We start from the raw sequence: 144,179 nt of genomic DNA on the forward strand, positions 1-144,179 counted from the left end.
GGGGAGTTTTTGGAGTAAAAACTTGATCATATGTACTTCAGGGTATTTGTGGATATAAGGTAAAAGAAAGTTCCCCACTGAATTCTGTGAGGTACAGAGACACCAAGAAGTTGACAGTCATCCTCTGAGAGCCAGTGGCCTCTTCCTGGCCTCGCTTTCCATGACCCTAGATGAGTGGTTCTCAACCAAGGGCAGCTTTGCCCCCTTCTTCTCTGGGGGCTTATGGCAATGTCCTGAGATATACTTGGTTGTCACAACCAGTGGGAGCTACTGGCGTCCAGTGGGTAGAGGCCAGGAATGCTGCAAAATATCCGGCAATGCTTAGAGCAGCCACTTCTGCCAAAGATTGTCCAGTCTGAAAAGTCAGTAGTGTTGAAGTTGAGAAACTCTGCTCTAGAGGTGATGTCAGCAGGAACCCAGCTGGGGGCTGGAGGCAGATCGGGTGGGGCTGGGCACTTAGTGAGAAGCGGCAGAGCAGGGGACAAGGAGGATCACCACGCCTTTCCTTCCGGGCTGTTCCTTTCACAATGGCACGGGCTTCCCGTCGGTGTTACGTCATGATGCCAATGGCAACCAGTCTTCCTTTACGTACAGAGATAGTCCTGCCGACGCTCTGGGTCTTCATGGCTTGGTGCCACCTGGTCACACTTCTGCCGTGTTGAATCTTAGTACTTACCCTGCTTACGAGTCAGACGTTAGTCTCCCTGAGAATCTGGATGTTTGGTTCAGAAGCAGGCAAATTTAAATTCTTTTTCTGTAGCATAGACCTTATCAGGGGAGACATTTCCTCACTTGGGTAATGGAGTCCCTGTAATAATTAGCGTTAATTGAGCTCCAAGTAGGCAGCTTTACTAGAAAGGCTGACAACTAAATCACTCATGGTGGTGACCTAGGGGACTAGCCTTGCAGGTCCTCATTTACACACGTGAGTGAGAAAAAGGGAGGCAGATAGAGTGAGATTATTAAATTTTCAGGAAGCATATTCGTTATAAACAATCAGCAAACTATTTGGGCTAAATGCTGTGAACCAAAGACACACACACACACACACACTTCTCTCAAGGAGAATCTAATCTCTACCTAATTATGGACAGGGATCAGAGAGTCAGCAAGATTATTCTTTGAATAATATATAGATTCTGTCTAGTGGCCTGGGGAAAAGATCATATGAGTCCCAGTCATGTCCCTAGAGTGTCTTTGTGTGACTCTTTACTTTTCTTCAGTTTCTCCATTATTACAATGACCTAAACCTTTATTGTTTTCTGTTCTGTGGAAACTCTTCCATACCTCTGGAGGACTGCCTTTGGAGGGGAGGCCAACATCAGAGAGAGCTGTGAAATTTAAAGAAATGTGGGTTCATTAGCTTTCTAGAGGTATGTCTTAACTTTCTGGGGAAATGGAGTGGGTGTGAGAGAGAAAATCATTTAGACAGGAACTTTCCTTTTAGATGGGCCACAGATGAGAAAAAATTCAATGTCAGACTGGAAAAGCCAGGGTACCTGCTGTGGAAAATGAGATGGAAAATAAGATGTAAGACTTTGGCTTTGTTGCATAGACCTTGGAAATATATGCCACTCGAAGTTCACAGCATCTTGACGGTTTCTCTCTAATCTCTGTCATGAGAGGACAGAGTGAGGAGTGGTCAGGATTAAGTGAAGGCAAATTTCCCATCATCCAGGACAAATGTGGCAGATGCCAAAACTTTAAGAGTGCCAGTCATCTTTTCCCTATTCTTGTGGTTTTTTTCCGTGAGGAAAGAAAAGAAGGAATTATCTGGATACTAGTTCCAGCTTTGCCACTCACTAGCTGAAAAAAAAGTTTCTTCAAATGCCAAAAAGAAGGAATTGTGCTAGATGATGTCAAAATTCCCATTCAGTGATGTTTCTTTAAAAACTGTCGCTGTGATGTTTCAAGAACACTAACTTCAATTTCAAACAACTTTCTATGACGGAAGTTTCTCTGAAAGCTAGAGTAACGTTTCTGTAAGCCAGACCCTGAGAATTCCCTGATTCTGAGCAAGCCTCAAGCTCAGACCTTACCCTGATCAAATTCGTCATCAAGATTAATTTACTGCTAGTGAGTTCTAAGCTTGAGTTTCAGCTGCTGTCACCCCAGACAGCTGGACACCTTCATGCCTTTCAGCAAAACCAAGACAATGAGGTCACCCGCCAGGAGTCTGTTTGCACAAGGGACCTGTCAACCCTGTGTATTCTCTGTCCAGGAAAGAAATTTTGGAAGACAGAGTTCCAGGCATCGATGCTTGCTCTAACCGCTAGCCTTGTCATTGAAAGGGTTTTGAATACATGAGAGAAAGACTCAAGAAGAAGGTAAAAAGCCTCATGTTTTAGTATCTTTAGTGGCACTTTTGTTTTGCTTTTTAAACCAGGGGGACCGTGTGTCCATTTTTCATCACTGGGCCCTGCAAATTACATGTCCAGCCCTGCAAGGGCTGTCCTAACAAAACACCAGACTGGGTGGCTCAAACAAGAGAAATGTGTTTTCTCACGGTTCTGGAGGCTCAAAGTCCAAGATGAGGCGCTGTCAGCGCTGGTCTCCTCTGCGGTCTCTCTCGCTGGTTCGCAGCTGGCCGCCGTCTTGCTGCCTCTTCGCACGGGCACACGGTCGTCCCTCTGTGCGTGAGTGTCCCTCTGTGCGTGAGTGTCCTGGTGTGTCCAGCTTTCCTCTTCTTATAAGACCAGTCAGATTGGGCTAGGGCCCACCCCATGGAACCTCATGGAACCTAACTTCCCTCTGTAAAGACCCTGTTTCCAAATACAGTCACATTCTGAGCTGCTGGGAGTCAGGGATTCAGCCTCTTAAGTTTTGCGGTAATACACTCCAGTCCAAATTCAGTCCTTAATTAGACTTTTCAATGGCATACGCCTGTTGTTTTCTGTTTTCTTCATGTAAGTCAGGTTGGCTTTTTTGGTTCACTTAGAACTTCAAACAGTCTAACTGAGATAGCTTCCCAGAGCAACCTCTCAGCTTCTGCTCCTCATTATTCTGCTCTCCATGGACAAAATCTTTTTTTAATGCTCTTAAGAAACCTAGAAATGAGGGAGGAGAGACAGATAAAGTTGCCAAGAAGTGCAAACAGATGCTTATGAAAATATACGTTGATACTTTGTCCAGGAATCTCTGGAAGTATTAGTGGTAGTGGGGGTCTGCTCTCAGCTCCTCCATTTTCACAGAGAGCTTGAGGGAGGCAAATTAAATCCACACAGCCTGGGAGCAAAAACTAGGACCCACATCTCCTATGCCTAGGTCAGAAATCCTTCCATTCTGTGCAATGCTATTTTCTTTAATTGTCCACAGTACAGAGATCAAGAGCATAATTTTGATCAAAAAACTCACCTCTTAGCTGGTCTTTGATTGCAAATTCTCTAAAACAAAGGATTGTTTGAATGGAATACACACCAATATTCCAAGATCCCTGGCTAAATACAAATTGGCAAAATACATGCAATAAAAGACTGTTTTCTCATTCATAAACAACTGTTTTTATAGAAATAATGCAAATAAATGCATTTCTTATTCAGGAAAAAAAAATGCTACAAATCTAAACTGAGATCTTTGTAGATGTGACTTCAATTCCAGTGTGTGAGAGGTAATCAATAATTATAGAAGGCAACTTCTCTAAGGTGATGCTGGGCTTCAGAACCAGGACTGAGATTTGAAATTTAGAACACCCTCTCCCAGTCCCTGGAGCCAATTCCACATTCAGGGCATAGTCTTTGGTCTCAAGAACGAACAGGGAGCAGAAAAAACACTATTTTACCTGCACAATTTTCTAAAGAGGAATCACGCACAGGGTGGATGGATATTTTTTATTTATTGAATGTTCTCAGCATTTCTCATTGGTGTCTCTAAGCAGCAGAACTAAGATCAATAGGAAGGCATAAAATTGCAAGATGGGAATGAAAAATGAGATTAAGAGTAATGCTTGTAAAAATGCAAAGATACCTGTTTGAGAGACAGTGGAGGAAACGTGACCCAGACTCTCTCAAACTCCCCTCTCTTCTTGCGTGACGACACTGATGTTGTAGCTGCCTGGAGAGAGCTCTTTCTAAAGTGTGGAGAGATTGAAGGCATCGAGGAGACCGAGACAGTGACAGAGAACATGCGATTTCAAGGAAAAATGACCGTTAAGTCAAAGTTGAAATTCTCATCACAGCCCTCAATATTCAGGACCATAAAGTGATGTGGCTGGTTTTGGGGTTGATTCTTGTCTTCCACAGATACCATGTTACTAATACGGTCAAATGAATGTTTTCATTCAAAACAGTCACCTTGGGAATATACATACTGAAACACAGTAGCTACTGCTTAAAGCATCCTTGAGATTGCTTGTACTCTTTGAGTATCCTCAGAGCTAATAATAGACGTGTGTCCGTTGATTTTTGGAAACTGCCAGAAACTTGCAAGTGCCAAGTTCGGTGAATAAAACCATGATTTAAGTGGATCTTTTTATTCCCTCTTTTTTTTTTTTTTCCTGCTTTTTTCTTTTACAATTGGTAATCAAACATGGAGCGTCAATATAAACTAATGGAATTGATTTTCTTGTATAAAAATGATGCTGACGGCTTATGAAAGAGTTGAAAAATGACAACACCATAAATAGAACCTCCCAAGGTGGCTATTCTGAATATTATTCAAGTACATTTGCTTATGTTACAGATACACACACACATACATACACACAAACACACATACACACACACAGAGCTTGTGTACAGGCTGCAGTATTTTCAAGTGTCTTAGTTGTGTGAAAAATAAAACTTTATATAATTCCACTAAATACACATTCAGAGACACCATCACTTTCTGGTTACAAACAACACAATCTAAGTCAGTTCTGTGTTTTCTCTATTTCTAGTTTAAACTCCATCAAGTCATGGTTTCTCCTTTTTCCTGGGGTTAATCTAAGCCGGGAGGTGTTCATAGTCTCATAGCAATAGTGAAAGACAGTCCTTACTCCTTGGTCTTCACCTGTCCTGCACTGGTCTCTCCTGAGTCAGACAAATCTCCCATTTGGTCCTCCATGCTGTTTTGTGCTTCTGTGGCCCCTCATCATGACCACAAAGCCCATTTGGGGGCACTCGTTCGTTCTCCCTCTCCCTCTCTGGCCTCTCTTTCAGAGCCACAACTTCTGTCTCCTGAAAGGTGAGGAAGAGGGGGTGCTGGAGACTTGGGGTTATCTTGGGCCCGCCGTCCCAGACACCCCATGAAGCCAGTCTGCTCTATTGCTGCCTTGCTTTTGTGGTATAAACAAACAGCGCTGTAAAGGTATACCTGGCACACAACGCGGATCACTATGAATGTTTGTTGATTGGCTGACTGAACGAATACATATGCTGTTTCCCAGACTGACATAAGAACTGAGAGCTCTTTTGGACTCCCCAGATCATCCCAGGATTCTAGTCTCTACTCTCTTTGAAACTAATCCTAGAATAAGAGTAGACAGAGAGAAGAGCATGTGGCCCCTTCTAAGAGACCTTGTAAAAGTAATTCTAGGTCTCCAAGGACTTCCTATCTCAGTATAGTCATTTGAGGAGGCTGCCAAGTGTCCCTCCCTAGGTTGGTTAAGTCACACTCATCTTTCAGGGTTTAGGTGAGACCTACCCCTTGATTCTTCCCTAGACCACCTGCTCCATACAGAGTCTCCCCTTTCCCATCACCTGTGTGTTACCAGGTACCATACTGGGCATATCAGCAGTCAGTACACATCTTTGAAATAAGTAATGTGAACATGGATAGTTGAACCATTTGAACCAGGCTATTCTGACATTTCAGAGGGTTACTGGTGTTTTCTAGATTTTGCTAGTTCAGTTATCTCAGAAGAATGGAAGTACTGTCTTAGTCTTGGATGCATCTTTGTGAAGTTGGAGATTGTGGGGTTAAGAGGGAAAGGCTACTGTTCCCAAGTAAACATCCCTTATTTAAGGAGGTAATCTGGTTTTAAGATGCCATTTATCTGACTTTTCAGATAGTTGGTTAAAAACAATTTTTTTCTGCACATTTAAGGTCCAATTAGAGTGCTTTGGGACAACTTGAGATCTGACAAAGTTCGTAATCACATGTAAAATTTTGGTTATATGACCAACAGTCCATTTCTTACAGCTCAGATTCCTCAGTGACCATAAATGACTTTGAAAGGAAGAGCAATCCTCACCAACTAGTACAGGGAAACCTCCAAAGGACACTCTGCACAGTGAAGATTAGGAATGGCTGGTAAATCTTTAATGGACAGTTGGCTCCACTCGTCATGGGTTTATGAGAGCAGCTGCACCAAACTTACTAAATTGAAATGTACTGCATTCTGCTGAGAAGGGTCAACTTTTCCCCTTCCTTCCTTCTTCCCTTCCTTCTTCCCTTCCTTCCTTCCTTCTTCCTCCCTCCCTCACTTCTTCATTTTTATTTTTCCTGTTACATTTCTAGCTACCATGTCTTTAACCTACCTAACTAGTTTTGCACAGAAGTAATTCTACTTGTGATTGGCACACGTAGGGGTGAGAGGAGTGCTTGTTTCCACTTGTTTAAACCTCCTCCATATCCAATTCAGCTGTTCATAGGAGCTAATATTTTTTAGGGATAAAGAATAAAACTCAAGGAAGACACTGGTAGTCTAGGATTTTCCGCGAACATATGCTTTTCTTGCATCAGCTACTGAAGACAGAGTTATTATATATCTTGAAAGTCAAGACAGAAATTTAGCATGTGCGTACAATATTTGATCTTTATTAACTTGGGTTCATCCTAAGGCAGCACAGCCAATAGGAAGGTGGGGGTTAGAAGATGTGAGTCCTTTGTCTTAGATTTGGGGCAGATTGTTTAACTATAGTTTTAAAAATCTGAAATTTCTTTCTCTGGGGCAATCATACATTCAATTGTTTTTCTCTTATTTTTTCCCTTAGTTTTGACAGTGGATTTTCCAAACATTATATGGAAAAACTGGATTGTCAAGAAGCATCTGTTGACCAACTAATTGCATATGTCACAGACAGACTGATAGCATTTATAACATAGTTTAACAAAAGTTTTTAGTATGGAATATCAAACATACACAAAAATAGTGAGATGCTCTAACAAGCTTCTACACACCCAATCTCGGCTTCAGCATTTATCAGCTCACAGCCAAATATGACTGATCTAAGCTCTCACCTCTTCCTTTCACCCTAAGTTATTTTGAAGCCAATACTAGATATTGTGGCATTTTATCCATTGGTATTTCTGTGTGGATATCCAAAAGATCAGAATTATTTTAAAAAACATAACCACCATGTCCTTATTACACTGAAAAATTCATGATTTCTTAATTAATATTAATATTAATTTCTTAATATTTTCAAATATTCTCAGTGTTCTAAGTTACCCTATTTTTTCCATTTGTTTATTGAATCAGAATCTAAATAAGTCCAAATGCTGGAATTGATTAATATGGTTTTTAGCTTTCTTTAACATTTTTTCCTTCTTTTGGTAAGAACACTTAACATGAGATCTACCTTCTCAACAGACTTTTAAATGTACGATGCATTGTCGTTGACTAGGTGCAGTGCTGGTCAGCAGATCTTTTAGGGCATGTGCATCTTGTTTAACTGAAGCTTTATGCTGATTAGTAACTTATTATTTCTTCTCCCCTCAGCTCCTGATAATCACCATTCCATTCTTTGATTTTATGTGTTTGACTATATTAGGTACCTCGTCAGCATGGAATCACGCTGTATTTGTCCTTATGTTACTGGCTTATTTCACTTAGCATAATGTCCTCAATGTTCATCGGTGCTGTAGCATGTTGCAGAATTTCCCCATCTTTTGAGGCTGAACAGGGTTCCTTTGTATGTATATACCACATTTTCCTTATCCATTCATCTAATGGTGGACATTTGGGTTGTTTTCCCATCTTGGCTATTGTGAATAAAGCTACAATGAACATGGAAGTCCTCATGTCTCTTTAAGAGCCTGATTTTAATTCTTTGAGATAAATATTCAGAAATAGATTCCTGGATTATATACTAGTTCTATTTTTAGTTTTTTGAGGAACCTCCATACAGTTTTCTCTAGCAGCTGCACCATTTTGCCTTCCTACCAACAGTGTGCAAAGGTTTAAATTTCTCCACGTTCCCATCAACACTTGGTCACTCTCTCTCTCTCTTTCTGTCTTCCTCTCCCCCTCTCTCTTTTTTTCTGGATAATAGCTATCCTAACGGGAATGCAGATATGTTTTCTGTTAGTCATAGCTCTTTTATCCCTCCTTTCTTTTCTTGCCATATTCCTTTGTGTTTTGTTAATTTTTAAAAATATTGATATCTATCTTTTGCAGCCCAAATGGGAGTGTTAAATGGGGATGTGGTGAGAATCACCATATTTGCATCTTTCAAGTCCTTGACGGCGGCACTAACTTCTGCATCTCTCCAGCAATGTAGTATTGCTTTGGGTTTGCGGTTTTCCTATATAGAGGCAGTTCTAATGTCTTCTACTGGCCTTTCCAACCATAATAACTCTCACTGTATAGGAAAGTGAGCCATGTGGGGATTGAGCCAGCTGCTAAGTGTGTCTATTTCAATTATGGATTCTGGAACTGGGGAAATAACTGCAGGGTAGGTTTGGGAACACAGTGGACCCAATGTGAATTAGACCTGAGCTAAAACTCCATTGATCACCTGGCCTTTATAAGTCCCTACTCTGACTTGTGGGCCACCGTGATGCTTTGGGTCTCCTGGGTCCATTCATAGCCAGGAGCTAGTAGTTCCCCCAAAGTCTGATTATTTCCTTACCCACAATGTACAGGTACTCTGGTAAAAGGCAGGAGGTCCCTTTTGGGGAGGTCTGGGAGGAAAATCAACAGTTTCTGTCCTGTTCTGGAGTCCTTTCTCAAGGGGACCTGGCCACCCCTTCATCCAAGTGGTTCTGGGTTGTAAGGTGGCTCAAGCCTGAAAATTGGTCAAATGGCTGTGACTCTCTGTTTTTATGACTCGGGTTTTTATGATTCGGGTTAAACTTGTCTTCACTTGACCTAGAACTTTTCTTCTAATACAGATTAGGTAAGAATTTAGCATCTTATATCTAAGAACACCATGATCAAGCAGCCAGTGTCATAGGTCTGCATGAGTCAGGCCGTTCTGATTGCTGCTTTGACTCTGCTGTCCATTATGGTAAGAAGGCTCACCCTGCCTTTGGTGTTTGTCACTTGGCCTCTGCCACCCTGGGGTCCAGTCACTCGCATTGTGTTTAGGTTTCCCAATTCAGTGACTCCAGTTCCCACTGTAAGGTCTGTCTTAGAGAGAAGAATGATCACAGAGTTCTTCAAGGATGCTGGGGCTTCATCATGAACTTATTTCTCATAGTGCTGGTGACAGGTGTATCTTCTGGGATCTTCTAGTGTGGGTGGGTAGGTCTTAAATGACAAATCCACACTAACGTTCCAGCCTCCCTAAGCCTTTAAATCCCTTCCTATACATTCAACCAAGGCAGGTTGGGATTTTCCAGTTTTCTCGCTGTATCAATAAATGTCGAGTCTTAGCTTCGAGAACTCATATGAATAAATTCTGCCTGCTCCAACTTTGTATTTCTTCCGCCATTATCCCATATTCTTAGTATTCATACCCACACATGTTCCCTGTTCTCCTGACTGTATACAGTAGAAAACTCATGTAGTTCTTCTGGAGGGTAGTCCGTCTGGAGGGTAGTCCATCTTCTCATGGGTCACGCATTACACTTCACCTTCAGGGGTCTACTCGGACTTGAGTCTAGTTATAGGTGTAGAAGCAAAGAGGGGTGATGGGGTGGGTCCTGAGGATACTCAGCATTGTCTTGCGTGGAAACTGCCTCAGGGAAAGGCCTTAATGTTCTCCTCCGGCGATGCAGGGTGAATCCCTTCAGACTGAGATGGAAAGGTCTGGAGGGCCGATTCCACTTGGGGTGGGGGAAGACCTCTTCCACTGGAAAAGACTTATCAGAATTTAGAGGCTCAATGTCCCTGGCGCCATCAAGATCTTCCCACATGTCCCCATCCCAACTTATAGGACCCCATTCTTTCCCAATCAGTGCCCTTACTTTGACAGTAGACATCCTGAGAAGCTAGGACCTCAGCCTACATTGAAATTCAACCGTTGATGGGATGGTTCTGCATTTGATTTTCAGCAGTTTAAGCCTTGCAGGTATAGAAAATAAGAGTTTCCTTCAGGGCATACATAGAAACTCTTGGGTTATTTATGCGGTGCTTGAACTGGGAATTCAAACCCCCGAGCTCATCCTTTCCTTGCACTACTTTGTCCAGCAACATTAGGCGCAACCAGTCAATGTCATTATATTCATTAGTTTAAGAAAATTGAATGTATCACATATACTACGCAGAGTTACTTGGCTTCTTGATTCTTATAAGTGGTTGATTAAGCGTAAACAATGAAGATACTTTGTGTATCTCCATGGCCAGATCATGCCATGGACTGTCAGTGCTCTCCTGACTACTGGAAACAGAGCCATTAGCATCTTTAAAGCTAATCAGGTTAGAGAGCCAATTCCATGAACTCTGGAACCAATTCAGAAAATTCATTCTTAACATTCTGTTCCTTTAGAACCACTCTCAGTACCAACATCTGTGTTAGGGTTCTCCAGAGAAACAGAGCCAAGGAGAAATGCATGTGGAGATTTACTATGAAGAATTATGGAGGCTGAGAAGCCCCACGTCCTATCGGCTGTTGGTTGAGCGGCATTAACAGTCACTTTGTTGCATAAGTCAGAAAACTGGGTGACGAGCTTGGACTCTTTTTCCTTTGCCATGACCACATCCAGTCACTACAGCTTAGTAATTGAATGTGTGGGCTTCTGTGTTGGACTCTGAATATCCTAGTTCTAATTGTGGGGGAAATGGGGAAGTAACTTGACTCCTCTCTGTTTCAGTTTCCTTATGTGAAAAATGAAGGCAATAATAATTCCCAGATCACAGAGCGATTGTGAGAGTTAACATGGGATAATTAAATGCACAGTGGAAATTCCATAAATGGTGTCTTCCTATTATTCTGCCTTCGAATCTCTTACCTTTTTCCCCTCCGCCATCCCCGGACTGCTACCCTAACCTCATTATCTCTTGCCGATATTCACTGCCACATAGGCACCGACCTGAGCTAACTCCTGTCTGGTCCCTACCAATTTATCCTCTACATTTTTGACTGCGTGTTCTTTCTGAAACATAAATCTGTCATATTTTTTCTGCCCTTGAATCTTGTGCTCCATTCGGGCAACTGCTCTTGTCTACAGTCCGAATGACTCGCAGTTTGCAGGATAAGCTGTGCTGTCTCACGCTTTGCTCTGTTGCTCACGCTCCGCCCCAGCATTACCTGGAATGCCCCTGCCCCTGCTCTTTGCTGGTCTAACAGGCATCTGTCCCTCTTTGCACTACAGATGTGTACAGCAACATTTAGGGCCCTGGCTGAATTTCTAGGCTCTCATTACTTCTCATGAAGATGTGGAACCTGCCTTCCCTCTTTAAATCTAGACAGGACTCTCTGACAGCCTCAACACGTTGAATGCAGTGGAAGTCATGCTGTGTATCCCCTGGCAGGGTCATGAAAGATGAGATTGTTTCTGCCTGGCTTTATTTCTTTTGGGGGATACTTGCCCTGGGGTACCAGCCACCAAGCTTCAAAGAAGACCATGGTAGCCCATTGAGAGAGACAACATAAAGAAGCCCACATGGAGAGGCACATGATCCTGGCTGGTACGCAGCATCAGCTACTGACTGGAACTTTCCTTCTGTGTGTACACGTGTGTATACATATATGCATGTGTATATGTATGTGTGTGTGTGTGTGTACACGTGCTGGGATGTGGGTTTCCACAAAAAGCTCTGCCTTCGTGGACCACATATTCGCCATAACCTTGTGGCCGCATGTGGGAAGTAAGGATCTGTAGTAAAAGAGATGTCTTCAATGAGGCAAGAAGAGAGGAGAGTATCCTTTACAGAGAGGCTAACTCATTAATGTGAAAAATCATTTACAATTTAGTGTGGATTAGCAGAGAAAGCTGGAAGGCGAGAAGCCCTTGGATTTTTCCACCTGCTCATCTAGCCAGTGAACTTCATGGACAGTTATGCATTCAAGCTTCTTTGTAATTGAAGCCTTGCCTTGTGTGCTGCATATGGTGATCTGGGCCGGCCGTCTGGGATGTGGCTCCTGCTTCCAGAGTAATGAGCAAGTTTCTAGCACTCACTGTCGTTGTGGGAAGCAGACTGTGGTTGAAGTGTGATTATTAATGAGAATGACTCCTGGACAGCTTGAACTAGAGGATAATTTATTCCCCGTGAACTTCTAATTGCAGCGAAACGGTTCATTCACTGCCGCACTTGTCCGTCTTGTTTGTTCCTGTCTTTCAGGCACGGTTGGCTGCAAAGAAATAAGGCAGAGCCGTGCAAGCTGCAGGAACACAGAGGTCTGCCTTTTTGGAGATACCATAGAAACCGGTCAGAAAGGTTTAACTCGGGTAAGAGTGGCTTGGAAATATGGTCAAAAGCATTCTGGTGTGCTCCAGAAGGTCATAATCAATTTATAGGAATCAAGACACCTACTATGTGCAAAGCATCATACCCATATGGAAGATCTGTTTCCAGGTGGCCTGTCATGGCTCTGGCTTTTGAAGCTCACACTTCCTCGCCAGCATTTCTGATAGTGAGTGCTTTCTCTTATTTTAAAATTCAGCATATCCTCTCTGCCCTCTTTCTCGTTTTTGCTTCAAGAGATGGCTTCAGGAAAACGAAAACTTCAAGATGATGACATGTACGCTTTCTTGGTAGCTTCTTTGATGGTAGGGTGACTTCCTCCTGATTTTGGCTAAATTTCTACCCACTGTGGATTCCATTTTTCTCCTCCTTTTGTCCCTGGTAGACATGTTGCCTTGCTCTTTGCATAAATGTCGTTAAATGTGCTTCTGACTTGCTGCCACCAATGTAATAGACACTTGTCATGGGCTATTGACTCATTACTGTATTTATATGAGATTTGGTCACTTTGGTTTAGCAGGCTTAAGGAGCAACCTGATTCCCAGCCAGTAAATGGATTCAAACCTGTCTAGGATGGATGATAGATTAGGATTTGGGCGCTATTATTATTTAACAGTTAGTTAGTTCTCTGAGTAGACTTGTGACAGTATATTGCTTGGGGAAATGATCTTGGCTGTCAAACAGCAGCCATTCTACTGTGGAAACCTTCGTGGGACACCCAGCCAGGGAGAGAGTGAGAGAAAGAGACAGAGAGAGAGGATGAGAGAGACAGAGACAGAGACGGGCAGAGAGAGACAGAGAGACGGGGTCTGGTCATCGCGATCCTTGACTGTCTTTGACACTTTGACTAAACACTCTGGAGAGCAAGACTGGATGAATCCCAGGGTTACGTGGGTAGATGCAGAGGAGGTGGAAAGGCTAGTCCACCAGAAGTGCCCTCTTGATTGAACGATGACTGTCTTTCACTTGAGGAGCAGATAACTTGCACTGCGATTTAAGGAACACTGCAAAAGGACCCCTGCGACAGTGCTGAGGTCGAAGTACCCACTCAGGGCCACAAAGCCTGAAATTCTGCCCTCAGAGTCAGGCCTTTGGGTTTAAGCAGAAGAATGATAATTCTTCACAAAAAGGGAGGGAGGGGCCGCTACTTAGGGGTGTTAAGCAATGCTATTGTTTTAGTCCAGCAGTTACTGATGGAAAAAGTCATATTGTTTTATGTTTTGGAAGAGAAAGAGACTGAAGGCCATTGGTCTAAGGCCCTGGAATCGCCCTGAGTTTACATACAAATCTGCTGGAGACAACAGCTATGCCGAGAGGCAGGCACACAGACAGGGCTAGTCCCTGGGATTTGTAATCGGGCTCCCCAGGTCCAAATTTCGACTCTGTCCACACTGCCTGTGTAACCTTTGGAAAGTTATTAACCTCTCTGGGCTTCATGTTTCTTATCTGTAAAATGGGGTTAACAACTGACCTTATAGAGTTATTGTGATGATTAAATGAGTTTTTAAAAAGCCACTTAGAACCGTGTTGTGCTTAGCAAGTACTACAGGTGTCTTCACAATTATTAATAATAGTTTAAGGAGTTAATCTGTTTTTCTCAACTTGTTCTTTTCTAAGGCAGCTTGGAACTGACTGTCGCACATCCGAGGGCATTTTGATGGAAGGAAAAGGAAAGGATGTTTTTGAGCCCAAGACCCTCTTTCCAGACCCTGCTGTGGTCAGTCTGGGTGGGTCTTTTCAGTGGGGTGCCTCTGGCAGCCTAAGGTCCACAAGAGGACAGTGCCCCACAGAGGAAGCAGTGAGTGGGAAGGGATGTCAGAAAGATGCTGTTCTGGGTAAGCCTTTTGTCAGGGTCTCCAAGCCCAACGGGGTCTTTCCTTTCATTCTTGTTCCCTGTTGGACTATGTAGATCTCTCTCTAGAGTGTTTTGTCTAAGTGGTCGGGGATGATCCAGTGTTGGTGACATTGCAGAAGGGGCTGGCACTTTAGAGACAGACGGACCAAGGTTCAAGTCCTGTCTGTGGCATCCGTGGTCTCCGTGGCTGTTGGTGACTCGGTCTCAGAGCTACAATGTCTCATGGGCAAAATGAGCACGCCAAAACGTGTCTGCTTCCCAGCGGTGGTGCTAACCAAATGTGATGATAGGTTTGACAGCGACTTGTCGGCTGTAAAGGGTGACATAGATGTGAGTCTAAAGTTATCATGAGCGGTTCCTTTCATCGCCCTGTTCTCTACAAGCGGACCCGCGTTCTAGCATCACCTGCGTGCTGTTGGCACTTGGCCGTTGATTTCATTCAAGAGCCTTACTCATAAGCCTGCGACCGGTAACTGTACCCCGGCTTCTCCTGCAGAGGTGCTGGGATAGGGACTGAGTCAGGCTCCCAATGCCGAAGCGCTTTTCTCCTGAAACAAAGGGTCCCAACAGTTTTCAGAAGGGGTGAAATTTTCCCTCCTTCAATTTGTAAACCACACACTAGTAATAGGAAACTTTTTGGAATCATGAGCTGTTTTTTATTGCTACTATTCCTCTGATAGTCGATAAAACACTTTCAGAAACCAAGAGTATTAGAGGTTGGCCAGGGTGGGATGAACGCTATAAATCAAGATTCCCTGAAGGGGATATGAGAGATAAGGGATTAAGCTGAGTAAAGAGATACCAAGGGGGAAATATCCAAGGAGCTTGAAAAAATGTACCACCTTCCAGGAGCAGATTTCTGAGTGCTATTAAAAAAAACCCAAAAGTCACTCGGATGGAAGCTCTGTCACTCGCAAAGTCATGTAATAATAAAAATATGGTTTCCTTAATTGTGTATACAGGCTCAATGTAGTGACTTTGGGCTGCATTGGATTAAAGTGTTACAAGATAAAAAAAAAAAAAAAAGAGGAAAGAGATGTGTCCATCAGTTGTGGACAGAATCCACTGGGGTCAGATCTGCGCTCTGCAGGTGACAGAAAGCATTTTTCAAATACCTTGCCTTTCGAGTCTCAATCGTGGACAGAAAGAGAGAACAGAAGGTTCTTCTTAGGGAAGACTTCACTTTCCCAATCTTTTACAGCTGAAAAATGGAGCAGCTGAGTGGCTGGGTACAGACCCTTGGCACCAAGTGACTGGGAGTCAATGGAACACTGCAGGGACACAGAACGCTGCCCGCCACTGAGCGCATTACTGGGCAAATACAGAGCAGAGCCCAGCGGGCTTCTGCAAACAGCACATCCCTTCAAGTTAATTGGTGTTCTATAGAAGCTGAAATGCTCCGCTTGTTTACAAAGCTACAGATTTATGTAAAGCAAAACCAATTACACTTAATGCCTAAACTATTCCAGGTGCTCGATGATAATGTTGCTAAGCACTAGACGAGAAACTGCTGTGTGAGTACGTCCTGTTTCAAACGGAAGCATGTGTAGTTACCGCAATTTAGCTCATCAGGAGTGTCAGCCCCAGTGTGAGAGTTCTCAGCTCTTTTGGTGTTTGCTTTGGGTCAAACTTTATAAATCTGTAGATGTCTTATCATCTCTAAGGACGAGTGAAAGCAAAATGAGCACCTTTTTTTTTTCTCCCCTGATGTAGAAATTAAGGAGAGGAAGGCAAATTTGGGGGAAAAGACAACAAAAGCCAGACCTTTTTTCTAACGGGGAGAGAGACTGTTAGAACTTCTCACTTGTACTGAGATAAGAGGTTTAAAGTTTCTTGATCTTAAACCCAAATTGCAGACTTGGCGTTTAACCTTTTGCAGCAAAGAAAGCTTCTAAGGCAGATCAGCACTCGCCAGAGAACTCACTGTTTCATCAGAGAACAAATGCTTAAAAAAAAGGATTCGGAAAAGTTACAGGGCAAGGATTTTTGTCTGTAAAGAGCTAGCCTTCACTTGTCCTCAGAAATAACAAACAAATAAACAAAAAATAGCTTGAGTAAGAGAAACACCTGGTGCTTTTACAGCTGCTCTTTTGCAATTAAAAATGCATATCACACGTAATCAAAATATGTAAGTCTTTTTATTCTACAGATCTAAAATATTTTAGATATACACAAGGGAGGGCCTTAATTGCAGAATCATCTGATACACCCACCTCTCCTATCCAGCTTGCACTGTCCTGGAAAGCAGTGGTGCTCAAATTTTAGGGAGCATAAGATGGATTTGGGTGTGTTTATTAGAACGGCTGATTCCTGGAAGAAGGTTTGGGTTAAAGCAGCCTGTGATAGGGGCCAGAAAGATTCAACAGAGGCAGGTGGTCCTCAATAAAACTTTGATAAGCCCTGCTACAAAGTTATGGGACATTAGTTGCATTTAACTTAAAAAAAAAAAGTTTCCACATTTCTTTGCTTCTATAGGAAAAATCTCTTTTGGAAGACAGTTTTCTGAACGTGTCTGAACTGGTGGCACTGGAGACCAAAAGAGGTCATTTGGGCAGGGAATCTCTTTAAGCGTCTCTGTGGGATTTGATCGCTTGCCCTCCAACCCTCATTCAACTTTCCTTAACTTTCTTCTTCCCTTCAGTCTCAATAATTCCACCAGTTACATTTATTTTACAATTTCTTCAGTATGTGAATAACCTCTTTTTGTTAAGGACCGCTATTTTAGTTGCTTTTTAATTCAGAGAACATTTCCTCAGTTCTCAACTTGATAGTGTAACATCAAGATGAAATATAGTAAAATTGTGTGCAGGTTTATTATTTACTCTGACCTGGACAGTACGTGATCACCGCGCCTGCCATGGAATAGGTGCTCACTAAATGTATTGAAAGAAAGAATATTAGCATACTGTTATTTTGATTGTAAGGACACATTAAAACTAAGGACTGTCACATATGTTGCTTCTGTTTTTTTTTAACATTTTTTATTGAGTTAGAGTCATTTTACAATGTTGTGTCAAATTCTAGTGGAGAGCACAATTTTTCAGTTATATGTGAACATACATATATTCATTGTCACATATTTTTTTTTTGCTGTGAGCTACCACAAGATCTTGAATATATATTTCCCTGTGCTATATAGTATAATCTTGTTTATCTATTCTGCATATGCCTATCAGTATCTACAAATTTTGAAATCCCAGTCTGTCCCTTCCCACCCCCCGCCCCCTTGGCAACGACAAGTTTGTATTCTATGTCTATGAGTCTGTTTCTGTTTTGTATTTATGTTCATTTATACGTTGCTTTTAATGGCTGAACCATTGTAAAAAGTTATAAAATATTGTGATGTATAGGAAACGTTAATTTTTGTTGTCACAGAGGGATCACTTAGATTTTGAAATTACTTTATTAATTCAGATGCATAACATATGCGAAAGCATAATAGTTTACTAGAGGAGACATAATTAGTCTTTGCAAGTAAAGGGCACAGATAATGCCCATCAGGCCACTCCCACACATATTAACTCTTAAACTAAAATGCATAGTGTCCAACTGAAGAAAATAGTGCATACTTTGCTCGTAAGACAGGTTGAGTCAAATGGAGTTTCATAGGGCTGTTTCCCAAAGATCAATACTTGAAGAAAATTCCTGTGTACTGCCATAAAATTTCAGAGACTTTTCATGGAGGGGAAGTGTTTCTTCAAGATTACTTCCACTGATGTTCTGGGCGTTAAAATGATTTAGATTACAATATCTAAAAAAGAAAGAAAGAAAGCTTTTTTTTAGGACCAGATGTAGATGACTTGATAAATCATTTGCTTTCCCCCCCTGCTTGTCTACTTTTTATTACAGCCCCATAGATACTGGCACAACCGTGATGATTATTTAAGAGCGCTGCTCAGCAGGGCAGTCTTTATAAAGCAACCAAAGGAGTTTTAGGACGTATTAAGGTGTCTCATAAGGACCTTTAGGTGGCGCTCTTTTACAGCCTGCGGTGAGTCTGACAGTGACAGGAACTGGAAAGTCTGGACTTAACCACGTTACAGATTCCATGGCGGCCAGGACTCAAAAGATTTATCAGATGCACTGGGAATTTGTAAATTTGGTGCTGAAACTGTATGGAAAACACCACTGTCGAAGAAGAAATCCATGAATATAGTTCTATAATGTGTGCCCTCTACCCCTGACCTAAGACAAACCTGGTTTTCCCGTCTTCCAAGCTGCAGACACCATGTGAGGGCACTCAGCCTAACTTACCAAATTCTCACTGCAACTCTGGAAGGGTGGAATCATCCCCATTTCACAAACAGAAAAACTGAAGTTCTAAGAGGTTAAATAACTTGCTTAGGGTCCGTATGAGTTGGCAGAACCTGGGTGTGAAAACAGAACTCTTATTCTGAATCCGGGCCTTTTCCCTCTAGGGCATGCTGCCTCTAAAGGCGGATTATTTCTTACACGTTTTTGAAGACGCCCCAAGAGGAATTTCAGACCGCTTTATTCACGGCTGGATTCCTAGTGCCTTGGCTAGTGCCTGGTCCCTGCAGATGCCCCATACATATTGGTTGAATGAACAAATGAATATGGGCCGTACAGTCAACTTTATCAAAGTCTCTGAGATCAGAGATTTTTTTTTCTTTGATTTGTGAAGGTTTCTAATGGTAATTTTACCTTCTCTTCCTTCTCAATGTCTTGTTAAAAATAACTGTAAGTAAAGGATACACTTGAATAACTGGTCATTTTTCTCTGATTTATGTCTCTTTCAATAATTGTTACAGGTTCTGTGCAGGAGATTACTGGTCTCATTAACAAAATATGGGTAATGATATCAACCTTATAAGGTGTTTTACGATGTTGGAGGGACAGTGGTGTCAAGTTATGATAGCAAATAACTTTCTGCTCTCCTCCCCCATAAACATCTGTAATATCCTTTTATTTTAGCATCCAATGTGGGATATACGTTTATATTAGCCACTACAGAGATTTTTGTGTAATAGTTTTCAGCAAGGAAAGACATTCCACCCACCTGCACTCCTATCCTGGAGAGCCTCCTGTGTGTCATTCTGCAATTGGCCCAGTTTCGATTTGATTGAGGAGGACTTTAAAATAGACAGAGACAGGGCACTGGTTTTTGGTTTTTTAATAGAAAGGGATGGTATGTCTGGCCTGACATTTGTGGAATATTCCTAACTATACTCAGTTGAGTGATACCCCACTGACCCTGACAAGCTCTGGTTCTAGGACTTGTACCAGAATTGTATCACATTGGATAGGATTGTACAGGCTTGATGGTGGGGTGCCCTCAGGTGCTAACAGATCTAATTCCACCTGTACATTAGTAAGGATGCTGTGTCATCATTAATCCACTGGGCTCAATCCTGGGGACAAGAATAACTTGGGACTGTTCTATTCTTGATCGATTTGTCACTATTATCTGGCTCTGAACAGATACACCTTTGAATTTGGTAAAAATTGGATTGTGATTGGAAGTGTATTGAGATCAAACACTATCTGACTCATAAATAATGTTTCGATCATACTGTCCCTGGGACGTCTGTGTTTTCTTCTGTTTCTTAGCATCCTTATTGCTCGTTAGTGTTTGATGAAAAAAATCAGTATAGAAATAAACGGGAATCACGCACTTCTCTCTGCAGTGACCCTGATCTTACTGCCTGGAGTTTCACACAGTTTCTTGCCTAACTCTTCTGGCTTGTCCTGTCCAATCCCAATGGGAAGGATCGCCGAAAAGGAATCACACTTAAAAATTCTGAGTGCTGTATGCTAGCTCCATGTAGACTGTAAAGACTTCGCTTTCTTTAAATCTATTTTTTTTCAAGTGCCTGGAACAATGCTTAGCCTGTTGGCTGAATGATTGGACAAGTGGATAAATAAGTCCTGGAGCTAAGATATTCTGGTTCCAGTGCTAGTTCTACCTGGATTCAGCCCACAATCATGGTCATCTTGGCCGTGTCTCAGCATGAGTCTAGGGGAAGAATGCAAAGGAGGAAGAAGGAGTGTAAGGCAAAATCTGAGGCCATTATTATTAGTCTTGCTCACATGTTTGAGCATTTACTCATTCTCACAACAACTTATGGCACAGTAACTATTCTTATTGTTTCTTTCTTACAAAGAAAAAGAAACTGAGGCTTGGCAAAGTTAAACAGCTTGCTGAAGTTTGTGCAGCTAAGTCAGGGAACTGGATTCCTCTGGGCTGCCCCTCGAGACTGCCTTTTAAACCACTTCGTGAAAGACAGGATCAGATCTTACAGTGGGGGAAGGAGTGAAATTGAGGAATGTTTGGAGGCAATGGACAGAGGGGAGACAGGCCTGGCCTTTAATTTCAGTTGTTGCTACCATCTCTGTTTTGCTACCGAGGACGTTCCTATCGAATCCTCCTGCAACAATCTCATTTTCTGATTTGGTTTTCCATCTAAGAATGAGATGGGCATCTTAGGGAAATTATGCATCATGGAGGGTCACTTTGATAATGTATACTTTGGAAGGTAAGAAATGTTAAAATTCAGGGAGCCATGAAGACTCATGATTCTGTCATTAATTCTGTCTTGCATGGGGTTTAAGTGCCTCTCTTCTCCTGGACTGTTAGCCCCATGAGAGCAGGGGCCGATGTGGCACTAAACATTTACTGATACTGGACTCTGTGTCCCTCTGACTTACTACATTGCCTGACTGATGTTCCAAAAGAGATTTATTAGATGCATAAAAGGATGATTCGAGCAAGGGATAAGTGGCAATGGAGGAGATACTAAATGACTAAACAGCATATGAACGGAAGGAAGTGAGGAAAATAAAGATCTCTTAGTTCCTGCTATGTGGCAGACATTGTGCTTGGTCCTTTATCAACATTCATCTCCCTAAAACCCACTAAAGGTTGGAATTATTGTCTTTATTTCACATGTGTGAAAACAGAGGCTCAGAGAGGTTAAACAATTTGCTCAGAAAGCTCTCAGCCATCCAAGAAGACCTCAGTAAGAAGGAGACATGGGCTGGTGATGGATGGATGGGAGATGATACCTATTAAGACACTGAATGGTCTCAGGTGACTGGCTAAATGATTTTGCACGGTTTGTTATTGACCTTGAAATGGTCATTGCTGATTTACAGTCCTGAATGGAATCCAAATCTTAAGCATCATTAGATTTCTAGCTATTTGTTTAATGATATTTGCTTTTAATAATAATGACATTCATTCTTATTATCAATATGGTTATTTCTAATTCTAAAGTGGCCCTATATGGTAGAGGAAAAAAATCTTGTCTCAGAATTGAGCAAAGCACTATTTTATTATAAGGAGTGATGGAAAAAGTGAAGTCTAAACTGAAATTTCTTGCTCTGAATATCTGTTAAATTTTTCTAATATGCTAATTTGTCCAGTCATGGAATACAGGATTCCTGTTGGCTCAGTGATGGCTCCCAGATCAATATTTCATGGACTCCGAAATTGTTCATCTTACCACACACTTACTTACCTTTGTGAAACACTCCAGAATCCCAGGACGTTCAACAACGTTAATGATGCCAAGAAGAAGAAGAAGCTTTCTAAATTGCCTTTGTTTAATGTGTTTGGAAACCAATTGCCTGTTTGGAACAAATGTAATTGTTATTCAACTGCAGAGTTGTAAGTTTCTGTGAATATTTTATCATTGCACAATTCTTAGAGCTTTATTCGCTTGAATAATATCTACAAAGCAAAAAAGCACATCTGAAACTCATAGTTAAAATTCATTTAATTCCATAATTAACAGTAAAATAATAAGCAAATCACGCCAAATATTTTGAAGGTCAAAAAAAACCTTGATTTGCATAACACAATATAGGTGTTAGAAAAACTGGGTTATGAAAGGAAGCCTGATTATGCTGTTAATTTGCAGGAGCCATGCTTGTCTTATTCATTCTTATATGTCTAATATCTAGAACAGTGCTTGGCACATAGGGATTGTTCGATAAATATACATTGAATGTATAAAAAATATTTGCCAGTACCAGATATCTGCATATGCTAATTGTAAGGTTAGTCAGATAATATATGGTGATGCCAAATGTTACTTTATTTTGATAACTTAGATCAGATACAAAACCAGTGTTAGCGTGTTATAATATCACTAACCCTGATCTTTGTAACATCTGGTTGCGTAAGATTTTCTTTTTTTTCTTTAAGTGTACAATTCATTATTTTTTAATTATTAATTTTTTTAAACTGAAATACAGTCAGTTACAATGTGTCAATTTCTGGTGTACAGCACAGTGTCCCAGTCTGCATAAAGATTTTCATTTAACCTGATGAGTAATTCCTTCAACTTAATACCCCTAAATAAGGACTCTTTACTTCCTTTTAATGTCAGACTGAGTATATGAAATTAATTCAGGTTCAAGGTAAGCTTTCACTTCACTCCTATGTTGTGACTTTGGCTTTGAATCCTTACTAGAACTCTCTCCTTCCATTAAGAAAAAAAAAACATAGATAGATAGATTTCTGTATCTACAGCATCTCTATCTCTATAAGTACACTCCATTTTTCTTCAGTGGGTTTTTAGATAATATTGAATACATTATATGAAATACCATGTATTACATATATTTTACATTCAGTACTTATTTTTATGCAATGCTTTTAAAACAGCAACAGGATCTTAGTATTAACAAATATATCACAGATACATAGCATTACGGAAGTTTAAAAGATTGTTTAAAAGGCAAAATCTGTCCTGACCGAGACAGCATAAATTCAATTGCAGTTCTGAATGGGCAGAATATTTCCCCCCAAAATAGTATGCATAATGAGAGCAGGAATTGAGCATCTTTGAACAGTCAGATGCCAAGGCTTTTGGCATTTCCTTGCTTTTCTGCAGGAGCCTCTCCTACATTGGGTTGTAAGTCATCCGTCTATGTTCCAATAGACTTGATCTTCGGTGTCATCTTTGGCACATGGGTTATGGGTTGCTTCCTGAACCAGAATATGGTTCTTGGCCTCTCCCTTGACAGTGTATACCTTTAAATGGGGTTTGGATTAAATGCTCTGTTCAAGGTTGACAGTCAGCAAGTGCAGAAGCATGACAGCTGTGAATAATGGTGCCATTTCGCATCTAAAGCAGTTTCTCTTCTGTCGTTTAACTTCCCGATGACTATTACCATGGATCAACCATGAAAATTAGCTTGTGTCCGTTGGAGTCTAGGACCCATAGTGAAATCTGGGATTGAGTTTAAAGCTGTTTTGTAAGTTCTGCTTCCCCATTTTACTAATTTGTGTTCCATTACCATAGAAATGTATGGTTTTATTGCCATCTTGACATGCTGCCTTTATCTGATACTTCAGAGAAGTTTCACTGAATGTTTCCCTCTACGTCTGTCTGTTGGGTATTGGGTAACCCTCTGTGTGTGTGTGTGTGTGTGTGCGCACGTGCACCTGTGCACGTGTGCACATGTATACAGAAGCTAAACATTTGATTATGCTTGAGTGGGGAAGCTGAGCTGGAGGTCAAGGTAAGGTGAGATGACATCATACTTATTTTCAGGAATAACTAAACCATCCTGCTAAGCCTATTCAAATAGTCTTACTTCCTTATTTCTCTTGAGTTAATATCCCAATCATATTTCTGTCCTTTTCATTTCACATCAGCACTTTGCATATCATATGATTATACCATTTTATCACCGTGTTTCTCTGTCTAGAGTAAGAGCAGTTTGCACAGTGTTTGCAAAGCCTCAGAATTAACATGACATTAATTCTTCTTGGAGCATGAATTTTGGTCCATAACAAGTAATTGAAAAGACTCTCTTTATTCTATAACAAAGTCAGATGAGGGAGAAGAAGATACATTTTGTAAGATCTTTAAAGGTAAAACATAATATTTCTTAGAAATTGTGCAATTACAGCAAATACCAGCCAATCCAGAGACGGCATTAGATCCCCGGGCGTGTGCTTGTGTTTCTGTCACTGGGGAGGCTGGGCTGGGCACAACAGAGAAGCACTGTAACTTGGCATAATGTGCACGTGGGGTGACCAGAGGATGTCATACCGGAACAGTTAGAGGAGGAAGCGTAATAGGTCAGCGGTAGAGTGCGTGTTTAGCAAGCATGAGGTCCTGGGTTCAGTCCTCAGTACCTCCATTAAAATAAGGAAATAATTTAAAAAAAATTTTTTTAAAAAGAAGAGTTACATAAAGGCAATGGAAATTTATGAGTAACCCAAGATATTTTGTGAGTGGTATTATTAAAAAAATAAATAAATAGAATGAAAGAGTTCCATACGACCTCATCAAAGTCCTGACAGTGCTCCAATGTTCTTTCGTAAATGTCATTTTTTAGTGTTCAGTTCTCTTCCTAATGCTGATCTTCATTCTAGCCTCGTATTTTTGTCTTATTCCACTATACTTTTAACATTGGCTGGCGAGCTAATTTACATGGTGAGCTTCCCGTTAAAGAGAAGCATCATCTGAATTGATAGCATGGAACAAACATTTGCATCAAGTCAGACAGAGAGATTCTTCATGGAACGTAAATTGGCTTTATATAAAGAGACAGATTCTGTGTCTGTGTAAAGAGATAGCATTGGGTCTGACTTGATAGCATGGACTTTGGAACCAGAAAGACTTCTGAAGTTTCTATTATTTCATAGTTTTGTTTTTGGGCATTTGCCTAACTGGACCACATCCGCCTTGGTTTTCTCTTCTCTAAAATGACAGCAGTACCTCTCTCCCTGAGCTGTTATGGGAAATGAAAGAGATAATAGATATCAAGGGTTGGACACAGAGGGCTCACTCCATAAGCATTACATTATCGCCTCTCCCTCCCCGCTTTAGAGGTGCTCATGCAAAATCATATAGCCCAGGTTTGATTCTGGACCATTTCCTGTCAGATATTTCTTTGTGTTCTGTGTGCCATATATAAATATATATATTTTTTTTATCATTATCCCAGGACTGGTTGTAAAATGTTCCATTTAACATTGTCAGTTGGCTCAGCTCTTAGGTACTATAACTTTATTTTAGTAGCTTATAAACTTTTATTGTCATAATTCACATTTGTGCCATTTTTCATCTGACATTTCTAGTCGCTGATCAAAATCAGGAGCATCCTTGCAAAAGGAGACAAAGTGAAGACCTTAGATCTGGAACGGGGCTAACGCGACTTCTCTAGATCTTAGCTCAGGTAGATAGGAAGGTGAACAACCTGAGGAAAAAATAACCACATGAAGAGTCTGGGGGATGATGAAGTGCTATTTAATGCTGACAGTGAGCCCTAGTTACGCACTTCAACAGTCACCTGCTAGCGAGTAATGAGTGTTGGACTACTGAGGTAACAGAACTCTCACAAAGTACCTGGCACTGTTTGGAGTTCCCCCAGATATCTCTTGCTCAGCTAGATTTATTTGTTCATTTTGAAGTCGTTTGTTAAGAAATTTTCAGATACCAGGAAATGGGCCTCCCAAGGTGTTTAAGAAGAGGAGCTCAGAGGTTAGTAAGGGAGACATGCAGACAGGTGCATGCATACTTCGTTTTATTGCTCTTCTCAGAGACTCCGTTTTTTACAAGCTGGAGGTTTGCGGCAACCCTCGTCAAGCAAGTCTATTGGTGCCATTTTTTCCAACGGGATTATTTTGTAATTAAGGTATGTATATCATTTTTTTTAGACATAACACTATTGTGCACTTAATATACTACAGTGTAGTAGAAACATAACTTTTAGAGGCACTGGGAAACCAAAAAATTCATGTGACTTGAATATGACTTTAATGCTTTATTTGCTTTACGAAGCTGCAGTGTCTCTGGGGTGGGCCTGTAACTACTCTTGAGCATTAAACTTTATAGGTGCTCAATAAAATGTTTCTATTTATCTTAAATCATCACAGTGATCTTAGAGATAAAAGGACTGTAGAATTACCTAAACCAGCTCTTGTATTTTATTAACTGAAGAGTGAAGTGAAGGCACAGAGAGATAAAGGGACACACTGCTCAGGAGAACCCTCACTTCTTACTTTTACAACTGCATGCCCACAGCCCCATGTGGGTTCCAAAGGGGCCAGTGCTTTTATGACTTTCCTTAACATCTTCTCAACTGTTTAAAAGATGTCTCGATAGCAGTCTTTGAAATAGCTTCCTCCCCCAAACTTCCAGAACACCTGGTGACATTTCCACCTAAGTCCTGGAAATTGACATTCAACCTCATGTGAGACTCTTGAAGTCATTTAAATTTGTCAACTAAATTTAAGGCTTTGAAACATGGTTGAGAAATATACACGGTGACCCACACAGGCCGTAATACCACAAACAGCACAAAGCTGCTGATATGAAAAAGAACTATACTTTATTCCTGCCCCATCATATGCCCTGTATTGAAAGGCCTAATGTTTTATGTGCTGCCTTTATGTCTCGAGCATCCCAGAGCCCTGAAGGCCTGACCACACGTTTCCCTGCTTCCTTTGTCAGGTGTTCCCCATCCATCAGGAAACTCTACCCCTCTGGCTAGTTCCCTATCAGCCAGATCAGCTGCACTGCCCAGTCCTCAGCCTGACAGGTTTCACTTCCCTTCACAAGAAGTAGTGGGACCGTGACACACTCAGGGACACTGTGTCTAGGAAGTGTCATTACAGATGAATGTGGGCTCTAAGGAACCGCTGAGAGTCAAGTATGTTTGAGCCTGCAAATTATAGTCACACTGTCTGATGCAGGTTGTTGAGGAACCAGAAAATGGTGCAGAGAAAGCTCTTACTTCAGCTCAGCAGTCTGCTTGTGGCCTAACTCGGGTTTTAATGGGACACGGTAACAGAAGCCTTTGGCAAAAATATGGAAAATATCCAGAGGTAAGGAAAGCCATACACATTCTCAGTAAGTACGACCTCTCAGTAAACCTCTTCCTTGAGGATGAGTAAATAGAAAAAAATCCATATGAAGGGGAAAAAGTGATGATAATACACATTATTACTGTTGCTTACAGAAATACCCCAACACAAAATGACAAAGATTAAAATAATAGTAGTAATAATAATAGAAACTCATAAGGCAAAGACAAAAAAAAAAAAAACAAAATAGCAGAAAAACTAAGTACAGGAAAAGTGGAATTCAAAGGGAAAACCATGTCAACAGGACATTGAGGATCTTTTAATATTGATAAAAAGCACAATTCAAATTGAAGATAGATCGAAGAACATCCCTTAGGTAATAAAATAACAAAATCTGTTGTAAACACAGATAAAAAACAGGTAGACAAACAATTCTTGTGAATGCTTATATCACACTTTGATAATTTTTTTGATAGAATAAGCAAAAAGGAAAATAATGTAGAGAATTAGAATAATGTGATTGGTACATTGCTGTACACCTGTAACTAACACAAGATTGTAAATCAGCTACCCTTCAATAAAAAAGAATAGTGTGATTGGTGAGAATGTAATTAAACTACAACATTGTTTAGTACAAAGAAAAGTTATAGAATTTATGGAAGTTTAGGTTAACATCGACGACAAACTAAATGTCCTAGAAATATAACTAGTTGGTCAAAGAGGAAATGAAACCCACAATCACAGTGTATTTAGAAAATAAAGAAAACGAGAAAATTTCCTTTACAAATTTAGGCATACAGATACAAATTCTATCAAGAGAAACATTTAATGACGCATGCTTTCATTTTGAGAGTAAAAACGAGAATAAATGGCAGCTGTGGCTCTCCTCTGTGGGCAAGGAACCATCACACAACCAAACACCTCTTTCTTAGCAAAACAGAAAGTGCGCATGTGTGTGACAAACACAAGAGGTATTTTCTATAGTTTTCTGTGGCTTGGATGATCTATGTAGAAACAAATTAAGGTTGGCTAAATGTCTTGGAGTAGGGTTAAAAATGATAGGGCAAAAATAATTTGAATAATGCTATTTCTTGCACTTTTTTAAGAAAAAAATGAGAATAAATGAATTAACTATTCAAAACAAAAAGCTAGAAAATAAATTTAAAAAATCTAAGGAAAGTAGGAGGAAGGAAATAAAGAGAGCAGAAAAATCAGTACCTTCAAGCATATTAGAGTTGATAGTTCTAAGAGCTGATTCATTGCAGGAAAATGCAAGAACAACAACAAAAACCGTGACAAATCCAATCAGAATACACAGCAAAAGAACCGAAGAGATAACAATGTTTAGTTATGAGTACACTATGTTAGGGCCAAAAAACTTACAGAATTGGGATGATTATCTGGGAAAAGATTAATTGCCAAAATAAAACCAAGAAGAAATGAAAAATCTTAACGGCAAGAAATAGCAGGGAAATATTACAAGGAATGTTCCTCAAAAGAGACATTAGGTCCTAAATGTACCTTTTAATTTCCTAGGAAGAAATGAATCTTTCCTCTGGATCTTCCAGAGCAAGAGATCATCAAGTATTGATGCTACTAAGGATTGTTTATCCCGTGTCTGTTAAGATGATTCAATATTGAAAAATATATTAATTAAGTATACTATAAAAAGGAACCATAAGAAAAATCAAAAGGTGATTTCAAGAGCTGCTTAAGGAGCACTCAATAAAATTTAACCTGATTTATTTAAATCTTAGAGAATAAGAAATAGAAATTTTCTTGATAAAGAATATCCTTTAAGATTATCTTTATAAATCTACAAATATGCTAAATAGAAAAATTCCTATTAAGATCATGAGCAGGATGAAATGTGACTGTCTGCTGGTACTAACGTTGCCCTGGAAGTTCTGGGTCCTGATAAAGATGCAAAGCATAACAGTTATTGTTGGAAATAAGGATAAAAATTACATTTATCTTAAGATGAGAGAATTTTGCTGTAAACTTAAAAGGGTCGACTAAAATATTCTCAACAAATTTAGTAGGAAAGTTTAAGAAATTATATGCATGATAAAGACACAAACATTAATGACCTCCCTATGGAATAGTGATTATCTCAGTGAGCTGTAATAAGGGAAAATGATTCCATTCATAATGGCAAAAAGGAAAAGAGCATAAAATGCCTACTATAACTTTAACAAGAAATGTTCAGGGTATATATGAAGAAAAGAAAATCTTACTGAATTGAATTTTTAAATTAAATAAGTACGTTAATTAAATAAATTAAAAAGGTATATACTTAGAACACTAAATGTTGTGAAAGCTCTTTTTCCCCTAAAATTAGCTAGACAACTTTTACTTACTTTGTTAAAATAAAAATAGGATTTGGGTAAAACTAATAAAGTTATCCTAAAATTCATCTAGAAGTATAAACCATAGGAAGTATGATTTTTATATTCATTATATTTTTATAAATGAAGAATGACCATGAGAAGTATGATTAGTAATACCTGATATAGATCATAAAACTGTAAAAAGATGGTGATACTAAGCTGAATTCAAGAGGCAACTGAAAGGCACAGACAGAATGATAGTCTTGAAACGGTCCTAAGATCACTAAGAGCTAAGAATATATGAAAGTGTATTTCACTAGCTGATCAGTTTCATTTCATTTATCGTATGGTTGTGAAATAGTTTTGGTTTAACTTTTTGTAACATATATCATATTATGTTGTGAAACTTGGCTATTTGTATCGAATAAGTGTTATCTTAACACAAAAATAGACTCCACATGAATGAGAAAATTCTATTCAAAGTATTAATCTACTAAAATTCCATAACCATAGATAAATGCAATGACTTTAATCACAATGAAAAATGTTGATGGATTTGACTATATACATCAGCAAAACACATGTAAAACTAACTCATCTATAAAATTAAATGTTTAGTTAAAACCAGGAAAATATTAGCAATAAATTACAATGATAATATTTCTAAAGTTAAAAGAACATATAAAGCAATAAGAAAAAACACAAATAGACCAAAAGAAAAACGGGCAAAGAATGTATGTCATTTCATGAATGAAAAAAGTAATAACGTTCATAACATTAAAAATTTCAATTTCCTGTTCTTAAAAATACAAGTTAAAGTAACAATGGAATATAATTTTTGCTAATCAGATTGACAAAGATCAAAATATTATAATATGAAATTAGTACATTGAAACAAGTATTGTCCTTCCACAATGGGGGCATAATTGATGTAGCCTCTTAGAAAACAATTTGGCTTTACTTTTCAATAGTCTTTAAAATATTTATCTTCATCGAAAGAGCAATCACATTTCCAGTTTCTTATTCTAAGGAGGCAATAAGTTGAAGTAGTTAGAGATTATATTAAAAAAATGCTCACCTTAGTAATATTTATAGCACTAGAAAATTAGAAACAGCCAAAACATTCCTTGAGAAGGGAAAGACAGATTAAATGAAGATATATATCTATCCATTCAATGAAATACACCAAGTAATTGTTAAAAATGAGATTTTTTTTTTCTTTTGGAGAAAATTTCAAATGACACAGAAATATGTTCAAAATATTCATAAAGGAAGAAAAAAAGGTGGGTACTTGATGCAAATTTGTTTATTGAGCATTCAGCAGGGTTTATTCAGACCCTAACTTTGTTTAAAATATATACCTATTTAAACTTAATACCTACACACCCAAATTTAAAAATTTTTGGAATAAAATTTACCCAAATAATAAGTGCCATCATCTTTTCAGAATCTTTTCCCCTTTCCCTTATGGTTTGGAATTACTTCATCCTATATTATCTTTACAGCAGAAAAATAATATTTTAAAACCACTTCATCAAACATACTTTTGGAGAAATTCGGCTGCTAAAAACCATTTCTGATTTATTATAAAAGAACAGAGAGGGGTGGTTTTCCATCACAACCAACTCTTCTTCAGCAGTCAAAGTACTGGGTAGCAGCCTTGATATGGTAACTTGGAAGTTATGTGTTGTTTATGAAACGGTCCTAAGATTTTATTTTGGAAATTATAATACCCCAAGTAACAACAGCTGGTCAATTCTGAACCCTTCAGTGATATTTTAGTGTATTCTCCATTGAAATCCTAGATTTACCCAATACCTCAAGTCTACATGGCCTTATTTTAAGTGCTACAGCATATTGCTTTGGATTCAAGGTAGATTTCGGCTCTCTCTCTTTGGAGGAAGATGCAGTAGTTCCCTTTTTTCCTAACTACTGTTTTATTTTGAATGCAGTGGAACTTTGAAAATCTTAAAACGTGCCTTTTGGAATTTTTCAAATGATCGTTGGGCACAGGGAGCAATTATTTCCCTCAAACTTTGTTAGATTTTTTTAAAAAGTGAGTTTATAATGCTGGTCATGTAGCAGACATCCAAAATGGTTGAGACAAAACTGAGATGGGTTTTATATCTGACTTTATTTTAAGCAACAGCTACCCCCTTCACTACGTGCTTTTTGCTTGGGAGCAAAGAAGTATGCAATTAAAAAGATGTAACAGCCATTCTCCAGGGTGGATGTACCTCTGTGTCCTGGGAAATAAACCCTGTTCAGTGAAAAGAGCTTTGGAATCAGGAATTCACCATGGCTATATGATTTGGGCAACTTCTATAGCTTTCTGAGCTCATTTTCTTCTTATACATGATGAGGCTACAAAGATCTACCCCTGAAGAATTGTGAAGATTTAATGAAATAATATCTTTGTGAAATGCATATAGCAAGGTCTGCATGTAACTGACACTTAATAAATGTTAATTTCTTTCCTTCCTCCTTTCAGTAACCTGATTTAAATGCTTCATTTGAGATTCATAGCTCTCCTACCTGAGTTAATTTTTAAAACACATTAATTTTCATGATACCTGAAGGAAATAATACCTAACAACTATATTCTAACTTTGGCTTTTCTACCACTTGTTCATATTTATCTAATAACTACTCAAATTATTACACCTTCAATTTGCAGACAAAGAAACAGAGGCACAGAGAGGCTAAACTGTTTGCCTAAAGTCATGTAAAGGAGGCAGAATAAATATTTGTTGAATGAATGGGGGAACTGAGATTGGGCCCCGCATCTGCACATGCTCAATACTTTGTTCTCATAACAATGTCTGCATCGAGACTTACATTTGCATTGCTACTTCTTGGGAATTGCGGATAAAAATGAAGTCAGCTTGCCTTTTCCAAGAAGGGACATCGTGTCTTTCAAAATTGTAGAGAAATTGCTATGCATTGTTCACTTGAACTGCAGGAGCCCTGGCCTGGGTGGTATTTGGGATAACAAGCTTTTTTATAAGGGGTTGGGGGGGTTTCATTCTCTTGAAGAGCATTGGGAGGTAAAAACCCATCAAGATAGTGTGTTCTCATGATGATTTCAAAGAATTATCATGGAAATGAGTTTTAGAAGAGAGGTAATGCTTTGTGATAATAGCCCGATAATGCCATTAGCTATGAACTGTAATTGTAATAGCATTAGTCAAATGAATATATCTGATATTAATTTGAGTGTCAAATATTTCTGTAAGATTCTTCTTGTTAATTAAACATCAGCCCTGGTATTATTAATTCAGTGTCTAGCCAGTCCTTGCACATAGTAGGAACCTAATGTTTTTTTGTGGACTGAATTAATAAATCAATCTCTAAGTGGAGCTATTTAAAATAGTAAAATATTGAGTTTAAATAACATCATAGATATAGAAGGAACTGATTTTTGCCCAATATCTGCTTGCTTGTACAGTCTGTTCTCTCATTTGCCACTCCATGTTAGCTAATGGTGTAGACTTTTTAATTTCAGAATTGAAGAAGAAAGCATTTCTCATTTTTTATATATTCATAGGGAAATAGCCTATAAGATTTACCCCAAATTACTTAAATTCAGAAATAGAGTTTGTGCCTTTCTTCTTATGCCTTGTGATCTTTAGACCATTTTAAAATCTACCAGACAGCTTCATGCCTGCACTGAGCCCCAAGTATCCCTGGGCAAAGCCATTCTTTAGATGGCTTAGTGTCATGCCTCATGATCACTCATGTCAGCTGGGCCTTCAACACTGCCACCCATCAGAACCCTTCTAAATCATCTTTGCTTGCTCTCGCAATGTGAAGTTCGTATCCTCCTGGTCTTCCTACTCTTCACTCCCATCCTGATCCTCTTTTGCTCTCATGAATGGTTCGTGTACTTTCTTGGACCCTTGAAAGGCCGTCTCCAGGATGTTCCCAACAGGAGAACCACATATCTGCTCGCACCTACATCCACCCTCCCCTTTCTCTCTTCTGTTTCAGGACAGGAAATAAGTTTCCACCCTCCGATAAAAAGCCAGTCTCCCTTCTTTCTCTTGCATTTAAAACATTTTTTATTTGTTTATTTTTTTATAAAAGTTCTAGAGATTGAACTCAGGACCTCAAACATGCTAACATACCCCACCCCCCTTTTTTTATCTCTTGCATTTTTATCTTCTTCATTTATATCAGATATTGTTATCAGTTAAATATGCTCAGGTATCTCTGAAAATTAAAAAAAAAAAAAATATCTTGAACCCACAGCTCAGTTTCCCAGATAAAATACAAGACTCACAGCTGCATTTGAATTTCAGAACAACCATGACATTTTTTAGAATAAGCATGCCCTAAATATTGCACACATCATTTTATAAAGTATAATTTATGTAAAGTATGTCCATAATATTGCATGGGGTATACTTATTCTAAAAAATAATTATTGTTTACAGGAAATTCAAATGTAACTGGGTGTCTTGTATGTTTCTTTGCTACATTTGGCGAATCTGCCCGCATCTTCATCCAGCCACCACTTTGTCTCTTAAGTCTTCCTCAGTGTCACGTTCTTCCAAAGAGTTGTTTAGATGTGATGCCTTCATTTCCTCACTTTCTAGGTATTTTTGACCTGACTCCAATCTGGCTTATTCCCTTCTCACTGCTGAAAAAATGACTCTTGCTAAAGTTATCAGTGAGCATAACGCTGCTAAACCAAGGACTACTTTCCTGTCTTCACTCTACTCGATCTCACATAGCATTTACCACAATTAACCATTTCCTCTTTGAAATCATCCTCTCTCTTATCGTCAGTGAACACACACGTGCATACGTGCACACGCCCACACACGTGCACACACACATGTACACATAGGTGTGTGTGTATTTCCCCCACCTCTCTCGCTGTCCTTTCTTTCCCCATCAGGCCGTTTCCCCTCCGTCTAACCTCTGCCTTTGAGGCTTTTCAGGTTTAGGTCCTGGGCTCTTTTTCTCCTCATTCTTAATGTTCACACTAGATAACTTTATTCACTTCCATGGGTTCAAATACACAAATATTTTCTTCTTTCTAGTTTACTGCAACTACAAATTCCTATTTCGAGAACAACTCTGTGATTCACACTGACACGGCTGTCAGTGGTCCCAATAATCATAGATATTTCAATGAGAATTTTTAAAAGATGACATTTTTAATTTAAAATGATCTTGGTGGGAATTAAACAGCTAAAGTCTTTGCTCTTTTCCTGAATTCTGAAGAGGAAGGACTAACAGGGACAAGAAGACGTACACCTTGACCTCTTGATTCAGCCTAATTATCCTTTTTCTCTGAGACATTTGGCTTAGGATCTCTCAATCACCTGCACATCCGTAACTAAGATGTCACTTTTCACTGAATTCTATTTTGGTATTTTTGTCAAAAGGTAAGCTCGAACTCATGCATGTGAGAAAATTGATCTGGTTGCTAATGGGATATAGTTGAAATAAGCAGTTTGACTGACTTCACTCCCTTATATTAGCATTGCTACTTTTAGATAAACTATTCCTGAAATGATGAGTGTGGGAGGATGGGTTTAGTCTCGTATCTTCTCCTTTAAAGCACTCAGAGTTAGCGATCCCAGAAGGATCAGTTTTCTCACTTGTACTGAAAATGTCACTCTAACAGTTATCTGTCTGCACAGTCAAGTTTCGAGAAATCTTTTGAATTTACCGCATTCACACCATTCTCCATCCCGGTGCTAAAAATGACTAATGTAGCTTGGAGACGGGGAGACTGTGATAGCGGATCATCTCCTTCAGTCGTGTGCGAACACTCACACACGCACTCACACACACACACACACATGCTCAGCTGACACAAATCCTTAAAGGTTTAAAATATCCTACATGCTAAATGGATTGTGAGGCTGATGGGACACTTTTCACATAGCGTTCGTTTCAGTGTGGTTGGTTCTATCCAAAAAAATTGGTCTGGTTGTTTGATTAAATAGACTGATCTTATTTTTAAACAAATGGGCTGCTATGGCTTTATTTTCTATTTAAAGTAATCTCTGACATTGAAATGGTTCGAACATATTATTTAATTTTATCCTCTCATTGTCTCTGAGAAATGTGAAGTGCAGTGCATTCCTCTCACCCCTTTTTATTTGAATAAGAGGAAACAGTCTTAGAGAGAGAGTGACCTACCTGAAACCATCCAGAGTCATGCAGTAGTCAAAGGCTCACTGTCTTTTAGGGGCCCTAATGAGTCCCCATAAGCTAGCTTACGGTCACTGGAACCAAATTGTCTAAATGGGCTTCATTTCCTTTCTTGGTAAGTGCTATTCTGATGGCTAAAGGGACTGCCACAGGCTCAGATGAATCCTACTCCCAGAAAAACATGTGGCAAAGTCTCCTGTGACGTCATTCTGGGATGACAGAGGAGTGTGTGGGCAGAATGAGGATAATTAGGTGAAGTGGGGGCTGATTTTACCCAAAAGAGGAGGCTCCCTTGATTGTCATTAACTTGCAGTGAGGTCTCTAGGAATTTCCCACAAGGCTTTATTTTCGGTCCTGTCCAATTCAACAATTTTATCCAGTAGCTGGAAGAAGTCTAGGAACTTGCTTACTAAATTTGCCGATGACACAAAGCTGGTAAAGAAGTAAAGATTAGTAATTCACTGGATGACAGAATCAAGTTTTTAAAATGTCTGTTACTTAGGATGATGGGTTGACATTTATCAAGGATAGAGATAAGGTCCTTGATGTAATTAGAAACAGAAATGGTGATACGATGATTGGAACTGAACTGAGAGCAACCGTTAAAAATTAAAAAACCCCCAGGTTTTAATTGACCATAAACATGATGCAACTACTGAAAAAGTCACTACAATCTCTGTTAGTATTTGAAAGAGAGAGAACGAGAGAGAGAGAGAGAGAGAGAGAGAGGGAGAGAGAGAGAAGGTTGCTAAACCTAACTTATCTATCCTGGTTGTATCCGTTTTGAGTATTGTGTTTGGTTCTGGAAACCATGATTTAAGAAAGATACTGACTAATTGTTACTTGTTTTAGTGGATGGAGGGGCTTTTATAGTGAAGAATCAGGGACTCATGCAATATGAAATATTTGGAGTGGCTTGTCTGTAAAATAGCGGGGAATCATAGCTATCTTTATTGAGCACTTATTGTGCATGTTAATATCTTAATCCTAACAGGGTGAATTATTTACTGCTGTTATTGGCATGCAAATGAAGACACACAACTAAACTACCTGGATTTGAATCCATATAGTTTGACTACAGGATATACGCTCTTAACTCCTAAAGTCGTACCACATTATTTCTCCAAATATTTCTCAAATGTTTGAAGAGTTGCTAAGTGGATAGAAAATTAGACTTACTCTGTGGAGTATAGTTATAAACAGGTAGGCAGACTCAGGATAATTCTCAAATAGAGAATTTTTCTGGGCACTAGAATATGCTGGTATATATTCCAGCTTTTGGTATAATGTTAGACTAGGTAACATCCAATTGTAAGAGTTTAACTTATCAGGATGTGATTTGATGCAACACAGTATTATTATAAATGGGAAAAAAAAACACTTAAAAGAAGTAAATCAAATTAATCAACAGTGATTTCAAAGGTATTCTTTTGATACAAGTTTAGAGACTGCCCCACCCCCTCACATCCATGTTGCTAAAGTGTTCTTGGTAAACTTCCTTTCATTGGCACCAAACTCTGCCAAAATTATATAAAAAATTTTAATCCATCATTTACTGTGTCTAGAATATTATCAGTAATATCCTATATGCAGGTCTCCATCTTAGGAGATTGGATTGCAGAAGTAACAAATATTATTAAAAATCCCTCATACTGGGTGATTCTTCACAGCTGTCTGATATCTTAAAATCAACATTGGCATTGGTTTCAGAATGCTGAGAGGGTCAGATCTCTGTCAGGGGCCAGTGGTGTTGACTGGAGCACTTTTATTTTCTTATTTCTGTCTTAATTATTACATTTCAAAAATAAGGACAGTAATATCAACTTTATATGATGTAATAAATGCAGTAATGTATATAACAGGTCCTACCGCACTATGCAGATTCCCAAAATAATTTTAGGTTTTCAGTGAAATGTATTTGCAAGGATAGCTGTGTGTAATAAAGAATTTGCTTGGCCTTTAGTCTTGATTCCTGGGTGGTAAACTCTAAAACTGTTGATTTTCCTTAGTGATTGAAGTGTCTTTGTTATTCCTGGTTGGTCCCTAATGTTTTATGTTAATGAGATGACTCAGAGTGGGGGCTGGCCAGCCAGGACCAACCATATGGATTGGAGGATAAGGGCTTTGAGCTTCAGGATATCAGCCCAACCTCTGGGGAGAGAAGGGAGGCTGGAGCTTGAGTTCAACCACATGGCCAATAGTTCGGTCAATCCTGTCCCACGTAATAAAGCCTCATGAAAACTGCACACTGAAGCTCAAATACGTTTCCCTGGGTGACAGTTCTCTGTGTATTGTCACATGTTGATTTGCCAGTTGGGCACTGCATCCCTGAGGATGAAAGCAGCTTCGTTTTTGGAACCCTCTCAGACCTTGTTCTATGCTCCTCCCCTTTTGGTTCTTTCTGATTTGTATCCTTTTGCAATAATGATGCTGTAATCATAAGTACTTTGCTTTCCTGAGTTCTGTGAGTCATTCTAGCAAGTTTATAAGCCTGAGGGAGTGTTGTGGGGGTCTCCACATTTATAGCTAGCTTATCAGGAGTGATGGCAGCGCTGGGGACCTCTGAAGTTGAGTCTGATGATGAAAATGAGGACTGCCTTGTGGAGAATTTAACTTGTGAAGTTTGGTCTGACTCTCGATCAGTTGCTAATGAAAAATTTAGACTTATATAAACAAGAAAATGAAAGTCATGTTTGACTTTGCAGTTCTTCTAGAATATGTCAAATGTAATTTGATTATAGACTGTTTTAAAGCAAAGTTTCAGAAACATCTTCATTGAGTCATGTTGAGGAAAATAAACATATGTTCAACAACTAAGATGTTCAAGTAAAGATAAAGGTAAGACTTTTCCAGTTCATCTTATAAAATCCTAAAACCAGTGCTTTGTTGTTTGTTTACAGATGAAGACTCTAATCACCAGAGATGTCAATAACTTGCTACAGTTCACATGCTTAGTTATGACCATTTGGAATTGAGCCTTTTGAGAACTGGAACCATATCTCACATAATTCCATGCAGCACAAGGCCTGGCATGTAGTAGGTATTCAATACATGCTTCTGATGAACGTTCTCAATTAAAATAAGAAAAGCAGTGGGTTTGACCCAAACAAGCAAGGATTGTAGATTTGTTCCCTAGAACATTACCACTCCCCTACACCCCTGGGTATTTCGTGAGATCTGGAAGTTTATTTTACTTGCCACAGTATCTCCAGTGCCCACTGTGGTGCCTGGAGCAGAGTGGGTCCTCCAATAACATTTTTTGAATGGAGACCTAGTGTTAAAAGGAGTTTCTCATTCATAGAATTTTTTCCCATACTTTGGAAGTAGGTAAATTAAATTTATTGGTAGGGAACACAAATGAACATTCCTTTACATTATTTTAAAGGCACAACTCTAAGTATTTTTGAAAGCAGAGAATCAGCTTGCCATATTTCCCATAAAACAAGCAAAAGTAAATTTAATCAGTTTTAAGCTGTATTAACATCTTAGAACAAATAAAGGAAGAAGTCTTTGGATTTAAAATACGGCCAACGACATTTATTTCACAGTGACAGCTAATCTTTAATGTCACCCTGTTTAATTTTTCTACCAGCACATGTAAGGGTGGTACTTTTTATGTTGCAGGTGAATTTTTGAGATTGGTTGTTTCTCCTGGACAAAGTATCTACAGGGAAAATTTTCCAAGATCAGTTGTTATTCAACTCACAATTTCTCTTTGGTCGCGTAGACAATATCTGAGGGCAAAAAGCCTCATCCAGATGCCCCACCCGCCTATATTTACACGGAACTTAACCTTTGCTCAGGTTTCTCTATGCCTGCTCTGAAACATTATTGCAGATAGCCTCATTGAAAGACCTAATCAGAATATAATGACCAGTTTATTTTAAAATACACTAAAGAAAGACAGCAGACAGGGTCTCATGAGAAGTGACATTCTGTAATTACCTCCTTCTATCAAAAGAAAAACAATTCCCAGAAATTAATGAATACAGCAAGAGTCTACTTCCTATCTTAATTCTATCTTAATTGCAAAAGTGGATCAATTAAAAAAAAATAGAGACTACAGTGGCAAAGCCCCTCTCTTAAGGTTTTGTATCTCAACTCTCTAGTCATCAAATCAATATACATAGAAGCACAACAGGAAACCATTTTTACCTTCTGAGATGAGGTATACCAGCTCCACCAGCAGTGCCCCCAGGAAACAACCAAATCCATTGAGCAGTGTCAAAAAATTCATGAAGGTTCCTCTGATGGTTCTTGGAACAAATCTGCATGGTATTGCAGAGACTGAGAAGAAAAGAGAAGGTCAGAATTTAGAACATTCTCTCTCAAATCCTTTCATGGATACTGTTCAGATTAGTGTTGCCCATACCACAAAGAAAAGCAAAATTTGTGTTGGACTTTGTTAAAGTTACTACTGTAAGATACGTTATGATGTTACAATTTACACATGTCTACAAGGAATAATAAATGGCAAAATATACTCTTGTGTAGCTATCAGAAAAATCTGATTACTTGGTGGGTGAGTGTCCCAATATATTCACCCGAATTTCACCCCAATTTGAGTATTTCTTATGAATTTTGGATATTGCTGAGGCTTGTACTGGATAGTCTCATGGTAATCTATCAGTAAGGTCTATAACACTGTGATTCTGTATACATCATTAGGTTCCTTATGGAAAACTTGAATTTATCATAGAAAATCAGCATGGAACTTAACAGCGTGGGCACTGGAGTTAGGGAAGATTATGCTAAAACACCGGGTCGACTCTTTATTACCTCTGTGATTTTAGGTAAGTTACTTAAACACTCTAAGCCTCAATGTTCTTCTCTAGAAAAGGAGGGTAAGATCATTACTCACTTGTGAGATCCTGTAACTGTTACTTGCTATAATATATGAAAAGTGTTTTTTGTAATGCTGACGTGTAGGAACTGAAGAAGGTTAGCTGTTTTTAACAATATTAATTTTACCAATCACATAGCCCCTACCTGTGTGGGGCACAGTGCAAAGCCCTTTATATGCATTTAAACTATCCCATTTAAGGAGAAGCAATAGCTGGGTCTTCAAAGTGGTTATCTTTTAACGCCAGGTCATCATTGAGATAATAGTAATGATGGTGGCAGGAGGTTGAAAGAAAATCACGGAGGCAATTTTTTTTTCAATTTCAATTAAATTTTTTTTGATATCAGAAATAAACGTGTGATTTGGCACAGCCACTATGGAAAACAGTATGGAGATTCCTTAAAAAAATAAAAATAGAGTTAACATATGATCCAACCATCCCACTTTTGGGCATATATCAGGAGAAAATGTAAATTGAAAAGATAAATACAACCCAAGCGTTCACAGCAGCACCATTTACAACAGCCAAGACATGGAAGCAGCCTACGTGTTCAACAGATGACTGGATAAAGAGAACATGGTATGTATACACACACACACACACACATACACGGAGGAATACTACTCAGCCATAAAAAAGATTGAAATAGTGCCATTTTGCAGCAACATGTATGGACCTAGAGATGATCACACTAAGTGAGGTAAGTCAGAGAAAGACAAATATCATATGATATTACTTATATGTGGAATCTAAAAAAATGATACGAATAAACTTATTTGCAAAACAGAAACAGACTCACAGACATAGAAAACAAACTTAACAGTTACCAGAGGGGAAAGGGGGGAGGGATAAATTAGGAGTCTGAGATTAGCAGACACACAACTTTATATAAAATAGATAAGCAACAAGGTCCTACTATATAGCACAGGGAACTATATTCAGTAGCTTGTAATCTATAATGAAAAAGAATATATATATGTATAACCAAATTACTTTGCTGCATACCAGAAACTAACACAACATTGTAAATCAACTATACTTCAATAAAAAAGATTATAAAATAATTTTAAAAGTCCAAACAATTAAAAATGAAATAAGAATATATAATTTTACACATATCGTATCAACATAACTATGTTAAAATATGCATGGCAACCTTAGGGATACATGCTTAAATATTGATGATATATCTGCGATTTGCTTCAAAATTATACAGCAAGGAGGAAGAGAGTATGTGAATGAGGGTAGAGATGAGACAAGTCTGCCCATGTGTTGAAAATTATTGATGCTGGAACGTGGATACGTGGGAGTTTATTATACTAATCTCTCTCCTTTGTGTATGAGTGGCAAAAAATTATAAGGAAACACATTAAATAACATGAACAGTTTTAGCTTTGAGTGGTTGAAATATGGATTTTTAATTTTTCTTCTTTCTCTCCTGTACTTTGCAAATTTTTCTACATTGAGAGATTACAAATAAACGTTAAAGGTCTTTTAAAAAAGAAAAATGGTGACAGAAAACCGATAAACTGTAAACACTAAATTTTAGCTTCCTTCTCTCTAAGAAGAAAGAGATTCTATCACTCCTCCTTTCCCTTTCAGGAAAACTTCAGCCCTGGTTTCCCTGTCCTTAACCCTGGTAAAACTCGGCATTCGTCCAGCACTTTTAAACGAATGTCCTTAATACCTAATGTCAATGTATTAATGTCCCTTCCTGCATTCATTTAAAGTTTCTCTTTTGCTTTCTGTGTGTTCTCCACATACTTTTATTTATCATTCAATAAATACTGAAAAGGGTTTCTGTGCTCCAGATGTGCTGAGTGCCCAGGCTGAAGGTGGCAAAATGCATCAGTACATCTTTCCTGGATTTTAAACTCTGGCAGGGTGGAGCGCAGAGACACACACGATATTAAGGGCACTGCTAACCAGGTATTTAATACCACAGATGCTTATTGGAGATGAAGATAGTGTTGGTGATAAATAAGATACCATGAAGAAGGGCTTCCAATATTGACAGCAAGGGGCCGGCCGTGGGTACCACAGCTCTCTCGTGCGCTGCAAATCACCAGCCAGAGCCCGAGCCCAGGCTTGCAAGTTTTTTGTTTTTTTAGGAAGATCCAAAGGAGAGTAGGGGGGAAATGCTCAAGAGCCTTTGGGAAGAAGTGACTCACGGTTATAAAAAAGGATCTGGCTTGTGAGCTTTCCTCTTTATGAGGAGACAAACAACAGGCAGAAAGACGAAGCCGGCTGATTTCTTTCGCGGAGAAAAAGCAGAACGTACAAGCCCATTATTACTTTGCTAGTTAATTATTAATCCTATGCTTTTCTCTTGCTAGAACTTCTGGTGCGGTGCATAATTCATGAACGCACTTTGCCAGCTCTCTGCCTGCTGGTTAATCTCTCTTTGGTGTCATTTTCGTCGTTTTGAAAGCCTCCAGTTCCCTTTTAGAGGACTTGGCGTTTCAAGTCCTCGGATCTCCAATTTCAGGCATCTACTTGCATGTTCTGATCCTTTTCGACTTCGGTGATCATCAACTTGAGTTTTGAGGCTCCATAATTCTTCTTTCAGCACGTTATAGTCTAGGTATGATCAACACGTCTACCGCTATTCTCAAATTCTCATTTTACTATGAAGACACAGTAAAAAATATCCAGGAGGGTGCGTGAAGGCTGGCCCTCTTGCCAAGGAGAGCTGAAATGTGCCCCCAGGTGGAGGCTGCTTAACATTTGCAAAGACGCCGCATCGCAGCGTAGCCGGAATCTACCAACTATCAGGCCACAGCCTCCTTCCTGAGGCACTGCTACTGGGGACTCATTGCCGGGGATTTCTTTTACCCTAGTCGTTCTTAAACAAGTTAAAATGTGTTCATTGCATTCGGTGAGGAGTGATTTTGAACACATGGAGAAGAACCACCGTCCTAGAAAATGGGACTTCATCCTGTTAACCATTTTCAGATCGTGATTCCTTCCTCATTCCTGAAAACCTTCAGCTTTGAGTCTCATGTCATTCGATTATCACCTCATATTTCTCTGCTGCACTGTCAGCTGCCAACCTCTAGGACACTTTTCTCTATTATTCCAAGTTATCAGCTCCTCTCTGACGAGCACGCTCTCCAGTTCTACTTCTGCCTTAATTCTCGGCAGGCTTAACATGTACATACAGATCATCCTTCCAGCCTTCCATCCCACCATGTCTCGGTGTCTGAGTTCCTTGACCTCCTTTCCAGTGTCCTTGGCTTCCACTCTACCTTAACCACTGATATGCGTGGTCACACCCTAAAGCTGGTACCCTAGACCAGGGATTGGTGAACTACACTCAGGTAAGGTCCAGCCTGCTACCTGTTTGTCAATAAAGTTTTATTGGAGCACAGCCACACCCGTTCATTCTATCTTGTCTGTGACCGCTTATACACCACGATGAGACTTTGGTTGTAGGTGTAGCAGAGACTGTCTGCTACTTACTTTTCAGAAAATGTTGGCCAACCGATGCCCTAGAGCAATAATTATCACCACTTCGTAATTTCATCTTTGTGAACCACCCCCCGCCCCCAGAACTACCACCTTCCATCTTCCCAGCTTACTCTCTGCTACTCAACCACAGAAATGCTTGCACCCCTGCAGGACCTCCAGTCCATTACTCCTTCATTATTTTCGCCCTTTTCATGCCCTTCATGTTCTCACTATTTTTTTTTTTTACCCAATTTAAGTCGCATGGCCAACTGTTGTAATCATGTTCTTCCACATTCCCCCATTTCTTTGCCTATCTCTTGTTTTCTGAAAATCGAGACAGTTCACTGACTGCTGTCTCTACTCCTGTATCTGTGCAGCCTAATGTGACTGGAGAAAAACCCATAACCATGTTGAGCAACTTGTTTTAAATTCCCGCCCACAAACCTCAGAGAGCCTCTTAATGCTCCCTGGCAACATTCTGTGTATCTCCCCAGTGCCTTCTCTCCCCCATTGTCCTAGACAACAACTTCTTGCCTCTCCCCTCTCCTCCAGTCCCTAAAATGCCCTCCCCATCCTCACAGCTCACGGCTTGGCATCTGACTTCTCTGAAAAAACTGAATCAGCCGGAAGACAATTCCCATCGAATCTCCATCCCATATTTATACACCCATGAGTTTCTGCATCCACGTGTTCTGCCTTCCAAACTATTCCCACTGGTGAACCATGCTTGCTACTCTCTAAAACCAAATTCTCAACTTGTATTTCCCCCTCCCTGACACCATCAACTTCCCCTCTCTGTTGAATCATTCCCACTAGAATAATGTATGGTGCCATCATTTTTCTTCCTTAAAAAAAATACAAACTAAAAAAAATCCTTTATTAACTTCATACCTTTGTCAGTCACTGTTTCACTTCTTTGTTCCCCTTTGCAGCAAAATTTTTCAAATGAGTTGTCTCCAATTCTTCTTTTCCCCTTATCCCTTAAAATGATTCTGATCAGGTTTTTATGCATTCCCATTCCAGACATAAAAAAGCTCTTGTCAAAATGACCAGTAACCCCTAAGTCATTTAATTCAGTAGTCAATTCTCAGTCCTCATCTTGGATGAGGATACCTGGATACCTTTCCTTCATTTGACTTCGAAGATGCTGCTTTCTTGGTTTCTTCTTTTCTCAGTAATCACTTCTTTTCTATCTCCTTTGCAAATTTCTCATCTTCTCCTGAATGTCTTAATGATAAAGTGCCTCAGGACTCAGTTTTTTTGTTTGTTTGTTTTTTTACTGGAGGTACTGGGGATTGAACCCAGGACCTTGAGCGTGCTAACCATGCACTCTACTACTGAGCTGCACCCACCCCCTAGGGCTCAGTTCTTGAATCCTCTTCTCTGTCTACACTGACTCCCTATGTACCCTGACTCCACAGGTGATCTCAGGTAGTCCCATTGCTTTAAATACCACCAAGTTGCTTATGACTCTCAGACTGAATCCACCTCCTACTTTAATACCAAATTATAGGCTTGGCTGTCCAACTCCCTATTTGATGTCTTGATTTGACATCTCATTCTCAGCATGTTCAAAACAAAACTCATGCCTACTCCACCTGTAGCCTTTTATCTGTATAGACGTCAACTCCATCCTTCCAACTGCTCCAGTCATAAACTTGGGTGTCATCATTAACTCCTCTCTCTCTCTGTCACTTATTCTAGTGGCCTATCTTCGAATGTGACTAAACTTTGACTATTTCTTGCTACTTATACTGCTATGTCCCAATCTGAGACACTCATGTGTCTTCCCTAGATTATCACCTCAATCCATCTATCCTTCTCCTCACTATAGTATACTCTCCACGGCAGAGAGAGGGTTTTTCTTTTGTTGTTTTAAGTGTAAGCAATATCATGCCACTTTTTCCCCATGTCACTCAGAGCCCAGATCAGAGTCCTTACCACGGCCACTTTGACTCATCTCTTACCGGGGTCTCCCTTCCTTACTCTTCCAACTGCATGAGACCCCTTGACTTTCGTGACAGCCACACTCCCATCTTTGCACCTACTGACTGCCTTTCCAGCAATGATGTTCTTTCCAGACACCCATGTGGCTGACTCCCTCAGCTCTTTCAAGTCTTTGCCCAAATGTCACCTGCCACTGAGGTGTCTTCTGACCAATGTCCTCATGCTGCAACCCGCTCCCTCCCTGCGTGACATTCCTGCTCTGTCTTTCCTTCCTCTATAGCACCCATCACCTTCTAACATGCTCTATAACTTAATTATGTGTTTCACTTACTGTTTATCATCTTTTTCCCCTTGGTAGAATGTAAATTCTACAATGGCAGAAAGTTTTGTCTTTTTTTTTTTTTTTAACCATGTGTCTTAAGTTCCCAGAGCAGTGCCAGGCACATTGTAGACACCCACACGGTGTTCTGTGAATAAACAAACACAGGTTTATGAGATAGCTGAGGTCTACACTGCCATGCTTAAGACATAATTTGAAAAGTTTTCTATTTTTTTTTTCTTGCAGATCATCTTCAGTGCACAGCGTGGCTCAGTGGCGTGAGAAATGTCCTTGGAAATTTGGGAAGTGATCTGCTGTGCTTCCTATCTCAGTGCTATCAAGGTAGGACACTGTCAGTAATTTGAATAATATATTTTTATTCTACCCCAATAGATATAGCTACAAATCTCATTCATTCATTTGTTTATTCAATCAAAATATATTTATTTGTCACCTGCCATGTACATGCACTTTTCAGGAAGAAAGAACACAGAAGAAGGCAGAGAAAGGTGAGAAAATGGACTTCCACATCATACCTTCTCATAATGAGAGGCAGGCCATAAGCAGACACTTATGAATAATATAATTTTAGATTCTGACAAGTGTTATTTTAAAAAATGGGGCAAGGTAATGGACTGGAAAGTGATGAGATGACCAGAGGAGATCTTTGAGAAAACTCAACGGCGAGAGGAAGCCAGCCACTTGAAAACAGAAGAAGGGGGATCCTTGATAGAGCAAAGAATAAGTCTCAAGACCTTGGGGCAAAAATAAGTGTGCCACCTTAGAAACACAGAGTGAAGATCACCAAATTTCTAGTGAAGTGGTCACGGGGAAGAATTTATAAAAGGTAGTTGGAACAGTCCACGGAGGCCAAATCAATTTATCTCCGAATTCCTATTGTGGAATTTCAAGCAGAGGAATGATAGGACTGATGCTTTAGAACGAGCATGAGAGCTGTTTGGAAGGGGCTGGGTTCCTGGGGCAGGAGAGAAAGCAGGGAGGCCAGTTAGGAGGCTTGGCTAGAACTGGGGTTAGAGACCAGGTGGATCGCGAAGAAGATGGTGAGACAGGGCCAGATTCAGATTGGATTTCAGAGTGAGGACTAGAGCTTGCTGTTGGATTGGAGGTGAGACGTAAGGAGGAAAAGGGACCTAGGATGACTTGTGAGGAAGACATGATTCTGCTCACACTGTCAGGTCTCTTGGTGTTCAAGTTGTGGGAGATGTGGTAGAAAAAGCTGTGAGCAGGACATGTGTGCTTGAGCCCTGAGTCTTGGACTGTTCATTCACATGAAAGATTGGAAATTGATCACAATTAATCACAATTATAACAGCACACATTACAGCCACTAATTACTGAGTGCTGTCTATATATTAGATGCTCTGCTTGTTCCTTTACCTAAAATATTTCACTTAGTCCTTACAACAACACCTCCCCATCTTATAGATGATGCAAAATGCTCAGAAATGCAGAGCAATTTTGCCAAGGTCACACAACCAGTCAGTGGCAGAACTGGGTTTGAATTCAGGTCTGTCCAACTTTAAGACCATGGAGATCAACCACAATGCTCTACTGCCTCCCGAAGGAGTGATTCTTGACTTTACAGTTCAAAACACCCTTTCACATTTTATGTCATTTAATTCTCAAGTGACGGTTACACTGATGCTGGGATATAAGGAAGAATTACAATTATTTCCATTTTAAAGATCTAAAAGGTGAAGCTTTGAAATTAAATGAATTTTTAAGGTCACACGTATAGTAAGTGACAAAGCTGGAAATCAAAACCGAAGTCTTCTGGTCCCTACCTCAAGACCTCTATAGAGAATAAGTCAGTTGATTTAGGTGGACCTCAATTTCCAAATAGGTAAATTAAGGATGGGAGGACTAAGTGATTTATATTACATGACATGCCTTCTTAACAGCCTAGACTTTTAAGTCCCTCTCTGGCTTTTGTTCGTTGAGCCACAGTTGCTGAGCTAGCTAGGAAGTTCCTGACTGCATTCGCTCATCACTTTCATTCATTGCCTTTCTTCACATCTAACCTATGCAATTTTTGACTGAATGCTTCCAACAATTTTCTAGAAACTTCAGGGAAGTCACAAACATTTGTGTGGTGGCATTCTTTTATACTTCTTTTGTATTCCTTGTAGTGTCAAACAGTGACATCCACATTTTAGAATCTCATAAAATCATTTGTTCATGCATCATATTTGGAACAAAATGATTTAAAATGATAAACAAGAAGTCTAACGTACATTTATCACTGTAATTGCACAAACCATTAATTTTATTTTGACTTTTTCACCAAATTGCCTTGGTATTGTATATGTGTGCATATACGTATTAAATATACACATATATTTAAGGAATTTAAGAATACCTGAAGATAATAGAATCACTGAAGATTTTAGACGAGTGAAGTGGTTAGACTTGTCATTTAGGATGATCACTCGAAAAGTTGTGAGCTGACTGATGCTGGGATATAAGGAAGAATGGGAGAGGGAATGGGAGAGAGATTGGAGGTAGGAAGATAGGAAGTTACAAAAATAATCCTGATAAAGTATAATTGGTGATTGAATTACAGTCAGGATCCCCAAGTGCAGGGAAATCTGAGGAAGGTAGACATATAAGAAGCAACAGGTCACACTGATAAATACACACACATGCGTATCTTACTGTACTGCAGGAAGTCCCTGGAATACTTTGATGTACTTTTAAGTGGCTAGTTTAATTAATATCAGCAATCTAGATACGCAGAAAACCCTTGATATTTAATAAAGTTATTTTGAACCTGTCTTATGGAACATGAGTGATCACACTTAATTTAGTGTTAATTTAAAGACGTTGAGCTATCTGGAAAATTGAGTCAAATTTTCATATCATTTGCATGTTGATATACTCTCAGAGTACACTACAAATGTCATTTTGGGGGGCAGTATATATATGTGAGTTTATCTGTGAATGAGAGGGAGAGGGTGGGAAGAGGGAGGGTTGGAGGAAAAAGGAAAGTGTGCCTCTGAGTAGACTGACGTTGTCTTCCAGGTTTTAGCAGAGTTTTTCCCTCCTGTCGTGTATCTGACCAAATGATTGCTTCCTTTTACCCGGTTAGTAAACCTTCCACTCCATCCTGTGTACATTCAGGCAGAATAAATAGTTGTCTGTATGCACTAAAGGAATGAAGAGAAATTAGACTTTTTTTTTAAAACATGTGGGTGATACATAGGCTTGTTCTGAAGCAACGTGGGCCATCTCCAGGGCGTGAACAGATCTCCAGCCACTGGAGGTGATGTGCTCCGTGTGAAAATTCAGTCTGTTCAAGCAGCAGGTGAAAAAATTGTTACTCACGGGCTGGGTTGACGAGGGTTTCAGCCACTCCAAGTAAAATGTATTGAAGAACCAGGTGGAAACAGGGCATGGAGGAAACGGTGAGAGCTTTGCCAGAAAGGGGCTGTTCCATGGCAGGGAAGTGCTTTCTGTGCATTTCAAAGAAGCCAGCTACCATCACAGACAATGCAGCAGAAAGATTTCCAGCGACTGAAGAAAAGGAATGTAAAAGAAAACAAATTTTTTTTTGAAGTCCGAAATCAGTGTAACAGGCCATAGCATTTTTTACACATTGACATTAGAACATGTTTCCTCAGCACTTTGTAGTTATTCTGGAGATACCCAGATGCCAGCCAGGTGTATTGCATGACTTTCCTGTGCTTGTGATACAGGAAGATAAATGTAGGGGAAGAGGATGGCCGCGTACCAGGTCTCGGCTGAGTTCCTGGGACATGCGCCCTGCCAAGTGTGGGTCCTTGACTTCACATGGGAAAGAATTCAAGAGCGAGCCACGGTTGAGTAAAGGTAGATTTATTCAGAGAGATACGCATTCCATAGACAGAATACAGGCTGTTTCAGAAGGCCAGAGAGAGGACCCAAGGTGTAGGGTTTAGTTTAAAGTAAAAGTAGATACACACTCCGTAGACAGAGTCCGTCTCGCTCAGAAGGGAGAGTGGCCACGAGTGCAGAGGTTGTTAGTTTTTATGGGTCAGTTACTTTATATGCTAACAAGTGGGAGGATTGTTCCAACTACTTTTGGGGAAGGGGCTGGGATTCTCAGGAATTGGGCCACTGCCCACTTTTTGACCTTTTATGGTCAGCCTCAGAACTGTCACAGCACCTGTAGGAATGCCATTTACCGTGTTAATATATTACAATGAGCGTAAAATGAAGCACAAGGTCTACTGGAAGTCAAATCTCCCGCCATCCTGGGCCTCAAGGCCTCCTGGGAGTTGAATCTCCGCCATCTTGGTGTTAATCGCTGTGTCATTCCTTGGACGGCGGTGCCCTGCCCTCTTCCTGTCTCACTTGGGCTCTGGTCTCTCAGAAATGGCTGCATTAACTTCCTATTTCCTGACTTGCTAGTTATACAGCCTCAGTTATTTAACCTCATTATCACTTTCCTCAGCTTTCAGATGGGGTTAATGATACTTACTTTGTAGGACGTCTATGAGAATTAAATAAGATAATGTACTGGTATTATTGTAACAGTTCCTAGCAGCAATTAATAGCAATTATTATTGAAGATAAAGCAATCATTTGAACTTTTATCCTCAGATAAGGTATATCATTCTGATAACTTTTTAGATATACCTGAATCAAAAATGATTTGGGAAAACTTAAAATGATCTCTTCATAAGATTTTAATCATTATTTTAAAATGGTTTTGAAGTAACCTGTAGGCATTGTCAATCCTCAGTTTTCTGACATTTCTCTAATCTTTGCAAAAAAAATAAAGCAGCTATTAGAGAATGTGAGGCTAGAAACTCTTGTCTGGGAAAAAATATTAAATGTGAATTAGCTAGGTAAAGACTATACATAAAAGCAATTATTCAGATAGTGGTCCAACTCTTCTCTTCTCTTTTACATTTATGCAATTATCTAGGAAATTTTGGTTGAAAATGAGTAAGAATTTTGTTACAATTTTGTTACAGTTTATATCGACTGCAACCATTCCATTTTTCAATTTATCATTCATATTAGCGGACTTAATCCCATTGTAGAGCAGAGGCAAACTTCAGCCTGATGGGATTTACTTGAAATTTAGAGACAGTCACATTTTGCTAACTTGCATAAAACTTCAGATAAGGCAAAGCTTTCAATTCAGAAAAATCAATCTAGTGTTTAAATAGCTTAGTATTTGTTTTGGTTGATAGAGAAACTTGTAGGTAATTTTTTTGATTATATCTTAGCATTTAAATGTATCCATAAATTTTGCTCTTTACTGAGTCCTCAAGAAATAGAAGGTACAAAAAAGGAGGAAATATGAATGACAGAAAATTTAGGGAAATTTCAAATGTGTTATTTTAAATTAGGGTCCATGAAGGCCCATTCATAATGAAGTAGAAATTTTGGTTCTGTAAACAGGTTATACAAAAACAAAAAAGAAAGTTTAATATTATCTTCCTTTAAGTTCCTCAATATTAACTTCCTTCAAATTCATCACGTAATTTATCTAGATTATTTGGCATAATAAGACGCATCAGAAAGAGAGCTAAAACGTCCATGTAATTTCATATTTACTCTGTTACTGCTGTCTGTAAAGCAGTATGCTAGGGCAGTTGGGGATGTCAGATGAAAAATATCTGTTCTCGGTCACTGCAAACTCACATTCTACTTGGGGATGTAAGAAGAACTTATCTCTAGCTGGAGAAGTGAAATAGATCACTTCATGCTTTAAAGAAAGAAAGGTTTCATATATAAGGGGGTTTCTCCTATTAGCGGTATGTTCCCGTATTTGGACTGAGCGATCCAAATTCTGCCTTTTGTTTCTCTTTAGACCACTGGGAACTCATTTCAGGAGATTCAGCTTCAGTTTGTGTGTTAATTTCTGAATCTGGAACGGGTAGCTCATTTACATGGAGATCAGATGCACAAATGTATCTATAAGGCGTACATTATTGCTTCAGATGGCGTACTAGAGGGTCTACTTCACCTCGCATTTAATTCCAGTGTTGATGTCAATGTCAAAGGTAAGAATCTGAGAAAGTTAATGGGCTTTTATTAGACGAATGAACAATGGAATGCACGAGTTATTCAGGCTAGATATGTGCCTGTTACTTCTTTTAGTGTTAACAGTTCCTCCTGCCAGCTATTTTGCAATACACTGTGATGTTTCTTGGGGAAAATGTAGCAGTTCTAGAAACTGTAACAGAGGAAAAGTAGTTTTGATGAAATAATTCTACTTTCAATGAACATGATTGGATCTCTGGCTTGGTTTTTAATTTATCAAGCATTCTGGTTCCTACCAAAAAGAAACCTTATATCACTGCCAGTTATTAGAACTAGTTGAAGTTACTGGTTATGTAAAAAGGAACCAACACGTTGGCTGTACCTATATTACAAAGGACTTTGAGTTAGAATTTGAATTTTCAAGTTTTTATTTTAAAGAGGAAGGTCTGGCAGGTATGTGACTATACTTCACCTGCATTTCAATTTAAATGTTACTTAAAAGCCAAGATAATTGCTACCTACTGTGTCGTACACTTCTGCCTTGTATTAGGCTTAATAACAATCTTAATTAGGCTAATTTTAGTCAGATTAATACTTGTGTCAGCACTAGCTACTAAATGCCACATACTGCAGGATTTTAGTTAATGCTGAGGAAAGGAAATACTCATGATGTAAACATTTTTGAACTGAAAAAGGCTAAGACGAAGTAAATCCAACTAAGACAGAGGATAAATCACAGTGATGTTACTGATTCTGGATTTTTGGTGTATTAAGACTGGCTTTTAAATAGGCACGTCTGTCACATGCAATGTTAGGAAAATACAGTCCTGATAAAACACTCTGAGCTTATCAGGCCCTTGCCCTCCACAGTTCTGGGAGGTTTGGAGATTTTTTATAGTTGGTACTGTGGTACATTTCCTGATTTCTTTAGCTTGATAAACTCAGGAATGTCCCATCTTGAATCAGAAACGCCTCTTTCGCCGCATTGTTTATGAGCTAGACAAAGAGCGTGAGCTTACCTTTTTGTTTATTACGGTGCCAGTTTGACCAACTGAGTGAGATTTGTCCATCCCTCGCCCGTGGCCTGAGCTGTGATTATCTATGTGAGACACAAGGCATTGGCATTGTCTGCACCATCTGCCTCCTTAAACGTGACAGTCCCTGGATGGGGAATGACTAGATGTGAAAGGGAGCAGGGAGTCTAAGGAACAACTGCCCACTGTGGTGACAAAAGGATTTTTCATTCACTTAATAGCCTTAATTGGAAAAAGCAGTCAGGATTCCAAACTAACACTGATAATTTAACTTCTATACTCTAATAGCCATGGATAGCTGGTAAATGGATTAATAATAATTAGTAATATAATAATAATAACGATAATAATAATAATAATGTAATGGCTTTAGATGAGGAGGTCTGAATTCAAATAAGACTTACTATCTTTGAGACCCTTGACCTAGTAAATGATGATTTATCATGAGGTTAAGTGGGATATGTATGTGAAGGTGCCTAGATTCAAATTTGGAATTGATAAATATTTGTTCATAATTTACATACTTACATACTTCACTCATATTTCCAAGGCACTTGGGTTCAAAACGAAAGTAAATTTTAATATTAGATTCAATTCAGTTATATAAATTACTATCAAAAATTACCCTAGGTTTGTGCTTCTATGTCCTGATAAAACTTATCAATCTTCCATAATCACAAGAAGAACATGGGAAACTTAAGCAAATATCTAGTTAAAGAGATGCATATCATCACACTTCTTTATATTCCCATAGCAAAATATTACGCAAATAGGTGAACAAAAATGTAAATGAACAAATGAGTGGAGTCTGACTTAGAAAAGCTGAATTCAGTATTCTGTACTCAGAAAAATAGAGTTCAGGGTTTTTTTTCACGTGAGTCTAATTTTTTCTTTTTTCCTGTTCAGTAAGTCTGTTACCAATCTTGAGGAAGAATATTTAGTTCATTAACATCAAACAATATATTAGATCACTCTAACTTTCCTCTATCCAGAAAAAAAACAAAAACAAAAAACACATGCTTCTTTAAGAACAGACTTGATATCAAATATGCAAGAGTGGAGAATTGTCCAAGAGAAAGTAGCTCATATTTAAAGTGAATTTAAGACTTCTTATTCTCAGGAAGGACTTCTTTTTTTTTAAACATTTTTTTATTGATTTATAATTATTTTACGATGTTGTATCAAATTCCAGTGTAGAGCACAATTGTTCAGTTATACAGGAACATGTATATATTCATTGTCACATTTTTTTTTCTCTGTGAGCTACCATAAGATCTTGTATGTATTTCCCTGTGCTATACAGTATAATCTTGTTTATCTAGTCTACAGTTTTGAAATCCCAGTCTATCTCTTCCCACCCCCCGCCCCCTTGGCAACCACAAGTTTATATTCTATGTCTGTGAGTCTATTTCTGTTTTGTATTTATGCTTTGGTTGTTTTTTTTTTTTTAGATCAGGAAAGACTTCTAATGTACTTCTTTCAGCCATGTTGCAGACCGTATTTTTCTAAAGTAGCTCTATTAAAAATTTTTTTAGCAATTAAGCATAATTTGGAAGCTCAGACTGAACTTTCATGATACTGTACAGGACTGCCAAAGTTTTTGGCATTGTGCAATATAAATTTACCCCCATTTTGTTCTGCATTTATTACGTTTTAATAATATACTTGCTGAAACAAATATCTTAATTTTCTTTCATATCCTCAAATAGTGTTGGAAATACTGGCTTTTGGATATCCACACTGGCAGATTAAAAAAAAAAAACCACTTTTTAAGATTTAAGGATTGACAGAACCTATTAAGATTTATAGTTTGCCTAAACCTATTACAATAAATAATGGCCAGGTTACTGGCTTACAGAATAAATAAAAAAGTTATGTACTCAAGGCCTCTGTAACTGAAGATAACAAAATAAACTAAGTCACTTAGAGTTCTTTCCGAAAACAAATCCACTCTGTGATGTGATTTGGAGTGATCTTGTTGATAGTTTTGGTAAATAACAGGAAGAATGTACCCTAAAATGTAACTTCTATAAACAGAGAAACAGCAAAAAATACAACAATGGGTTACTAGAAGGCTGCATGCTCCCCACGGAGCTCTACAAAGGAGGAGTTAAGAGTAACAGCAGGTTAACCAAGAGAAGAGAATCTTCCAGGTGCCTGACCGTGACTATTTCAATGAAAATATTTCTCAAGCAGACGATAAGACACAAGGTTGCCATTACATGATATTTCTTCAGAATTTCTTTGCTTTCTGTTTATACTCGCCAAACGATTAGACCTGCCCCCTGCAAACGATGCCTCAGTATTAGCTAACATTCACAGGGCTTCCACTGAAGTGTCAGGACTATGCTTCAGCCACTCATGTCATCCTGGGTGATTTCAAAAGTCTTACAGAACAAAGGGACCCAAAATTTATCTCGGGTTTGCCCCTCAGTGAAAAAAAAAATAAGTGAGCTAGAAGGCAAGAAAGGTTAGGTGGCTTTTCCAAGCCACCCAGGGGACGCTCAGTGGCAGAGACCCCTGTCTCTGATCGTTAAATTGAGCTGGGTTTTCCTGCATCAGCACGTGTCCTCTTGTTCCGAGGCAGTGCCTGGGGGACCACAGCCAGGCCGAGGAGGGTGTGGCCGGAATGGACTTCACCTCCTTCTCTCTCATTTCAGTGGCAGAAATTTTATGTTATGGTCTATTGCTTGCGTTCTGAGTAAGACATTTAACAATTTTTTCCATTTTTCTCATTTAAAAAATGAGAGTTGAGCTTTAATGTTCTCAACCATAGCAACAACAAAATGGGAAATATGTGAGGTAAAGAATGTGTTAACTAACCTTATTATGGTAAATGTCTTGCAGTATATACTTGTATCAGTTCGTCACATTGTGTACCTTAAGCTTATGTAGTATGTCAATTAGATCTCAAGGAAGCTAGAAGAAATGTTTGAAAATTATTGCTGTAAGTCTTACTATTGGAAGCAGTACTATATTGAATAGTACAGTGGATCACTAATTTTTAGTAAATTTTTCTACTGGTTCAGAAGTTAATGCCTCCCAGGTACAGCCCGGCCTTATGTTTTAGGTGCATTACCTGGCTTAATTTTTAAGAACACACTTAGCATTGACGTAGGAGGAGAGACTGCTTTACTTGAAGAAGGAGCGACTATTGGGTGGTACTGGAAGTTTTACCAAGTTTTTATAGCAGGGGTATCTTTTGAAGAAGCACAAAAGTGTAGGAAGAAAATGGGATGCTGAGCAATGTGAGATTTGAGAAGCTGGACATCATCACTGTCAAATTCACCTTCTTTCCCGTTTGTCGAAATCAGACTTCAGAGCATGTAGCTAACTTAAATCTTAGTAAGACTGTTTTTTATTTTTAAAAGTTGCAAACAATTGACTTGAAATGGTAGGTTGTACTTACGAATGCATGCCGACAGAAATGGTCCCTCTCTCTTAGAGGGAAACAGGCAGGTGCTGAAATAGTCCATGAAAGGAGCCAGAATTAATAGCGGTAGGATGCTGACCACATTCATTGCCGCAACTGGCAGAGCAGACCCACCCAGGTTCAGGTTGGAATTCATGGTCTGCAGATAATATCCTGAAGGAACCTGAAGGAGGAAAGAGTCATGCATCAAGACGGTGGTTTAAGTCTTTTGGAGAAAGTTCTGTCCCCTCCCTGTACTGAGAACATCTCTGAGCCGGATGTCCCCCCAGGGTCTTCCAGGTTCTGATTATGAGCTGATAAAGGGCAGAAGGGGCTCTGTTTTAGTCCATTGACAGCACTACTAATTATTTATGGGCGCATCTTTTGTCATCTAGTTTATCTTCTTAATTTTCCTCGGGAAAGTAAAAGTGGCCCTAATTTTGTGCTTGGGATGACACATAAGAAATTGAGTAACAAATTTTGCATGTAAGCGAATAGGTTTTTTGTTGGCCAAGAATAAAGCAAAAGCCAGTAGAAAGCATGAAAGGCTTTTGTTTTCACCCTGATTAAAAATAGTTTGGGGCTAGACTCGATCCTTTAAATAAGCATTGAGTTTAAGAACAAAACAGATAGGAATGATTTTTTCCTGAGAAGAGGGGCCCAGTGGGGAAACACATTACTTGTTGGGGGCTGTCTTTGCGGGCTGCCTGGACCAGCCTGGTTTCTAACATGAGCCAAGTAACATGAGAAAAACAGAAAACATACGTGGGTCGATATTCTCTTTTTAAAGTAATTGTGTAGCACTAAAGGACCAAAAAGGGAACTACATGAAATAAAACATTTGCATCATAAAGTAGCAGAAATTTAAAAAAAAAAAAAGTCTGCCTACCCCAAACCCTCAATGCAATGCTAGAATTTCTTCCTTTCTAAAATAACCCTGGGGGCAGGGGGTTGTAGCTCATGTGGCAGAGCGCAGGCTTAGCATGCATGAGGTCCTGGGTTCAATCCCCAGTGCCTCCTCTGAAAATAAATAAACCTGATTATCTCCCCCATCCCCCACCAAAACAAAATAATTAAATAATATGATGATAAATAAAATATTTTTAAAAACCTACAAAAATTAATAAAATAGCCCTAATACTAACTAAAACCCTAGCACCAACTTAGAGCCTCTTCACGTATTCTGCACCTCCTATGAGGTTAGGACATCGGAAAGAAAGCACAGCATTCCAGGAAAGGGGGCAGGTCCCCACTTTTCTAGTTCTTCTGCATTTTGTTGCAATAATCACATCTTTGTCATTATCATCCGTATCACAGGGTATTTCTTTAATTCCCAGTGGCACACCAAGCTACTGAGTGGCGTGGCGAGAAGGTCAACTCAAGTCTTGTCCTTGAGGAATGGACTCTCCATTTTTCTTTTTTTGCAGTTCATGAACTACATTAGGATCCTTGCTTTACCTCCTTCCTGGGAGAGCAACCTTGCTCGAACATCCAGATGATAACTGCTTGGTTGAAATCTCCACTAACTCCTCTGTTACCAGTTGCGCCGTTTGAGAGGGTGTGTGGGGAAGCAGAGTTATAAGTCTGCACAGCTGCTAACTACCAATTGGAAAATGAGCTTATTGCCATGTTAACTGCCCAGACCCAGGAACGGATCATGTCTGCACTGAGAGGCTTTCTGTCTGTATAAAACATGTCCTGGTGTTAATTTATCTTCCAATCTTTAATTTGACCCTTGGGGTTGGAAACAAGGATTGTTTTGGTTGGGTGCAGATGGCAAGAAAGAAGGGAGCATTAGCTAGTTCTGCTCTGGTTCAATAAAATTATTAAGCACGTATCCCCCGATCAGAGGAAAATGAATGATGTTTTAAAAAAAAAAGAAAGTGCTGGCAGCAGAACTGCTCTAAGACGGAAAGGCTCCAAGCACAACTTGGAAGTTTCTGTTACTGATTTCAAATGAGAATTATTGTTAATAGGAATAAAGTTATTATCGGCATGAATCATAGACACAGAAACCTGTTAACTTACTAATGTAGCAAATGTACTATTAATCTTTAGTGAAGCAATATTAATATATTGCCTAATCTGAGAAAAGGCTCCAGTGTCTTGAAAGCTTGAAATCATTTCTGCTTCTGCCTCAAGTTCTGAAATCATCCCTTTTTAAAATTTTAAATACTTTTATTTCATACAAGCCTCGGTACTCAGAAGTAATTGCTGTCAATAGAGATTCATTTTCACCTTTGAATGGCCCGTAATGTCAAATGGCAACATCATCGGCCTTAATATCAACGTATTTTAGATGTATGTCTTGGAACTTGAAGGTCAATAATGGCTACTAAATTTAAAATATGGAATTCGATGATGTTTTATTCTTGGTACTCTGATTGCCTTTATACTGGTGATTAATTCATCTGGAGGCAAAAATCTAATTCCAGACCATCCCGGTGCAAGTTTCCTCTACCTCCCTTGAGAAGGACATTCTAGCCATTTTCTTTGAAGTTTCTGGTATAACATTAGGGTATATAATTTTGGAACCTGTATAGTCTGTTCCAAGGAATTTTTTTTAACCCAGCAGCAAGAGAGGCATAGTGGGTAATAATAGCAAAGTGTGGGCATTGACACCAGCCTGAGGTTGGGACAGGCATTCTACCATATGCCAGCAGGTGACCAAGAGTAAGCTGCAAGTTGCTTAATGTCTCTGGGCCTCAGATTTAGGATAATAATATCAACCCTGTAGGCTTGCCGTGGGGATTAAATTAGACATTGTGAAGTCATCTTTTAGAAGCTATGAGACATATTGGCAGTCAACAAGTATTAGTGTTTGCTCTTTGCAATAAACTGGGCGTCTGGATTTGGTGAGATGCTTAAAAATAGTTTATCAAAATTTATTGTGATCTATGTCCAGTTTAAAAATAAATGACAATTTGCAGAGAAGCCTCGAACTGAGTCAAAAGAAATGCGAAGCGTCGCTACGTCATGAAGGGAAGAGTCAGTCATTTGTCATTTTGCACAGAAGGTTCGAGGCTCCCTGTGGACCACTTAGTAATTTCATGCTCATGATTAATTTCTCCATGCTAAGATGCTTTTATGATATTAGTGATCATACATACGGGTAATACTTTTGTGTCTTTGTGCCAGCTACTGTGCTGGAGTCAAGAGGGAGGTTGAATCTGCTAAACCCACCTAGTTTTCATGCATTGTTTAGAACAAGGACAGCAACTTTCTGTAAAGGGTCAGACAGAAAATATTTCAATGTATGGATTCTATTGCAACTCCTTAATTGCTGTTTTGATGGCTAAGCAGATCCAGCATGACAAACAAACAGGAGTGGCCATGCTCCAATAAAGCTTTATTTATGGACACCGAATTTCATATTTTGTGTAATTTTCATGTGCCACAAAATATTTTTTTTCTTTTCATTTTTAAAAACCATATAAGAATGTAAAAATCTTCTTACCTTGCAAGACATCTGAAAAAGGCAGTGGGCTGCATTTGGATTGCATGACAGTAATTTCCTGACCCCTGGTTTAGAGGAGCAAGCATTTTGGACTAAGACTCAGAATGTAGATTCTGCCTTTCCTTTTACTATTATCCACTGTGTGACCTACTTGTCCCTTTCAAAATCACTTACTTTTTCTGAGCCTCAGTTTCCTTCTCAACAATGATGTAGTCGAGTAAGTTAATCTCTAAGGGTTTTTTTCCCCAGCTCTGTTCCATGATTTAAGAATATAACTCACTCATTACCCGTCTAATTCCAAGGTACAGGTTAGCAATGAAGAGAGTCCCAAATTCCTTCAAAGACTTTTATAATCATTTCAATTTCTTTCATAACTAAGTTAGTCTTTAACCATTACCATGTTAAAATTGTTTTTAAGTCACATATATTTACAAAGAGTACTTTGGACTTAGTATTTTCCGTCTGATTTCTTCACAGCATAGGGACTGATTCACCAAGGGAACTAGGAGTGGGTGGGGTAAGACTCACTTGCTCATTAGTATTTACACTTAAGAGCACAATGGAAATGTTACTCAAATCAACCAATTTAGCTACCTGTTAGTACAGGTTTTAAAGGCTTGATCAAAGAGGAACTTTGACTAAAAGGAAGTGGATAATTGGCCAGAGATCTCAAATTTTCATGTGTTATTCTTAGGTCTCACAACTACATTCTCTGAAGTGTTGCCTGCACCTACTGAGGGCCACGTATAGTTCTACAGGACAAATGTCACACGCGGGTTCTCCTCAGGTATGCCTCTGCCTGCCCCGACTTAGCTCCTAAAATCAGAGCCTGTAATCGTTAGAAACATTTATAGGATAACTGCCTAATGAACTGTGTGGGCTGAAAAGAAGTGTTTACTCGTAACATTAACATGCAGGTGTTTTATTATTGCTGTGGGTAGTATTCATTACCCGTCCTTACCTGCATAATGCACGTTCTGTAGAGGAGCTGAAAAAAGAAGAGAGGGAGAAGGGTGAAGAAAAATTTTGTGTCCTCCACGTGGAGCTCACTGTAGCGGCCGCCGAGTTTCGCCTTGGCGTGGTCTAACCAGCTGCTCACGCCTCTGCTGGGATGGCAGCGTCGCAGACAGCACGTTTTCAGGGCGTTAACAAACACCCCAAATGGTGTCAGGAGGGAACAGCCTGTAAATAATCAGAAATATTATGTATTAGTAAAGGAATTGTCCTTCGGTTTTCCAAAATGTCAATCAGAAAGGCGACAGTTGTAAAGGATGAAGGGCAGTAAAGAGGCTGAGAAGTTAAGCACCCAAGGGGCTGAATTCAAAGGGACAAGCCTCTGACACGGGTTCCGGCGTCCTGGTGACCAGCCCAAGGTGGCGCCTGACAGCTGGTGTAAAAAATGAAAAAGATGAGATCAATAGAAACATATTAAAAAGAGAAGAGAGGTGACAAAATAAAGCACCAAAGTAAAAGATTTCAGAATCTCTCAGAAGCCTCTAACTCAGTAATGAATAAGACAACCTGAATGTTCTTTTAAAGCCCTAACACAAAGAACTGGTACTGTTTTTTAATATAAATTGCCATATAAATAATCCTCACTTTCCTTGTCAGATAGAAGGTAGCTCCTTATTTTGACATGTAGATGAAGGGAAATATATTCTCTGCTTTGACTTTATCCTTGAATTTCAGACATAAGGTTAAACTTTGAACTCTTCAAATGACTTTATATATGTTGATAGTGTCACTGAAAGTTCAGATTAGATTAGTTGGCTTTTGACTTTTCCAGTAGTTTCCTCTGGGTTTATGTGGCTGTCGCTTTAGCATCAGAAGCATTTTATTGCTTTAGAGGCTGGCAATCACTTGCTGCTAGTGATTTGCAACCTCATTGTTGCTTCTTTTATGATCTTTCAGATTCCACCTCTTCTTTGACTCCATTAGGACTTCCTGATACCATGGCAGATAAGAGAACCCGGTTTAGTATAGCAGTTCAGCCGTGCCATCGTGATTGTTACAATTTTTCACAGCACTCCTTCTGACCAGATAAACCCTTCCACAAATTACAGAGACACCAAGCCACGGGTGCGGGATCAATGGTAAAATAAATATGAACGTGTTTGAGTTTCAAGAGCACTGCTGTAGAAACTCAAAGTACAGTTCGATCATCATTTCGATTATGCTCAAGTTTCCTGTAGTAAAATTCTAGATGAAGTGCATTCTAACCAAGTTCGTTTAAGTGCCAGGGAGTATTGGTTTTTATATTTAAATAAAGAATATTTATGAATATTTCTTTCTATGGTTATAGAGTGATTATATTGATTTGATCTGGTCTCTTCTTTGAGAGTCGTAAAAGACCTATTATGTCAGCCTTTGATTAATCGAGGAAGCTGAGGGCCTGGTAATTGAATATGAAGCCTTTCACCTCTAAGTCACTGAATCAAATCCAGCCCAAACTGGTAGTGACCAAGAATGATTACAGCAGAGGCTTTTTGGTGGCCTCTGGGAAGTGTGTTGAGGTCAAGTGGAAGTGTGTCGGGATAACTGCTGACGAGAGATAGGCTCATATCTATAGTCCCTCCTGTCTCTTCGTAGTCACCGTTGCCACACATAGATGACAGGCCCTGGAACGGAGAAGGCCAAGGGGACAGAGCACCTGTGAGTGGCCACGGTTTGTGTCTCTTAACCAAGGAGTAATCGGGACATCTCTATGATGGCAGGAAGAACCGCTCTGTCAGGAGACTTACCCAGCTATTTCAATTCATTTACTTAAGATTTCAGTGAGATGAGAACTAGGAAGGCCTTGATGAGCAGTCTAGAGACTGAGTTTGCACACGTCTGGGCTGGGAGGCTGGACTTGCTGACGTTTCGTTATGCTTTTGTCCCTGCTGCCAGTCAACATGCTCTCTGCTCAACTCTTGCAAAACAGTGGATGGTAGGGTTATTACTGGCATTGATCCAACCTACTCTGTGCTTTCAAATAGGCTTTATTATTAAACGATCACTATTTGCAGAATGGAAGGCTGTTTCCATAGTCTCCCCAGTTTGCTTCCTGTGTTTTAAATTCAGGATTTTATTGAATACAATACATTTTAAACTCACTATTTCTTTTTCACACAAACAAGTCACTAGTTGTTGCAAGATAAATTTGGATCTACTTTCATGCATGATAAATTGTTACCTGCAATCTTATTAAGTAGTTAAAATATCACTATTGTATTATTTCTAAAGGAAGGTAGCTCGGATTTGTGCTTCTGAAACTGTGATAAAAGATTTTTTTTTAAATTTCTCAACTATCATGGTCAATACGTTTGTAAAATATAATAAATTGAAGTACCTAAAGGGTAAAATAAAAAACAAAGACATACAAAAGTAAAGTCCTGATATTTAGACTGTTAACGTCAACAGGCGTAAGATGTAGCTTTCCATAATATTTGTACATGTTTTCTCTCAGTGTCTATGTTTACCTTGCTGCGTACTAGTAACAAACAGTTCGTGATCAGCACTGGTCCGTGGGCCAGATTTTGAGTAGCGCTGGCTTCAACAGAATACACACTTTGAAAAATGAATTTCTTTAAATATGTAAAATTGTAGCTGATAGGACAATATGAAGCAACGAAAACAAAACGGTTAAGAACAAGCAGTGATTAAGTACGAATAAGGTCTAAAATTTTAGTCAGCCCTGCAAATGTTTATAACTGATGCCAAACAAACATGAATGCAATCATTCATTCATTCAATGTATTTATTACGTACCTACTGTGTGCCAGGGACTTACCTAGGCCATAAGAATATATCAGTGAACAGGATCTACAGATTCATGAGTTTTTGTTCTGGTTGGGAAGATGCTAAACAAGCAGGGAACTATTAGGTGAGTCCAATGATGGAAACAAAATAAACTGATAATATAGAGACCGATTGTGGTGTAGGGTGTAGAGAAGCACTAAAGAGCTGAAATTTGAACTGAGGATTGAATAGACTGGAAATAGGCAAAAAGGCTTGGAGGAAGCATGTAGTAGGCATGTCATGAGGTAGAGTTGAGCTGGGAGAGGTTCAGGAACAGTAAAGGCCAATATTGGAAGGAGATGAGGTCCAAGAGCTGGTCAGGGTCAGACTTCACAGGCCAAAGTAAAGAGCTTGGAGTTTATTCTCAGTGTTATGGGGAACCATTAAGAAGTTTTATGCAGAGTAGAAATAGGATATGATGTATATTTCTTAAAAGTGACTCTGGAACTCTGGTAACTGTGTGGATAATGAATTTTAAGGAACAAGAGGGGAAGCTGGACGACAGCCAAGAAGTAGTGGTGACCTGGACACACAAGTAGCAAGAAGAGAAGTGAACAGAATGGGATGTGTTGTTGAACAATCAGTAGGTTTTTCTGATGTGGGGAGAGGTTGAAGAAATGAGAATATTTGAGGATGCTACTTTTTCCCCCTTAAAAGACTGGGTGTTGGTGACTTACATGGAGATGGAGAAGACAAGAAAGGAATCAAGTTGAGTGAATCAAGAGTTGAGTTTTGACAATGAGGTATCACCTCACGCCAGTCAAAATGGTGATCACTAAAAAGTCTACAAAGAATAAATGCTGGAGAAGGTGTGGAGAAAAAGGAACCCTCCTACACTGTTGGTGGGAATGTAAATTGGTGCAGCTGCTATGGAGAACAGTATGGAGGTTCCTTAAAAAACTAAAAATAGACTTATCATGTGCTTCAGCAATCCTACTCCTGGGAATATATCTGGAGAAAATTCTAATTCAAAGAGATACATGCACCCCAATGTTCCAAGCAGCACTATTTACAATAGCCAAGTCATGGAAGCAACAAAAATGTCTATCAACAGATGAATGGATAAAGAAGATTATACACACACACATACACACATACACACATACACACGCGCGTGCACACACACACACTGGAATATTACTTAGCCATAAAAAAGAATGAAATAATACCATTTGCAGCAACATGAATGGACCTAGAGATTAGCATACTAAGTGAATTAAGTCAGACAGAGAAAAACAAATATCCTATGTCACCTATATGTGAAATATGAAAAAAATGACACAAATTAACTTATTTACAAAACAGAAATAGACTCAGAGACATAGAAAACAAATTTATGGTTACCAAACAGGAAAAGGGAGGGAGGGGTAAACTAGGAGTTTGAGATGAATATATACATACCCCTATTTATAAAACAGAAAAACAGGGACCTACTATATAGCACAGGGAACTGTATTCAATACCTTGTAATAATCTATAATGGAAAAGAATCTGAAAAGAATATAAATAAATAAATATATGTATGTATGTATGACTGAAACCAACACAACATTGTAAATCAACTATACTTCAATTTTAAAAAGTGAGATTTGAAAAAAAATACTTAAAAAAGAAAAAGAGTTGAGTTTTGATCAGGTTAAATTTGAGATGACTGCTAGATAACCGAGTCAAAATGTTGAATAGGAAGTCAGATACATGAGTTTCAAGGTGAGGAGAGAGGTCAAATGAAATTGAATGTTCTGTGTTTAGTTGGCATTAAAAGCTGTGGGACTAGAGATTACTTAAGGGAAGGGAAGGGGAGGGGAGGGGAGAACGCGGTCCCTGCAATGGATCCTAGGGCTCCGGATCAATTAGGAGATCCTCAGAGGAGAAGAGTCTGCCAAGGAGGAAGAGTGGACAGTGTACTAGATGTGTTGTAAGTCAGAAGGAAGGGGAAGTAATAAACCTAAATTGATCAGCTGGACTGAGAGGGAGCCATTAAGTTAGAGAGGTCAAGAAAAGCAGCTCTACAGTAATGTGTCTACCCGAGGGGAGCAGCCATTGTCCTGTCAGACAGTTATCGCTGATTGTTAGGAGGGCTATCCTGTTGAAACCAACTACATCTAAACATCACACTGCCTTCCCAGATTAATCTATTAGCCTTAATAGAAAACATATACCTTCTGTACAAATAATTTTGGGTGTAGTCTTGTAGACTCAGCCTTAAAAAAAATCCATTGTCATTATAATTCGCAAATTGCTTTTCTGCACCAGGAGCAGAAAGGGGAAGTTGAGAAAAAAACCTGGAATGAAAATGCAACCAGGACATCAAGCTCCAGTTTGAATGTGCGGGGTAAACACACCAGGCATGCAAATTTTAAAATAAAACAGATGAGCTATTTTAAATGCTTTTGCAAAACTTAAAGATTGTAGCCATTACTATCAAAAAAAAAAAAACTTTAGAAAGCTATTTTTCTATTCTTTGTACCTTTAAGTCCTTGGCTCTGATGTTCTGCTCCTCTGACCTTGATCTAATCACGAATATCTATGCTACTTAATTATAATAATAAAAAAAGCCTACATTGCACTCTAGATGGTAGATGCACAGTTTTTTCTTCTTTGGTCACCTGCCAGTTCTCAAAATTATAGCAGTGGGAAGAAATGCAAATGAAGACCGTGCTTGGCAGCCAAACATAATGGAATGCATGGTCCACATTTGAAAAGTTACCTTAAAATAAAAGATAGCATATAAAAAATCATTTCTTTAAGGTCACCTATAACTTTGAATTACAGCTTGGGGGAATTTCCAATCTAGTCATCAGAGAGGAAGAAGCCAAAATAAGGATTATATACTTTGGTAGAAGGAAGACAGGAGTTTCACTTCATCACAGTTGGGTGAGCTTATAACTTGGACATAGAAAACAAAACAAAACAAAAAGAACTCCAGATTATTCATTTTCTAGGGTATTGTGTAAAGTAAACCACTGGTGAACGTTTTCTATTAAAATTTTACTTGCACCTTATATAATTTTTTTCTTGGAAATGTCCAAATCAAGGTTAACTTATCACAGAGATGTAAAAGTAAATATATATATACATGAGTACCAAAAGAAAATATGAATGAATTCCTTTATCATCTGGGAGTGAGGAAAACTGTTTCATCATGATTCAAAATCTAGAATCAATAAAGGAGAAGATTGATAATTTTGATTATAAACATAAACCATACAAAAGACAAAGCAAATAATGTAAGTCTTGTGCATGGATAATAACATAAGAAGCAAAGTTAAAATATATATGGCAAATGGGGAATAATATTTGCAACTTTTATCCCAGACAATGGAGTAATAACTTCAATATATAGAAATCTTCTAAAAATTGAAAAAAGTCTATGACCCAACCGAAAAAAACAACGGGCTAGATATATGAACAGGTAGTTCCCTGAAAAAAATACAAATTGCTCTACAATGAAAAGAGGTTCAGTTTCTCTCATAATAAGAAAAGTGTCCATTACAACCTCAGTGAGATTGCATTTCCCACCCTCAATTTGGCAAAGGTCCAAAAGTTTGACAACAGACTCTGCTGGAGAGACTGTAGGAAAATAGGCATTCTCATACATTTTTGGTGGAAATATAGCATGGTAAAACCACTATAAAAGGGAATTTGGCAATACATAGCAAAATTATCTATAGAATCACTTTTTGACTTAGTAATCCAACTTGTAAGAATCTATCCTAAAGATCTGCTGGAGAAAAAATGCAGACAGGTATGTACCAAGCTATTCATTAGAACCTATTTAACGTAGCAAAAGTAAAGAGACAACCCAAATGCCCATCAATATAAGACCAGTAAAATACATAATGGTTACCTCACAATGGAGTACTATACAGCTATAAAAAGGAATGAGGAATATTTTTATATATAGTTACGAAGCAATCCCTGGGTTACATTAAAATAAAAAAGCAGGTTAAAAAAAGGTAAATAATATGCTACAGTTCATATAAGGAGCAGGGAAAATATATACACATATGCAGAGATACATAGACATATATACAATTTTAATATTTTCTTAATTTAAAAAATGAGAGGATAATTCCTTAAAAATATGTGAATAGACACCTAAAGGAATCAAGGGGATATAAGAATATAATTTTTGTTTGTACATGAATTTTATTTTTTTTTATTGAAATACAGTCGGTTTGCAGTGTTGTGTTTCTGATGTACTCCACAGTGATTCAGGTATAGATACATATTTCTCTTTTTTTTATTTTCATTATATGCTATTACAAGGTATTGAATATACTTCCCTGTGCTATACAGAAGGACCTTGTTTATTTATTTTATGTATAGCAGTTAGTATCTGCCAATCCTGAACTCCTAATTTATCCTTCCACCCATTCCTTCACTCCTGGAAGCCATGTTTGTTTTCTATATACATGAATTTTAGATACATGAAACTCTTTATGATTTAAAACAAAATTAAATTTTATTATGAAGGAATTTTGCTAAAAAAAAATAAAATCTGAATCTAATCAAGGATCTATGTCTATCAGACAACTTAGAGGAGATAAAGAAGAGAAAATCTTATTGGATGACAGCATGTGGATGTCATCAGCAAAATCCAGACTATGGGAGATGCTCCATGCAATGCTCAGATGACTTTAAAACAAACTGAAAAGAGAGAGACTGAGATGGAAGAGGGGAATATATATGGGTTCAGGGACATAGCTGCTCTTTGGAGTACACAGGCCTCATCTGTATTTGATTTGAACAAATTACAAAACAAAACAAAATAAACACATTTTTAAAATAGAAAAAATCAGAGAGATTTTAACAGCAACCAGACACAACTTGATTAAGTTAACAAAGTCTGTGTGTGTGAATGACACTGTTATTATACTTTAAAAGTATTTAAAAGTCTTTCTATACTCACACATAAGACATGCTTCAGCATTACAGGTTGGGATGGGGAAAAAGTGAGTGGTGATGAACTGAGAACTGCTGAAGCTGAGAGTTAGACAGATGGGGTTCATATGTGACTTTTTTTTCTACTTTGGTTTATGTTAAAAATATTCCACTATTAAAACTGTTTTAGCAAGGGAAAAATAAAAGAAGATAGAGATTATTGCTCTCCTTACAGACTCTGTTGCTTTCAAGTGTAATAACTGGCAGACTCTACAAATTCTGAGTTGAAAGAGAAGTTATAGGGACTCAGAGAGGAAGGAGATGTGTCAAGAAAACCATAAGAACCAAAAAATATTAACGTAAAGGGTGATTTACTTACATTTTTCTGGCTGATAGATCAGGTTATAGCGCATCATATGGAAAGTTATCAGAGCCATAAGTGTAGACATAAAAGGAATGAGTAAAACCAGGGCCGAGGCCCCTGAGTGCTGGATATAAGATATTCCCAGAAAGACAATAGTTGCATTTAGGTTCATGATCCAGTAAAACCTAGGATACAGAGACAAAAATAGAATTACCATTGGGCTACTTCAGATACCAATGCCTAATATATTTGAAGCTTTTAATAAGTAAAAGCTCTAAAATAGTGGCATGGTAGCTGAACTAGATTTTGCAAATATTGTCTATTAGCTTTTTTAAAATTTTGTACAATTTTTAAAGGTTACTTTCCATTTACAATTATCACAAAATATTGGCTATATTCCCCACATTGTACAGTATATCCTTGAGCCTGTCTTGCACCCAATAGTTTGTACCTCCCACTCCCCCCAACCCTTTATTCCTCCTCCCTCCCCATAACCACTAGTTTAGTCTCTGTGTCTCTGAGCCTGCTTCTTATTTTTATTATATTCACTAGTTTGTTGTAGTTTTTAGACTCCACATATAAGTGATATCATATAGTATTTGTCTTTCTCTATTTGACTCATTTCACTTAGCATAATGCCCTCCAAGTCCAAACAGGTTGCTGCAAAAGGCAAAATTTTGTTCTTTTTGTGGCTGAGTAGTATTCCATTGTGTGTGTGTGTCACATGTGCAGACACACATACATATATGTATATATCGCATCTTCTTTATGCATTCATTGGTTGATGGACACTTAGGTTGTTTCCATATCTTGGCAATTGTAAATAATGCTGCTATGAACATTGGGGTGAATGTATCTTTTCAAATTACTGTGTTTGTTTTTGTCGGATATATACCCAGGAGTAGAATTGCTGGGTCTATGGTAGCTCTATTTTTAGTTTTTTGAGAAACCTCGCTACTGTTTTCCACAGTGGCTGCAGCAATTTACATTCCCACCAGTAGAGTGCGAAGGTTCCCTTTTCTCCACACCCTCACCAGCATTTGTTATTTGTGTTCTTTTTGATGATAGCCATTCTGACTGGTGTGAGGTGACATCTCAGTGTGGCTTTGATTTGCGTTTCCCTGATGCTTAGTGATGTTGAGTATCTTTTCATGTGCCTGTTGGCCATCTGCGTTTCGTTTATTAACTTTCTTACTAAGTGAATACACATGGGCCATGTCGTCTCAGTTTCATTATCCATTTAGAATGGATGTATTAAGAGCAGGTTCTCTTTTCTCTAAAGCAGAAGTTGACAAACTTTTCTGTAAAGGGCCTGATATAAACATTTTAGGCTTTGCAAGTCATATAGTCTCTACAGCAGCAAGTCAACTCTGTTGTAACTCTAAAGAAGCCACAGACAACACCTGAATATTGAATACACGCCTGGTGAACCTGGGAAAGTTTACATAGTTAAAGAGTTGAATCTTCCTATTTATTTCACTTTTGCCCTCATTGTTAGCAAAAGGAAAACCCAGACAACTCATTGCTCTCCTGTCTCAGGTTCTAGGATCTCTAGACAGAGTCTGCCTTCTTTCTACCTTTTAGAATCTTCCATGTTGATTTGTTGTGTTATGTCCAGGGTTCTTTAGATGTAAAAAGGAGGACCTGGAAGGAATGGGGCTACTGTCTTGGTCTGTCCTGGAATCCCTCTATGATTTTTCATTCGGGTTCACTTATCTTCCTGTTATTGATTTGTAAAAGTTCTTTATATGTTCTTGCGGCATGTTTGTCAAATATATATCCTACAAATGTTTTCTCCCTGTCTGTGGCTTGCCTCATTATTTTCTTAGTGAAATCTTTTGATAAGCAAGTTTTTAATTTTAATTAATTTCAACATTCATCAGTTTTTATTGGCTCATGTCTTTTGTGCCCTATGTAAAGACTACTTCCTAAGCATATGTCACAAATATCCTTTTATTTTTTAGCAGTTTTATGGTTTTAGATCTCTATGAAAGGTCAGTGATCCACTTTGAATTAATTTTTCAGTCAGGAGTCATGGGCTAATTTTTTCCTATAGGATATCCAGTTATTCTAGAATTTATTGAGAAGATAATCTTTTCCCCATTGAATATTTCGGCACATTTGTTGAAAATCAGTTGACCTGAGAATTGGTCTTTTTTCTGGTTCTCAGTTCTATTCTGCTAATCTGCCCTTACACTAATACCATACTATCTTTATTCCTGTTGCTTTTTTCTTTATTTTTTAAAACAGTTTTATTGAGACATAACTGAGATATGATAAACTGCATTACTTAAACTGCACAATTTGATAAGTTTTGAATGCACGTGCCCCCATGAAATGATCACCCCATTCAAGATGATGAACATAAACTCTCAGGAACTGACCTAGGAAAGTAATCCAGTGTCCAACATGGCCATGCTGAGTAAACCGATTTATTGTAATCCACTAACAATAGTGTATTGATCACACTGCAGGGGAGGTACGAAGTTAGAATTTCCTAGGACAACTGGAAATTGTCGTTAGGCTCAGCCTCAGATCTTCCCTGGGGGCTGTTGCAAGCTGCACTCTTGAGTTGTGGCTGTAGCCCCCAAGGGAAGTGGGGCTGCAGGCAATGTTACAGTCTTTCAATCTCTAAGAAACTCTTTTTTTCAAATGCTAAGTATTGCTCAGAAAATCCAAGAGGACTCCATATGACTCTTCAGGACACCACAGAGAGACGTAAACTGAGTTGCTCTGAAGAGGGTCAAGGAAAATTACAATTCTTCCAAGGCTGACATCTTGTGAAATGTACTTAGAAACCAAAGAATTATAGTGCTGAATGTCTACGGAAAGGAAGAGATTACATATAAAGTACTGAGTGTATTTTAACAAATGCCACCGAACCTACTTGATTGTGTAATTTTCTGAAAGAATTACCTAGTACAATCATGTTTTATATATGTCTTTGTTGATCCATGGACAGGACAAGCCATAGATAATTAAGGGTGAAATTGTATATGTATCAACTGTAAAAAAAAACAAGAAATAAAAAGCCACAGTCTTCAAACTCACCATTAAGACTCCTTTCATCTCATAGCTCACCAGCAAATTGAATATATAAAGCACCTCTCACACAGAAAGTCAGAGAGCAAAGCACTAAAGCAAAACAAATACCAGTGATTAAGGAAAATTGAAAGCAGCAGTAAAAATATGTTTCTTTAGTCTACGTTTAAACACAGACTGGGAACTGCAAATAACTGGGAGTAAATATAAGTGGTCTTTTTTTTTTTTTGTCTTCATGATTCTATGGTGTTGCATACAGATGAAGGAAAAAAATGCCCTGTTGCTGCAAAAGTCAGCAATCCTTCTGAGATTATTTGTTTTAAATAGTCACCTTATTTAGTAATAATTTTTAACGTCAACTCTTTGACCAATTTTGACATGCTTCAGACTTATTTTTAAGTGGTTGTAAGAGGAACAGGTTTTTTTTTGAGGCTGCTTAGGGTTTATTATTACCAATACTTCCATGACAATTTTTTTTAATTGAAGTATAGTTTATTTACAATGTTTTCGATATACAGCAAAGTGATTCAGTTATATCTACGTATATATATATATATATATATATATATATATATATATTTTTTTTCCATTAAGAGAAACAGTTTTCAATGGCCTTTCCCAACCTACTTGAGAAGGTATCAAAAGGGGAGGCAAAATTTCAGGTCTTCACAGCCTTAATGGACAATTCAAAGAGTTCAGACAGAACATTTTATTCTGCGTTGAACAATATTGAGATATTCACAAGGGGATTTGTGGCTCTTCAATTGGCTAAAACTGAACTGTTTGGAAGAGTCTAGGAATCACTGGGGTGCTGATTTCTTCATGGCTGGCTGTTGTCAATCTCTGCTTCTTTTAGCATAACTATTGCCCCATTGAAGTACTTCAAAGAATACTCTGGCAGACATGAATTTGGAGAGAGAAGAACCGAAAGGAAATTTTGCTGTTCCTACTTTTTCATCCATAAATTTTCCCCCACAGTGCTATTGAAGAAAAGGCAGTTTAATTAAAGGAAGATCATTGATTTGGGGGCATAGACAGCAAGATTAAGGTAAAGGTTTATTTTTAATTAAGAAATTGGGGGAAATGCTTCGCTCTCTTTTTCTCACTCTCTCTGCCTCTCACTCTCTGAACTCGCTCTCATTCTCTTTCTCTTTGTTCCCCTATCTTCTGCCAACGTCCCGATTTTAACAGTTGTTTATGTTGTTGAATGGAAAACCACAGGCCCCAAATGGCGCCACTCGTGCTAAAGCCCGTGATACCAAACCCAGACTTAATCCTCGGCTTAACTGCAGTTTCATGCTTCCTTAGAAATGTAATCGTACTCAACCAGTCTGAAATCTTCTGGGAAGCCCCAGGGAGGTAATCCATCCTACGGACCCTCTCCATCCCCGGGGGAAGAAGAGCCAAGCTACCTGGGAAAACCCTGGCTGCGACCTTCCCCCTCAGAAGAAGACACCCTGGCCTAAAAACAGCCCTTTCTTTTCTTCTGATAATAACCCCCTTGCCCACCTGTCTTCCTATAAAAACCTTCCATTTTGCACAGCCCCTCAGAGCACCCTTCTGCTTACTAGACGCAATGTTGCCCAATTCGTGAATTGCCTAATAAAGCCAGTGAGGGCTTCAAATCTACTTCGTTGAATTTTTTGTTAACAACGTGTATCATTTTCTCATTTCCTGATTTTAAGATCTTCGAACCACTGTGTATTTACTGAGAAAACAGAAGTCACTGCTGATGTACCTACCAAGCTGAAGAGACTGAGCGAGGCTTCAGAAAAACAGGAGGCCATAGGATCAGTAAGAACTGTAAGAAATTTCTTTCTTTTTGTTTTGTTTTGTTTTTCCTCAGTACTTTTTCATTTACATGGTTATATGTTGCAGAGGAATTCTGAGTGTATTTTCTGAAAGCTTCCAATTTTGGCAAAAATAATGAAGGAGGTGCCTGTGGTTATTAGGGTGAGCGGGTAGCATTTGTTAAACTTGGTTAGAGCCCATGCAAGTAGAATTTTGGAAGGTCTAGTGATTTTTTAAGAAGCTACTTTTATAAGCTATTCCTCAGTATGCAACTCAGGATATTCTGGGTACAAGCACACCTCGGGTTGGGTTCCAGAACACCGAGATAAAACAGGTCACATGAATTTTTTGGTTTCTCGGTGCATATAAAAGTTATGTTTATGGTGTATCATAGTCTATGAATTTTATTGCTAAACATTGCTAACCATCATCTGAGCCTTCAGCACGTGGTAGTAGTAACATCAAAGATCACGGATCACACATCACCATAATAAGTATAATAATAATGAAGTTTGAATATTGTGAGAATTACCAAAATGCGACACAGAGACACAAAGTGAGCAAATGCTGGAAAATGGTGTCGACAGACTTGCTGGACGCAAGGTTGCCACAAGCCTTCAATTTGTAAATTTTAATGTAATTATACAATTATGTAACTATAAAATTTTAAGGTAATTATAAAATTTAACAATTTTATTGCTGTGAAGCACAATAAAGCAAGGCACAATAAAACGAGTTATGCCTGTATTAATGAATATTTATAAGACTATCCTATGAACTGCTTTAATTTTGTTAGCTGAGATGGACCTTATAAATTATGATTTTAGTATGGCAGGATTATGTAAATTCATATTTTGTTTCTCTTCTCAAGGATTAGGTAGAATTTCTCAGTCAGGTAGATTTTTAAAATATTTTTATTTATTTATTACTGTATTGTTTAATTATTTTATTTTGGCACAGGAGGGAGGTAATTAGGACTATGTATTTTTGGAGGAGGTACTGGGGATTGAACCCAGGACCTTCTGCATGCCAAGCATATGCTCTACGACTTGAGCTATACCCTCCCCACTCAGGTAGATTTTACAGTGTCTAGAAAAATGATTATGAATCATCAAAAATTTCCAAAGTATCCTGGCACAAAAATAGATGCCTTCCATCAATGCTGAGTTTCCTTTCTTTTCAAGAATATGTCTAGACCATGTTTGGAATCCCCTTTGCCTTCTGTCTCTGGACCTGTTTCCAGAATTCCAAAGCCCTTGCTAAAAATGCACATTTCCCAGGTCTACTCCCAGGAAATTCTGATCTAAGAGGTTGGAGGTGGGGCATGAGGAACATTTTTTAACAAATCCCTCAAGTGATTCTTAAAGTCACACAACACTGCTTGAGAGCAGTGGTTCTCAGACCTGATTTACTTAGGCAGCTTGAAAAAGAAAACCCTTGATCTCTGGTTCCCAACTCAAGCCAGCGTAACCAGAGCCTCCGGTAGCAGGACCCAGGCATCAGCATTTTGTAAGTCCTCAGGTGGTTTTCATGGACGTCTAAGATTGAGACCCACTGCTCTCAAATAACACTCAAGTGAATATTAAAACAGCTGCAGGAATAAAGGCTGTGGGATAATAACTTTTTTTCACCTCTCATGTTTTTTTTAAGATAAAAGACATTACAGTTGAGCAAGTGTATTACAATCAGAACATTTTACTATGAGACAGATATTCTATAGAATCGAGTACCAGAGATTCAGAATTTCTGGGATGGAAAAAGTCAGTCTCTAGACTTCTTCGAGAAATTTACCCATATACTCTCTGGGCCTTTTAAATCATGTACAGTTCACTCTGGTAACTGGTGAGCAACAGACTACGACCTGCAGATGGGATGCAAATTACCAGGTGAAGTAAGTAGAGAAATGTGGAAGTGAGATTTAAGGTTAATTGCGGTAGAATTTAAAATTACGGCCGTGAGCAGACTTAATTATCCACCATTCTTTTTGGCTTCCGGAAAAGTTTCTGCACGGGTGTATTTACCTACGCGATCTCCAATGTGGCGGCTCGTAATTGCACACCTCAGATTTTGGAAAATGCTGCAAGAGACGGGGTCTGATCTGGATAATGACACAAGGAGATGTTGGCAGACTGTCACGCCTCTTGATTTCAGGGAGTTTAGCTTTATTCTTTTCAATGAAGTACATCGTTGAGGAAGATCCAGTACCAGATGGTAATGTTGGCGGGGAGAGGTTCTTCTCACCTACATTTTGGCAGCTCTGCTCGGACGTGATGCTTTCCATGCCTGGGACTTCCAGTCTACACTACTTAACATGATCGTTGGGAAGCTTTAGGTGGCATAGACGCAGTGGCACGTCTCATTAAAGGCCTCGGAACTATGAACATCTGACATCTGTGCTAAAAATGCAACTGGATGCCGTCTTCAAGTGGTTATAGGCTTAAATGGTATGTTGCTTTTTTAAAGACTACTGAAATTCAATATATGAACCAGGCTTGTAATGTCTGGAGGCATTTTTGACTTGGAGAAATAGATTCTAAATCAATGGGCTGTTCATTGTAAAGATGGCCTCCCCCTAAAATGGCTTCCCTCTCTCCCCGAAGTTGGACAATGGTTTTAGCTGATGACTTCTTCACCGTTCAGTCATAACAGTTGCAGCTGTCCTGATTTGAGCGCCCTATAATGCGCTAGGATTCTTTGTGTAAAGGCTATAGAAGGGCCCTCCATGGTATCCCCATTTTATGGATGAGGGACCTGGGACTCAGAGGTTGAAGGAACCTGCTGAAGACCATGACTCCTGAGTGACAGAGCCAGGATCCTGACAGCTGGCTGCCCCGCAGGGTCTCTGTCCATCTTGCCACCAACCCCTGCAGTAGGTACAGGAATAGAATGAAGGTGCATTTCCATAAACTGCAACAAGCAGCTGTTCATAAAAGTTTTCCTATAGTTTAGTATTTGAACTGAGAAAAACAAAAAACAAAACAAAACAAAACAACCAGGTTCAGCCTTCAAGGAGCTTCATTTCTCCCGTCTTTTATCATCTTAAAGAATAACACTTTGATTCTTTATACATATTTCTAGGTGCTTAATTTTAGGTTTGAAAAATACTGCATGGTTCTTTTTATCGAGATTTTATTGAAGTTAGGAAATAATAATAACCAAATCGAAATGTGTTCATCCCAAATTTGGCCTGGCGACAGAAATTCATTTTCACCCCATCCCTCATGTCCCTTTCCAATGTCCTCAAGCACAAACCCCTTGGGAATCCCCTCCAGTTCCCCAAGGAAATATTTCATTCATATAATGTCTCCTTTGTAATCAACACTGAGAAATGTCACTTTGATTAAACACAACTCTGAACGACTAAGACCACAGTACAATAAATTCTCCAGAGCTATCTTTCAGAACAACTGATTGCTCTCTAGTCTTAATCCTCCAGAGTCTTATTTAATCAAAATGATGTTGCTAATTAAGGATTAAAACCTGCGAATAGAATAAAAAAAAGGATTTTTCTTTCTCCTTTGGGCAGGTCAAGGAGGCAGAATTTGCTATAAGGAAGTAAAAGTTTCCTTCCACCTTTGGTAAAACTGCATTATTCTCCGACGTTTGGACTTAATCCAAAATAGACCTGAGTGCTTTGTAATATTAATATAATGGGGAGGGGGGAGAAAGAAAGAAAGAAAGAAGGAAAGAAAGAGGAAAAGGAACTATTTTAGGTAGCTACATGAACCTAGATAATATTTATTCCAATTTTTTTTCATTTAATGCTTTTAATATAAATTTTCTTTGAACATTTTGTCTGCTGCTATCTGTGCATTGCATGCATGTATCCATTTCTAACACTGACGGAAAGACAGGATACTTTAGAAAAATGTTGCTAGCCCATTTCACAGAGAAGAGGGAGAAAAAGACTTAATGTATCTCAGATCTCTCTGACATCCACTGACGCATAACAGTAACAACCACAAAACTCTCCACTAAATGCTGAAATGCTCCATCTAAAGGTCAAAATTTCAATTTTTTTTTCTTGAGTTTGCATTTCATAATAATAATTGGTGCCTTAAAAACACATGAAACTATATAAGAACTCGTTGGGAGAGACACAGATTCAGGGAAAGGTGGTTTGGTTTTCATGGAAAACAAATTCTTTCAGGTGCTGGGGGTGACGTGGATGTGAAACAGAGGTGCTGGTTGATGTTTTAACAAATTGTAAAATCCTTTTTCCATCCCTCTCATCTTCTGTCTGGATTTATCATCCCTGCCAAATTAGTCTATTACAAGGTGGGGTTAACTAATAGTATAACAGCTGCTGCTTATTGGTTATTGCCACGTGCCAGGTTCTCTGCCAGCAAAAGACATACTATTGCCTGTAATAAAACCCAAGAAGATGTATTATTATAACCCTTCAGAAATGGTTAAACTCATAAAGAGGAAATGACTCGACCACGATCAGGCAGGCAGCTGTGTAAAGACTTCCACCGAGGCCCGTCTGGCTCCAAAGCCACGTTCCACTCAGTATGACAAGCCAGTCCACACTTGCTTGCCGGGAGTGTAAATCTGTCAGTGTGTTTCAGGAAGGTGCTGGTCAGCTGGGTCGGCCTGTACCTGACTCACAGGCTCCCTCGGCTACTGGCTGAGTCACTGCCACAGGTACGATTGCCCCGCTGACCCGGCCCAAGCCGTGACCAAGACTGAACCACAACTATCAAAACGGGACCAGAGAGCAAGCAAGGAGAAATCCGCAAAGGCAGAGGGAAGTCATAAACCCGTTTTCTCTCGTAGCAGGTGCCACGTACCAGTTAAACAAAGACACTCGTTTCTGGGACCCACACTCCTGAAGGCCGTAGGCGCCCAGGGGGCAGACGATGGCTCTGACGCCTCCTGTGCCGAGGCAGATGGCCGACAGTGCTGCGTAAAACAGCCTCTTCCGCTCCGTTTCCGGTATGTTGTTGATCACGTGGTGAGCGCCTACATAGAAATCCCCCAGGGGGAAAGCGGCCACAGACAACAAGGCGGTGCCTGTAGGGAGAGAAAGAAGGGGAAGGAGTATGGCGGAGACCACTGACCCCCCAGCCCCACCATGAACAAGCTTCTTCCTCTGATCCTACCCTCCTTATCTGATTATCTTATGAAAATACCTAACCATGGCGATTCTGGAGGTAACCCGATTTTCCTAAATGTTCATATTTCCTTGAATATATATTTTTAACTATTCCAGAGCCCTAGTTTTTATTTTTCCCCCCTCAGACTTGAACTGTTTTTTCTCTGAGAATGTGGAAGTGAATCAGGTCCATTTTAGCAACATTAAAACAATTCAGCAGTGCCTGATGTGAGAAACTGAAGATGCTTGTAACCCCGCCCCCAGAGAGAACCTCGGTTAACAAGGGTTATTGTTTTTAATCAATAGCTTGAGAGAACACTCAGCCTCAGACATCTCGGAAGCCTATTGAACAAGACATTTGAAGAAGGACGATTACTGTCTTTAGAGGAGAACATGGCATCTCTTTTCGATTTTTACTTCCCTTTCTCCTTTTAAAGCCCCTTTTACTTCTGTTACTCCTCTTGCCTTACTTGCAGGCACAGGTGAGAAGGGTGGGGAGAGGGCTGGGAGGTGAGGGGTGGGAGGTGAGGGGTGGGGTACAAGTCGGAGGGAGGGAGGAGAGAGTGCAAAGGAGAGTGGAGTGTTCCTTTCACTTCCATTTGCAGAGACCAAACTTTAAGCCTTCCTGTGTCTGATAAAAATTACCAATTTCAATTCCATGCTTTTGCTAAGCTATTTATAGTTTGCAGAAAAACTTTGCCTACTGTATTGTTTTATCTTGGAAAAGCTTTGTGATGTCAGAGGATGGATTTTTTAATTCTGATTTTAAAAAAGAGAGAGAGAGAGACCAAAACAGGATTGTTGCGGCTTAATGACTTGCCTGATGTTACAGGGTAACCCAGATGTAATCTCTTGAAATCTCTCCTCTTGAAATCCCTGTCTTCAAACAATCAAGTCATCATTTTTTGGTTGTTGTCAATTTGGTTAGTGCAAAATGGCTTCTCCATGTTAGCTTTACCCTCCATTTTACTAACTTGGCATTCACATTTTTTGGTATGCGCCTTTTATGTAGTTGTTTTGTGTGGTTAATTTTCTCAATAAGACTATAAGCATCGTAAAGGCAAAAGTGGGGTCTAAGTTTTCCATCTCCCATACAACGACTTTCCAAATGTGAAGAATGCACACTCTCAATAGCTGTTTGCTAACAGATTGATTTACCAGGAGGGTGGACCCTTTAAATGAGTTTAAAATGTTTCCTATTCAGGTGACTCAGATTGCAACTCACTTCTCTCTCTCTCTCTCTGCCTCTCAGTTGTTAGCTCTGAAAATGTCACGTGAGGCCTGGCCGGGCTAAGGGTTCTCCAAAGAGGATTGACAGAGGAACCGCTTCCTGCAGGAGCCGTTTATTTAAAGACAAAGTACTTTTAGTGGAACCTTTATATAAATTCAAAAGGCACTTTACTTCCATCTTTTGAAAAAAAGTCATAATATACTGATTTCAATAGATCAGAACTTTATTTCTATCTGCTATAAAATGGATGTAATAAAAATACAAGTCTATGACATACATGATAAAAAGATTTCTCTTGGTGTGCGCTCTTGTGCCCTGCATAATCAGCACACCTACGCTTGGTGGCTCTGTATAAAGCACCATGATGTGTCATAGCCCTTGTTAAGTGGCGGGGCGGGGTGCAGATAGCAGTCCTGTGGCTCTTCCCTTCAGGAGCTAATGAGTCCATCAGAGAAGGCAGACATGCAGGTGGGCAATTATATTATAAAGTGGCAAATACAATCATATATGTTTGATCAGAGTGTGGTTGAGCATGGAGAAGCTAGCAACACACACTCCATGGGTCTTGAAGGAAGAGCCAGGAGTTTTCCAGACTTGGATATGGGATGGAAAGATAAAGGAAGGTGACAGTTTCAGGCAGGAAAAAGAGAGCCTATGTAACATTAGAAAAGTAGGGAAGCAGGCAAGGAGAAGCTCAGCATGACTGGGGTTGTGTAGAGAGAGAAGTCTGGAGAGGTAAATTTGGGACAGGTTGTAAAGGTTCTTAGATACCAAACTGGCTTTTTTTATTATTATTATTATTATTATTATTATTATTATTATTATTATTATTATTATTATTATTATTATTGGATAATAGAGCCAATGTATAGATTTATTCTTGCAGGGGGTCAATGCTATTGGTAGAAAGGTATGCATACTGCAGTCACACTGATGACTGACAGCCAGTAAGGAGGCCATTGTGATAGCCAAGGAAAAGAAGGCTGCATTTTTGAGCTAAGGTTATAGCAAGTCAGACAGAAGACACATTTTTGATAGAACCTCTAATGCTTAGTGGTTGGTGACACTGGTGACAGCCATGAGTGGGGGACACCAGGAAATAACTTTGAGGAAGACACTGAACCGGACATGAAAATGACTTGTCTTTTGTTTGCCTAATCCCAAAGTTGGGACTTCTGTTTGAGTCTAATGACTTACATGGGAATTTAGACTCATAGGAATCACCATGTTCAATGAGAGGTTGAACGCTACTGACATGGCTTGTTAGCAGGTTAAGAAAAGTAAGTCACTCAGGCCCTTGCTTAAATGTCTCCTGATCAGATACAGAAGAGCAACCTTGTCACTGGCTAGTCCATCCCGATCCCTTACGCAGCTTTGTTTATCATCATCACACATTACTACCCAACGTAACAGCTATTTACTTGACTATCTCCTGTCTCCGCACACCAGAAAGTCAACTTCAGAGAAATGCAGACTACTTTCTTCTCTGTTGCATTCCAGATCCTGGAACAAAGCATAGCAGGGAGTAGCCAAAGAGAAATATTTGTTGGATGTTGAACGAATATTTGCCGTGCAGTGACTTAGTTTTTATGTCACAGACTGAAGCAGTGAAGAAGTGTACGAGCGTAAATCAATCTCTCATGGCTTCAGTGAGTGGTGCTTCACCACCTGCCTGGAATTGGGTGATGCGCTGAGTCCCTGATACCCGTCCCTTCATCATTCGTCTCCCCTGCCCCCTCAAACTGCATTTCAGCTGCGCATGTCAGGGATGGTGAGCAGCACTTTACCTTTCTAAGTTCCTCGGCTCAGAACGTGGAGTTAATTATTGTTCTTCCATCATATTTGTGCCCTTATTTAGTTGACAAGGGTTGTATCGTTTGACTTTTTTTTTTTCCTGGATTGACTTCTCCATTGCCTACACCAGCATCCTGAGATTTTTCTCGTCTCTGTCTAACCTCTCACTGCGATTGTCCATCCTGTTTATTGAAGAAAAGCATTTCCCAGATGTGTTCATCATATCTTCAATGACACCTCCTTGTCTAGAAGAGCAACTTGAACTTCTCAGCCTAAATTTCTATACTGTTCATCCACTTGATCTCTATACCTTGTCAGACAAATTTGGTATTTCCCCCCCAACATTTTTCACAATCACTTCACTCCCAAACTGTTGTAGATACAGTTCTTTTTCACTATGTAAAGAAGCACAGAGTAGTGTTTAAATTCATTTATTTTTTAGCACGTAGCCATAGTTGATAATACGGAAATCACATCTTCATATGCAACCTTAATTACTAAATGACTAATTAAAAGACCACCTCTTGATGAAGATATTTCTCAGTTATTCTACATGAACTTCAGAACACCTTTTTAGCACATTTCACTTGCATTGTGAAGCAAATGAACTTCATGTTTCACATAGACTTTGTCACAAATTTGGGCTGGTGATAAGAAGTAGGGTAAAGGAGGGCATTCACAGAGTACAGAAGACAGACATTTAGAGACAATTATTAAAAATATAATCAGTGCCATGATATAGGTATCAAGCACCCTCTACTACACACACACACACACTTACTAGTAGCCCTCAGCTAAAACACACAATAAAATACACTGAAACATTGTTAGCTGATTTATTACATTTTATGCTAAAAGCAAGGTGGAAATAATGTAAACCAAATATTCTAATCAAAATCTATTCAAATACGTTGTAAAACAACCCAGTCAGGAGAGGGTACTCACCTAGAAAATGCAGAAATAAGCAAATCTGTACCAGTTTGTTTCTTCCTAGGCAGACATCAGCAAGCCGTCCTGCAAACACAGGGGTAAGGACTGAAGTTCCAATAAAACACAAGTTCAAAATGGCGGCCTGGTCATTGCGATAGCCAAGCTTGACGGTGCAAAAGGGTATCATATTGCAGACGACTTCGAAAAAGGTGAACCTTTCACACAGCGCCACCAGAAGCAAACAGATTCCAACCTGAATTTTTCTCACAGAGTGTGATGAAGAGAAATCTCCGGTATGTCTTACGGTTTTCTCCTTCTCAGTGCTCTGAGTTAAGGGTACCCTCTCATCAGTCTTTTTAAAGCCTACAGCAGACATGACTACCCTCCTTGAATACTACTTACGTTAGTGGTTTGAACTTGGTGATTTCTGCCCCCATCCCTCTAATGAAAAAATAAATAAGATCTTTGCTTTGAATTTCACAACTCTGTGCTAAAGTTTCATAAGGTTTTTTTGCACCTTAATGTTGTTCATCTTGATCCGGGAGCACCAGAGAGGAGACACGCGTGTTTCAAGCAGGGAAGCACAGCGTAGCCAAATCTGATTTGTTTGTCTAATTACTGAGAGGCTAAATTAGGCTCTTCCTCCAAAATTATATTGAATTACATGAATCCGTTTACATACGTGTGAAAAACTCATCTGCCTCACACTGATAAAGGTTTAAATACGGAGGCAGAAGCAGCAGTTTTTCAGGAGAATTTGAGCACTAGATCAAGAAATAATTTGAGCCTAATAATTTCTGATACTTTAATTAAACAAGCCCAGAACAGTACCAAGAGATAAAGCGCGAAAGGAAATCTGTTTTGAGGGGGCAGGATACCTTATCATTATTACATGTCTTGTTATTTTTGGTTGGAATTCTGATAAGAAAGCTAATTAGGTAACAAAAGTGCTAGTACATTTAGGTAACAAGCGGAGTTTGCAAGAAAGTAATTTAAGTGCACTAGTGAAAGGAGAAAATATTAAACAGAAACCCTCTTCCTTTAAGTTGACCCCATGCTTGTAGAACAGCTTCTCAGAGGAAATCAGAATCAAAAGGTTCTGTTTGACTCATTATTAGTCAGCAACAGGAGCCAACTACGATCCCACACGTGCTTTGGGGAATAGCAGGTCTGGCATCACCCTGAGCCTCCAGCTGGGGGAGTGGATGTTAGCGTTCTATTTTGGAAAATCAGGAACGCACAAATTTCAAGCTAGGAAAGCACCAGTGAAAGAGATCACTTGAACATTGAAGGGTTTAGCTTCAAGGACGCAGAAAGACAAGGGAATGGAATTACTGGGTCAAAGTCATAATAATTCAAAACATAGAGGGTGAGTATAAGAATGTTATTTTCCTGTTGGAGCCAAAAGCAAAAGACCGATAAAGGCTTTTTGACTCTGATTCTTATCTGCGACCTGAGAGCTTGGGAGCAAAACTCTTTGTGTTGCCCTCTTCTGACAGTCTCATTGTAACGGTGGCTGTTTTCTTCTGTTCAGCATTGCTTCTCCCCCTTTTTGCAAACAGTGCCCCATTTTCCCTTTGTGTAGGGTGAGCCTGCAGTTTATTAGCCAAAGGTGGGCATGTGTGTGAGTTATGTATAGTCATTTCTGAAAAACAGACACACACTGGGATTGTCTAGGGTGAGCCCCAGTGTGTGGTCATCCTGCCTTCAGGGAATGACTTCCATTTATTACGTGAGATCCTGGAGGGGCTTTCTTCTGGCTGAGGGGATCAGCACTGGGTCTAAAGATAGTCTTTTTACTGTTTCTCCACAGGAATTTTAATCATAAGTGGAATGACTCAAGACTGGACATGGTGGACGCTGAGTGAGATAGCAGTGCGCCGAAGGGGATTCCCCACGTGGCCCCAATGGAGAACTCAGGGCCACCCCGGTTTTTACCCTTCAGGAAGTATGCCTAGTTTTCCTTCTCTAAAGAACTCAATTTCCAATCAGTTTTGGTTTAAATTTGCCCCATTTGGTTTCTGCAGCTTCCAAGAAGCCTCAGTGATACTTTGTTGTTGTTACCCCAGAGGCAAGGGAAAGCTGGTCACCAGCCGTGTAGCCAGGACCTGGCAAAGGACTCCGGCAGTGTGATTTCACAAGCAGGGTGGCGCCACCTCCTCCCAGGGCCGGATGATAACTGCGTTTCAATTCTTTGGTTCCTCTCTGCATCCTTGCCCAAGAACAGGCCACTGGTGGTGGGAACCTGGGGCTTGGGGGTAGTTACGTCATGGAGGGCAACAATGTTTGCTAAATAGATTTGAAAGAATAGGAAATCACCTCTTTCTTTTCAAATATTTCTCAATACTCAGAATGGGCTCAAAACACAAGTACATACCAACTCCCGTTGAGAATAACACTTGGCAGGGAATACTGAATACCATCTTGGTTAACACACTTGAGCCCTTAAGTGGGAAATTATGCATACTTTAGTTTTATGCAACCCTACCCTGTCCCCCACAGCCTCAGGCTTGTTCTCCATCCCTGTCCCTCCCCATTCTTGCCGCCCTTAATAAAGTGATATTTGTCCTCCGTTACAGAAGCAATGTATGCTCATTAGATCCAATTTGGAAACTGTCTAAAAATAGAAGAAGAAAACAAACAGTGTATGTTTTTGAAGCATTTCTTTTGATGTTTCCCCTTGATGGCTACTTTTTATTAGTAGGCTGTAAATATTTAAATTGTATAATTGTATACAATTACTGTATAATACGTTTTCTACCCCCTTTTGTAGGTAACGTTATAAGCACTTTAACATACCATTGTGAAGTCTTTGTAAACATGAATTTTTATGGTTGCATTAATAGATAGATGCTTGGTTCACTTAACTCTTCTTCCATTTTGGGTTCATTACATTTGTCTCAGATCAGTTATAAGCCAATCTTTCTTTAACTTTGGACCATGAACCCACATTTAAGGGAAAAAAAGTGTTTATCAGCAATGCTAGAATGAATATTTGTGCATAAAGCTTCCCATTCCCAGATTATACCCTTAGGCTAGTTTTTCAGAAACAATATTACTGGGTTAAAGTGTGGGAAAGTTTTTAGGCATCTTGATATATAATGTCAACTTGCAATACAAACTTCAGGCATTTTTTTTTTAAATTAAAAAATGTGTATTGTTTTTGGAATGTAAAAACTATACTTATCACCAGAAGTCTTCACCAGAAAACTATACTATCACCAGACAAAAGTCGTAAGTCAACGTGTGGGGTCATCATCTTAACCATACTTGTAGATATTGAAACAAGTGTTTTATTTAATAGAGAAAATTAATCAGAAGCCTATTTGATGAACTAATGACCATCCATGATTTTTCTGAGCATCCAGAGCCTGAATGCATCAGATCCCACAAGGATTGCATTTGGAACGTACCAGAAATGTAAGCTCTGCTTTTAAGGAGTCTATTTTTTTTTTTTAACAATGCAGGATTGAAAAGAATTTCTGTAAACTAATCTCAAGTTAATTATGAATTTTGAAAAAACTGTAGTGTCTTCTGAAGTAGTTTTACAGTGTGTTGCTGTAACACTTTCAAGTTTTATATGTATTTACAGAATAATTTTTCATAGGTCCTCTAAATGCTTTATTAAACATTTTTAAGGGAGGCTTTTCTAGCTCAGTAATTATAAATGGTAGGCACAAAGGTCAGTGGGAGATATTTATTCTTTTAGGCCAGTTGATTCCATTTAATTCCACCGATGGTGAGATTTGGTAGGTGGCCTGAAAGCATTGTCAAGAACACAGGGATGGGAACTGGCCTCACTATAATTTAACTGTTAAAAATTGTGCATCAAATACTTGTTGGAATGAAATTTTTGCTTCATCGTCAGGTTGTCAAGTAGAAATGGAAAGGTGCATATTGGGCTATGGATTTGATTTGGAGAAAAGACGTTTTCTGGGTTAACCCCTACTCCTCTTTTATAAAGAAGCTCTGGCAATTGTATGATATCTCTTCCTCAATCCTTCTGTCAAGTGTGAAGGAGAATTACTTCTGTCCCCTGCAGATAATAGCTTAGACAGTCCCAAGAATGTAGAAAATGTCCCATTCTTTTCCTTTCTCTGAGGATAACCAAAAATGAAGGCCATTGCACTCCTAAGGAGTTTTTCTTCCACTGTGCAAGGACTGTTATTATGAATCTTGCTATTGCGTTGAACTTGACATGGAAGGTGTATCTGTATAAAGTTAAGTCAGGTGGGAATGAGTTACTGCTTGTCCATTGTGATAGTTCATTTTATGTGTCCACTTGGCTGAGCCACAGTGCCCAGATGTTTGGTCAAACATTATTCTGGATGTTTCTGTGAAGGTGTTTTTGGATGAGATTGATATTTCGATCAGAAACTTTGAGTAAAGCAGATTGCTTTGTCCAATCCATTGAAGACCTGAGGAGAACAAAAGCTGGTTCCCCCGGAGCAAGAGGGAACACTCCAGCAGATTGCCTTTGAACTTTACCTGTCACATTGGCTCTTCCAAAATTTCCAGCAGACTTCCTTTGGACTTGAACTCAAACTCTCTTCTGAGTCTCCAGCCTGCCAGCCTCCTCAGTCAGACTTTGGATTCAACAAGCCTCCATAATCACGTGAGACAATTCCTTAAAATAAAATTCTTACTGTATATTTGCACACCCTACTGGTTCTGTTCCTCTGGAGAACTCTGACTTCTTACAGACACCACCCATATGCCCCTATTTTTCTTTCTGCTTTGATCAAGACAGAAAAAGAAAGACAGGCTTAAGCATATGGAATTGATAGCTCCCATTTCTATGTTTAACGCAGACATCTGTCCTGAGTTCCTGGTAAGCTGGTGGACATCAGCAGGCTTTCTGCTGAAAATGTTAATTCATATTCCAAGCTGAACCCTAGTGATTCAAGGCAGAAGCAGATTCAAAAGGCCTGGACTGGGGAGCTCCAAGGGTATGGGAGAAAAGAGTAATGGAGCTGAAGAGATAAGAAAAAATCTAAATCATAACTGGCTTTATAAGATGGAATTTTGACTGGGTCTTGAAGTCATTCAAGTCTTTTAGTCTTTTATTTTTGTCTTTGGAGTCTTTTATTTTATATACATATATTGAAGTATAGTCAGTTACAATGTGTCATTCTCTGATGTACAGCATAATGTTCCAATCATACATATATTCATTTTCATGTTCTTTTTCATTAAAGGTTACTACAAGATATTGAATATAGCTCCTTATGCTATACAGAAGAAATTTGTTTTTTATCTATTTTTATTTATAGTAGCTAATATTTGCAAATCTCAAACTCCCAAATTTACCCCTTCCCACTCCCTTCTCCCAGGTACCCATAAGATTGTTTGCAATGTCCATCGACAGAGAACTGGATAAAAAAGTTGTGGTATATGTATACGATGGAATATTACTCAGCCATAAAAAAGAATAAAATAATGCCATTTGCAGCAGCAACATGGATGGACCTGGTGATTGTCATTCTAAATGAAGTAGGCCAGAAAAAGAAAGAAAAATACCATGTGTTAGCACTCATATGTGGAATCTAAAAAATGAAAAAAGAAGACACTAATGAACTCATCTACAAAACAGAAGTCATTCCTCTTTGATATGCTGGACCTGTCCAAATAGGATGAATTTCTATAATAAAGCAGGATATAAAGGGCTCAAGTCTTTCATACCAAATCATTTTTTTTCTGCCCAGGATCAGAAATGTGGAAGAAGTACCAGTTAAGAGGTATCGACAAGACTCAATAATTCTTAGCCACCTCTTTTACTACCACTACTGCCTAGAGTACTAGTGTAGTAATCTAAGAAAAGATGAATGGAAAAAAGAAGTGCCAGGATTTGCTAGAAAGTTGGAGGCAGAATCTTCAGGACTAACTGGATTTGTGGCATGAGGAAGTGAGAGTGTCAAGGATGTTGGAGTAAGTTTCTAGGGTAGACATAGCTGTGGATCGTGGTGCTAATCAATACAGAGGAGTAGATCTGGGGTAAAGTCGTCTTTGCCATTTGGCATATTGAGTTTGAGGCACCTATGGAATGTCCAATTGGTGATGAAAGAGGGGAATCAGATTCCTTCTGTGGGTATGTGGGAAGAGTTACTTCTTGCTCTGAGTGGAAGTGAAACATAAGCCCAGTGAAGCTTTGTGTAACCATGTTAAATATTCCAAGGAAAAAACGCCTTAGAACATTACTATTTACTCACCTCTACTGAGTACCATTTGGATTTCATGGGAATTTATGGGACACTGTGTCATACCTTTGAAAAACACCTAGAGATGGCTGCGGGAGACCACAGCCTCGGCTAAACGTAAACCAGGACAACAATCACCTTCAGGAAAAATTAAAGTTTTTATTAAAGGAGGAAAATAGATATGTTTTAGTTGTTTTGAAATTAATTAGAAAATAGTAGTCTACTTTGATTTTAAGCTTTTGAGTCACTTTTTTTTATTTCGTGGAGTAAACTAAACAATTTGGCTGTTGCTTTTAACACTAGGTTATCTCTTCGTTAAAAGAGAAATGTAAGCAGTTGAATCACATGCTATGTTAATCAATGTGAAGGTCAAACTAATTCCTTGTCATTTTCCTCAGACTTCAGTTTTGCCTGCAACAATTTTAGGGAAGATATATAGGAGGAAATAACCTCTGCAGTACTGGTTTAGAAAACTCAAAATGTTGATGAATGTTAAAACCAGTCATTCGCTTGGAATATGAACTTGGTCCTAAACTAATAGACATGTTTTGAAAAACAATGATGGCTTGCTTAAGGAAGGTATCTTACCATGGGGGAGGGAGGACTGGAGATGTGAATACAGGGGTAGGACTGGTGGCATCTGATTTTTAAAATTCATCCTTTTAGATCAACTGGCACCTGATATCACAATGACACAGTTTGAAATCTGGAAAAGGGCATTTGCCCACGCTCCTTGTTTTACAAGTGAGGGCCAGACAGGTGAAGTGATTGCTAACTTAACTAATTAATAGCTTGTCCTGCAGTAAAATCCATGCCCCTTTATTGCCAGCCCGATTTTATTTCTATAACATTATAGTTGGGTAAAAAATCTGTCTTAGAGCTTTGAAGGCTGAGTATCTTGAAAATTAAAAATTGACCCAAACTGATGGAGCTTATGCTTCATCAAGTTCATAATATTGTAGACATGTTTTTAGACTCAGTTCTACTATCTGCACACATTTGTACAATAAACTTAACATCTCAGGACCTCAGTTTTCTTATACGGTGACTAAGTGCTTTGGATTACATGACATTCAAGGCCCTTTTTAGTTTTCTGGTTCTAATTTTCCTTGCTAAAGACCCTGGAAATTTATAAGAAATGGATCCTTTTCACAGTAGTCATAGAATTGCCTTCCTATAAATTTTACTTTTTGTATATGTAAACTCTGCACAGGGCATAAGTAAGATTTAACTACTTTAAAAGATGCAATTAGCATGGTTATGGCTAGATTGCTGTCTTTGTAGTACTGTCCCTGTGGATCCAATTTGAGAGGTGGGAGGTAGAAAGCAAAGGAAGAACGGCTCATCTCTCTCCCTCCCTGGACCCCAGAGTTTAAAAAATTATTCCTGTCCTTTCAAAATGTATGCAGGAGAAAAAAAATCAGAAAATTTTAAAAATATGTAGTTATAAATAGCACTTTGGTTCTGATTTCATTGTTTCTTCAAACTCTGCACATTTTATTCTGGGGACTTTATTCAAACTCATGTAATTACCTAAGCTAAGCAGTTTTTCAGACTTTCAAAGCTCTCGCCTTATTGCACCTGTACGACGGCTTTATAATTCGATAGTAATTGAACAGCAATTATTTTTCATGATGCATGTACATTTTTATATCAGATTGTTGGCAGATATTCTTTATGACGGTGTCGTCTTCACTAATGAGGAAATTAGAGCGAGTTATCTCACAGAGTGAGATGTCTTTTTCTGACTCATTTCCTAGCTCTTGACATGAATTTTTAGAAAAGTTTTTGTGTTATAAAGCCGCGTATACAAATGGGAACAATGTGATCTCTGGATCCACAGGGCACAGGGGAGTCATGAACTATTTTATTAGAGTTATTAGGATCCTGTCTGTCTTGTCCATGTGATGGACTCTTATATTAAACTTATGTATGCATCTTTGTATATATTTAGATTATAAAATCCCAAGAGAACAAAGACCAAAACCTTTTAAGCTTTTCACTGTGCTCTGCCCAATATATGTCCTCAAGTGACTGACAAATAACTTACTCAATAATTTGCACAGAAAAAGGGCAGAAGGCTGGCATGATCTTCCAGGGAACCGAGACACCAAATCAATTTGCTCTAGACCATTTAGGACCAATAAAAATTCAACATTTATTGGGCACCTGTGGCATGTCCAGCACTCTGCTAGGTTGCTCGGGATTCAAAGGTGAATAAAGTCCTCTTTAACTTTCAATTTCCTCCAGTAAGTGTATTATGTATTTTAGAAATGCTATATATACATGTATACATGTAACTATGAGGAGATTACTTCATTCAAGAAATATTGATTTCATATCTGTTATGTGCTAGAAAGCTGTAATAAGTAGGGAGGGACCAGACAAAAAGACACAGATTTAGCCTTCAAGGAATTCATATTCTGATGGTAGAGCCCAGAATAAAAATATAATTAGGAAACAGTGACAGTGGTCTTCATAGAAGTACACACAGGGCATCATGGGATAATGGATGAAGTTCACCTTCAGGAGGTGGTACAGGAGAGACTTTCTGGAGGAGGAGATGCCCGAGTGAAATCTCCATGGGATGCAAACAGTGATCTAGGCCATGTAGGAAGGGAAGTGGATTCTGCAAAGAGGGAAGGGAGGAGCAGCCACAGGCAGTCAAATGTGAAACCTCATTGACAGACTGAGAACTGCAGATATTCTGCTGGTGCTGGAGCACAAGGTGAAGGGAAGGCGAGGTGATAGATGGGCGAGATAGGGCAAAATTGTGGAACGTCCTGCGTCATGATGTAGAGTTGAGATTTTATTCTAAGAAAGCAATCAAAATTTCCAATGGTGGGTCGATGGCGTCAGAACTAAATTCTAAAGAGCCATGAGGAGCATTTTTCCAGCAGTGGTGGGAAGAATAGATAGAAAGCCATAGACACTGGCTAGTAATGAAATGATCTGGGTGATAAGTGATGACAGCCTACTGATGGGTGTTTTAACAGGGGCAGAAGGCAGTGTATGGATTAGTGAGTAATGGAGGAGGAAAAAAATTACAAAAATTTCCGAATGATTGAAATACCCATGCTAGGGGTTGGAAAACCAATTGTGACTCCCAGGTTTCTGCTGGAGAATTTCACAGTGCTCTATCCTGAGACCACAGGTGAGTGGGTTTTGCAGTGGGAAAGTACATGGGGGTGAGGGAGAGAATGGACTCAGTTTTGATAGATTGCTTCTGAGAAGCCTGAGGGATACAGCGAAATAGATGTCCAGAAAATTCATACTTGAGGTTGAGGAGATAAACCTGGACCAGAGATATAGGTTGTGTTGTTTACTGATGCTAAATGGAAACATATGAATGGCTGAAGCCATTCGAGGAGGGCTGGGAAGGCAAAACAAAGGCAAGACAAGGTAGGTTGGAGGGTTTCAATATTTAAGTCAGAAAAAGAGTTGCTTATATGGGAATGTAGGAAGAAAACGGGGGCGGTGGCAGGAGTGGGATTGCCTGGTAGATTTTGGAAGAACTGAATAGTCAAATGTCAAGTTAGATAAGAAATAAAACTTACCTATGTAATTTAATAATAAACAAGATATGAATATCTTCAGTGAGGAGCCAATTTCATGGGCACATTGAGTGCTATGCTGAAGGTGTTTTCAAAGTGCCCAGAGCATGTTATGTGATGGTTAGGTAAGATGCCTGTGTAAGGAGAGATGAATTCCCCTGAGGTGAGGAGATGATCAGATGATGTTTGAGTTGGGCCTGAGAAAACTGGGAATTTGCCTTGTGGGAAAGGTGAAAAAGGGAATTCGACTCAGAGAAACTGTAAACCCTGCAGGATGGTAACCATGGAGTCTTTGGGTCCCTGTGTGGCTGGGTATTCCTGATCCTCCCCCTTCCCCAGGCCTCCAATTTTCTACATGTGCACACTCCCCCCACTCTACCCCACCTCCAATTGCTCAAACTCAAGTGGAATCCAATTGGTAAAGGGGCTTCAGAAACAGAATTTTTAGAGGTCAGTCTCTGGGGATATGGAGCAAAGCAGGCAAAAGGCTGGGAATGAACCTGAGAGGAAGTGGTGCTGGAAATGGACAGGAAGAGGTAAACTCCATAGACATGTTGTGGGTATTGATGCCTAAGTGTGCTGGTTGGGTGGAATGGGCCAGGGATGCTGGCCACAGAGGGACGTATGAAAGGTGACTTCATCCCCTCCCCGCCGTGTCCCCACACACACATTTGGGTGAAAGACGGTTAACCGGGATGGAGAATACAGAAGAAAAAGCACGTTTAGCTTGAATTTAGGCATACGGTGGGAGTTCCTAAGAAATATTTGGATATTCAGATATAGAAATGTGGGCCTGGGAATGAGAATATGGGCCATAATGATGTTGAACTGGGAATCCTCAGTAGATAGTTAATTACTAGAGCCAATAGAATAGATGAGGTCAACCAGGAAAGGTTGACCACCAAGGCCTCATCTTTGTGAGGACTTGACAATTCTGGATTAGACATTGATAGTATGTGTTTTCCTTAATCATCTGTCTAGATTCTGATGTCATTTTCCTCGAGGGTTTCTATGGTGAATAGATAAGTGGAGTGGAAAACTGAAGTTCTAGATATCGGTAAGGGTTCTAATATTTCTTTTTGAAAAGAGCTCCTACTACCAAGAGAAGAAATGTTTGAGCTGTTTTATTCTTTATTTGCTTGTGTTTTTATTCTCTTTAACAACACCACCACCACCACACTGAGGATTTGGGGATGACTCACTTCATTTCATCACCTAATTTCCAAATACCTCCTTTTGGGGGCTTTACGTAGAGTCATACCTAGTTAATCTGCTTTTTTTTTTTTTTTTTTTTTTTTTTTTTAAATCTACTGTGAGCCTGCGTTTGGCCACCTCTGCTGAGAGAAATCAGGGACTGTTTCCTGGATCTCTTTGTTCTGTGCTGGCTGTCTTCATTTAACACCCGGAGAGCACGGAACATTTAGTTGTTGCCTTCCCTTACATTTGCAATTCATTCTCTGTGTCAATTCATGTGGTTGATATTGTAAAAATCATTTTAAACCTAGTTTAACTTTTCTTTTTTAACGTTTGGCTTATTCATAATTTTATGAGCTATAAATTTTATTGCATTGTGAATTGCCTTTCCCATCTGCAGATAACTCTGAGGAAGTCCTTGGAGAAATTGCTTAGGATGTGGTTAAAAAAAATAAAAAGAAAGGACTTCTGTTGTGATTTGGTACATATGAGGCCAAAATGTATCCTTGAGTTAAAAATGGCCAGGGAGGAAAGATTGGGGCTCTGTAAATCTGGTTTGTATTTGAAGTGTTCACTCTGGCTGTACAGGTAAACTCTGCCCACAGTATGCAAAATGAACATGAAATTTAATGCAATCGTGTGGTTTACTGAAACCATAGCTCTAAGGAATTCATATAAAGTCCTTCTCAGCTAACGATTTTCTTCAGTGTGAATTATCCAGATAAGCTGTCAACAAGAACTAAAATAATGAGAACATGCAAGTTCCTGTTTTTCTTATGAAATGCTGACTTAGTCTTGGTACAGATTAAGGCTGGGGTTATTATGGTCATACCAAATGTTTATTGAATGTTTTAGAATTCCCACACCCATATCTCATTATTAAGGCAAAGGCAGAAATATATGGAAGAAAAATTACATTGATTGGTTTCACATTGGGCTTAATTATATTGACAAAGTCTGAATGACTGAAAGGGATATTAAAGAACAGCTACAATGAATTTGGGGTTCAAGTTCTTCCAGTTTGTTGATTCGGCACAAATACAGGTTTATCCATTCACTAGCTATTTAAGCCTATTATTTTTATATTTCCAATAATGTAAAAATATTCCCCTAGAGAGCTTGGAGAGGCCTATTATCAGATGTTAAGAAGTAGAAGATACTGAATTTGAATACTGCGCGTTGGAGTCAAACTTCACTTTTTTGACTTTGCTGTCGGTGGGTGGTAAGTATTTTCACTCTGTCCACACACACCAAATCTGTCCTCACTGTGGGGCTTTTTTCTCAGCTCTTTTCCTCTGTCTAGAATGCTCTTCCCCCAGATGGCCACATGTCCAGCTTTCTCACTCCCATTCAGACTCTGCTCAGATACCATCTTTTCAATTAGGCATACATAGAGCTTCTTGAAAACTGCCTACGAGTTCCCCACTCTGCACTCTGGGGACCAACCTTTCCTGGTTTGCCTGGGACTCTTCTGGTTTTAACACTACAAGTTCCGCATCCCAGGAACCCATTCCATTTAATATCTCTCATTCTGCCCAAGTTGTTAAGTTATGTATCTATCTATCTATCTATCCATCTTCATATACACCACACACACACACACACAATTTGTTTATTTACTCATTATTTTTTAATTTGCCTCTGGTCATTCATCTTTTTTTTTAGTAGTTTCTTTTAAAAATATTTTTTATCAAAGTGTAGTTAATTTACACTGTTTCAGGTGTATACACACACATTTAATTGAATGTTTCCCTATGGTAGAATTAAGTTTTATAATAACAGGATGTTTTGCCATTTTCCCTCCACAGAAACATCCAAGGGCCCCAAAACAGTGCTCAATAAATACTCATTAAATGAATGAAAAAATGTATATATCAGGGCAGATTAATAAAAATTAGAACAGAAAGCCATGTTGATGTTCCATCTATTTGAATAGTGCCCCAAATTATGTTTGCGTTTTTTATCATTTTTCCAACTCATACTTACACATTAATCTCTGAATGAGTCAGAGATTCCAAATGGCAGGAAATGTAATGCCTTATAGAACGGTAGTTTGAACTGACAATTGAGATTTATGTAATGAAAAAGCTGATTCGTATCAGCGTTGTGCCACAGGGTGATCCGATTGGATAGTAACTTTCAGTTCATGCCTCAGCCCCTTGGAGACACGAATAGAACAATAAAGAAAAGAGGAGGGAATGACAAGCCTAAAGGAGCATTAGAGAACAAGCTTAGTATCTGCCTGGAAAGAAGACGCCACGGTGGGTACTGGCAGATTTAGGATCAATGCAATTAACCAAAAGGTGCATAGGCACCTTTACATGTAGCATACAGATAACGTGTTATCTAGTTAAAAAAAAAAACAAAACACAAAACAAAAAAACAAATGTAATCAACCTGGATGTGTTCTTAGATGGCATCAAAGCAAGTACTCCACGTAGCACTGAGGACATTAGCCCAGGATCATGGCATGGTTGGCCAGGATTACTCAGGTACTCGGGATTGTCCCCTACATGTCCTTATAATGGTTTCTTTCAGCTTGACTCCTCCCCCTTCTTTCTAATTTAAACTTCTGAGTTTTTGGAGATTTCTCTTCTTTCACTAGCCTTCACCTCCAGTCAATGGCTGTACCCACTTTATTTCAGATATTTTTCAGATTGTCTCCTCTTTTCTACCCTTAGGAAGGAGTGTTCCTAATTCAGTGGTCCCTCATTATCCCTTGCCATAATCGTGTTAAGAGACTTCCTACTGATTACCCTGTCTCTACTTTGGTGACATGACAGTCCCTTCTGTATTCAGTTGCCACGGTCCTCCGTTGACCGTGCCACTCTCCAGAATGAAGCCCTTGCCCCTTGAGGAGACACACATTGCTCACCAGAACCTGGCCTCTTTCTGTTTCTCATCCTTCGGCAGCTCTCTCTGCTTCGTCCACACCAAACTGCTTACAGTTCCCATGACAACTGTAGCCTTCCTTTCTTTCCTCTGGCCCGTGCTGTCTCCTATTTCATGAATACTCTCCTCTTCAGTTGGCTAAGTTTTATTGGTATTTCAAGGTTTATTTCAGATTTCCTGTCCTCTAGGAAGATGTCCCCATGGTCCAGCCCATGGAAGGTGACATGTTCTTTCTCTGTGCTTCTATAACACTGTGCTTCAAGATATCACATTATAATTACCTATTTATATCTCTTTCCTGCACTTTGTCCCTCTGTCTTGCAGACATGGATGCAGTCTTACTCCTTTTCAGATTGACAGCATCTGGCAAAGGACTTGGTGATGAAATGACTATTTGTTAAATGATTAAATAAATGAATGAATGGATTCCTTTACGACTTCACTGTTACCAGCGATACATCGATGGACACACTCAAATCATTTATTGATCAGAAAAGGACTTCCTTTAACTTTCTTTTCAAGGTATCTCTTTTGTTTCTTTTATGGAGAATTCTCTCTTACTTTGACACCTGACAAATGAGTCACACCTCAGCTGTGATGAAAACTTCCATCCACTGCCAATTCTCTGTTCCTGATGGAAGGATCCATGTTAAAACTTCTTATTTTATTCCCTTCAGACTATTGTAATGGTCCTTTGGCTGGTGTCCCAGCACACATAATTAACAGACTTCGTTCGGTTGGTATGAAATGTTGCCGCTAGAATCCAATCCAACACTGGATCAAATAAGCACATAACTCTGGTTTTCGTGTCGTCAAAATTAGAGATGGAAAATTATTATTAGTTCCATACCAACCCTGTTCCTCTGGGGAGTTAAGGCAAAATTGCTCCCCTCTGGTGTTTTGTCCACTGAGTTTAAGTGAATCAAGCAACAGGTACTCTACAATTTCCCCTGGGAGATTCTTTCACTGTCAAATAGAAGTGATTAAAAAAAGAGAAAGAAAAAAAGAAAAAAGAAAAAAAAAAAAACCTCTTCAACTTTTATTAGGTTTCCTTAACTGTTTTCTTCCTAGCCTCTGCTGGGTTGAATCCCGAAGCGTCTATACACGATGGAGTGTACCCTTTGGCCGAAAGGTTTATTTTCCCTTTGTGATGCTCATTGAAGGCATTGCCTTTATAGTGACCCATTTAATCCCAGTCACTTCGAAATGAGTTAAATACTGCCTCCTTCACACAATCTAAATTGGTTTAACATCTTTCAATGCAAGTTATTTGTGTAATTCCCTGCACATGCTAATGTATACACCTCAACCTGACTACATAGACGTCAGGTCCAAACAAATGATTTCAGGGGCCCAGGAGCGAATTACTGTATTGATCTATTAAATAGACTTAAAATGCTTGTTTGGATTTGGAAGTCACTTGCAATCAGCAGCATTTTAGCGGAAGGCTTAGACGGTGAATGACTTAGGAGGAGGAAGTAAGGCTCTGTTGCCTGAGAACCCCTGGGGACTGGTATTTCAAGAAGTTTCCCCAAAGGCTTTCGCTACTGGTAGGCTCTGCTATGAGGCTTGTTGTCAGTGTCTCCACTAAGATCATGTTGAAATTAGATTACGGTGTGAGGGCGGAAGAAATTTCCTCTACCCTTCTAGTTTCTTCTGATTGATCTAAGAATTAAATTGACATGAGACAGAGTAAGAGGGGAAAAAAATCAAACAAAAGTTTAATAACATGTGTCCATGACAGAAACCCAAGAAAGCTGAGAAACTCACTGAAGTGGCAGGAGGCTTCACCTTAAATACCATCTTCAGCTAAAGAGGAAAGAGAATGTTTGGGGTAGTGGCTTGGGACCTCAAGGGGAGGAAGGCAATTGACATAGAGATGCAAAAGCAAGAGTGTGGTAAACAAGTGTTTGCTGGGCCCTGCACAGACAGCAGGACATGGAGAGGAATTTTAACAGACTTTTCTAGGTTCTTCCCTGTCTACGTACCTAGTTCATTCTACAGTCATCTATGAAATGAACAGGACCTCTATTTGCATTCTTTTAGGCAAGTTAGTTAAGGGGAACAACAACAGTTCTTCCTGAGTCTTTTGGGCCTTAGAAATAATTGGCCTAAATTAATCCTCACGCCAAAGAAACACAATTTGGGGTGGCAAATTTTGCTCCCCTACAATGGGCATAGGGTAAAATTTTCCCATTCTACCTCATCATGGTTCCATACTGCACTCATTAGGGAGGATTTTGACACAGAAGAAAGCAAGCTTGCTGGGATTTGGAGCCAGATGGACTTCCATTCAAATGCTACTGCTTCTACCTTCTAGCTGTGAAGCATTTAAAAAGTTATTTGGCTTTCTAAATCTCTGATCTCTCATTTTTAAATTGGCAGTAGTAATACAATACTCATACGATTGTTGTGGGAATTAAATGAAATAATGTAAGTAGTATATGTTGGCATATGGTAGACACTCAGTAAAATTTTGGTTTATTTCTCCCCTTCCCTTTTGCGAAGAAGAGTATTCGACTACACAAATCAATGAGAATGTGTTGGAAAATGGAGGTGAACATCTGGTATGAATTTAACAAGCATTTTATGGAGCTAGGAAATCAAGGTATACTTTATGTTTAATTATTAATAAAATACTGCAAATGACATTAAATAGTTCCATATAAGTTCAAGACACTACTGCCATAGCTAATATTTTTATCTACTTGGTGATCAGTCACATCCCTTAGTAGCTCTCTCTTGACCTGTAAAAACCTTTTTTTCCAAAGTGTCTTTCTACATCCTCGAACATTATTTGGGGCACCTCAGTCTTGCCTGTTTGTGTCAATAGTATGTTAGTGTATCATACTAAAAAAGTTATTTCATATATTCTGGAAGCCTTTTTTTCCCTCTTGTTTACAATCAGCTGGTCAAAATATTAAGTAAGTTCCTAGAGCAAGCAAAGTGTTTGTGTGTGTGTGTGTGTGTGTGTGTGGGTGTGTGCTGGGTATGGGCAGGAGTATGCCATTTGAATGGGTCCAGTCTCCCAAGCTTCCATCATCATCCAGGCTAACTTTCGAGGTCCCAAAGCTTTATCATTTGTCTTGTATTACTGGATATCCAACTCTGTTGCTTAAGTAATAAAAGGCAGGGGAGTCTTTGGACTTAGGACAAAGATGGGATCTGAAGGTTGAGCAGAAGGGTGCCAGCCTCATACAACAGGGTGGATTTCTTGCTAGTCCTAGCTAAGCCCGCAGGAAGCCAGTCTGATCGGGGTCCTTTAGGAAACCCAGGAAAGGATGAAGTGTTACACAGGTTGCAGTCTTGAGCAGATTAGCTGTAAAAAAGCTGGTGTTGACAAGGATTTCCAGATTGTGTTTCAAGCTACATTAATGATTCAATAAAAATAATCCAATTTCTTTTTTGCTCTCTGATTTATTTTTCAAAAAAAGGATTTTTGTTGCCTTAGTGTTTAAGTTGTCATATTTTGAGAGATTTTCCTAATTTTTAAAAAATAACCCTCTATGAGACAGATCAAAATCAAACCCAGTGGAAAGAAAGAGTTTTTGAAGGTAGATGTTTTAACTTATTTCTATCTAGAATTAGGCTCTGGTTCCATTAAAAGCATGCCAGAGCAGTATGAATTTGGTTATCTTTACATAAATCTGCATGAATACCCAAGAGACTCTGCGCCAAGTATGCAAAATAAAGTAGCATTAATAAATTAGTGCTATCCCTTCCTCTGTCGACTGTGTTCAAGCCCAAGGTTCAGAGCAGGAAGTCGGTGAAACTCACAACAGATGTTTACACCAGTAAGTGCTGGTTCATGCTTAGAGGAGAAAAACAAAACAAAATAATACAAGAAACAAAACAAAAAACCCCCACAAACCTGCCACAAATAACAAACACTTAGAGCAGACACAGCCTGGAAGGACAGAAGCCTTTGTCAAGAACTTAATCAAGCCTCCAAATATAGTTTTTCAGTTTTAAAAATTCTTTTAGTTTTTAGATACGTCTGACTCTCAAAACGCAAGGTGCAGAATTAAGTGCGGAGATAGCAGGTAGAGAGAGCTGAGTCGTTCTCCATGAGTCAATCGAGGGGCTGGTGGTTTGAGAGGAAGCCACAGAGTAGGGAGAGGAGAGACGGACAGAGGGGTGAGGAGGAGGTCTGAGCCTGGGAGGAAGAAGACTGAAAGCAGAATTGCTTCGGTGGCTGACTATTTACTTTGATTCACTGGAGCAGATAATATTTCAGAGGAAGTTACAGATTATGAACAAGAAGGGACAAAACGTGGGGGGAAACTAACATTTATGAAGAAGAGATTAAAACAAGGCTTCCTTCTCCCAAATCTGCTCTGTCTTTGTAATTGTCACAGTACAGACGCAGGACATAGCTCAGGGCACGGTTCTCTCCATCCCAGGCTATCACTGACACCTTTTCTCTGAGCTTTGGACTTTAGAGAAATGTTGAAAGCAACTTCCTTTTCACCAACAGGAGAATTAATGAGTAACTTATATTACATTCACAAAGCAACACTCTGCAGTGGGTAAATTGAGTGAACCGGAGTTACCTGTGTCGACAGGGAGAAGTCTCATAAAAATCAGAATGTTTGTGAAAAACACACAAAACGATACCTCCAGTATGATAGTCATCTAAGGGTTAACTTAAAAAGTCAATCATTGTCATGGATACACACATATGAATGGAAATGATAAACAGCCCATTCAGGATAGAGGTTATCTTTAGGGAAAGAATGAAGGGAATGGAATTGGGTGGATGTTGATACCGGGGGCTACACTGCTCTCTGCTGTATCATATTATTCCCTTTCTTTTCTGTAGGAATAGAACTTTCACCTGAGTTTAACAGGGCATATGGCTGCCTGGCTAGAGATTATGTTTTCTGGTCTCCCTTGGAGCTGTCATATACTCAGGTGATTAAATTCTTGCCAAAGTAGGGTGATTAGAAATGATGTGTGTGCCTTCCCTGTCACTTCCTGGGAGGACAGTGCTTGTCTCTGCATGTTCTCCTGCCCCTTTTCCATGTGCTGGAATATGGATGTAATGCCTGGTAATTCAGTCTTAACCCAGAAGACATGCACAGTACTCTGGGGCAGGTGTCATGGCCCTGGGGCCACTGGCCTCATGCAATGCAAATAATAATCATTCATAACTTTCACTCCTACATCTTATTTTATTCATGGTTTATCCATGGTCTTGTTGATGGGCATTAAGATCACTTCCTACTTGGGGCTCTTAAGAATATTCTTATACAACTTTCCTTCCCTCATAGATTAGAATTTCCATATGGCATTTTCTGCTTTAGTCAGTTTGGGCCACGATAATAATAAAAAAAAATACCATCAACTGACTGGCTTATAAACAAACATTTTTTTCTCATGGTTCTGGAAGGTGGGAGGTCCAGGATTAAGGCACCAGCAGAGGCAGTGTCTGTTGAGGACTTGGCTTCTAGATGACTGGCCACCTTTTCTCTGTGTCCCCCTGAGACAGAAGGGGCAAGGGAGATTTTTCAGACTGCTTTTATAAGGGCACTAGCCACTGAGGGCTCCACCCTCATGACCTAATCTCCTCCCAAAGGCCCCACCTCCTGGTATCATCACCTTGGGGGTTAAGTTTCAGCATGAGTTTTGGCAGGGACACAAACATTCAGCCCATAGCGTAAATATTTAGGAATGGAATTGCTGAGTCACAGGATACGTATGTGTTCACTTTTCCTAGTACTGTCTGGATTAACTTTTTTCCAAATGGCTGTAACCACTTAAATCATCACCGGCAGTACGTTGAAGTCTCACCTTGTTTTTCATTGAATTTCAATTTTTAAGTGTATCATCCTTTTAATTTTTACAAAATTAGATAATTATTTCTCAGTGTGGCTTTAATTTGTATTTTTTGGGTTACCAGTAAGGATCAGTATCTTTTCATATGCTTAGGGTTGTTTGTGTTGCCTTGGCTGTGGAAAGCCCACTTACATTTTTGCTCATTTTTCTACTTGAGTCATCTTTTTTCTTCCTAATTCTACGTATAAACCCTTTGTTAAGAATATGAGAACAAAAGTCTCTCACCTTGTGTTTTGTAGGGATATACCTATCTTTTGCTTTATGATGGCCAGTTTTATTTTTGTTTAAGAAATCCTCTGCGTGTTGGGGTTGTAAAGATATTCTGTATTTTATTCTATAATAGGTATAGTTTTTACCTTTCATATTTATTTTAAATCTACCACTAGTAACTGGTTTTTAAAATACAATCTAGGTTAAAAAGCGAACATGCGGTTTTCTTGTAGATAACCAGTTGTCCCAGCCCCACTGACTGAATAATTATTATTCCCCCACTGATCTCTATTCTGCGCCATGTCATTGGTGGGGGGCTATTTCAGGGCTCTGTTCTTTTTCATTGTTCTGCTCACCCAACCCAATTCAAATGCCACATTGTCTTATTAGGACTTTAATAAAAATGTTGGTGGCACATAGCACACAAACCTTCCACCCTTCCTTGCTCTTTTTATCCAAGACGATCTTGGAGAGTCCTGTTTCTTTGCTCTTCCGTCTTAACTTCAGAATCAGATCCTCCCGCTGTTCCATTGTGTTTGCACATTGCATTGTTTCCATAGATTATGCTGGGGGAGAATCTTGCCTTTAATCTGCTGTTTTCAAGTTGACTCAAACCTTTGTTTCGTGAAAGTTTCTCATCAGCCTGACTTTTAAACTTTCTCGTTTTACATGGGCTGTAGTTTGGCTTCGAAACTAAACGGAGAACGCCAAGAGGTCCTCAGTAAAGAACTGTTTACCAAAAGGAGGAAAATAAGAGAGTTTTTGTTCTTGCTTAAGGGGGAAATGTACACATTCAGAAGAAAAGGATACCTTAGATGGAGACAATGGAAATGCAGGTCATACCAAATAAACGTGAGAAGAGACGGGAGGGAGTGGTCGCAGCGCTGGCTACCAGCTGGCCCGGGGTTGGCTTCGGACGGCTCAGCTGCATTCTGGAACGCTCCCTGGGGAAGCAAGATCCTGAGGTAAATACTGAGGATGGGCAAGAACAAGTTTATTATATAAATAACAGTTGCAAGCCAGATGTTCCGGGCTAGGGTACACCTTCCTTGCCTGAGGCAGTCGTACAATGTGTTTGGAATAGGTTTTCACATCCTCAGGGGCCTTGCTATCAAATTCCAAAACTGCTCCCTCTCCTCAGACTGCTCTCCTCACAACTGCTGGGGGAAAAGAAAAAAAAAGAAAAGAAAAAGAAACTGTTAGGAAGGTCTCACATTGAGGAAATTTTGCTAAAATGTGTTACATGCAAAGAGGAACGGAGCGGAGTTCAGCTATTCTGATAGTTACTGCCATGAACGCTGGACTGTGTAAAAAAAAAAGGAAAAGATTCCACTTTTCAGTGTTTATACTGAACTACATGAAAAAAAAAAAAGAATGCCATGGAGCTAATTTTTTTTTAAACTAAGCAGGCTTTTAGCTGCTCCCATCCTATAAAAATCAAAAGGACGGATGTGACTTAAACTTGCTTTACTGAAGCAAATTTTCACAACCTGACATTTAAATTGAGCTGTGGGGCACTCCAGTAATCCCACAGGCATGTAAAACCTGATACTATGTCTGCATCTAAGTATTCTGCTCTGGGATTGGGGGTCCCAATTGGCAACCTGGGAAAACCATGTTGCTCACACTTGCTTAAACAGTCTCTAATTAGTTCTTCTGACCCTCTTGTGTCCTAATAAATGGCCCATTACAGAACATTAAAACTGAAATCTTTCCATTAAAAATGATTTCCTTGCTAGTGAACATGATCTCGGTTTAATGTACAACGTTGGTTCACATTAGGTTGTCCTACTGTGCAGTGAGTGCTGTCCAGTCTGAAGGGATGGATGGTAGCGGTAATTGGGCTTTCTGGTTGAGTCAATTAGCTGAGCGGGGCATGAGTCTTCCCACACTGGTCTAAATATTGCTTATGTTCTTGGTTTGTTTGGGGGCTATCACTTTTTGATCTAAAGAGTTGAAAACTCTGATGTGAAATTGTATAATGAGCCCTGAAAAATTATGAGCCTAAAGAGACCCTTAGATCACCTTGAGAGGTCGGCTCTCAGGTTTTATTTGGTTAGTGGTGCAAACAGGCTGATGCAGTGGGAACTTTTTCTGGGACTCTGGCACATTCCTCACGCCATCCAAGGCTCCCTTGGCACCAAGTACAGTGTCACACATAGTAGTTGTCCAGTGACTTATCTGTTAGATTAATATTGTAAAATGCTTTTGAGTGAGTGATCATTAACGTTTCCAAAATATGTGTTTAACAAATCAATAAACACATATTTATTGACTCCTTATGTGTGCCCAGGATTGTGTCTAACCAGCCCTGAGAAAAATGCAAAAGATGCATTAAATGTGCCTCCAGGAGACAATATCATAGGGGAATGTTAAGTACGTCTCTGAAGTTCTCATTTTTACTCCCATCTGCACCAGGAGGAAGTATCATTTGTTGCTCAGCTAGTTTTGGGGAGGTAAGCTAAGTGGTCAGTTACTTTACTTAAGAAAAGGGAAAACTTCTGTAGGAAAAGTTTCTAAACAAGGGGTAAGAAGCTGGAAATATGGCCAGAGAATAGAGTAAGAAAACCCAGAATGGCTGAGTTTTGTATGAGAGGATTGGGGCTGGGGTCGAAAAGAGAGAACTTGCCTTAACAGGTAGATCTCTGGGGTCAAAAAGAAATACTTAAAAAAATAATTTCAGAAACTCCTGCTCTGTAATGTGTAAGGTAACAAATCTTGTCTTTCCAAGAAACCTTCAGTAAAAATAGCTCTCTTCAAAGCTTTTGGAATCAGATTTGTTGGGAGATTTGAAAACGGAGCGTAGACTGGTCTTGAGATGAGCTAAAACTGGTTACGTTCACTTTTCAGGAATGTTGAAAGGAACATGACACTCAATATCTAAGTGCTTATTCATCTAGAATGAACTATAAATACAGCTGTCATTTTTGACACCCAAGTAGGACACATGATTGGAAAAATATGACTTAACGTCTTCGGTTGATTGGTAATTAAATATTCCAAAATGTTTATCTAATCAATCAATAAAGCAACTGCATGTGACCAGAATCGTGCTTGACAAGCCTTAAGGAAAATTGGAAAAAAAAATGCATTAAATATGGCTCCACAAGACAGTGTCATAGGGATGAAATTATTTTAGAGAATTATAAACTAACTTGGTCTGGGGGTACCCCAGGAAGCCTAGACCTCAGGCTCACAAAACTACTGGTGTGCTATTCAGAACGTCGAGTAGTAGGTCATGGAAGGTTTGAATACAGCAACCAATTTTTCCCCCTAAGTTGATATGGTGGGAATTGTACTTGCTGAGCTACATTTATGGCTCTAGGCTCATAGATAAAGCATTCTGATTGCCTCTCAGAAGAGCATGGAGAAATGGGGGAAAAAAAAACACATTATAATAAAATGAAATTAGCATCATGATAGTCGTTACTGAAAGTTCAGACTGAAGGACCTCACCTTCCCGCTGAGGCAAGCTTTGCCTGAGCAGCTTTTGAGAGGCGTTTTTAATCCTTATGACTGGACAAGTGTAGCATGTGAGGCCAGAGGACTTGGTTGAATAAATCGGAACGTACACGGGATAGAAAATAAACGCAGGAAAGAGGAGATACTTGAGTGGTGTGAAGTCGGGCGGAGCTCTGTGCACTCAGTTGGTACCCAGTGTTGCAAAGAGCTTCCCAGCTGCTCCTCCTACGTTCAGCCTGAGCTCACAATTAACAAGTGAATCTTCTTTAAAATACAACACGTCTATGTTCTCCTTGCAAAGTTCTCCCAATTTTTTAAGAAAGTAAGCCCAGACTCCCTATTTTGACATTCAAGATCTTCTACCGTGTGGCCCAACATATAATTTCAACCTACAAAAATAGCATTTTTGTATGTTTCAACCATACAACTTCATCTCTCCCTTCTCCATGAATATACTCAACTTTAATCAAGCTTGACTCCTTTTTTGTTTCTGTGTCTTTTTCAAAAATACTGCTCCTTGCTAAAAGCCCTTTTCTAATACAGCTCCTCTGGGAAGCTCTTCCTGGTCCTCCTTCACTCCCATCCACAGGAGGATTTTTTTTCCTGATCGGAATACAGACTGTAATTTATTTCTCTCCGTGGTGTCTTCTGTTTTATTACAATTTGTGTACATATATGTTTGCAGTCTCTTTGATTGTAAGAGATTCAAGAAATTCTTATTGTATTCAACTCTTGATCTTTCCTCTCACTCCTCTTTCAGCAACTAGCATAATGTAAGACCATAAATAACAGTTAACAAGAACAAAACTGAGTGCTTCGTAGCGTCAATAGTGAGAGACTTGAAAATTCAAGGCAGAAGTGAAGTGTAGGAGAGATGCTGAGTTGTGAGCTGTGGAGCACTGATGGAAGACCCCCCCCCCCTCTCTCTCTCTGTTTCTCCCTCCCTCTCTCATTCTCTCTGTCCTGTGTGTGCGTGTGTGTGCGCACACATGTGTGCACATGTTTGAGGTTCTTCTAAATATTTAAATCAAGATTAGGAAGTCTCTGCTAACAGCATTGATAGCTCTGACTATGCAAAACCACTATAACCTCCTTATTTATTGTGTGATGAGATTGACAGCCTCATTGAAACATTGTGAATGATGCAAAATGCCTTTGTTAGGGATTCCACTGTACGATTTTTCCAACAGTTTCAATGAATGAATACAAAATATTTTCAATGCCAGTGATTTCTGAGAACGAATTTGACTCTGAAGATTTTTGTTCCCCACTTGCATAATAAAAAATTTTACAAAGAAATACTATTTTTTTAATAGAAATTATTTAGAAGTGGAGCAGAGTTCTCTGTGGATACAGGTAGAAAACTTGAATTCAGTACTTGTAGAATGAAAAATAAGTATGAAAAAAGTAAAAAAAGAAGATGAATATGAATGAAAACAACACATGCATTCAATAAGGGTGCTACTCTGCATTTGCTGACATATTTCTCACTGTAGCGTCTGGGATTTCCTTTCCAGATGCTCTTCTCATACCGGCAGGGGATAAGCACTGTGGAAACGGAGACCCCAAAAGATCTAATTTTCTTTCTTTCTTGCTCTAAAATTTGCTCTCTGGCCCCTCACCATTTAAAGAAAAACTCCTTATGAATGAAGAACTCATTACTCTGGGCTCTTCATATATTTCATATTCTCGCTGTATTGTTTTTTGCCGGCCAATCTTTTAACCCCGGATCCTACTCTAAAATAGCGAGTTGTCCGGATGCAGACACTTTTCTAATAATGAGACACTTACTCCTCTGGTTTGTTGGGAAAAGGATGCTTCTGCAAAGCAAAGTATTGGGAAGGGAAGTGGCTGTTGCACTTGGCGCATTGATAATTATAAGGCTTGTTGGGTAGGAGCGCTGCTTTCGATAGGCTTTGGGCACCTCCTTGCCAAGTCAAAACACACTCTTAAAGCCACAGGCAGCGTTAAAGGAGATCCTAACCTCATGTGGCCACGTGACAGCCTGCTGTAAATCAGACCTAGGATCTTATTATAAAGCAGCACTGCAGAGAAGACTAAAATCACATCGTTGACAGGTGTCCTATGTTAAAGTTAGGTGTCTGATAGGGAAAGAGTGGACCCTGAGATATTTGAGCAGACAAGCCTGAGAACAGTTAGCCCAACTGCTTCTCTGAACACCTCTGGGTGGTAAAAGGAGCCCCTTCTTCCTGTTTCAGGAAACAGCCTCCGCTTGTCTGAAGACCACTCGGTGACCTGGGTTAAGTTGCCACGTGAGGTGATGCTTGTTCTTCTCAAGATGTGCGACCCGCTACCCAGGCAGGGTCTCAACACAGCCTCGGTGGGGAAGTAAAAGTCCTATTTCAGAAAGACAAAGACTATGAGGCAAAGAAATCCCAGAGCTTGCTACTATTACCCAGCAGGGACTGGGGTAATATGCATGAGAGTGGGGCTTGACATGATGGCCTGGAGCTATGGACAAGATGTCTGACTATGAAGAAAGCCTGACACAGTGGGCACTCAACAGTGATTCAGTGTTGTCCCGAGTCCACCTGAGGTTGGTTCTCGCATTTTGCCAGGACGAGTCCTAGAAGCTTGGACATAGTAAATGGAGCGGACAGGCCTTGGCGTTTTGAGGAAAGTGAGAGAAGGCTCAGGGAGGTTGGACTGTTCGAGTGGTTTTGTTAGATAAGAGCCACCATTTGACTTTGGTCCCTGCGAAGGCCCTTGGCAGGGAAGTAAAAGAGAAGCTATTCCCTTCACTAAGGTAATGTGAAATTCACTGGAGAGGACACCAAAATCTTGGAGAAACTGAAATGTGGCTGTTCCCTGCAGGCTGGGGTTGACAGTAAAATATGCCGTGGAACTAGACTCCCTGTTACCTGTAAGGATGTTGAGATTCCAGAATGTCAGGAGCCAGAGGACAGCCCTTACCCATCAGAGAAAAAATGGATTTAATTACGAATAGGAATGTGACAATCAGGGTTTGTTTACCTGCAGGAATCTGTGGCAAAAGCCAATAGCTCGTGGTAATCCCAAGAATGAGATCTAGGAAGAGCTAACTAAGGTATTGCTCAATTTATATAATGAAAAAATAAAAAAAGGAAAATAGAGCTGGCAAGTAGAAGTTAGTCGCTAAAATGAAAAATCGAAGCCCTCATTCAGTTGCCAAATCTAAGTCATTTTACAGACATGGATGGAATCTATTGAAGGGGAGGCTGAATCCCCTTGAGAAAGGCCCCCCACAATGCCATCAAGAGTATACCCAGTAAGTACTTCTCTGAACCTTCAGAAAAGGCCGTCTGCCCATTTACCAGAGAGGAGTGCAAGGGGAATCCAAAACATTTTCAAGGATCTTAGTAATTTGACATAAAATTCTGTTATAATCCCTTATTTTGAAAGGGGCTTATGGGAAGCAGGTGAAAATGGAATTACTGGTTTCATAAGGGGTTTTGTGGGTCTGTGGAGACCATCTGTGGTTATTTCCCCAAACTCCTAAGGTATAATTGGGGTAGATGTCCTTAGCTGCTGGCAGAACCCTCTCACTGGTGCTCTGATCTGTGATGCAAGATCCATTATGAAAGGAAGGGCCAACTGGAGGTCCCTATAACTGCCTCCATCCTTCAGACAACATTGTGAATCAGAAGCAATGCTGCATCCCAGGAGGGACTGCAAGGTTTAGTACTTCCATTAAAGCCTTGAAGGATACAGGGATAGTGGGTGCTTTGTCCTGATCCCTGCCTGCTCAATTCACCTGTCTGGCCTCTGGTATAATCTGATGGATCATGACAGGATTTACCATGAACTTGGAGCCCCCAAAGCAGTGGCTACACATGTAAGTTCTTTCCTGCAGTCGGTCAGCCTAGCCACTGGTATGTGGCATGCAGCTCTCGCTTTGATAAATGCTTTTAGATCCCCATCGATACGTACCCTTTGAAATGCAGCCTTATTCTGCACAAAGCTTTACAACTCTCCTCCTTTCTGTCCTGATACAGGGACCTGGAGGATCTTGACATTCTTCAGGTTGTCATGCAACTCACCTACCTAGATGACATCATGTTAACTGGACCTGGGGAGCAAGATGTGGCAAGTGGCGTGGATGCTTTCACAGAACACATGTGACAAAGGGAAGAAGATAACCCCCCAGGAAGATTCAGGGGCTTGATGCGTCAGTGAAAGGTTTCAGAACCCAGTGGTCTGGGGGCAGGTTGAGACAGCTATTGATAAAGGACTTGCACCTCTTATCACTAAGAAGGGTGCCTCTTGTACCTTGCACCTCTTATCAGTAAGAAAAGAGGCCCAGTACTTGATGGGCCTTTATGCAGCTGGAAGGCAGCATGGGGCACTTACCAAGGTGATTTGGGAGTCTGCCAGTTTATGTTTGGGCACAGTGCAAGGATGACACGTCAGATTTGCAGACTGCAGTACAGGCCGCCCTAACATTTAGACCATATGACCCACTCTTCTCAGCAGTGCTGGAGGTAACTGTCATGGTGAACAAGGATTGCTCAGGAGGAGAGTCCCCAGTGCAGACCTTTAAGGTTCTGGAATGAGGTCATTCTCTCTTTTAAAGAGTAGCTCCCCATATGTTTCAGAGCCCTCGTGGAGACTGAGTAACTGATCATGGAACTGCAAATGAAATGGGACCAGAGATACCTATCATTAATTGAATTTTTTTGGATCTCATGCATCATAATGTTAAATGGACACAGCAGCATGTCACTGCAGGATGGAAGTGGCACATTCAGGACCAGACCTGAGCACCGGCGCTGTTGAGTGCACAATTCACCAGCAGCAATGACTAACAGTTCTTGGACGCCACTTTTTTTTTTTTTTTTTTTTTTTTTGGAGAGAAGAGCCAGCCATGTGGTGGCAGGTCATTTACTTTGAACCTCTCCCATCTTGGAGGAGGCAGTAATTCACCCTTATGAGAACTGATAATACACTGAATCTTGTGAATTTGTCAATACGTGACCATTTTTGTCCTGCATAAGTGACAATTTTATATGGTTCAACCAAGTTCATGATTCTGGATGTGGCTATGGCAGGCAGAACAATGCTACCCCTTCCCCTAAACATGTCTACATCCGAATCTCTGAAACCTGGGAATATATTAGGTGACAAAGCAAATGGGAATGAAAGATGCAGATGGAATTAAAGATGCTAATCAGCTGATCTTAAGATATATTTTCCTGGATTATCAATGTTGATTATAAGGGCCCTTAGAGGTAGAAGTGAAAATTGGATCAGAGAAGAAGAGAGATAGCAGTGTGAGATGGACTTGGCTCAACACTGATGGCTTGGAAAACAGAGGAAGGCAGCCATGAACCAAAGAGTGTGGGCGGCCTCCAGAAACTGGAAAAGGCAAGGAAACATGTTCTCTTCTAGACTCTCCAGAAAGGAAGGCACCCTGCCATCACCTTGATCTTCACCCAGCGAGATCCCTGGCAGACTTCTGATTACAGAACCTGTAAGATAGTTAATTTGTGTTGTTTTAAACCACTAATTGTGATGATTTGTTATAGCTGCAATAGAAAGCTAATACAATTGACCCTTGAACAACATGGTGGTTAAGGGTGCTGACCGGCACCCAGTCGAAAATCCACGTATAAACTTTACAGTAACCCCTCCATATCTGCAGTTCCATATCCAAGGATTATAACCAACCTCAGGCCATGTAGTACTGTAGTACGAATCAACTGGAAAAAATCCCCATGTAGGTGGCCCTGTGCAGTTCGAACCTGTGTTTTTCAAGGTTCAACTGTATTAAGTAGTTTTGTTTCTCCTGCCTGCAGTGCCCATGCCAGCGTACGTTTCCAGCCATTGTAGAAAGACTTATCCATTGATGTGGTATCCCACTGTTGCCTTGGGCTAAGAGCACCATTCTTTGGCAAAGGAAGGAAAACATTGGGCTCGTTCCTATGAAATTCACGTGTGTTCCTCATAATTCGTAAGTAAGCAGCTTGATAAAATGTGGACTAGCCAGCTGAAGGCTCCTTTAAGGCATCAACTTAGAGGAAACTTTGAGGGGTGAGGACAGTGTATTTGTCTATGGAGCCATGTCCCTTATGGCAAGAATATTTAGGATGAAGAATGAAAGGATAGAATTAGGATTTGTCTATTTTCACTACACTTCTTTCTTTCATTTACCTCATCTCCTAGAAAATTTAGGCTCTGCAAGGTTAGAACTGGAAGCTGTACATACTGCTTGGTCCCACTAGGGTCTGGGCCAGGAGATCAGCCGGCAAAAAGGAGTTAGTCTCATGTCAAGGTGACTGACCCTGACTGTTCTCCGGAGCCAGAACTTCTACTGCAAGAGTAGGGCGGGAAGGGATATGTCCAGAGGGAGGATATTCATTGGGTCTTCCCTTGGTGCTTCTGTGCCCTCTGAGAATTTTGAAAAGGCTATTGTAGCAATCACAACCTGTCAAGGACAAGGAAAGTATAGCTCAGTCCCTTCCAGAATGGAGGTCTAGATCACTCACTAGGTAAGAAATACAGACCAGCTGGAGCTCTGGCCAAGGGTGAGGAACATCTAAAATGGGCAGAAGAGAGAGATGATGTGTCAATATGGCAGCTGAGGATGGAGCTTGGCTGCTAACCCTCTTTAAGCTGTTTTAGGAGATGACAACTGTCACAATCTTGGGTGACTGGATTTGTTCCTCCCCTCAGGGGAAGAAGTGAGGACATCTTCTCTATGTGTAAGATCGGTGCTTTCTCAGAGGCTGTGAGCAGAATTGAGTGTCACTGAGTAAACGATCAGATTCAATTTGAGTCATCCCAAATCAGCTGGCCTCCCCACCCCAGTCTCAGGGGTTTGCCTTATTTTCTGTCCAGATTGTCCCGGCAGCGGCTCACACCATTTCGTGCTGCAGTTTGGGTGACCTCATCTCCTTAAACCTCCAGTTGCTTACACCTTCCACACGAGGGGACAGCTGGGCTTTGGCACCACCTCCACGCCACCCACTATAATCCGGGAGCCATGGTAGCTCTAGTGCTTATGTCCTATTTAAATGGAGACCTGGAGGCTCCAACTTCTTCAGTGGCTGCCCAGAGGGACCCAGAAACCAAGATGTTTCTGTTTGTGAGAAAGTTAAAGCCCAAAGGGGTGGACTTTGACCAATAAGAGACAGAAGACCGAGTCAGCAGGTAACCTGCTTCCCCTTCCTCTCCCACCTGCTCTTCCTAGCCATGCTTTCCTTCTGCCTTTTGGAACTGAGGAAGTGCCTGGATTTCCTTGAAAAGCTGTGCCAGTTCAGAAACGGATCATCTTGTGTTTCCTCTTCCTTCTTCCTGCCTCACTTTTCCTTTCCCCCGACTCTTCCCCTCAGTAAAGCACTTGGGCTTGGCCTTAGACTCTGATTTTTAGAAAACCTGGGCTGAGATATTGCACTTGAAGCTTGTTGAAGACTTGAACTACCTGGGTCACAGTGCAGATGGTAAAGAGGGGTCGATGTGTGAGATACTTAGAAGAGTTGTCTGCATTTGCTGTTGCGTTGGACTGGAATTGGAGAGCTGAGTGCGGGGAAGAGAGGCAAGTACAAAACCTTTGAAGTTTATAGCATTGGCAACTGCTGAAATGATGCATTAACTACAATTCCAAACAGTAAAGGTTTGGAGAGAAGGTAATGAGCTGAATTTCGAATTAATCCTGCTTGAGGTAGCTGTGGGACGTCCAGATGCTGAAGTCTCGGAGAAAGTTGGAACTGTGTTCCTGGAGCTAAGGTGGTGGCTTTAGTAAATGGAAGGTTGAGGTCAGCTCGCTGCAGTGTAAATTTTTTATACACATAGGTTTTTTATGGCCACATTTCTGGGCAGACATGTAGGTGTGTTTCAGCAGTGACTATAACACCTTTTGGAAAATAAATCATCCAATAGCATTTATTTGAATGTCCCCTGCCCTAAAACATTTTAACACTCCTGTCATTTATTTCTTCCAAATCATCTATCATTTATCCTTTCCTGGCTAAGGCCACATTTATCCACAGGGCTGGCTGTGATGTGCTATCAGAGGCACCAGGAAGGCTGCTCTGTTTCAGGAAGTATCTCCTCCACTGCCTTGCTCGGACTTGATTTTCACAGTTAGCGCTACTATTGAAATGAAAGATGTAATTCATCAAAACTTGGTAGGTCATTAGTGGATTTGGAAAGACTGTGTAATAGATTCTCTCTGAGGGAAGACTCTGTGTGTGTGTGTGTAAGAGAGATAGAGAGGGAGAGAGAGCAAGAGAGAGACAGAGAGGCAGAGAGTTAGGTGGTACCATCAATGGTGTAAAATAGCGGTTCTATTAAGACTCTTGTGTCAATCTCCTGGGTTCAGTCCTAGCTGTATTATCTCTAGCTCCATCATCTTGGAAAAGTTACTTCACCGAGATTCACTTTTACCACGTCTATAAAACTGGGCATAGCCGTAGTAAAGGCCTAAAAAACTGTTATGTGAATTAAATGGAAAATGGCTACTTAGTTTATAGTAAGCTCCCAAATGTTATTAATAATATTTTTTAAAATATGAATTGTGAAGCCAAAGACAAACTTTACCTACTTTATAATTCTGCCTGGAGAGGGGCTTTTGGATCATGTATAATCATTTGTTAGTAAATGTAGATTTGGGATCCAATTTTTTTCTTTTAATTCATGCACTTTATATTTTAAATAAGCAGATTGATTCCAAGTGACCCCTGCCCCCACCCTGTGGGCGTCTACCTGCCTCGCTCTCGCTTCCAGGCTCACTGAGAAGGCGGCTTCTCAGTGTTAAGGTGCTCTCTCATTTACTTGGAAGGTGGATGGTCTGCTTTAGCTCCAAAATATGTCTTAAATTGTCCATTTCTCGCCATCTACACAACCTTGACAATGGCAGTGACTTCCTGATGGGACTCCAATTTTCATTTTTTTTCCCCCTACAATCTTTCTCCCCTCAACACAGAGATCATACCGAGAACTGTTCAGTTGATTCCTGTTTTGATTGGAGTAAAATCCAAACTCCTAACCATGGCTTCCAGTGTCTCCCGTTTCTGCCACATCTCCCATCTCATTAACAGCAGCCAGAGATTGTGTTCTATTTCTCAAAATATCAAGCCCTGTTTGCTTCTTTCTTGGTTGCTTTATTTCTTGGGGTTTTTCTTTTGTCTCATCAGCCTGAAATGCTCTCTCCCCACTCATGCTGAGTCACCCATTTGTGGTCACAAATGGTCACCCCTTTCATTTTCTTTATAGCCCTCTGTCACAGTTTCCTTGTAAGTATCTTGTTTCTTTATTATCTCATTTGTATAAGCCTCTCTTTTCTATGAGAGCTTCATGAGGTCAGATGCCTTATTCCTGTCCTGTCTATTTTTGTACCTCCAATGACAAACGAGTCTGCCGTAGAGTAAGGACTCAATAAATATTTGTTTAGTGAGTGAATGAATGAGCGAATGAACACAAGGAAGTGTTATTGACCATCCACGTTTCCGTGACTAACAGAGTCATAAAATGAGGTAACAACAGAGACCACCCACATGAGGATAAAACACAAGATGCCTCTGTTGTCTATGGGTAGTCAAAAAGAAGTAAATATGCAGGTTTGAACAGTTGAGAAAATAGTGCATAATAATTGCAAACACATTGTTTTTGTTGTGTGTTTGTTTGCCGGGAATCGTGCTAAGAAATTTAACCATATTCACTCATTCAACGCTCACTATAACCCCCCAGCAGCTGTTATTAACATTCATATTGTATAGATGAGGAAACAGTCACAAAGGAGTTTGGTAAACTGGTGCTCAAGACCACACAGTTAGCAAATGTGAGGGCGGGATGTGAATCCCGGCAACCTAGTGCACATGGCCAGCCCACTCTGAGGCTCTCTAAAGTAGTCCCACAGGCTCATCGATGTGACACGGATACTGTACAATGAAAGCAGGAACCGGATCTCATAAATGTTCACATCCACTCGGCAGTTAATCCTTTGCTTTACTTGTGATGGCCATGTAGCAAACTGAATCAAAATGGCAGCAGGGTAGGTAAGGAAAGAAAAGTCTTAAGCTAGACCTTAAAAAAATCATCAGGTTCATTGGGAGAATATTCTACAGATGGGCAGGAAAAGTGGTGATTAAATAAAAATGGGGGAGGAGGGTGTAGCTCAGTGGTAGGGCGCATGTTTAGCATTCAAGAAGTCCTGGGTTCAATCGCCAGAACCTCCATTTATAACCAACCAAACAAACAAACAAACCTAATTACCTGTCCCCCAGCCCCCCAAAAAACAACACAAAAAATGGGGAACATGGTGAAAAGAAATACAAACAATAAGATTTGTATAGAATCCAGAAAAAAGCAAAGTAGGATAAGAGTGTGTTTCCAGGGAAAGAACAGCATTCAAAAAGAAGAAGGTAACTTGAGTAGGGAACACAAATGTATGATGTAATTAGCAAACACAACACTTCAGTGGAGAGCAGTGACTCGCAAGTCTTCACAGCTTGATGAAAATATCATCTCTTGAGGCTACGCCATGTCCCTTTCTCTGATTCCACACAGTCATTCCTTGGTACCCACCAGAGACTGGTTCCAGGACCACCCCTCCCCCCGACCAAATACCAAAACTTCCTAGATGCTCAAGTCCCCCATATAAAATGGCATAATATTAGCACATAACCTACTCACATCCTCCTGTGTGCTTTAAACCATCTCCAGAATACTTATAAAACCTAATATAATGTAAATGCTACGTAAATAGTAGTAAATACAATATAAATGCCAGATGAATAGTTGCCAGTGTGCGGCAAATTCAAGTTTTGCCTTTTGCAAGGTTCTGGATTTTTTTTCCCCCCTGAATATTTTCAATCCACAATTGGTTGAATCTATGTTTGTGGAATCTGTGGTTACAGAGGGACAACTGTATTCACAAGCAACCTTCACATTTAAATTCAATTTCTCATTGTTTCCTGATCTGGATAAGAAAGTTCTAAGAAACCAAAAACACAAACAAGCTGTCTACTTCGAAGCAAAAAAAATTCATGGAAAATTATTAAATTTTCTCTTTTTTTTATACATTTTTTATTGATTTATAATCATTTTACAACATATCAAATTCCAGTGTAGAGCACAATTTTTCAGTTATACATGAACATACATATATTCATTGTCATATTTTTTTCTCTGTGAGCTACCATAAGATCTTGTATATATTTCTCTGTGCTATACAGTATAATCTTGTTTATCTATTCTACAATTTTGAAACCCCGTCTGTCCCTTCCCACCCTCTGCCCCTTGGCAGCCACAAGTTTGTATTCTATGTCTATGAGTCTGTTTCTGTTTTGTATTTATGCTTTGTTTGTTTGTTTTGGTTTTTTGTTTTGTTTTTTTAGATTCCACATATGAGCGATCATATATGGTATTTTTCTTTCTCTTTCTGGCTTACTTCATTTAGAATGACATTCTCCAGGAGTATCCATGTTGCTGCAAATGGCGTTATGTTGTCGGTTTTTATGGCTAAGTAGTATTCCATTGTATAAATATACCACATCTTCTTTATCCAATTATCCGTTGATGGACATTTAAGCTGTCTCCATGTCTTGGCTATTGTAAATAGTGCTGCTGTGAACATTGGAGTGCAGGTGTCATCCTAAAGTTAAATTTTCTCTTGATTATCAATTCAAGCAGTGCTACTTGAGCACTTAATCTGTGCAAGGAGCTTTTCTGGGATGTGGGTGTGCTGTGCAGATAACTAGCACACCCCTCCTTGTTCTCAGCTAACTTACCAACTTGTGAGGGTGTTTGTTTTTGGTACAGATGTGGGTCTTACCGACATAGAGGAGCTGGCCCTGAAATTCCTTGTCCTGTAGAAATGGAGGGTCAGATCCTGGCTTCACGCTGCTCAGAATATGTCTCCATCTGAAACGCCCCTATTTCAAGGGAGGGCATAAACCTTCCCGGTCAGAGAGTCTGCTCACTTGGCCCTGTTCAACCTTAATTCTTCCTCCTCCTCCTCTACCCTGGGAACTGATACTGACCTGGCAAACCTGCAATGAAGGTTTCACCAAAAAGTGACCAAGATAATGCCCAGACTTCCAAGATCTTGACACCACAGTACTGGCACCTCGATCCCCACTGTAGTTGTGGCCTGGGGAAAACTTGAGGGACAAAGGGTGTGTGGTCTTGGCGATAGCTTAGAAAGCTTTTTATTATTTACTTGCCTCAGAAAGCTATAGATGAATAAAGCATTTAAGCTTGTTTTAAGACTGTCCGTTTTCTTTTTAAAAAAAATTTTATTGAAGTATAGTCAGTTTACAATGTTGTGTCAGTTTCTGGTGTACAGTATAATGTTTCAATCATACATACATATACATATATTCGTTTTCATATTCTTTTTCCTTATAGGTTACTGTAAGATATTGAATAGAGCTCCCTGTGTTATGCAGAAGAGACGTGTTGTATGTCTATTTCATATATGGTGGTTAGTATCTGCAAATCTCGAAAGAGTGTTCATTTTCAATCAAGAATTAAGTAGCCTGATCTCTTTCTCTCTTTTGTACACACACACACACACACACACACACACACAAACATGCATGTATAAACACTCACACTGCCTTCTCCCAGCACACAATTATATAATCTTCCAACTGTATCAGTCCCCCGATACAGACCAGAACCACGAGCATCCTGTGAGGTGAGGGCTGGGGAGAGGAGCATGGAGGTAACGTTATTGAAAGACTTGAATGAATTTGTTTACCACTGTGACCTTCACCCTTTGTCCTACTTGTCAGCTTCTAACATCGTATGAGGTTCAGCCATATCCCCAGAGCTCTGGTGCATGGGTCTCTCCCAAGGCTAATGTTAATAAGTTGACATAAAAATACTCCTAATTACATAGCTCTTAAATATAAACTAGGCCACAGATAAAACACATGCTAAAGCAAAGGGAGTGGAGCTTATCACAGAACAGCTCTGTTTAGTGGATAAGAAACACTTTGTACTCTTACAGCTATGACCTTGACCCCCATACGTATGTGGCAAGGCCCCAAATCCTTCCCCAGTCTTGATTGAAATCACTCTAAACTAAATAGGAGGCTTTGTGCTTCCCTCCCCCTTTGCTCCTTCATTCCATTACTTTTTCATAGTTAATGTCTGTGTGGAACTAACTCGCTGCACTGTTTTTCAATTCGTACTCCCCAAAGCCTCCTCCGGAGCCATAAAACCATGAATAAGAGGAATTAGCAAACAGAAAGCCTATGATTTTAGAGTATCTGGGGTAAATAGGGATATAATTAGGCTGGTGCTGGTTTACAATTAGGAGAGGGATTATATCTGCCTTTGCTCACTATCTACCAAGGTAACCTGGAGAAATATGACTAATTTGGAGGAGAATTATCACGTTGGCCCCCAGCTCGAGTTCAGCCTCTCTCTCCTCCAGCTGCGGTAACCCTCCAGGCCCCTTCTTACAGAGAAAGCCCAGGCTACCACCCCCGCTGCTCTGTAAATGCTCTCTTCAACCTGAAGGGGTTGTGCTCACAGCACAGTGCAATTTTCATTTAGAAATGGGCTTCCAATCGTGTTGCCGTACCTCATTAGCTAAGCCCTACCTCTTAAGTCAGGGACTCTCACACAGGTGTTAAATACGAGAGGGGGAAGAAAAAAAAAACCTAACAAGTAAATGAAGAAAAGCTTTATTCTTCACCCAAATAAATAAGGAAAGACAGCGTTCCTTCCGCCAAGTCCCTTGTACCATGTAATTCTAAGAGTTATTATTGTCACTGTTCCTATTGTTTTATTTGATTTCGTTTTTCCTCCCTCTAGGGTAGAAAGTTGCATTCTTTGTAGATGAGAAGGGCTTGGCTCTCTAGCATTAGAGAAAAATTGCTCGATATCGTTTTTTCTCTCCATGGTTTCCACCACTGTGAGTTCTCCTCGTTGTCAGGTGTGCCATTTGGAAGAATTCCGTTAAATTTATTTAAATGTTTTATTTTTATCAGCCTCTGCTGAGGGTATATTTGGCACTTTATTTTACTTATTGGTTTATCCGACGAGCTGTTTCTCAGTTGTCTGAGGGAGTATGTGGACTGATAACTGTGGCAGGTGTTTAAGCGTTTGGCAGAGTTTGCCACTTGGAAGGGAACCAACCCAGCTTGGGCCACGTCCTGTGGTGGTAAATTTCAGCTCCACTGGCAGTTTCTACCGTTCGACCATGACTTACACGTTAGGAAGCGCATCTAGGAGGTTCTGTTGAGTTAGATGGCTCTGCCTTCCTCAGAAATACTTAGTGAATCAGTTCCCACTGTAAGAGGAGGCTGCAGACAATTGCTCGTCTGAGTTTGCTCATTCTCTTCCTGCTTCTTTCTAAGCCTCTTCCTGAGAATGAGACTCAGAATCACATCATGAGCCTGCTGTGGGCAATTAATATGGGACAGTCGCTCTTTTTTTCTGGACATCTTTCTATGTTTCATGATTAGCTTTTGCTAAGAGCAGAAATGGGAGATAGGATGTTAGGAGGGAACAGGTACTGAAGAGGCTTTTATGTGACAAACGATACTGTCAAACATCACTGGAAAAAAAGACGGCTGCAGAATGGTGACAACGCACAAGGACAGGAGAAGCATCAATGGTCACCACACATAACGGCATACATTTAAGTTTCTTTAAGTTCTTTATTCACAGGTGATGGTTCTGCAAAGCAGAGTCCCAATGCTATTTGGGTAAATTGATAGTTTTTAGAGCCAGGGAGTTTTTCTCAGTAAACTCAGTGTCTGATTTCATGGAATTGTTTTTCTTTTACTCTTCCTCTGTGTCCTTTTCACTTGACCTATTTGTAAACTGTAATCTTGCTTCATTCCAATCATTGACTGTCTCTGATGGTGTTTCCAGAGATGACTCTGCTTTTGATTTGCACCACCTCCTCTAAAACAAGCAGCAGCCAGCCCACTGTCTGAAACACATGCCCTGTTCTATTCAAAAACATTTTCTATGATTCAGGAATTGTGTTCAAGTCTTTGTTTGCTCATTGAAGACATGCAGATATCACAATAATCCTAGTCAGTCTCAAATTGTGTTCTGGAAAAAACGCCCTAGTGCCGTGTTACCTAAGCTTGAATAACCATAAGAATCACCTTAAAAATGTAGATTCTAGCTTGAAACTAGATGAATGTGGATCATAATCTCCAGGGAGAGAAGCCCAGGAATCTGGAATTTTGACAAAAGCTGACTCTTACTATCAGACAGGTTTGGGTAGCATCTTTCTTGTGTCTAAGAACCAAGGGGAAGAAAATGGTCTATGAAGACAGGTGATTATGGGCTTGAGTCTCTGCTTTATCATGTCCTAATTATGTGGCCTTGGCCAGTAAACTTCTTGGAGCCTCATTTTTCTAATCTGTAGATTAAGGATAATACTATTAGGGGCTGATATTAAAAATATTCAACAGCCAGAATGGCATGGTAGCCACCGATCAGAATCAACACTGGCCAGAGCACTGTGCCAGGCATCAACTCTTTAATTCCTGGATCATGGGGCAGGCAGGTGGTGGCAAGAGAGCCTGGGGATCTGGGGAGTCAGGTGGGAGGCACTTGGAAGACATAGTGGCCCATGAGAAAGGACTACAATATTTCCATAATCAGGAAGATGATGTCTGTGTGCCTATCAAAAGGCTAGCAGCTCCGTATAAAAGATGGTTGTGAATATTAAAATAATGCTTAACATCACAGTGCCTCGTACCATGGAAGTATTCAACAAATAGAAATTACTATTATCGTTCATGCTTTTTATTACTTATTGCACACAGCATACTTGTGGAACCGAACCAGAGCAGACAAGGTCAGGGCCAAGGGTCCATAGCCACTCCCAGAGCTTTTAGAATAGGATTGTAACCACATTACTGATCTAGCCGTGAGAAGGCAAGGATGTGAATATAGAAAAGGAATCTGAAATTGGGGAAAAAAACAGCTTGGATATGAAGAACTGACATTAGAGGAAATCTCAAGTGTCATCTTAAGCAGAGACAGCAGGTAGTTACAGGGTCTACAGAAACCGCATCCCTGGAGAGAGAGCTGGCAAAAATCCAAAGAGACGGTATTCAGATATTCAGTAGAAGGGGTCAAGAACCTAGCTGCAGGGATGGGGCGTGAATTAGCTGAAGGACTAGGTGATAAAGACGGCTCAGGGACCAGAACCCAGCTCTGGGGAAACTTGTTTGCCCGAGTCACAGGGTCATGATAGCAAACAAACTGATTTAACATAGAGTTAAAACTTAAACATGAGCCCTTAAATTCCCTCTGCTTAAGGACTTGGCTGGTTTCAGTGTATTGGGCAAGTCTTAGCCTCCAGATGAAGGCCAAGTGGACAATTTCCCAAGCAATACTCTGAACCGCGTGGTAAGAGATAAGTGCATTATTGCAAACTCCAGAGAAATACTGAGAAAGATGTGGGTGAGAGACTATGGCGATGATTTGCAGAGGGGCGGGCTGGGAAAAAGAGAGTTCAGCAGGCAAGAAAAATGTCCTTTGGAGACCTGCCAGTCTTTTTCCTCCCACACTCACCAGCTTTCCCTGCCTTTAGCCCATTTTTCTCTCATCCATTGACATTTGCTCCCCAAATAATGCAATTGCGGAAGCATCTCTCCATTGCCCTAGGAAAGTATCATATACATGTATTAAAGGGAAACAGAGCTATTTGTAGAAAGCTTAACTTTTTTAAAAAAAAAATGGAAAATACTACCCTTAAGGTAGTGACAGCAGTGTGGCCTGCAACCCTGTCATTGAGTTACTGCCGGAAGGAAGATTCCAGCTTTTGGCACTTCCGTGGGGCTGGGAAAGACATCGGAGCTGAAATTGAGAAAACCTCATGTTTTGTAACTCACAGCAATATTGATTATTCTCTGCAGGATTCTGTGGGAACAGAATGATTGTAGCAAGAAGGCTGGCCAGGGGCAAATAGAAAAGGGGTTTCTAAGCCGTTCAGGAAGCGCCAGGGAGGGGGCCTCTGGGTCCCTGACAGCCTTTTGCAGCCGCCTCTTCCTCCATTAACCTCTGGCCAGTGTTGATGTGGGGCAATGAGAAACATTTTTTCATTCCCTTATTAGCAAACTCCAGAGGGAAGTCTTATCCAACTGCCTCTTGGTTGCTCTCGTTTCTAAATTTTGAGTTGGTGACTAGACTGACTTACAAGGTGGGTACCTTGTACTCTGTGACTTAAATAATGCCTATTTATTTATATCTTTAAATAAGTTTCTTTAGGCACCTATTGTTCTAAGAACTGTCACAGTTAAGCTGAAGGGGGTGAATTCGGGCTGGAAAGACAGTTTCTGTTTCTCGTGCTTAAATGAAATCCCTGACATGGTAAAACAGTACAGATCCATTACCATGGTCGACTGTGTCCTGTTCATATGTTTTTCCTATTGCATTATTCAGAATTAAGTTAAAAATTCTTTTTTATTGTGTCTTAATGTTCCTGGGATGTGGACAGATCAATATTTCTAGCCTGTGCACACACTCTATCTAAGGGCTGTGAGTCATATTTGCTTTGAAAGAAATAGCACTTAAGGACTGTCAGTCAAGGCGGTTGTAAGAAACATGGAACTCTTTAAGAATTACTCTGCCTCCTCCTCACATCTAAATATAGCCAACTGGTTGGAATGTCTAAGGCAGATAGCTAAGCTGTGCTTTAAAAACGGTACACTTGCAGTGAATCTCTGCAAATAAAAAGCTCAATGTCTTATTACCTGCACATAGCAAATGTATAGTCTTTATTAAACTAAAAATGTATGTAACAATATAAGTAAGGAATAGGTGTAAGAAAACGATCCAATTTCCTAAAGTCATTTGTATGTCAATATTACCATATTATTTTGTTTTACCAGGACCCTATGCCCAGGTTGGAAAAGCACACTGGGCAGGGTGTGTGACGATGGAATTTCTAGTCTGTGTGGCCACCGCTTAGCTGCATGACCTTTAAAAACTACTGCTTTCATCTCTTCCTTCCCAAGGTCTGAGCCTCCTTTCAGACTGCAGGTTGAAGACTACATATTAAGAATTAACTGTGTATTTTCAGATTTACTTGGTGTATCTCTGTGAGAAGTTGGTGTGCATATCAATACAGCTTGATATAGAAGAAATCCTCCTTTAGCACTCAAACTGGTTTGCCTAATTAAGATCTGTTGACTATTCCTGAAAGTAAATAAAAGCAAAACCGTTCCTCCGGTATCTAATATACTAATAACGTAACAGCTATTTATCCCTTGACTGTTTACCTTAGGTTCATCGCTGTGCTGGGTGTGCAGGCACTCAGTCTTCTCCCTATACGAGTTTCCATTTACCTACCACCTAATTTATATTTGCAACGCGGTGTTTGGATTCTTCCGGCACATTATTGCCAAGAGTGCCAATAAGGGAATCATACGGTGCCCTGATACCCCGATTAGATTTGTGTCAGTGTCGCCGGGGTCGTATCAGCAGACGGAACAATGGACTGTACCATTAAATTAGCACAATTTTGCAGCACCGCCTGGCAGAAGCTCACACTTAATCCAAGAGGTTATTCAACCCTATCCAATATGATTACTCTATAAATATTTGCCCAAGCTCAGCACCAGCCGTTATATCACTAATCACACACAGGTTTGTTATAGCGAAGACCCCCGGTGTCAGCAATTTGAAAAACAAAGCTAATTAGTTTTGATTTAGGGGTGGGAAGACTTATTAAGTTGAAAGTGGAGTGTTCGCCTAGTACAGCGGCTATTTAGAGCACACAGGAATGTGAAGGAGATTTACTACTGTTTGCACAGGATTTTGAGAAGGAAGAGAAGGACTGCTAGGCTAAGAACACAGGCATGTGCGACAGCGAGCAGCAATAACCGGGGACGGCTGGGGCTGGGGGGCACTAGAACAACCCCCTGAAAATACTACCATTTTACATTAAGTAGCCGTGTGCTTTCTATACAACCAGCTTTCAGATAAGTCACTGGTTTCTACCTCCAAACAGATTACTGCTCTTAAACTCCTCCACAGAGAATTCCCAACAACAGGGTTGACCCATATGGTTTGATTTGAACAAAGGGGCACAAATGAACCCCTTACCCTTACATCTGTGAGCTACCAGTCTATTGTACTTGAGGGTTTTAGGATTAAAAGTATAGTCTCTGCATCCTTTAACAAATGTTTTGAATTGGAAAAAAAAAAAAAAAACATAGATCTTTATTAGCACCAAATAATGCAGTGCTATTTATTCCAGGTTTTGAAAGTCACTATTGTTCAACAGAAAGACCTCTACTGAGACACTAAAGAAGAGAGCTAACATTAATTGAGCCCTTAAATTGGACCACGCACTGTGCTCCCTTCTTTAAATATGCTCTTATTTAATTTAATGCTCACACCAAGTTTACTTGGGAGATCTCATAATTTCCTCTTCGAAGATGAGGAAACTGAGACCCGGTGGGGTTAAATGACTTAGCTCCGGGCATCTCACACTGTCTCCCATCGGCAACCAGGTTGTTCTGCTCATAATTGGATTTTGGGTAGGTTGTTCTCTTCTTTGGGGTCACTTGTGAAGTAAGAGGAATGGGTGAGGTCACTGGTCTCTCAACTTTTTAAATTTTTTTATTGTACCGTCCTATTTGTTAAAAAAAATCTTTCAGCGTTTACCCTCTAATACATGTTTATTGTAAGTCATATAGATGCTATTGTGAAGCCATTCGCTAAATAATGAGCTTATTTCTTTCTTAAAGTTTACACTAAACATATAAATCCTTAAAAAAATTTAAGTAAAAAGAAAAAAATATAAATCCTAATATTTTCTCTCAAGAATGAATCAAGGTTTCAAGATTCCCGTGCACTCTACTTTGTAAATTATGGGACTAGGTGATCTTTTAATTGCATTTGAGTTGGGCATTCTGATACTTGCAACATAAAAAGTTCTAACACATATACAGAGAGAAGTGAGGCAATAAAGGAGCCCAAACTTTTTGAGATTAACCTCAGGTCGTAGGCAGCTACCACGATTTTTCACAAAAAGACGGTGGCCACTGACTACTAGATCAAGGAAATTGTTATAGACATTTTCGTGTATTTTTAGGTTCAAAGAAAAGCTTGGCTAATCTCTTCTGCCGGATAAACTATTGCCTACCTCTTGGCTTTACCTAAGGCTCACTTAATCACCAACAAATAAGGAGAAGGATGTGGCTCCAGCCAAAAGGACTTTCATGAGTCCTCTGCACAAACATTTTACTTCTTCCTCAATCCTGGTCAATCTTGCTGTATTTCAGACTATGCTTTTGCTCACATGGTCCCCCTCTTAACTGCCTATCTGATGGTACCAAGAAGGGCTGCCTTCCTCAAAGCATTTCCCTGTTTATTCTCACCTTTATTGATCTTTCTTTATCTAAACCACCCAAGCTGGTATGGCCTGTTCTGCTCATTTCAGCACTTAGTCATTTGTTGTCTTACATCATTACCTTGTAGACTCTTGTCCGGGAAAGAAAAAGAGAGAGGTGTACCACTCCAATTTATTATTCTTAGAAGACTGAGATAGAACGTACTCAAGGATTTTTCCCTCTGGGTTGGGCAAGAAAGAGAAAACAGAATAGGAGAAGATCCAGACGTGCTGCTCAACCTGGGGTGGTAAATTTAGAGACAGGCACATGGAGGCTGAGGGGCTTTCAACTGCAAAATCAGGTCAAAGGTGAAACAGACAGAGAAGACGTCAGTACCTTCAGGTTCAAACACATCTTCACTGTCTGTGAAAAGAAGAGCAACGTAGTAACGAGCACATGGTGTGATAACACGCCAGGCACTGAGAACAAGCTGGGGGAAGTCAGGAAACAGCCATTGGGTGATAGATGTTCATGGCAGGGAAGCCTTCTCTGGGGTCTGAAATGAAAACAAGACTTTAGACACTGAAGGCTAAGGTGGAAACAGAGGGTAGAGACTCTCCAATTCAAACTGGATGTATGTCACAATCTGGAGTTAGGTCAGAGAAGAGTAACACTCTGAAATAATCCCAAATAAGAATAATTGCCAGAACCTTAGATTTAGGAGATGTAGGTTCTAGTTACTAGCTGAGTGGTCATGGACAGGCATTTATAACCTCTCTGTGCCTCAGTTTCCTCTCTGATAAAATGAGAGGGTTGGACTAGATGAATCCTGAGGTTCCAAGGGGGTGATTCAGGGATTTTTCTAACCAAGGAAGTGTGTATTTGCTCCAATCTCTAAAGATTTTAGACTGCCTGCTTCACTTACTAAAGATCTTAAACCACTTGAGAAACCTGCACCTTGCTGTAAATGAATGTTTGGTTCCATGTAAGATTTCATCTGAAAACAGAATTCTACTGAAAAAATTAGTTTGCATACAACTTGAAGGATGTTACTAGAGTCTGTTTTCATTATATGAACTAAGATTATTTATCCTTCCAGAAAATAACTCTGGATGGTAAGTGATTTATGTTTCATTGATCTCATTCGAGTGTATCTTGTGAAAAAAAGGGCCTAAAGTCCCGTTGGCGAAGGATGTAATCAACTATTTGGATTTCTGATCAAATAAATATATTATTGTATTTTTTATTAAAAGGTTATACATGTTCTGATGGACACTTTCAAAAGTATAAGGAAGAAAACGGAAATCATATGAATGCCTTTAAGCCAAAGAAAACAATTTTCACCATTTTGTTTATTTCCTTCTAGTCTTTTGGTGTTTGTGCGTGCATGCACACATGAACATTGTTTTTCAACAAATGTAAGGTCCTATATTTACATACTGTATATTTAAAGGTGAGTAAGAATAGTCCAGTGGGAGTGTTAAAATATTACAAAAGTAATCAAATTACAGGATAATGCTTGCAAATCAAAACTACAGCACAGTATCACCTCATACCAGTCAGAATGGCCATCATTAAAAAGTCCACAACTGATAAATGCTGGAGAGGGTGTGGAGAAAAGGAAATTCTCTTACACTGTTGGTGGGAATGTAATTTGGTGCAGCCACTATGGAAAACAGTGTGGAAATTTCTCAAAACACTAAACATAGAATTACCATGTGATCCAGCAATCTCACTCCTGGGACTATATCCAGAGAAAACTCTATTTTGAAAAGATTTATGCACTCCAATGTTCATAGCAGCACTATTTGCAATAGGCAAGACAACATGGAAGCAATCTAAATGTCCATCGACAGATGACTGGATAAAGAAGTTGTGGTATATTTATACAGTGGAATACTACTCAGCCATAAAAAAGAATGAAACAATGCTATTTATAGCAGCATCAATGGACCTAGAAATGAACTTATTTACAAAACAGAAACAGATTCACAGACATAGATAACAAACTTATGGTTACTGGGCTGGGTGGGGGAAGGAGTGGGGAGGGATAAAATAGGAATTCAGGATTTATATATACTAACTACTATATACAAAATAGATAAACAACAAGGTCCTGCTATACAGCACAGGGAATTCTATTCAATATCTTATAATAGCCTATAATGAAAAAGAATAGGAAAGGGAATATATATATGTATAACAGAATCACTATACTATACACCAGAAACTAACACAACATTGTAAATTGACTCTACTTCAATTACAAAATTAAAAAAACAAGGTAATGTAAACATGCCATAAAGAAGATAAATATAACCTGCTACAAATTGTCAGCAGAGAGAGAAATCAATTTTCACTGGGTAAAAACTTCAGAATTAAGAAAAAAGAGGCTCTCCGGATTTTAGAGACTGTTGTGAGAGAAGATATTCTCAAATAAGACACCAAGGGAGAGAGTGTAGCAACGGAACAGGTGGAACGTGTGTTGATAGGCCAATCCCAGAGTTGGCATCCCACATAGACCCCTCCCCCGGGTTCTGATTTCTCTGCCTGGCTTGGAATTTCCTATCCTGGCATACCTCGTTTTATTGCGCTTTGCAAATACTACACTTTTTACAAATCTTTGAAGGTTTGTGGCAACCTGGTATCAAGCAAGTCTATCAGCACCATTTTTCCATCAGCATTTGCTCACTTCATGTCTCTGTGTCACATTTGAATACTTCTCACAATATTTTAAAGCCTCCACTAGCAAAAAGGTTACAGCTAGCTGAAGGCTCATAGGATGGTTAGCACTTTTTAGCAATCAAGTATTTTTTACTTAGGGTATGTACATTTTTTTTTAGACATAATGCTATTGCACACTTAAGAGACTATAGTATAGTAGAAACATAGTTTTTTCTAAATTTTTAAATTTTTATTTCTTATTGAACTATAGTCCATTGCAATTGGTCAACTTCTCGTGCACAGCACAATGTCCCAGCCATATATATATATATATATATGTATGTATACATATATATGTGTGTGTGTATATATATAACATTCATTTTCATATTTTTCATTAAAGGTTATTACAAGATATTGAATATACTTTCTTGTGCCATACAGAAGAAATTTGGTTTTATCTATTTTTACATATAGTGGTTATCATTTGCAAATCTCAAACTCCCAAATTTATCCCTTCTCACCCCCTTACCCCTGGTAACTGTAAGATTGTTTACTATGTCTGCGAGTCTGTTTCTGTTTCATAGATGAGTTCATTAGTGTCCTCTTTTTTCTTTTCTTTTCCTTTTTTGTAGATCCCACATGTGAGTGATAAAATATGGTATTTCTTGGCTTACTTCACTTAGAACGATGATCTCCAGGTCCATCCATGTTGCTGCGAATGGCATTATTTTATTCTTTTTTATTTCTGAGTAGTAGTTCATTGTACAAAAATGCCACACAACTTCTTTATCCAGTCATCTGTTGATTGATGTTTATCTTGCTTCCATGTCTTGGCTATTGTATATAGTGCTGCTATGAACATTGGGGTGCATGTATCTTTTCGGATTAGAGTTCCCTCCAAGTATATGACTGGGAGTGGGACCGCTGGATGATATGCTAAGTCTATTTTTAGTTTTTTGAGGAATCTCCATACTGTTTTCCATAATGGCTGCACTAAATTGCATTCCCACCAACAGTGAAGGAGGGTTTCCTTTTCTCTACACACTCTCAGTTTCTAGCAGAAAAGTGGCTTGATCAGGGCTGTACTTCAACAGGCAGTGCTGGGTAGGCTCTACTGGTGGGGAAAGAGGGCCAAATTGGAGAATCCAGTTAAAAACTTGTGGCGGTATTTCTGTAGTCACTAGAAAGGTATCCTCTGAAGGGAACCTGAAATAATTCTCCAAGTTTTCCTTTAGCCTGGGTGAAGAATTTCCTTTGTTCTGGACAGTTTGTTATTTCTCATGTGGTTTTCCACCTAGGAAGGGAGCATTTTGTAAAGAAGATACGAATAATCTGATCAATAGAAAGGCACAACTCTCTTTTTTAACTTAAAAATTGGAATTCTGATTTATAAACCATAAATAATACATCTACTAGTATGAATTCATTTTGGAGAGACTGAACACTTGCCTAGGCCAATAAAAAAGAAATATTTAAAATATTTTAACATTAAATTAAATACTTAAATGTAAAATATTTAAGACGGAGGCATCTTTGTGGCGTCTTAGTCAGCCATGTCCCGGCCCCCTCACTGCCGCTCCGCTTTGGTTTTTAATTGCCATATGCCATTTCAAGGTCATTTAATCTCTGTTCTTCAGTCTCCTAATCTATATAGGAGATAGTACTTGTCTTCAAGTGTTGTTTTAAGAATCAAATTATCAGTTGAAGAAAAGACACTAGGGAAAAAAATGAAGTGTTATAAAAATTTAAAGGGATTAAAGGTCAACTTTATAAACACAAATTGCTCAGCCTTATGTTCCTGATGGACTGTACCTCGCTGTCCTGAAAGGGTAAAAGACATTTAATTTATATAAAATGTATGCCCCTGCCCATCAGTGTTTACTGCAATGTGCTCCATTCTTGGGTTTTTTTTAAATGTTGAGAAACATTTGTGTTCGATTTATACTATTTCTAGGATAAAAATTTTCGTTGGTGTAAATTGGTAACTTCATGAAAGTGTTCTTGAATAATTGGGAAGATGGCCACCTGAGATAAACCAAATCAAATGTTCTCAGGCTGGGGTAAGTTGTCCTCTGCTCACCATGAAAACAGTCCTTCTTAATAACATTTAATAATCTCAGTGCCTGGGTCTCTCTTTCCTAGCACCGATGCCTTACTTCAGCCTTGCTTGAAAATTTGTACTGTTGCTACCACGGATATATCTGTTCTCGAAAGAAACAGGCTTTCGTTTCCAGGACTGTCAAATCAGGAGCCTTCACAGCAACACAGAGATTCAGTCTATTACTGCACATCATAGAACTCATGCCTGTAGCTTGAAAATAGAAGTCTTTGGTGTAGGCATTTGCTTGTTTGACAGTTCTGTTCTAAATTTTGAAACTAGTGGTAAAGTCCCCGTCTGACAATGGTGTACCAGCGCTTAGTCATGCAAAATAATTATCGTTCACGGTTCCTTAGCTGAAATCAATAGCTCCTTGCAAAACACAACATAATGCAGAGATCTAAAGTTACTAAATCAAAAACGGAGAAAAAGAAGACTTTTACACAGGGTTGACAGGGAAAAAAAAGGAGGTTCTACAAGACTTGCTAAGTGACTTCTCTCAGCACATGGAAGGCGCTAATGTTTCTAAAAGAGCCTCTGTGATGGAAACAATGATAACTTTTATTAGTATATCCTGCTAATTGTTGTCAGTAAGCTTGTATGATGTCAAAGAGACAGAAGCAATTACAGAGCCAGCAAATCGCACCTACTGCCTGTTTTCTAAACTTGAAATGAGGTGGGAAGCCCCATAAAAAAGACCCGCAGGACCCCCAGGCAGGGCCACTGTTCTCTTGCTAGCACCATCCGGTTCCCTGGCCCAGGGGCTTTATCTCACTCTTTGCCTCTGAAACAGCTTACTCCTAGGAAAGTGGGACTTACCCCTTAAATTCTATTGGTTCCCTGAGCTAACTCCTGATTGGTACATTTATAGTACTTCATTTGCATGGAGCTCACTCCTGATTGGTCCATTTCTCTCACTCCTGATTGGTTATTTCTCTCCCTCCTGATTGGGCCATTTCTACAAAGTCTGTTCCTAATTAGTCAACTTTTGTTATACCTCATTTGCATGTGATGTTGCAAAGTGTAAACTGGCAGCCTATAAAAGCCTGTGTAAACCTACAGAAGGAGTCCAGAGCTTGAAGTGTTAACTTCTCTGGGCCGACTGGTGTAATAAACCTGAGTTCTCCAACTCTCCGAGTGCTGCTTGGTTTCTTGCCAGGATCCAGGTTGCTATCACAACTGAGCTGTGACACGTTTTTCTGCAACAGAAATAATATTTTTAGGTTTGCTTCTGTGGATTTCAGTGTTTTAATATATATCCAACATATCACTGACATTGAAGGGATTGATTAAATTAATCTCAGTGTGTATATAACTAAATTTTTGTGACTGGAGTGTTGGGAGGTCTCCCCGGAACTAGAGTAGCGTCCACGCATCAGTATAGTGGTGCACATGGGAAAAGTCAACATTAATCCCACAACTGAAGAACTCTCTCTTCACGTTGCCAGAGATTCTTGGCAAGATTAGGTGTTGCTTCCTGACTGCTTGACTGAAAGGGATGATGTCCCTCTTAACCTTGGTGGACAATTGCACTTAAGAATATTCCTCTTCTGGGAATAACAAATAGCAATATCTATTGTTTCCTTGGAAGAAGGAGAAACACAGAAACAAACTAGGATTTCACAGACTCCTCTGTAATATATTTACCTACACGCTCCTTCAACACTTTCAATCCCACATTGAGCTCAAACTGATAAAGGAGTGTGTATAATTATTTTAGGTTTAGCTCATTGCCACCTCTCATAGACTTCATGAGTTTAAAAAAAAAAAACTTGTTATTGAGGTTTAATTTGTATACAGTAAAGTGCACAGATTTTAAGTATATAGTTCAATGAGTTTTGACAAATGTATACGCTCATGTAACTAATATTTTGAACATTTTCATCACTCCAGAAAGTTTTCGTATGCTCCTTTTCAGCTAATCAGCACCCTCATTCCACCGGAAACAACCACGTTTCTTATTTCTATTATCACAGATGAATTTTGCTTGTTTTTGAACTTCACATAAATGACATCATACAGTATGTAGTCTTTTGTGTCTTGTTTTTTTTTAACAAGACATAGTATTCTTCTCATAGTTTCTTTTAACTTAACATGGTACTGAGATTCACTCATAGTGCTGTGTGTATCAGTAGTTTATTACTGTTTTCTGTTGTGATGCATGAAGTATCTTTATATGAATATACCACAGTTTGTATTTCTATTCTTCTGTTGATGGACATTTAGATTTTCCCAGTTTTTGGCAATTATGAATAAAGCAGTGAAGAGATTCTCAAACAGTCCTTTTTGTGTCTATCTCTCCTCATTTCTCATAGGTGATACTTCAGAGTGGAAATGTTGGATTACAGCGTAGGTGTATGTTAATCTTTATAAGAAACTACAAGACAGTTTTCCTAGTGTGAATATTCCATATTTTGCTCTCACAGGCAACATCTGAGAATCCCGTTTGCTTCACACCCTCGTCAGTATTTGATTTTGTCTGTCTTTTCAATTCTTGCCATTCTGATGTTTGGGAAGAAATAGCTCATTGTGGTCTGACTGCGTATCTCTGAAGACTAGTCCCAGTGGGTACCTTTCTCTATACTGCTTAGCCATTCATATATCTTATTTTGTGAAGTGTCTGTTCAAATCTTTTGCATATTTTTCTATTTTTCAATGTCTTAATTATCATTATAGGTATTCTTTATATTTTGAATACAAGTTCTTTATTAGATAAATGTATTGAGAATATTTTCTCCCAAACTGTGGCTTGCCTGTTTATTTTCTTAATGATGTCTTTTGATGGGTAGAAGATCTTTACTTTGATGAAGTCCAATTTATTAATTTTTTTCTCTTATAGAGGATGCTTTTTGTGTCTGATCGAAGAAATCTTTGCCTATTACAAGGTCATGAAGATATTCCCCTATGTTTTATTCTAGAAGTTTTACAGTGTTAGCTTCTAGGTCTAATCTTGAATTATTTTCTTGTGTATGCTATGAGCTGGGGTTTGAAGTTTTTTTCTTTTCTTTTCTTTTCTTTTTGTGTGTATATATATATATATATATATATATATATATATATATATATATTTTATTATTAAAGTATAGTCAGTTTACAATGTTGTGTCAATTTCTGGTGTGCAGCACGATGCTTCAGTCATATGGCTAGCCAGTTGTTCCAGCTCCATTCATCCAAAACTTGCCCTTCTCTATTGAATTGCTTCAGAATCTTTGTTGAAAATCAGTTGACTAGTTGAGTGTGATTCTATTCCTGGATTCTATTCTGTTCTCTTGAGCTGCATGTTTAGCCTAAACCTTTACCATATTCTCTTCACTAGCTTCCTGAGTTTTCTCATTATTTGCTCCTGTCCCTCTCATTGTGGCTACTTTTAACTCCAGGAAGTATTAGGTTCACAATTTATTTCAGAAGTTAGTACAACTTCCGAATTCATCCGGATCTCAGAGTGTCTATGAAACAGGAAAAATAACTCCCTTTTATTCAAAACTACAGTGAGGTATCACCTCACACCAGTCAGAATGGCCATCATTAAAAAGTCCACAAATGATGAATGCTGAAGAGGGTGTGGAGAAAAGGGAGCCCTCCTACACTGTTGATGGGAATGTAATTTGGTGCAGGCACTATGGACAACAGTATGGAAATTTCTTTAGAAAACTAAAAATGGAGTTATTATATGATCCAGCAATCCCACTCCCGGGCATATATCTAGAGGAAACTCTATTTTGAAAAAATATATGTACTCCAATGTTTAAAGCAGCACTATTTACAAAAGCTAAGACATGGAAGCAACCTAAATGTCCACTGACAGATGATTGAATAAAGAAGTTGTTACACAGACACACACACACACACACACACACACACACACACACACACACACACACACACACACACTGGAATACTACTCAGCCATAAAAAATAATGAAATAATGCCACTTGCAGCAACATGGATGGACCTAGAGATTATCAGACAGAGAAAGACAAATATACGACATCACTTACATGTGAAATCTAAGAAAAATGATACAAATGGGCTTATTTACAAAATGGAAACAGATTCACAGACATAGGAAACAAACTTACAGTTACCAAAGGAGAAAGAGGGGAGGGATAAATTAGGAGTCTGGGATTAGCAGACACAAACAACTATACATTATATGGACAACAAGGTCCTACTGTATAGCACAGAGAACTATATTCAATCGTATAATAACCTATAATGAAAAAAAATACATGTATAACTGAATCACTATGCTGTATACCAGAAACTAACAGCATTATAAATCAACTGTATTTCAATAAAAATAAGAACTTCCTTTTAGGGTTGTTGGGAGAGATAAACAATCTGGTATACTTACAAGTATCGTATAATTCTGAAATAATATTTGTATGCTCAGAATGTTGCTTATTTTTATTTCACTTTTTGCTTCCCTTAATCTTAAGACTTGTCCTCATATCTCTTTACCAAATCCTCCAAGAAGGGTACATACCATTAGTTTCAGATTGTGGGCATTTATTTCATGGATTTAGGAAAAATAAAGATCTAAAATAATTAAAAGGAGTGATGGGTACCTGATTCCTTCCCACTTACAGGAAGCCTAGCCTAGTGGTGATAGCAGTCCTTTCTGATATTTCTTATTTGTTTCTTAAAAGGCAAGAATTATGAGACTTCTAATGCTTCGTTCTTCCATATCTTTCTGATTTGATCTCCCTTATTTATTGTGGCAGCTACTCTTTGCTGAATGACCTTTGCTCTCCCCACCCCAGATCACTGACATTTGAAACCATTTGAATATTTACTATGGAATTCTGAACCTGTCCTGAACCTGGATTGAGTTTCCCTGAGAGATTTCATTATAGGCTTAGCAGTGGTGGTGAGTGGAAGGGTTCAGAGTCTGAAGCCTTCCCTTTATCACCCAAACTAAAACAAGCTGAATAATAATTCTTTCTCTTCCTCACTCATCTAACAGCATATAACCAACGTGAGGAAAAAGTGTAAATTCTATCACAACCTTTTTCCTGTTACTGCCCTAGACTCATACCCTATCATTCTCATTTCTAAATTGAAATCTTTTCTTCCTAAAGTTTAGTGGCAACGTCTTACTTTTCTGGCTTTTGTGTTTATTAGATTGGAAACTCCTTGAGCACGATTATTTGATGTTATTTATCTTAGTTTCAGATTTTAGCATCAAACCAGGTGTCTTGTATTCACTTCATAACTGTCCCTTCAATTCATTCATTGCAGTCCAGTGCTGGCATTGTGCCAAAGACAGTGACATATATATGACAGGTAATAATGTACCTGGTTTATTGATAGTAAAAACTCAATATTTACTCATTGACTGGTTAACAGTTTGAATACATTTTATAGTTCGAGAGTCAGATGAAGTCTTTCCAAAAACGGGTTAGAACCGTTCAGCTGGAATTCTCTATATCAAATTACTCAAATAGTAGCTCTCTGCACCTTTTTTTCTGTAATGTTATTTGTAAGATTGAAGCTGTATTACCTCATAAAAAATGAAAAGAGTCTTTTAAATACTCGTAGTGCTAAAATCCCTTGGTGGGAATTCAGAAGCATCTCAAATTGTGTCCTATCCCCAGTGTCTCAGCCAGGTTCCAGTGTACTTTGCCAGGAGAGGTGGATAAATATATGTAGTTTTCAAAAGACACAGACAATGAAAATGAATCACTACTGTCTGCTGAGGCTGGATTTCCTAGCAGTGCTACTGATCTGCTTCTGTAGAAACTGTTCTCAGGCCTGTAGTTCATTTCCGTTTCCTAGAGCAAACTGGTTAATTCTTACTCCCTTCTGTGGATTTGTTCATCAAATCCTAGACAGCTAGTCCTGGGGGGGGGGCACCCCTTAAAGTCTAAAAGAAGTAAAATTAGGGCCAACGGACAAAGAAGAAGAGGAAGTACACTACACATCGCAGGTGGTAAATGTGTGAGAAGTATGAACATAGACGAACGTAAGTCCTTAAAACAGTTTTAGATAAAGCCATGCGAGCTAGATCCATGAATACCGTCGCGGGGACTAGGAAACTTGGAAATAGCCCTAATCTAGATATTAGTGTGAGAATAACTCTGCCTTCCTAAGACAACTCCCCTAAATGTCCCCGCAAAGACTATACTAAGCTGATTGTGTAACACATCGATCCTGTTTAATCTCGTCCGATTCCACTTTGGAGCCTGCACGGGAGGGGACAGGGTGAGGAGGCACACTGTCCCCGGATCTCTGATTTGGAGGACTATAGGTGGTCGTCAGCAAACGTTCCATTGGGTCAGTGCCGGCCTTTCGGGGGGAGCCTGGCCACGCCACGGGCGCGGGGCAAGCGAAGTTTAGCCGAAGGTAATTTCATCCAAGACGCCTAATCAGGTGCCCCCCTCCCGCCGCCGCGGACTGAAACTTTCTCTAAAGCTTTCAGTGCTTTCAAAATTCAACGAGACTTTTTAAAAAACTGTTACCAGCGAAACAAATGTGACCTCCTTTCCCACTCCCAAACTTGAAATGTTCGCCGATATCGAGTTCGGGGACCTGCGCCGAGGTCCCCAAGCCGCTGAGGCTGGAAATGGCAATTCGGGCGGAGAGCTTCCGGTGGCGCCAAAAAGAAAGGTTCAAAGCCGGGCACCGGTAGGCGGAGATTACTCCGGGAGAGCAAAATCAGGAGATTCAGGGGAGGGGCTTGGCGCGGCGGGGCGCTCTGCTTTCCCGGCGCGTCCTAGAGCGAATTCGTAAGGAATTGGCCCGCGAGGGCGTGGCGCCTGCGTCCCGCCCCCGCTCTCCCCGTGAAAGTCCCCGAGCGCGCGCGCCACCCGCCTCTGGGACCAGTTCGCGGTCTTTCTGCTGCTCGGATTCACAGTACGTTCCGGGGGGTGGGTGGGGGGACGGGGTGGGGGTGGACGGAGAGGGCGGCGGCGGCAAGGGGACAGGGACGGCAGGTGCAGGCGTGAGGCTCTCTGCCCACCGGGGACTTCTTTGCTCCATTTAGCTGCTAAACGTTTGCTTTTCCATCCATCTCTTCCAAAAGAGCGTTGCGTTCCTTGTACCCTTGTAGGGAAGTTGTCAAACTCCGGGAAGAAAACTTGAAAGAATTATGTTTTTCTATGTGTAAGTGATGATTTACCCACTTTTTATTCTCAACCCAGAGGAGCACCCACTTTGAAAGGTCCCCCCCCCCGAACTTTGGGGGAACAAAAAGTCCGTGCAAGGAGTTGTAATATAGGGAGTGGCTGCATTTTAAGCAACTTCCGTTCATCCTAAGGGTGTAAAATCCTGCAATTGCTCCGAGTTGAAGGACAAACTGGCCTTTGCACCCGGGGAAAGACAAGACTTGCTCCTCTTGGTTCACTTTGATAGGCCAGAGAAACATCAGCAAAAACATCAGTGTGTAATAATGAGCAACGTGCAGAAGGACATGAACTAAAAACCCCGTTAGAGGAATTAGACAGTGTTAGAGTCAGCTGACTCGAAAACTAAGGCTTAAACTTCCTGGGAGGGTTCTCAGCCTCCCAGTCCAGCGGAGGAAGCCATGCGGATGGAGTAAAGGTTAAAGAAACCCTTCTTTGGGACTTAAGGCCTCGGATATTACTTCTGTAGCTGGATGGGGGCGGTGGAAACCAGGGTGCTTGCAAGCCTTCCTTCCATCTCCCTTCTCCAGGCCCCCAGCTAACAAGTCTAGCCCAGTGTTCTTAGAGCCCTAGTCACTGTGAATACCAAACTAGACACTTTTTTGCATCCCCTGGGAGTTAAGTTTGGCTGGTATTGAGTTTTGCTGCCTTCTGCTGTTTCCGAAATAAGAGGCCTATGTGGATTGATAATCTTTGGTCATTTAAAAAAAAAGTGGTAAACCGATCCAAATTTGCATTACTCTCTGTGGCAGAAAAGTACAATTTTTCTGGGGGTTTAAGTGGAGTGTCTCAATCATGGAGGCTGGAAAAGGACGTTAGCTCAGTCCCCTGAGAACAGCCTCACCCCACATTCCCCCCCCCCCCTCCAGAGTCACCAGCATTTTCCTCCCAGTACCTGGGCTCTGAAGCACAGAGGCCAAGCCTGCAGTCACTTTAGTCTATTTGGTAAATTCTCGAACTCATAAACAGGACCAAGGTCGCTGAATTACTTTTCTTTATTTCTTATTTTCTGTTGGTGTGAGAAGGTGTAAAATTGCAGAGTCATGGCCCTGGAAACGTGTATGCAGATTCTTTGGGTGTTTTGCAACATTGACGTACAGAGGCCACTGTAGATAAGAGAACTTTGCTCTTTCTGACCAAGAGCCTGGAAAAATAAGAGGAATATTTCTCCGTTGATAGTATCTACACCATCAACACTCAGACAGACACGGTTAGGGTAGGGGTGGGATTCCAGGAGGTCAGGGGACAACACAGGAAGGAGATTTGACAGAAAGGGGTTGCCAGAAGGCCAAGGCAGTCTAGAATTCTTAGCCTTGATGGTTGATCGCCCACAGGTTAAACACTTGAGAAAACTGGATTCCAGGCTTAGGCCCTCCACTGTGAATTTGGATTCATTCATTCTTTCTACCTCTCTGGGCCTCAGTTTCCTTATATGTTAAAGGCAGAGAGAGAATATTTGCTCTGACTACTTTAGAGTTCTCCAATTCTCAAGTAAGATAATGAGATAGCTTTCAAAACTCTAAACTTGAGTCCTCAGTGCCTAGAACAGTGGCAAGGCGAGAGCTTATTTATTTACCAAATATTTCTGTAGCACGAACCAGGTCCCACTGCTTTTCGAAGCACTTTATTCATTGAATGCTCACCAGAATCCTGTGAGGTAGGAGGTATTATTAACCTCATTTTACAGGTAAGATAAGTTGATCACAGCTGGGTCACAGCTGAATTGGATCCACCTGGAAGACAGTCTCCTTCCAGAGTCTGTGTGTGCTCCACGCTGCCCTTTGTCCTACCATGGCACCACCTCCATATTTGGGGACTGAGCTCCGCCCTCTGGCGAGATGGGTGGAGATATTCTCAACTCTGCCAGCCGATGATGGACAATAAAAGGAATGACACACCTTGCCAGTGGAATCCATCATTGGAGTGATTTATTTTCTACACCCATCACCGTTGTTTCGTGTTTTGCTCCACTTGCTTTTCTTAAATTATTTCTACCGAGTTCCTAGACGACTCCAACCACTGAACACTTTACCCTCTGAGTTATTATTACTACTATCCTGCTCTCCTTCCTCCTGGCGACCTTTCCTGTAACTTTCCAGTTACCTTTCCAGTTCCTTGCATGTTACCTTCCTGGGAACTGTTTCGGAGTGCACTGCCCAGCCACGATGCAGCTTCAAGGCAACTTACCGACCAATCAGCTTTGAAAAAGAAAGTCTAGATCAGAATCACCTAATTTCATGCTATAAATGACTCCCATTTCTTAATGTCTTACCTTTCACCCTCCTCACGCCACCCTCAGGTGTGCTGGGAGTGGACAATGTTGGTCCCGAGAGGCAGTTCATGAACCTATGGGGTGAGGTATCAGAAGCTCCGTGTTGGCTCGGCTCCCGAAACCACTGACCTGAGGAGCTGAGTCACCTTCTTGTCGGTTGAGAAACTGTGTGTGAAGTGCTGTTTCAGCACATTGTTCGTATTTAGAGGAGAAGCCTCCTGTTACCCTTTTCCTCCAACTGCTTGTGTCTTTGTGTTCTATTCCCACCAGCAGTGCTGGAAGTCTTCCACTTTTTCTCTGTTCTTTGAATACCAGTTTTCATGGATAGAAAACCGTTCTCTGGACTTTTATTCCATTGCTAAATCAATTTCATTCTGAGAACACTGGTGGGGACCTACAGAAACGGTTTCACGTTAAAAATTATTGTTAAATAGCAGGACTTCCTACTCAATAAACTTTTCTTAATTTTTTTTTTAAATTAACACCCCTGCTGTGTTTCTTCAGATCTCTGTCCGGAGGCGTAGGACTTAGGGATCCCTTATTAAGCTAATCACTTTTATGCACTCTGAAGGAGAGTGCAGTTTATTCATGACTTTTACCCCTTCAAAACTAGAACAAGAGCAGATACATTAAATATGGCTAAAAGTTTTGTCTTGCACTGAGAATTGTTGACTGAAAAAAAAAAAAACCGCTCAATGTGAGAACTGTGAATTCAGTTTTATTTGGGGCTTAAAGAGGTCTAGAGCCGGGGAGACAGCCTCTCAGATGGCTCTGAGGGACCGCTCTGAAGACGAGGTGGGAGGGAAGTCTGTATGTATATGATTTTGGTGAGGGGGGTACCTGCATTCAAACACACATCTTGGGAGAATGTTGCCGTTTAGCGTCACAAGGAACAGACGTCTCCATCAATGATTTTAGTGCTTTTCTGAAACACTTGCATCTTTCTATGAGAAGATGCAAGGAATTTGGTTCATAAAACTTTCTCCCGAAAATATCTAACACTCTGAAGCCCTGTTCTGCCAGTTTTCCCCAGAACAGAGTGTCTTGTTCCTGATCCTTTCGGGCTATGTTAAAGGTCAGCTACTGTATTGGCTGGTGACTTCATTCTTGTAGAATCAGATGGCTAGTGACATTCTTTAGTTGGTAGAATCTAACATACTTGCTTTCAAGACTACTGACTTTGTGGAGGTGGGTTAATTTGCTGTGTGTGTGTGTGTTTAAACTAGAATACATTTGACCCTTGAACAATGAGAGAATTGGGCCAGCCCTCCGTGCAGTCAAAAGTCCACATAAAACTTATAGTCACCCCACCTTATACTCAGTTCTTCTGTATCCGTGGTTCCACATCTGCAGATTCAGCCATCTGCTGACTGTTTAGTAATACACAAGTACTTAGTATTGAAAAAAATCCAACTATAAGTGGATTCACACAGTTCAAATTCATGTTGTTCAAGGGTCAGCTGTAAATTTCTATTTGCCTTAATCCAAGGAGTATATTTTTAGCCTACCTTTTAAAAGACAGTTTGCTTAGCAAGCTTTGTTGTTGTTTTTAATCTGCGAAATGGGAATAATACATACCTTGTAGCATAATTGGAAGAGGAAGGAAGATAACAGACGGAAGAGATGCCAGCACCACCAGCCGCAGGGTAGGTGTTCAGTCAATGTTAGTTGAATCAGAATTAAGCAGTTTGCAGTCTCTTTTAAGGAGACAGTGCAGTGTGGTTAGTGTATGAGATGTGAGATCAGAGACCTGGGTTTGTGTCCCAGCATGGAAGCGTAATGTCTCTAATTTTCATTTGCTTCATCTGTAGAATAGATATGCTTATGAGGGTTATAATACCATAGTTACAACAATTATATAAGGTCATGCCTGTAAAGTACATGGTGTAATTAGACTTGTAGCCAGGTCTTATAAAATTAAGTATATTTGTATTATACGTGTGATTTATGTCACATTCAACAGTAATAAATAGACAACTGCGTGCCCAATAACAGAGTATAGAAAGATACATAGGTTTAGAGATTATCGGTAGATGGACAGAGTGATAAGAATGTGATAGACGTCACTCTAGGTTGCACCCAGGGATTGAGTTTTAAAGGTTGGAACAGGTGTGTCTACAAGAGACAGCCCTCCATGCGAAGCTGGTTAAATAGCATTTAAGCTTGGGTATGAGAAAAGATGTGTGTTTATGTGGAAGAGACAGAAGAAGTAGATGGCGGGGCTGATAATAAAACAAAGGAGGTTAAAAAGAATGAGTATCAGACAGTGTGGAATTTAAGCTTCCCCCTAGATTCTTACCCACTGTGACTTGAGTAGCACCGGTGTGCCTCTGTTTTCCTCCTGAGCCCTTTCCCAATTATACTTCCAACTCCTGACTCAGGCAGTTACAATCAGTTTACTCTTGACAGCTTTTAGATGGAAATAAATATGGAATATGAAGTAACCTGCAGAGTTCTGTAAAGCTAATCCCCCCCCCGCCCCATCCCTTCTATAAAAGTATCATAAATGCCAGTTTCTCAGCTGGCATTCGCAAGCCTGTTGTTTTACGTTTCCATCGTCCTGCTTTGCCTTCTGCACTTGGGTTGGTGTGAATGATGACCATGGTCATGGGATTAGTGATGGTCATGATAAGGAGATAATCAGCTTCACTGAGGGTTTTCATGGGCCAGGCTCCGTGCTAGGTATGGTCCACATATTGTCTCAATTAAATCCTGACAACAGCCCACTAAGTTAGGAGGTGTTACTATTCCTCTCTTATAAGTGAAGAAATTCAGTTTCATAGAGGCTAAAGTTCTCAACCAAGGCTAATAGCCAAGAGAAATTCAGATCCTGGAGCTTGAGATCTCACATACTGCTGACGTGACGAAAGGCTGCAAGCTGCATTTGTAAAGGAGGACAGGTATTAGAACTTAGGTGCTTCTAATCAAGCATTCATGGTTTTGCTATGTACGTAGTTTGGTGTTTCGAAAGAGATCCATGACTGGCTTTTTTGTGTCCAACTTGTAGTTCATCTTGATGCAAAAATTTTATTTTATTCTACCTTTAGAGCAGTTTGCCTGTTTATTTCTGCTTGTAACACCCCCTACATTTTCGTTTTCACTCAGTACTTGTTTGATGTCTTCAAGTTTCATGACTAGGACTAGAAAAAACAAAACAAAACAAAAACCAATGCTACTGATTTTGAGATTAAAACAGAAACTAAATGATTATTCCTTCTGCAAATAACCCCAAATATTTTTAAGAACAATGTGGTTAATGCTGCAGTATAAACACATCAAGTCACCGTCAGCTTATCTGGGGTATGTATGTCTGCTTGTTTAAAATCTTTTTAAGGTCCCAGCCCAAAATCGAAACAATGGTTGACCTCACCCAGCTCATGGAAAATGAAGTGT

At 39.7% G+C, this 144,179-nt stretch overlaps 2 protein-coding genes and 2 long non-coding RNA genes across 6 annotated transcripts in view; 3 read left to right on the top strand and 1 right to left on the bottom strand.

The window, feature by feature from the left end:
- Nucleotides 1-12,390: 12,390 nt before the first annotated feature.
- Nucleotides 12,391-83,769, bottom strand: SLC15A5 (solute carrier family 15 member 5). Its single transcript, XM_010946481.3, has 9 exons — nucleotides 83,029-83,769; nucleotides 78,754-78,976; nucleotides 69,143-69,312; nucleotides 61,061-61,281; nucleotides 56,640-56,826; nucleotides 49,545-49,733; nucleotides 39,795-39,926; nucleotides 21,830-21,938; nucleotides 12,391-18,099 (listed from the first exon to the last, which is right to left on the bottom strand). Exons 1-9 carry the CDS (start codon nucleotides 83,387-83,389, stop codon nucleotides 17,952-17,954), a joined length of 1,740 nt encoding a protein of 579 aa, XP_010944783.2. The 5' UTR covers nucleotides 83,390-83,769; the 3' UTR covers nucleotides 12,391-17,951.
- On the top strand, nucleotides 17,974-89,394 carry LOC123614455 (uncharacterized). 3 transcript variants are annotated; one of them, XR_012503968.1, is made up of 12 exons: nucleotides 17,974-25,967; nucleotides 38,540-38,675; nucleotides 40,308-40,432; nucleotides 46,446-46,541; nucleotides 52,024-52,216; nucleotides 73,026-73,217; nucleotides 73,855-73,972; nucleotides 78,740-78,898; nucleotides 79,365-79,540; nucleotides 80,311-83,306; nucleotides 84,827-87,628; nucleotides 88,347-89,394. It is a non-coding gene; the product is annotated as an uncharacterized LOC123614455 (long non-coding RNA). The 3 variants fall into 3 exon arrangements; XR_012503967.1 differs by lacking the exon at nucleotides 88,347-89,394 and adding an exon at nucleotides 60,794-60,886 and having other exon boundaries at nucleotides 73,148-73,217; nucleotides 84,827-87,671; XR_012503969.1 differs by lacking the exons at nucleotides 17,974-25,967; nucleotides 38,540-38,675; nucleotides 40,308-40,432; nucleotides 88,347-89,394 and adding an exon at nucleotides 40,725-41,062 and having other exon boundaries at nucleotides 84,827-87,671.
- A 31,885-nt stretch (nucleotides 89,395-121,279) lies between these two features.
- Nucleotides 121,280-132,519, top strand: LOC141575914 (uncharacterized). Its single transcript, XR_012504014.1, has 2 exons — nucleotides 121,280-123,485; nucleotides 124,177-132,519. It is a non-coding gene; the product is annotated as an uncharacterized LOC141575914 (long non-coding RNA).
- Nucleotides 132,520-138,088: 5,569 nt separating this feature from the next.
- Nucleotides 138,089-144,179, top strand: part of MGST1 (microsomal glutathione S-transferase 1) — a 21,507-nt gene continuing 15,416 nt past the window's right edge. The window contains exons 1-2 of the mRNA XM_074357918.1: nucleotides 138,089-138,245; nucleotides 144,121-144,179. The exon at nucleotides 144,121-144,179 is cut by the window's right edge and continues 89 nt beyond it. Of these exons, the coding sequence (XP_074214019.1) occupies nucleotides 144,143-144,179 (37 nt within the window). The 5' untranslated portion in view covers nucleotides 138,089-138,245; nucleotides 144,121-144,142. The remainder of the gene's footprint in view (nucleotides 138,246-144,120) is intronic.

Source organism: Camelus bactrianus, chromosome 34 (assembly GCF_048773025.1).
Source record: "Camelus bactrianus isolate YW-2024 breed Bactrian camel chromosome 34, ASM4877302v1, whole genome shotgun sequence".
Lineage (NCBI taxonomy): Eukaryota > Metazoa > Chordata > Mammalia > Artiodactyla > Camelidae > Camelus > Camelus bactrianus.

What these genes read in the sequence shown, in the direction of transcription:
- SLC15A5 (XM_010946481.3), bottom strand. Translation starts at nt 83,389, where the DNA reads ATGTCTGCTGTAGGCTTTAAAAAGACTGATGAGAGGGTACCCTTAACT. An exon ending in GGTATACCTCATCTCAGAAG is followed by an intron (nt 21,939 to 39,794) that starts GTAAAAATGGTT and finishes TGTTCCAAACAG; the next exon opens with GCAATTGGTTTCCAAACACA. An exon ending in TTCTGGAGTGTTTCACAAAG is followed by an intron (nt 18,100 to 21,829) that starts GTAAGTAAGTGT and finishes TTTCTTTTTTAG; the next exon opens with ATATTGTAATCTAAATCATT.